Here is a 144,179-nt window from a genome sequence, read left to right as displayed (position 1 = left end):
CAACAACATTTGCAGCGATCATCAGTATTCTAGCTACAATCCACATGAAAAGTGTAAGTATTTTAACATCAATATTTTATTAATTTAATTTGTCTATTTCTTATGAAGCTTATAGCTAGTAGGTTATTTTTTATGAGCTTACTGCATGATCAACTCAGTCGGTGTCGATAAATAAAACAAAACATATGCTGAGTTCTTAATCATTATATTATCCATAACCCAGAAATAAAAATAACAACAATAATGTGTATTCAATTGAAATAAATGATATTTGCCAGGAAAGATGAATAAATTAAATGCCAGTAGGTCATTGTTGATTAGCTTATGAAAATTAATTACAGGAGTAACAGGATATGTATTAACATGCATTTTTCCTGACATTACAGTTATTACAATTATATCTACAAAGTATTTGAGTAATAAAACATTAAATTGCTGCAGAAATAATACATTAAATCATTTACATATCAATTGTTTATGCATGATACAAGTGATAATTAACTTTCTCTCTCTCTCTCATCAATAAAATACATGTATATTAATGCTCGCTCTCTCTCTCTCATCAATAAGATACATGCTCATTCTCTCTTTCTGTTTTTCTCTCTCGCTCTCTACACACTCTCACATCAATAAAATATATATGCTCTCTCTCTCTCTCTCTCTCTCTCTCTCTCTCATCAGTACAGATAAAAAAATAAAACAAAACATTAGTTTCTCAAAGTCAACATACAATGAAAAAACAGAACTGTACAGGTAAATGTACAACTTAAACTGGACATACTTGTCACACATCTACTCCTCTGGTCCACTTTCATCACTTTCACTGGAACTGTCAGAGTCATCCACCACTGTGGCATCATCAATAAACTCCCCCCAGTCTCGCACTCCCAGTTTCTCATCTCTTTGATGGCGAGCATATCCCAGATACCAAAGGATGGCAGCAACATGGGAACACATACCCACAACACGAGCACCAGCCCTGCACTTGCAGTACCAAGCCTTGACTTCACCCTCACCATACTGTATCCACAATAGGTAGGATCTTGATGACACATGACGACTCTGCAGTTTTACACGAAGAAGGCCTGGAACCTCTCTGTGAACTTGGATGCTGCATTCTCCCTCTACATGTTCTTGGGCATAGGATAGTGATAGACGCAGTTGGTATACACCGCATGTGATGGCTCTAAGTTGTTCCTTATCCATGTTTGGAAAGTCCATTAAGTCATCAGCCTCCTTCCAGCATACTGATCGTCTGTCTAGATGGTTTTCTTCTATATGGTGCTGAAGGGTATTTACTTGCTTGGAGAGAAAAATCATTTTTGCACCAAGGGCCTGGTTTTCTTCAGTGTCTCCACTAGCAAGGGGTTTAAGGTATCTGAATTAAAGTAAAATGGAAGTGAGTAATGAGTATATCATGTGTGTATTTTTTAACTAAACTGTATTTAAAAAAATACAAGGCTTAAAAGTTATAAGAAGAAAAATCCCTTATCTATTTGATATAACTGTATTACATATTCATAGCATTGAAAATAATAGAAATACATGTACAATTGATACTCAATTTTTAAAAATAATTATTGAAAATTTAAAATCTAGCAAGCTTGAGTTTTGATTTCATAAATAAAAGACCCTGTAGATTTTTAAATATTTATCTTTATATATTTATATTTTTTGGTAATAACTTGCCTATTGCAAATGGCACATACAATCCTGACAAAGTCACCAATGTAGGGAATTTGACTGGATGGTAGGATGTGTCTTAGGTAAAGCCATTGCTTTATCCTAGCGTTAGCAGACTCAACAACCCAACGTATCAGTGAAACATAATATGGAACATATAGTCATAATTATTAATAGGTTTTTTTTTAATTACTTAAACATAAATGGTACTATTTAGATTAGTAGGTTATTTACATGCATTAATTTATTTTACAAATATATCTTATATTGAAAGATATATTGATACTAATTATATTCCATACCTTTGTCACTAATCGACTGGTGTTTGCATTTTCTGTCGACATCTGCTTATCTCCTTTGTTTAGGAATGAAGGCATTTTGGCATTAATCCCCATCTGCTCCAGACAGTCCAAGGAATCCCTAAATCCACGATCAACCACAAATATGTCCTCCTCCTGTACCCAGCTCCGAATGTCCTCAAGGTTGCTGTGCATTATGTGGTTCAGGATTGTAGCATCATTGTTTCTAGCAATATAAGGACCCAGTACTGACACAAAGTAACCTGTTGTGGATACAATAATCATTGGCTTCACCAATGGCCGTCCTTTGTGAAGACTGAATGACTGTCGTTGAAACTTGAAATTGCCACTTTTGTGTATGTATATATAAGTACCATCAAGGACAAGTATTGCTGGCTGGGAAACTGTATCACCAAGAATCATCTGGGCCAGAGGTCTTGTGTGCTCCTGAATTATCTGTTCCCTGGTAACGTGTCCAAATCCCAGATTTTCGGCTACAAATCCACCATTCATCAGTGCTGTCCGTATTGATTTCACACCTCTATGTACACTGGATTTGGATATGTTGAATAGAGTGGACAGAATTCGATTTGACTCCCCTCCTCTTAATTTCATTAGAAATATGGCTAAGGTTGTCCGCACTGTTCTTACTGGAGTGACCTAGCTTCAATTTCCCCTCAACATACTTCAGTAAGTCCTCAAAGGCTGTTTTTGGAATTCCAAGCAGACTTTGGTAATCTGTTGAAGCAAGATTCCCGCGGCTATCAAAGTCTAATCTCGTCCTCTCCTTCTTTAAAACCTCATTCCGCAAAAACTTAACTAGTTCTGTGATTCCTGTCTTATTAAACAAAGTAGAATCAGATAAAGGATTGAGATCTTCTATGTTCTGTTGTAAGTGGTTTGGACAGCAGCGAGCTCCAGCAGGGATGATGACCTCTTTAGTAATGAAGATATGTGATGTCTTACACCTACTGGGACGACAACCAGCTTTGGACCTTGGCGCCTGCACATGCAGCATGAAGCGTGTCCTCTAGATGTGCTGGGAAATGGGAGAGGAATGGATGGAGGACTGAATGGAGGAGCTTCAGTGGATTGCGCTGGAACCTGCTGTACCCTGCTGGGCATACTGGTTTTCTTTTTGATGTGATGCTGGCATATACATCTGCATTTGTTACAGAGAAAGTCACTGTGTGATGGAGTCCTTCCTGTTAATTTGGCAATAAAAGCTCTATTTCTAGACGATATTATGTGCCTATCCTTCTGTCTTACTCTTTTAGGACAGTTGAAACAGCCATAGTGTTTTTGACCAGAACCTGGCATTTCTGAAATATTTATTTTAATAAAATACAATGTTAAGGGAAAATATAAAAACACACAGTTATGTATTATACCCTTTCTAAAGTCTCTGCTTCTACCATTTTTTTTCTTAATATTTTGATTATCAATCAATCATAATACTTTTTTTTTACCAAATTACCAATCCGTCCATTTACTGAAATGAAAAAGTCCAGGCCAGATTTTCTGTTCTTAAACACCCTTCTTCTGTTTAGAGTTTTAATAATCATGCAAAATAAGAAAGTCTGCGGGGATTTTGTATTGCAAACAAAATGAAGAGTACCCAGATGAGTAAGTTGAAAAAGTGTGCAAGGTGTCCCAAATACTTCAGAATGGAGAAAGATTTAAACATTTTCCATTATTAATTTGTTTTCTTTCATGTTAATTTTTCCAGGTAAAAATAGTGAAGAATCAAATTGTAAATGACAAAATTATAATTTTCCCCTTGTTTTAAATTTGTCAGGTATTTGTACCGGTATTATCTTTAAAATTCATAAAAAATGGCTGGAAACTGTAACATGAGACAGACTATAAAATGTATGCAAGAATATGCTGCAAATCATTTATTTGCAAATTTTATGTAGCTTAACAATAACACACAAAAATAATTTGGGGGGGGGGGGTCACAATATGCTGATGTTTTGATATGCTGTTCATTTTCTTTTTTTAATTGATAAACATTTCCTGTTGTCAAGTTCATTTCCACAATATTGAATAAAGGTAATTGTACAGTGTAGTATAAAGTAATTCATTTTCATTGGTTTTTTTAATATAGTTAAAATGTTGGATCCGCACCTGTAACGTTAGGCCAATTCGAGTTAATTGCCCTTTATTGAAAAAAATAAACAACAAACGTATATCACATAGAAAACAATGTATGATTAAAATTAATAAACAAAATTTATCTCTATGTGTTCTTTATCTGAAGTAGTCATTTGAAATTTTTCTCTCGTCTTTTTGTATGAGTTTTATTGTCATATATTTACATTTTCAACTGTCTTTGTCTGTGATAACATTACAAATCAATTTTGAACCCTAAAACCGAAAAACATCAAAAAATATGAGTGACACAAAATGGGCGTGTCTCATAGCAAAACCGAAAAACGGTATTGGCTGCACGGCGCGCGTAGTAATACATTGCATGTGCTAAATAAAAAAAGTAGTGGTTTTGAAATGTTTTCTTTTCGCACACAAAATGAATGAAAATTAGAATGAGCATGTAAAGGTTACCATTTAAAATAAAATTTATAGAAAAATATCTTAATATGCAATTTAAATATTTTATATAAACGGCTCGTCTGCTGATGAATAGATTTCTTATAATGATCGTCTGCTGATCACTTCATTTTTTATTTCGATCGAATGCAGCCACCATGAACGACGATATATCAGATGCGGTAAAATATGGCGATTTTGAAGTATTTAGTGGGGATAATTATGAAGCCCTCCTGCCAGAATTAAAATTAGAAGGTTTTGATTCTGATTTTGACAATTTTCTATCCGAAATGGTCGTTTCGGACTTCGATATAACATTAACCCAACAGGCATTTGCCGATTTGGGTTGCCAGCCCCAGAAACGCCAACAAGTACTCGTTTTGCCAAGCTTTCCGACGACGAAATTAAAGGATTTCAGGAACTCACACAATCAAAGGCTACAAAACAAAGCACCAAATGGGGTTTAAAGATTCTTACAGGTACACTTCTTTTTTCGGACTTCGATATAACATTAACCCAACAGGCATTTGCCGATTTGGGTTGCCAGCCCCAGAAACGCCAACAAGTACTCGTTTTGCCAAGCTTTCCGACGACGAAATTAAAGGATTTCAGGAACTCACACAATCAAAGGCTACAAAACAAAGCACCAAATGGGGTTTAAAGATTCTTACAGGTACACTTCTTTTTTTTTTTTAAAAAAGTGAATATTAGTAAGCAGCAATTAAACGCAAACAAAAACAGCCCATATTATGCAGTTACAGTTTTTTCTCAAATAACTGTCAAAACATGGATATCATTGTGCGTTTTCTATTACAGATCGGCATATTGAAACGTTTGGAGTCCCTCTAGATCTGGCTGAGATTTGCGAGGAGGATCTGGCGAAAAAACTCAGTCGCTTTTACTGTGAAGCAAAACCCCAAAACCCGAAAAAGGAGCATACCTCCGAATATCATAGAAATACCATGAAAGCAATCAGAGCCGCCATAAACAGGCATTTATCCGACATCGGTCGAAATATAGACATTGTAAACGATAAAGCATTCAAAACTGCAAATAAAAGTTTGACCGGTCTCATGAAGCATAGAATGGTCACTGGAACTTCTCGCCCTACAACTCATAAGGAGATCATTCACAAATCAGATTTACAGAAAATTTCTGCTTACCTGGAGAGTGCATATTCTTCTCCAGTCAATCTGCGACTTGCAATGTGGTACATCATCGCGATACATTTTGTGTCTCGTGGTCTTGAATTCCATCATCAGCTTCGGGTAGATTCCTTCGATTTCAAAGTTGACGAAGAAGGCTCCATATATGCTTGTTTGAAGCATGAAACAAAACAAAAAAACTATCAAGGTGGCATTCACAAACTTGAAGCACTGAACGACAAAAGAATGTATGAAACTGGAAACGAAACTTGTCCTGTGAAGATGTTGAAGTTCTTCTTGTCTAAAACGGACCCAAATGCGTCTCATCTTTTCAATAAATGCGTTAAAGATGCCATTTCTTACTCGAAAGATTGCAACATATGGTACACAGCCGATCCCATGAAAAAGCGATCATATGTTAATTTCCTTCCGGATATTTGCAAGGCCGCCGGATGCAAACGTTACGCAGCTCACTGTCTAAGAGCGACAGCAATTCAGGCCATGAACGACGCTGGATTTGAAGCAAGACACATCATGTACTTCTCTGGGGCATCGCAACGAAGCTTCCATACGTAGCTATAATCGTGAACTGTCTTCTACCCCCAAAAAAAAGTGCGAGTGCAACTTTATCTACAATAACCACCGCAAGTGTCAAAATAAATGATCCATCTGAAGATTCATGTGTAATTTCCGGCCAACAATCACAGAATCTTCAAATCGTTCCCTATAATTCTGAAAATTCCAACTTACCTGTCAAAAATGAACTTAATTGTTCCACCATGTCCGACTCGAGCATTAAATCTGGAGTTTTGAATAACTCCCGCTTTGAGAACTGTTCCATTACCATCAAGTACAATCTCGACTGAGGTGTAGATCGACCGCCTTACCGCGCAGGAGGAAAGTACCTTCCGCTATCACGAAATAAACACTCTAGTTATTTACTATTTTGCAACTACACACATTTTTTTTAAAAATCAAATGATATTTGATTTGATATTTTGTTGTATCGACTTAATAAATTTGCAAATTTGACTCTTCAATACATGTCTGTGAGTTTTCATTTACAACACACGTGTGATGCAAGTGTCAAATGACGTATTCCTGGGGCGCCAGTGGGGTTTGCATAATTATACGAATTAAAACAACGGTAAAAATGTTATAATTATTAGATCTTTAATCGTGCATATTAGAAATAATATAAATATAAGTAATAAGGAATCATTCTTTGAATATTATGAGGTGATAATTTCGGTCGGAGCGTGGTCAAATCTATCATAAAGCCCTTCGGGCTTTATTTGATTTGACCACGCCCCGACCGAAATTATCACCACATAATACTCAAAGAATGATTCCTTATTCCTTATTTACATGAACAAAAAGTGAAAGAAACTTTTTTTCTTATTTATATGAAAAGTTCATATACTTTTTAGCTCACCTGAGCTGAAAGCTCAAGTGAGCTATTCTGATCACATTTTGTCCGTCGTCCGTCCGTCCGTCCGTCTGTCCGTCTGTAAACTTTTTACATTTTGAACTTCTTCTCTAAAACTGCTTATCCAATTTCAACCAAATTTGGTACAAAGCATCCTTATGGGAGGGCGAATATAAATTGCAAAAATTAAAGTCCGATCTGTATTCAAAGCGGAGAAAACCTTGAAACTGTAGAAAAGGGGGTGCATTTTTAAAAATCTTCTTCTCAAGAACTACCGAGGGAAATTCAACGTAGTTTAGCATAAATTATCCTTATGGGAAGGAAAATATAAATTGCAAAAATTGCAGTTATTAATCTGCCAATCTCATTAAAATTTCAGGATATTTGATGGACTAGTATATTTGTATTCGCTGTAGATATTGCTGCAAAATAATGCGTATTTGGAATTGACGATTGCCGATCTGCCCCGGCATTTATTTTGCCACGGCCAGGGTTTGCATACCCATTTTACCAAGACTCGTATTCTATACTTCTAAAACGAGGTTCTTTGTTTAAAGCAGCCATGACATTAAACGAAAAAGGGTCGATCTGACTATGATGAATTTGCTTGTTGTGCAACAGTTCGCGTATGAAGGGAAGTTTTGAAACATGAAAAATATATTGGTGCCGATTTTGTGAAGTAAATTGAGGCTAAATATTTCAATGCGTTGACAGTTTTCACACATGACGTTGGTGCATGGTGTTAGCTTGTTCTGATTTTCGTTTCGTTTTCATTATTTATGCTTTGTAACCTGGAAACTATCGTCTGTATTTCGTGATTTTTACGTATCAAATCAATCAGAGACTTCGGTAAATCAAACAGTTACGTTAACTGTTTACCTGCGCAAATTAAGCAAAATCTGATGTAGGGGTACTGAAATACAATTCATTCTATCGGTAATTCGGCATTATCTTTTGCGTAATGGTAGATTAATGCAATAGGTTTTGTTGAGATGCTCGACATTTTCTCTAGTTTATTCAGTTTAAATAGAGTTTGATATCGCTTACGGAAATATGTAGGTATATCCATGTATATATATATGATTCATTTCGAAAAAATAAATTGTGTTCTTTATTAATTATACATGTAGTGCATGTTGTTTACAATTTCTATTTACTAACCATATTTGAGTGTTAAGCTTCGAATTATAAGCAAGATACAGAGATTTGCTCACAATTCTATGTTTGTACACAGATCTTAAAAGCTAAAGATTAAAAAAGTATAAAAAATTGTCAATATTTATTACGAAAATTTTCAAAATCTGTTCTTTCAGAAACCCACTTATTGAATTGTAAACTTAACCTTTTTAGCTCACCTGAGGATGGGGCCACAATGGGGGGTCGAAGTTTAACATGAATATATAGAGTAACTTTTTAGAAATCTTCTTCTCAGAAACTAATCGGCCAGGAAAGCTGAAACTTGTGTGGAAGCATCCTCAGGTAGTGTAGATTCAAAGATGTGAAAATCATGACCCCTGGGGGTAGGGTGGGGCCACAATGGAGGGTCTAAGTTTAACATATGAATATAAAAAGTAATTCTTTAAAAATCTTCTTCTCAGAAACTAATCGGCCAGGAAAGCTGACACTTGCATCCTTAGGTAGTGAAGATTCAAATTTGTGAAAATCATGACCCCCGAGGGTAGGGTGGGGCCACAATAGGGGATCGACGTTTTACATAGGAATATATACAGTAAATCTTTAAAAATCTTCTTCTCAGAAACTAATCAGACAGGAAAGCTGACACTTGTGTGGATGCATCCTCAGGTAGTGTAAATTTTAAAGTTGTGAAAATCATGACCCCCGGGGGTAGGGTGGGGCCACAATGGGGGATCGAAGTTTAACATAGGAATATATACAGTAAATCTTTAAAAATCTTCTTCTCAGAAACTAATTCGCCGGCAAAGCTAAAACTTGTGTGGAAGCATCCTCAGGTAGTGTAGATTCAAAGTTGTGAAAATCATGACCCCTGGGGGTAGGTTGGGGCCACAATGGAGGATCGAAGTTTAACATATGATTATATACAGTAAATCTTAAAAAATCTTCTTCTCAGAAACTAATTAGCCAGGAAAGCTAAAACTTGTGTGGAAGCATACTCAGGTAGTGTAGATTCAAATTTGTGAAAATCATGACCCCTGGGGGTAGGTTTGGGCCACAATGGGAGGTCGATGTTTTACATACGAATAAACAGAGTTATTCTTTAAAAATCTTCTTCTCAGAAACTAATCAGCCAGGAAAGCTGAAACTTGTGTGAAAGCATCCCCAGGTAGTGTAGATTCAAAGTTGTGAAAATAATGATCCCCAGGGGTAGGATGGGGCCACAATGGGGGGGGGGTGTCAAAGTTTAACAAAGGAATATATAGGGTAAATCTTTAAAAATCTCAGAAACTAATCAGCCAGATGATTCTTTATAATTGTTAAGACTTTGGCCCCAGGACAATTCTTTGGCATCACGAGAGGGTTCAGAGTTTGATGTACGTTTATATCCCATATATAAACTATTGTTAGGGATCTTTTTTAGATCTGCAATACTCAACATATGATATGACTATAAAATCATCCTGTTAGAAAAGGGACTAATGATTATAAACATAAGAATATCCAGGGGAAAATGGATTTTATTTATACAGGATTTACATGAATTATTGTAAATTGTCCAGATAGTTTGTATTATGACTCCATTGAGCTGATTTTATCATACCGCTTGTTCCTCAGGTGAGCGATGTGGCCCATGGGCCTCTTGTTTTTTGTTTTTGTTTTTATATTGCATGGGTTTTTCAGTGTATAGAGAATGTTTGCTGACGAATTGAAAATGGATAAGGAAATAAATATACATGTATACACTCTAGGATTGATATTAACAAAAATGTAAATAAGCCAGGAAGAAAACCGACATGAATCCTTGAGTGCTCAAATTGTGAACAGGGTACGTGACGTGAATTTTCTCTTCTCAAGTTTGTTTAATTATATTTATTTAAAGGTTACAGAATATATTAAATAAAAATTTCAATTATAGAACAAGTGATCGATAGAATAATTAAAAAACAACATTCAACTATTATGAATCCAGTAAAAAGGTATGCTTTCTTTCGTGTATTCGTTACATAACGCTATTCTTTTGATCTTGACAGCTTCCAGACGACAACTTTGATGTTGCCGCGAATGTTGTATTTATTTTTTCCGATACGAGCGCATTGTTTACGGCTTAATATTTTGAATGTAATTTATTCAACTGATGTTATATCTTTATTTTCTGTAATAAAATTGGGCCGTAATGAATGCGCTCTTGGTGAATTTTACGACTGAATTGAGTGAAACTTCAAGATTTCCCCGGAAAATGGTGAACCGGGTAGGGTTTGGGCAATTAGTGTTCATTTGCAAACATCTGGTGAAAGGAAACTAGTGCATATTTTGATTTGGACTCTGATATAGATGGAAAATATTCCCTTAGAAATGTTCTAAATCTTTGTGTAATTTTTTCAATTTTACTAGGCCAAATGAGGCATATTGTGGACCGAGTTCTTTGCATTTTTGTAGAAATTATGAAGTTGAATTTTTACAAAATTTTATTTACCAAAGAATGTTGAGACAAAATATCAAATACGTACTTTACATATGAATAATATGTACTGAAAGAAGAGAAATCATCAAAAATAATATGACGAAAAAATGTACAACAATAAATCAATAATGAAAATAATAACAAAAATAGTATCAACTAGACACGATCTCGTTGCGAGCAACGAGGAGGTCTTCCGTCTGATTTTAGAAATTGAGATTTATGTTCGATCTTGATTTTGCTATTCAACAGCTATACATGATTTAAAACTGGAAAAGAGAATCTTCATTTTAAGTGCCTGATACTATTTTGTTTCAGGTGTAAGAGTTTTGTTCAACAAGTGTTTAGAAATTCGTCACCGTTCTTGAGATATCTCAGAAAGAATATTTTAGGGGCCGGACCTTATCTCCTTATTGGGGCCGTTGAACAAAAATTGTAAGGTTGCATGTTATTAGGTACATTATTTTGAGCATCTTTTCTTTTATACTGCATTTCAAAATATTTTTCCTTTTTGAGATATAGGTTATCACATTTTTGGACTTTTGACCCCTAAAAATCCTTAATTACGTAACACATGAGAAAAATCATTATAATGTTAGGCTACACGACTGTTAGATAAACATATTTGCTTCTATAATCTATTACGAAATACCCCTCGGTAAAGAACTATAGGAAAAAGACTTTAGAGCCCTCTAGGTCCCTAATATTAGGGGCTAGCCCCTTTTTCATGGTATCAAATGAAAGGTCATTTGATTATAAAGACATTTTGTTCAACAAGTGTTCAGAAATCCGTTACCATTCTTGAGATATCTCAGAAAGAATATTTTAGGGGCCGGTCCCTTATCTCCTTATTGGGGCCGCTGAACCAAACTTTTTAGGTTGCATGTTGTTAAGGACATCATTTTGAGCATCTTTTCTTTTATACTGCATTTCAAAATATTTTTCCGTATTGAGATATAGGTGGTCAAAGTTTTGGACTTCTGACCCCTAAAAATCCCTAATTACGTAACATATGAGAAAATCGTTATACTGCTTGGCTTCATATCTGTAAGATAAACATATTTGCTTCTATAATTTATTACAAAATATCCCTCAGTAAAGAACTATAGTAAAAAGACTTTAGAGCCCTCTAGGTCCCTAATATTAGGGGCCAGCCCCTTTTTCTTGGTATCAAATGAAATGCCATTTATTTATAAAGACATTTTGTTCAACAAGTGTTCAGAAATTCGTTACCATTCTTGAGATATCTCAGAAAGAATGTTTTAGGGGCCGGTCCCTTATCTCCTTATTGGGGCCGCTGAACCAAACTTTTTAGGCTGCATGGTGTTAAGTTCATCATTTTGAGCATCTTTTCTTCTATACTGCATTTCAAAATATTTTTCCGTTTTGAGATATAGGTGGTCAAAGTTTTGGACTTCTGACCCCTAAAAATCCCTAATTACGTAACATATGAGAAAATCGTTATACTGCTTGGCTTCATATCTGTAAGATAAACATATTTGCTTCTATAATTTATTACAAAATATCCCTCGGTAAAGAGTTATGGGTAAAAGACTTTAGAGCCCTCTAGGTCCCTTATTTGAGGGGCTAGCCCCTTTTTCCTGATATCAGCAGAAAGGTCTTGTAAATATAAACTTTTTTTACATTACATGTTTTAACAAAATATTTTCCAGAAAAGAGATAGAAAGAAAAGCACAAAAATTCACGACGCTTTTTTAATATCAATTTTCGAGCCATAGCGAGCTTTGGCGCAAGTAGTGCTAAACATACAAAACAACAATCATGCAAAACTTCAATCTTTCGTTTACCAACTATAGAAATTTGAGCTTAATATCTCTTATAGTTTAGGAGAACAACAGAAGACAAAATACCCATATAAAAATTAGAAAAATCTCAATATCTCAAAAACGGATGTGACGTCACCAATGCAAAAAATTTCCAATCAAGTTCAGACCACTATCTATCACATCCTAAAATTTGATTAAGATCGGCCCCGAGCCGTTTCTGAGAAATCGCGTGCACAAAAAAAGGAAGAAAAAAAATAATAATAACTAGACACGATCTCGTTGCGAACAACGAGGAGGTCTTCCGTGCGATTTTTTGAAGGTTATATGACCTTGACTTTGATATTTGACCCTTTATCTCCTTATCGGGGCAACAATAAAAAAAAATTGATGGTTGAATTTTGTTAGGAACATCATTCTCAGCATTTTATTCTATATTGATTTTCAAAATGATGCTTTTTAAAATATTTGTTCTGTTTGAGGTATGTTATCAACGTTTTGTACTTCTGGCCCCTTAAAACCCATTAAAAACCCCTTAATACGGAGCACATGATAAAATAATTATAATATATTGTTAAATAAATGTGAGATGAATATATTGCTTCCTAAACATATAACAAAATATTTTTCAGTAAAGTGCTATGGAAGAAAGACTTTAGAGCCCTTTTGGTCCCTAAATTAAAAGGCCAGCCCCTTTTTCTAGGCATCATACGAAAGTTCTTTTGATATTAAACATATTTTGTTCAACAAGTGTTTAGAAATTCTTTGCCGTTTTTGAGCTATCTGGGATAGGACGTTTTAGGGGCCGACCCTAATCTCCTTATTGGGGCCAGATAACGAAACATTTTATGATTGAATATTGTTTAAAACATCATTCTAAGCATCTTTTATTCTATATTGCTTTTCAAAATATTTGTCCTTTTTGAGATATATTCGATCGAAGTTTTGGACTTCTGGCCCCTTAAAACCTCTAATTACGTAACGCATGATACAAATTTTATAATGTATAGTTTTATTAGTGAAAGATGAACATTTTTGCTTCTTAAACATATTACAAAACATTTCTCAGTAAAGTGCTATGGAAGAAAGACTTTAGAGCCCTTTTGGCCCCTAAATTGAAGGGCTAGCCCCATTTTCTTGGTAACATACGAAAGTTCTTCTGATATTAAACATATTTTGTTCAACAAGTGTTTAGAAATTCTTTGCCGTTTTTGAGCTATCTGGGATAGGACGTTTTAGGGGCCGACCCCTAATCTCCTTAATGGGGCCAGATAGCGAAAACATTTTATGATTGAATATTGTTTAAAACATCATTCTAAGCATCTTTTATTCTATATTGCTTTTCAAAATATTTGTCCTTTTTGAGATATATTCGATCGAAGTTTTGGACTTCTGGCCCCTTGAAACCCCTAATTACGTGACGCATAATAAAAAATTTATAATGTATAGTTTTATTTGTGAAAGATAAACATTTTTGCTTCTTAAACATATTACAAAATATTTCTCAGTAAAGGGCTATGAAAAAAAGACTTTAGAGCCCTTTTGGTCCCTAAATTGAAGTGCTAGCCCCTTTTTCTTGGCATCATACGAAAGTTCTTTTGATATTAAACATATTTTGTTCAACAAGTGTTTAGAAATTCTCTGCCGTTTTAGAGCTATCTGGGATAGGACATTTTAGGGGCCGACCCCTAATCTCCTTATTGGGGCCAGATAACGAAACTGTTATGATTGAATATTGTTTAAAACATCATTCTAAGCATCTTTTATTCTATATTGCTTTTCAAAATATTTGTCCTTTTTGAGATATATTCGATCGAAATTTTAGACTTCTGGCCCCTTAAAACCCCTAATTACGTAACGCATGATACAAATTTTATAATGTATAGTTTTTTTAGTGAAAGATAAACATTTTTGCTTCTTTAACATATTACAAAATATTTCTCAGTAAAGAGCTATGGAAGAAAGAAGAAAGCCCTTTTGGCCCCTAAATTGAGGGACCAGCCCCTTTTTTCTTGTTATCAAACGAAAGCTCTTGTAAATATAAATTTTATTTGCTCTATATGTTATAGTAAAATATTTTCAGGAAAGGAGATGAAGAACGAAAACCATTAAAAATTACGTCGTTTTTTCAAACTCGATTTTCGGGTCCAGGCGAGCTTCGACGCCTTTGAAGCCAGACAACCATAAATGCCTTTAAACACATCTACAATCTTTTGTCTAAAATCCCTGAAAATTTAAATTCAATATCTTTTTTCGTTTAGGAGGAGATAGCAGGACAAAATGACCCTCTAAAAATCACTAAAACGTCAATATCTCCCGAACGGAAATGACGTCATTAAAATAAAAAATTACATATAAGGTTTTTATCAATATCTACAAGATCTGAAATTTTCACGAAAATCGGTCAAGCCGTTTTCAAGAAATCGCTTGTACAAAAAAGCGTAAGAAAAAAAAATAATAAAAGGGAAAAAGAAACAAAGCAATAACAAAAAGGTCTTCCGTTGGAAACGGAAGACCTTAATAATAGGGAAAAAGAAACCGAAGAATAACAAGAAGGTCTTCCGTTGGAAACGGAAGACCTTAATAATACCAATGACAACTTTAAGCAGACTAATATGCATTCTGAATAGGCCCATGACTACAAGTCATTTAAACATTTAAATATTATTCAAAAGTCTTTTATTTCCATTGCTTTTTGAAATCTTAAAAAAAAAACCAAACAAACAAATAGACAAAATTAAAAAAAAATAATAAGCAAACAAAGTCAAGATAAATGTTACAAGTGAATATAACTTAAAATAAAATTATCAAGGGTGGATATTACTGTAAACGTATTATATTTAGCGTGAACGATATTTGGCGGAATATGATTTTTCAACAAGTTGGCGTGGATTTGATTTAGCCAATTCCTGATTGTACCTATTCATCTCCTTATGTATATTACATCTGGCGATGTACTTGATTTAGCGGACACCCTTTACCGCCAAACACGCTAGATAGAATACACAATCAAATGTAATATGTTTACAGTAAAAATAATAATAAATATTATGCAGGTATTGTTTTTTTTTAAATACAAATTCTCTGATGTTTCAATAGTTATAATAATTTCATTGTATTTAGATGACTCAAAATATTTTGGATAGAAGCTCTCGTTTTTATTTTGAAATTTCGACCTCGTTTACAGAAGTAACTTGGTTGAAAATCATATAAACTGAAAAATTAAAATACAAACAAACGAAAGTTAATCTACTAACCCATCGATTTAGAAGCTTTGCAACATCTTTCCCAGTAATGTTGTGTTCTTTTTCATTACCATTTTTTTCCTTTGTTTTTTCGATATATTCTTTGATAAATCTGGGTATTCTTTCGGGATTTTTTTTATGATAAAAGAAGCTTATTACTACTACAAATAACACTATAAAGATACTTGTCAGGAAATCAGCTAACAGTTTAAAAGTAAGAGGTGATAAACTTGGTTTAGAAAACTCGGGCAATTTGCTTTGAATGATGGTGAAAAACATTACTACGGATAAAAGAACAGTCATGGAAAAACCAACTCTCTCGCCTGATTTCAAGGGCAAAAAGAAAACAAACAACTGAATGAGATTTAGAAAAAAGATTGGCAGCAAAATGTTATATACGCAATAGCTGTTTCGCCTTTTCATTTTAAGTTCAAGTTGCAAAACTTCACAACTCATCCCACGAATCCGATACGTTTGAACATAATTACGCGTGCCGGTTAGATACCACAGTCCATGGATTTCATATAAGTCCAAGCGAATGGTTGATGATGCATTTTGGAGAAGTGTGTTTGAAGCAAAAGATCCTTGAACATAAAATTTCAATGTACAGATCTGAGTATCAAAGGGGTAATTCGAAATATTGGCACTGCACGTTGTTTCAAAATTTTCAGCCAGCAGGCAAGTTACGTATCCATTGGCCTTTATGGTACAGGCTATGCCATCTGAAAGAATTGGCGTTTGTTTTTCATACGGATTTAGCAAAAACAAATTCGGTGCCCATATATCGGAAACAAAAAGAGATGTTTGATTCAGATCGCCATCATAGTCTGTTGGATCCCAAGTGAGACGAAAATCTTTCCATTCTATAGAGAGCGATCCCACGACGCTTATCTTATTTTCCTTTTCCGAGAACTCTTTGAGTTTCTCCATGTAAAAGTCCATGCTGATTTGTATGGGTTCTGTTTGGTTTTTATAAGGTCTAATCTTCCGATCATATTTGGTGGTAAGATTTGCATGGAGCTGTGTCTCCTGATCTAAGGAGTACCCCTCAACGCCTTGCAGCAGACAGAAAGTCAGAACCAGATAAATCGCCCTCATTGTTCTCCCAAAAGGCGTAATGTATTCACTGTAGACGAGCTCATCGTTTTATATACAGTTGATATTACCATATAAGGAAACAAATGAAAACTAATTAATGCAGCTATCGCATTTGTTTCCTGTTTACGTGACTTTTTTCTCCGATCGCTAAAGAAAAAACGTACTTTTTGCTCCCATAATTTGACATGTATGCCCTATTTTTCACCATATAAACTTAAATACTAAAATCAGTACATACTTTAATGCAGAAAGACATGACAAAATTTGTTGATACGGGTTTACAATCAAAAATGCAAATCTATCATACAAATTTTCTAAATGATAAATGTAATCATTACGAGCTCATTTTTATAATATGAATTGTTGGACTTTTTCGACAAGAATGTCGAGAAACCCCCATATGATTCATGTTAAATAATATTTAAAGATAAAATTAATTCAATCAAACTATGTATCAGTAATAAAGATATTTCTCGTATGGATCCAAGCAATATTGAACTCTGGTTTCGTTCAACCAAACGCTCAGCTGACACTGTAAATCTCCGACAAGGATTTACGGAGACAGCCGAGCGCCGAGTTGAACGAGACTATATTGAAATCTGGCTAGGAATACGTACGACTACAAAAAATATTTAAATTGTTCGTACCATTTAAAATCCGACTATTTTCAAGGTATTTATAAATAAGTTTTCCTTGAAAAACAATGCTTTCGCAAACATTACACCGAATTTATCTATTATTTTCAAGAAGTAAGTCTTGTCAGCAGCAATGATTTGTGCTGAGGTCCAAACACTGTTTCACTTTCGATTTGTGTGAGTAACTGCATAGGAGAGTTGATTAAAATCAACTCCCAAAAATAATAATAAGCGAACAAAGTCAAGATAAATGATACGAGTGAATATAACTTAAAATAAAATTATAAGGGGTGGAAATTACTTAGTAAAAATGATAATAAATATTATGGAGGTATTGGGTTTTTTAAAATACAAATTCTCTGATGTTCAAATAATTATAATAATCTCATCGTATATAGATGACTCAAAATATTTTGGATGGACGCTAACGTTTTTATTTTGAAATTTCGACCTCGTTTACAGAAGTAACTTGGTTGAAAATCATATAAAATTAAAAGTTAAAATACAAACAAACGAAAATTAATCTACTAACCCATCGATTTAGAAGCTTTGCAACATCTTTCCCAGTAATGTTGAGTTCTTTTTCATTACCATTTTTTTCCTTTGTTTTTTCGATATATTCTCTGATAAAACTGGGTATTCTTTCGTGATTATTGTTATGATAAAAGAAGCTTATTACTACTACAAATAACACAATAAAGATACTAGTCAGGAAATCAGCTAACAGTTTAAAAGTAAGGGGTGATAAACTTGGTTTAGAAAACTCGGGCAATTTGCTTTGAATGATGGTGAAAAACATTACTACGGATAAAAGAACAGTCATGAAAAAACCAACTCTCTCGCCTGATTTCAAGGGCAAAAAGAAAACAAACAACTGAATGAGATTTAGAAAAAAGATTGGCAGCAAAATGTTATATACGCAATAGCTGTTTCGCCTTTTCATTTTAAGTTCAAGTTGCAAAACTTCACAACTCATCCCACGAATCCGATACGTTTGAACATAATTACGCGTGCCGGTTAGATACCACAGTCCATGGATTTCATATAAGTCCAAGCGAATGGTTGATGATGCATTTTGGAGAAGTGTGTTTGAAGCAAAAGATCCTTGAACATAAAATTTCAATGTACAGATCTGAGTATCAAAGGGGTAATTCGAAATATTGGCACTGCACGTTGTTTCAAAATTTTCAGCCAGCAGGCAAGTTACGTATCCATTGGCCTTTATGGTACAGGCTATGCCATCTGAAAGAATTGGCGTTTGTTTTTCATACGGATTTAGCAAAAACAAATTCGGTGTCCATATATCGGAAACAAAAAGAGATGTTTGATTCAGATCGCCATCATAGTCTGTTGGATCCCAAGTGAGACGAAAATCTTTCCATTCTATAGAGAGCGATCCCACGACGCTTATCTTATTTTCCTTTTCCGAGAACTCTTTGAGTTTCTCCATGTAAAAGTCCATGCTGATTTGTATGGGTTCTGTTTGGTTTTTATAAGGTCTAATCTTCCGATCATATTTGGTGGTAAGATTTGCATGGAGCTGTGTCTCCTGATCTAAGGAGTACCCCTCAACGCCTTGCAGCAGACAGAAAGTCAGAACCAGATAAATCGCCCTCATTGTTCTCCCAAAAGGCGTAATGTATTCACTGTAGACGAGCTCATCGTTTTATATACAGTTGATATTACCATATAAGGAAACAAATGAAAACTAATTAATGCAGCTATCGCATTTGTTTCCTGTTTACGTGACTTTTTTCTCCGATCGCTAAAGAAAAAACGTACTTTTTGCTCCCATAATTTGACATGTATGCCCTATTTTTCACCATATAAACTTAAATACTAAAATCAGTACATACTTTAATGCAGAAAGACATGACAAAATTTGTTGATACGGGTTTACAATCAAAAATGCAAATCTATCATACAAATTTTCTAAATGATAAATGTAATCATTAGAAACTTTAATTTAATTTCATAAAATTCAAATATTTAAAAATTATTTGCTAATTTGATCATCAATAGTTGCATGGCAAATATCAGGACTAAAAAAAACCCTTTTACGAGTCAAGCTAAATGTATTACTTTTTTCTGATCAAATTGCACATTTGTATAAAATAAACTCCATAGCAAAAATATTCAGCATAAACCACGATTAGATTCTATGACATAAGTGTGCTTGAAAATTACTTTATTAATTGGTTATTTAATGCCTACATTGTAGGTATTCTCACTCCAAACATATATTGAAAATTTATATTTTAGCTAAGATTTCTATAATACAGCTGTATTTATTAAACTATTGTTATTTTTTTTCCAATTTGTGTCTCCGAACGGGGCATGCGTCAACGACTTTGTGTCTGAAACTTCCAATATTCCAAATTTCCTAAATTGCTACAACTTCCTCATATTTTTTTCTTCTCTGTAAAATTACTGAGTTTTAACTTTTTGAATGAGCGCTAATTATCCTGACAGCATTAATGCGGCGATTTTCTGCTCTATATTATGTTTCCTTTACCTTAGCTGTGTTCTTTAAAGCGCAGTCTGCTTCATAGGTACAAATGTAACCTGCAGGGCCTTGACACTAGTTTTGTTTTATTCTATCTCGAGCTTCCTGACTTAGTCTAGTCCAATTAAGTCGAAAAAAAAATTTAACGGCAAATTATTATTATTTGGTCCAGCATAGTTTTTTTTCATGAAAATGGCGTTAAATATTTCAAAATGACGGACAACCAAACATATTTTCCCTTAAAGTCTCTTCATTATTAATAACAAACAATTAATAAAATTGGTCCAGCATTATATGTTTTCATACCTTAAATGTAATGAGTCTGTAAAAATACGCTTGCCTTTCCTTAAAGGCGTTAATGAGGTCAAAATAACGATTAAAAATGGCGGACAGCTAAATATCATAATTTTTTTCTAAAGTTTCTCAAATGGGAAAACGCATGAGAGAAACAATAATAATTCAGTGCAGCAAAGTTTTTTGCATTATTTAAGTGTGCTTAGTCTGAAAAAAAAAATATGCTGGCTATGAGAAAATATGGTGTTATTAAGGTCAATAAGGTGGTGAAAATGGCCAAGGGTCATTTTTAAATATAATTCTCTTTTGAAGTCTTATAGATTAAAGAAACAAACTATCACAAATTGGTCAAGCATGGTATTTTATCATATCTAAGGTGTGTTAAGTACAACAAAATATATGCTGATCTTAAAATAAAAATGGCGGTAAATAGGGAAAAATGGAGGACAGTCATTTCATTATTAATAATCTCTCTTAAGGGCTCTTAAAAGAATAAAATGTGTGAGAATTTTACTTTATAGTTTTCTCAAAATGGCAATTTAAATTAGCAGATAGCCAAATTCAATTAATCTGTCTTAAGGAATCTCTCTAAAGGGCTCTTAAAAGGAAAAAATGTGCGAGTATTATACTTTATAATTTTGTCAAAATGGCATTTCAAATTAGTGGATAGTTTAATTTTAATTATTCTATCTTTAGGGCTCTTTAAAAAAATAACGATACAATATCATTAATTGGTCCAGCAAACACTTTTGTTGTAATTAAGTTGGGCCAAGTCTGAAGAAATGTTTTTGTCTTTACGGAAATGGCGTTAATTTTGTCTTATTGACAATTCAATTTGGCGGATAGCCAAATTTCATTTAACTCTCTTTATGGCTCTTAAAAGAGTATTATACCTAATAATTGTGTCCAAATGGCAATTCCAATTGGCTGAGTGCAAAACTTAATAAATCTATCTTAAGGGCTCTTCAAAGGAAAAAAAATGTGTGAGTACATGTATTATTATAGTATTGATAGCAAATTGTATATTAATGAAACAATTAGATTTGAAGACTTTTACAAGTAGTAAAAAAATTCACCCAGCTTTCTATTTGCAGCAAGAGAAATTATACATGTATCAATATTGTTCTACTTAGATAACTAGACTTGTGCTCCTGAACGATTGGCGTAGGTTCATGTGAGTTATAAGCGACTTTATGTTAATAAATATGCATTGTTTAAAAAATAGTATATATGCTAGATTGAAATAGCATTACTGTGTGTTGTAAATTTCATTTTTTTATTTGAGGAGCTGTTACAGTATCTTTTCCGTAGAGCTACAGACCTCATGCTCGAATCTAGGGAGGAAGAAGGGGTCGATCCGGCCCCCACCTGGATAACTCAGAATTATTAAATTCACTCAGTAAAATTTTAGAAAATAGGCCTATATCAACCTCCCTAACCCTGGGCAAAACAATAATTATAATTATCCCTCGGACCCTCTTGGCAAAAAATTCTGGATCCTCGCATGGTCTCGGAGCTTTCTTGCATGAAGAGACTTAAAGTTGTAGCTAGTTTTCATATTGAACATTTAGCATATTGTTTTTGTTAGTTCATGGGCAACTGACTCTTGTGAAAAGGTATAGGGCACTTGTGATCCTCAATAAGGCGCCATTATGTTAACCTAATAAAGTTTTCAATGTATATAACAGTTGTTAAATTACTTTTAAAGGGTACGCTTTTAAAGCGTATCTAAGGGGAGCGATTTTACAAGCCAAATTTTTTTTACAGTTTCAAATATCTTTTCAATCTTTGATTGAAACTGTACAAACACAAAAACATGAATGGCTTCAAGAGGCTGACAGGGTGGTTAATATTACTTCATTGTTTATGTGTGGCTGAGTACAGAAAATTGACGAGTATGTTTTAGAAATTAAAAATACCGTTGAAGCTGTTTGATTTAAGTTAGTCTTTACAATAAAAATTAACAGAATACTAAAACACAAATTAACTTTTCAAAAATTTATTTGAAATTCCTGTACAATGTCCTGAGAATGTGTAATAGAAATCACATATACGGTTTGTCAGGATTAAGAATAGAGTATGTTGATAAAGATTTATTATTATATACATGTTCATATATGATTGTATATTATAACTCTAGCACCGCTATTAAAAAATAATAATAGGAATGTGGGTATGCAATGCACGCGTTTATATTTAATTACCAATATTGAGTAGACCGGGTATATCATGGACAATGCTTTATATAGGCATTAAAACGATCATATACATATACATATACATGTATGCTTAGAATTGTGTAAATTTGAGTGAGTTTTGAAAACAATTCACAAAATGTATAAGTTTATTCTTGCAAACTTCATTCCCAACACTTGATGTGTGCAGATGATTTCACGTGACGCTTATAATACTTCTTGCATTGAAATGGATCCGTTTTTGGTTCTATCCATACATGGCACACTTCACTTCCGCATTCATGGCCGTCTTTGCTGGACAGTTAAATGCTGTTGAGAATTCTTTAATCTGTGCCAAGGCACTGTTTGTTCTGCAAAATAAACGTAAATTTCGTTGTTTTTTTCACAACCATTTAACTTTTTTCAAAGATAGCGTATTTTGATTTTTTCCAAAATGAACAGATGCAGATGAACAAAGTAATAAAATCGCCGATTGTTCTGTTCTATTTTACCTAATATCTTCTGACACTGTTCCTCGGACGGCGTTGTAGTAGGCGACATTGTCATTTCTATTGTAGCAGCTAGCCTGAGGGTAAAACAATCAAAATGTTTAACGGTAGAATAGCTCAATGGACCTAAAATATCAAATTCTTAAAAAGAGGTATTTTCAAAATAAACATTGTTTATTATATATCAAGATAATTCAAAAGAACTCTATTTGAACATACCTGGACAATATACATGTACATGTACTTATTTTTTATATGTTCACGTATATATACAGTATACGATAATTGTTAGCTTTGTTTGATACATGCATTTACATTGTGTACCTGTGCATATGAGACAAAGAACATCTGGTCGTTGGTCAGACCTAATCCAGGAGCCAGTTTCTCTCCACCGTTCTTTTGGACCCATTTCTTGTAAGCCTTCAAACGAAAAACTTGTTACAGTAATAATTTTCAACCAGTTCAAGGAATATTAAATCCCTAGCATCATTTGATTAATAATAAGTAAACCTTACTGTACCTTAGAAATCATGATATAAATTAGTTGGTTTGTAGATAAAGATGTCTACCTTATAAGCTATCTGGACTCCACTAGTTTCAGCCATTGCTTCTGCCGACCATCTCAATCCATTCACTGGCACCTGAACATAGGAACATGATATAAAGGAAAAAATAGGCTCTGAGGTGACTCAAACAGGATGTTGTTAAATCTTCACAACCTATCGTCGGAGAGCGATTAACAAGTCCTATTTTAATAAGATTAAAAAATTGGTGTATTTGTTTAATAAAAAAAATTTCTGTTCTATAAGGTCATAAATAAAACGGGAAACCATGTACATGTATGTATACAACAATATGAAAAATAGTTTCGGGACATGGAAGAGAGCAATTTTGTTCTAATTGTCCAGGACAATGCTACAGACCTTGATAGGAATGGTCTGTCCTGGGATGGTGAATGGACCCATACTCTGGTTGTTGTAGTAGTTCTCCACACACTTCTTGGCGTCTATCCACTTGTTGGTCGTCTGGTTGCTCCACCAATCCTCAAAGACGCCTTCCACATTGTAGTACCCCCCTGAAGGTGAAAGAAACACAATGTGTTCTATGGATAATTATGTAAAATTTGCATTGGAATGCAATATTCATATGAATTGTAAAACACCCTATTCGAACAAAGTAAATTATAATTTCTGATGCATGTTGTTCTGAGCATGTGATTGAACAAAGCTGGTCATAAAAGGTCATTATGTATAATATTAATTCAAAATAAATAAAAGAATTCTAACATACGATTGATAGATCAAATGACGATCATTCATACAATCATTCATGAAACCTTAATATGAGAACAAAATACCTGAGTGATCGATACCATGGACAAGATGGTGAGCTATAACGCTTCCCATAGAGCCAAAGTTCATGAAGTGAGGGAGCGTGTAGTCGTAGAACGGGAACTGAAGGAGTCCGGCAGGCACCAGCAGCTCGTTCCAGGGGTTGTAGTAGGACATGAAGGTGTCGTACGTCCGGTACACCCACTCCTCTTCTTTGTTCACGTGGTTCTTCAGTTTCTTGTTCCACGACTTCTGGATGTAGTTGTTCACGCTCAGGAGGTTTCCGAAATAGTCATACTGGTCAACGTTGAGCTGAAGTTTTAATGAGAGGTTTGGTTGTTTGGTTAGAATTTGAAGCAGGAAACTCGATGTAACACGATTACAGCAAAATACGATTACAATGAATTCACACATGGATAACACGGATGTCGTTTTATCACTCTCTTCGTATATATGTTGCGAATTGTGTGTATAGTGTATGTTAACTAATCAAAATCACTCAGGTATCATGGCACTCGCTATAACCGTGTTTAAATGTAGATTTAACTTCAATTTCGTGACACAAAATGCTTTTATTGTGAAAACTAATTGTAAGTAGGAAGTGTTGTTTATTCGAATAATGTGCAAAAGGGATAGCATTGTAAGTCTATGCAAAAATATTTTTGTTAAAACTAGCTTACATGAAGACTTTGACACTTACACTACTGTACAGGTTGTCCATTGCCGCGTCGTTCATCATAAAATCTGGATAGCCAAGTTTGTCCAAGCTTCCTTGCATCTGTTAAACAGAGAATTTGATAAAACAGATTACTGAATAATGTTAAAGTAGTATGGGACACTTATACATCGTATATTAATGAAGATGATACTACATTATGGTTAAAATATAACCACCGTTTTATAAATTTCAAATCGTAAAATTTTAATAATAGCACTTAATAATTTCTAAAACGAAACCGTTGTGAAATCCTCATTCGGAGTTTAACTAAACAGTTACAGATTTAAGACTGGTTAACTGTAAACTGTTAACAAAGTGTGAAATGCATTAGAACCTCGTAAATCTGACCCCTTTACTTCCAATAAAATCGTCCGGGTAAAAAATGAATACGGATAAATGAATCACATATAAGTAAAAATATTAAACATCATATAAAAACCCAGTTCCTTCATAATTTGTCCTGGAGGTGAATCGTCCGCAAAGTCAAATGCAAGACGATAAACAGCATAGCCATACATTATCTTACCTTAGCCTTCGCTCTGGCTTTTGTAGCATCATCCATGAACGTGTTTTGCATGGTGCTGTCAATCAGAGCCTCCTTAACATAGTCCAGAATCTCATGAGCCTGCGCAAAAAAAAGATAAAGATGAAAAGGAGGTCACAATTATACAGGAAAGACAAAGAGGGAGTTAAAAATGTCAACTCACCTTTTCCTTATTTCTATCAGCGAAATGGTCCCTGACATACATTGAACTAAGCGCGTCTCCAAGGTACCGATCCATGTTTTGGAAACAGTAAAGCCAGGTTCCCAGGAACTGCGGGATACCGTACCTATCTACGTAGAACTCGCGGCTGGCGTGGACGTACTCCCAGGAAAGTTCTACGTCATAGCGATCCATCACCTTCCAGACCAGGTAGTTGTTCAACATTCTGTCGCATGGTATTCATTTTTTTACTTTACAAGTTTACATGTAAAAGGTTATGTTATATGGTATTGTCCTATCTTTCGGCAACTTACAGGTAATTATTATATATAATCATATTTCGCACACTCAGTTACATTGCTATATGATATCGCCGATTACAAATTTGATGAATATATTATACATCACTTTCTTACATTATTCAACACCAACTTTAAAATTATTTTGTCATTCATTTACAAGATACTTTATCAGTGAGATGGCATGTAAGTGTTTAAACTAAAATTATTAACACGAAAGATGCATTGGTTGGATATTGTGTAACTATATCATTATAAAAAAAAACACTACGAAATACCTTGTCTTATTGGCCCCCAATGACCCTATCATGTCATTCATCTTTTTCAACCAATCAGCTTCTCGTAAAACAATTTTTGTGGACGGACCAACATTGGCGTCGTTAAACATGTATTGGATATGGGTGGCGAAGTCAATCTAAAAAAGAAATGATGCTAAATACATTAACAGATTGCGTTCTCTTAAGTGGGTGTCTTCCATATCACAATGGACTCACATACTGATAGGACACCCACCTCTGTACCAAGCATGGTATTGAGGTCAGAAATAGACACCCTCTTCTCGTATGCGTGGGGATCCGACGTTGGCATTGTGTTCTTTGTGATCTGAAATTTTGTAATGAGTACCGTAGATATTTAAACCATTAAAACATTGTTCTTAATAACATAAAAAATTAATACATGTTTATAAAAAATAATCCTGTAAAATCTATTTCAAATTTCAAATTAGGATTATACATGTACTTACATTGGCTAGATTCATCTCTATGGTGAAGGCGTCATTGATAAAGGTCTCTATACGTGCGTTTTTCGTATTGTTGTCCAAAGTTATATTCGAATCTCTGACGAGGAAATTCGCCAGACGCCTCATGAATGTCTTCATATCATTTCTATACTAAAGAAACAATCTTACAAATTTAGTTTATAAGTTCACATCTTTGGTGTTAGTATTATTTCGTAGCCAGTTGTACATCGGAATAAGTATCATCAGTAATGCGTTAACAATTAATGGCTCACTCATGTTGCAAAATGTAGTTTCTAAATTGAGGATTCTACATATATGTTAGAAAAAGAGTTTTGTTTGAAAAATAACTTTCGTTTGAAAAAATATAGATAGTTTATTGTTAAAGCTAGAAAGCGATCATGGCAAATTTTACTCCGCAAAAATGAAGGAAAACCAATAACTACATGTAATACCAACCTTTTCAGTTGAAGGTTCCGTATAATAATACCAAAACATTGACATACCAGCGTAGTCCAACTGTCATACAAAACATAGTATTTTTATTCATAAGCAATGCGCAAAAAATAAAACAATGGAATATTTTTGTAATGAAAATCTGAAAATTACCTCGATGACTCTCTTATGCCAGTCATACCAGTCAGTTGCCACCCGGAACGTGTAGAAAGCTGCCGTCCAGTAATCGACAGAGACCTTCCGAAAGGCATTGTGGAAATCAAAGGAGTTGTTGTTGAAGGTTCCGAGTACATACCAGCCTCCGATGTTGTTAATTACCTTAGTGATCAAAGGTGATCCCTTAGCACGCTCTTTCCGGTAAGTATCAGTGCACGACGAAAAATAGTGCTTCAACTTCCGCTCCGTGGAATAGTCCTGGCTACGGACGATGGGGGATTCAAGAAGTTTCTTGAGTTTCTCTTCATTATGGTAATACATATTACTGTATACGGTTCTCGAAGAAGTTTCGGGATCCAAAGGATTTTCAATCTTGAAACGCCCACAAGCGTATTTATAGAAATTATCACAGGGCTTGACAGAAGTATTGAGATTGGAAACTACATAGGACGCGCTTTTAAGACATGGAGGGGATACACATAATTGGTTTTGACCAACTTGAGCGCTTGTGGACGGTGAATCTGAGCCATTGCTTACACCAGAGCTGACCATTGATCCTAATATTATGCACACAACAACAGCCAAAAACGCAACCAGTCCTAAAGCGATTTCAGTTACACGAAAAGTAAAGCTTCGAATAGAGATTTCGGGCACGATGGGAGACCGGTCCGTCGATTTGCCGAACTCTGCGTAGTTTTCTGTCATGATGTCCACTTGAATGTTTTCGTCTGTGGAATTGGCGGCAGCGCTGGAAACCCCTGATGCGATCACAACCGAAGAAGCCACTTTGCTGGAGATCAGTATAAAAGACCCTTCTCCCCCAAGACAACTGTATTGCAGTTAGAGAGAACCGCCCCCAATTCGTCTTACACCTTGCAGTTTGCGAGTCTGACTGATAAATTGGAGAAGCTGTGTTCTAGTGTTGACCTTACTTGTTATTATAAAATTCAAATGAATATTGGGTATAGATATGAGCAAAATTATTCAAGTAGCTGACGACCTCAAGATAGAACACGGTTTATGAGTTTTCCGACTGGTAGAAGTTGGAACAGAATGGTAGAGTATGAAGTCTAATTATGTATATACATACCCTAAAACAATAAAACCCACATCGTACAATACACGGTCCATAGATGGCGCGCTCTGTTTGCACAACATTATCATATTGCAGTATACTCGGCGATTGATCTCCCATAGATGTAATTAAATATTCAAAATAGGTTGGTTAGTTGTATAATTCACATTTATTAGTACATGTACATCAACCAAATACTTGTCATAAGAATACTTTTATAGTTTTAAGAACGTTAATTAACTGATTAAATAAATTGTCAGATCTGTCAAATATATATTTTTCTTTGATGTGATATGATACACCTGTGAAGAAATTGGTTTATATGTTTTAAAGTCACCCAAGATAAATGACTTCCTAAGTTCACTCACCGTAGGTCAAAGGTGTGGACAATATGGGAAAACGGTTGTAATGGTCGATCGCGCATGTATCTTCAGTTCAAAATCAAAGACTTTAAAACTTAATTGTTTATATATAATTATTATATAGCTTTCGATTTCAAACTTTTAATGTATCTTATCTTGTGTTACAAATTTTACAATACAGTGCAGGATATACTTTCCAAGAAAAAAAGAAAGGACATTTGGAACAAATATAATTCTTGATTTTTAATAGATATTTTGAACAATCATATAGTTTACATGAATTGATTGTATTTCATCCTTTAGATTGAACATACAGGTAAACTTAATTATACAAAACAAATGTACAAAATTAACAAGTATACTAGAAATAGTAAAACATGAAGAATAAAAGAAAACAAAATAATTAATAAAAAAAAGGTTGAATTGCCAATATTTTGTCATAGTAAAAGTAAATTAAATACATGTATATATACATTTTATGTTACAGATATAACACAGATATATTATATGTTGATGTGTTGATATATTATATATGCCAAGTGTAAGGTCACTTCTATGCATGTAGTGCTGAAATTATCGTAATTAAAACATAAGACTTGATTATTTATCAAATAAAACAATTCTACTGAATTTAAAATCAATGAATTTTTTTGCCACTTTGTGTAAAATAAACATTGGTATCAAACAGAGCTCAGAGAACATAGATGATTAAATATGGTGCCATCTGTACTATCTGGAAATCATAATTATATAAAGCAAACTTAAAATCTTGTCTTTGTGTATGAAGTAGGTAATATAATATATGATATGTACGATTAAAATGCACTTAAATTATGGTTTAAATATACTGATTATAAAAACCAAGTTGGTTTAAAATTCTTCTAATTTCAATAGATTTATTAAAATCAATACTCTTTGGCTTTTTTGTTTATCTTTTACATCGGGTTGGTTCATCAGGAATTGGTCGTTGAAGGATGTTTTTTAAACTTCCATTCAAGTGACGTCACACTTTAGGTCCTACATGCGCTTGTATCGCCCCAACTCTTTCTTGCAGTTCGGACAACTATGGATGACGTCTTTCAGAGAATCAATACACAAGGCAATAAAGCAAAAGGGCCATAACCTGAAAAGAGAGAAAGGTATTTTTTATAATGACAAAGGCATTGTTCGATAAATCATACCTCTATTTGCTTGAAGTAGTAACAATTTCTTAGAAGCCTGAACATGCAAACTTTAGGTCACTTGAGATAAAAACAATCAACCCCTTTAAAAATGAATCTGACAGAGCAGTATTTTAAAAGCTAAAACAGTCAATAATCTAATTATTTTTCTGAATGAGTCATGCTCCTCCTCATACTCTTCTTATTTCGTGCAAACTGACTAATGGTCCTCGGATCAGAACGGAGTCAAAAACGCATAGTTATACACAACCCTAACGTTCTTCATGTCAATTTCTTATAGATATCGGTAAATCATAAGCATTATTTTCAAAATTATCCACATTTTGACTTACTTAATCTTAACACTTTTTAATCCAACTATATTTAGACTTGTAATATCGCTCCTAAACGATGTATATAGAGCTTGAGACTATCGTTTAGGCACAACACCTGACAATATTGTTCTCATAATAAAAAATATCACCCTCTATCTAGGTAGAGAGTAATAATTATATTTTTATTTTGAGAAAAAATATATAAATTCAGGTGCCTGTGCATTGAGGAACAATTTTTATTATCTAGTTTTACATGTAGTTAGATCAAGAACTTGAGATGATGTTTGGCACTACATGTAATTAAACTGACCACTGGCTATAGGACATACTACAAGATAGTTTTAAAGTTTCATAAAATATTGCATATTTCATTACATTTGAAACAAAGTTAAACGTTTATAATTACCAGAAGCAGGCGATGAGGACGCACATGCACCACGCGAAGGTCCCCAGCTCCAGGTCAGTGCTGGTCAATATGTCTGCCTGACACTGAGGGCACCTCATTTGGAGGGGGTAGCGTCCGAACCTCAGGACCCCCACGGGGTAGGCTGATGGCTGCTGTACAACGACCACACCTGTACGTAAAACGTATACGTAAAAACAAAATTTAGCTGTACGTAGAAAGAAACATTCAGATAGACATACATTTTGCTTTGACTGTCAGATGTCAGAAATTTAATTTTTTTTCCTTACATACAGTATTTATAGTTATTATATTTGGTTATTGTGTATATATAACACGGATATACTGATCCTATTGATTTTTTTTTGAAGGGGGGGGGTGTTACTTACTTTGCTGGACCTGTGGCTGGTAGGTCTGGGGATACCCCGGCTGGCTGGGGAAACTCTGGGGGTTGACGTTAGGATAGCCTGGATCTGTGGATAGAAACACTCATTTAATTATATAAATATGCTATGATTTAATTGTCACAAACACGAGTTATGGTAATATTGGCAAAAGGCCATTATTAAACATTATAGAGTCTACAAATATACTCAAATGTTAAAATATCAGCATGCAATGATAAAGTATCATATAATGAAGTACCTGCATGTAATGTTGAAGTATCAGCATATATTTAAATCTACCGAGTATGATTCCTTCTATTTCTTAAGGAAACTTAAGTTATTCATAGCTCTATAGAAACTACAGAAATGAAATCTACACGCCCCGTTTATCGACTTGAGAAATATAATCATGATGATGTCAGACTCAAATTCCAATAGGAGACGATTTGGCTGTTTATTTTAGCGGTAGCCAATGTACTGATGTACATTAACAGTAATTTAGTTACTTTAACTTACTTATTACAATCAATTGATAAATTTATTTAAAAAATGTAAAATTAATATAAACAGTTACATGCTTTCTTCGGTGATTCATGCGCGTTATGAAGGTAACGATCACTGCAGTAAAAGTTTACATAACCCGCACTACAAGCGGGTTATGTATTTTTTATGCAATGTCCCCACCTTCATATCCCGAATGAATCTGACCAAAGTTGTATTTTTTATTGTTTTAAAAAATAATGTCGAAGCATAATCATATAATGTTAAAGTAACAGCATATAAAGACAAAGTATCAGCATGTAATGATGAATTATCGGCATGCGATTTTGACGCCTATAGCATGTACTCGTAATGTACGTTGAAGTATCATCATATAACGAAGATACAGTTGAGGCGTTTCATAAAATAAACTGATATAATGATAGACGCAGGGAAGAGTGCAGTTGGAATCCTTATTAATCACACCCGATGGTTTCACGCTTTCTGCAGAAATCACGCAATGGACGCTTGCGAAATAACTACGCCTTTGTCACAAAATGGTTCTTTAGATATCGCATTCCATTATAGCCGTGTACCTTTATTCTGTTTACACTGCTATATTGTATGCGTTGGTCCGCCATAATTTACGACACTGCGTATCACATGAAAATATGTACCACATATTAACCTTTCAAGAAAAAATGAAATCAAACTTGATATTCGACTAATCGTGATAAATCTTTGTTTACTGTCCTAAAATATCAACCAAAAATTAATGAAGCTTACATTTATCTGTTTATGCGGTTAGATAACCAATTTATATGTTGAGAAACAGGAACTGAGGAAGTTCTTTTTAAAAAGGCTGAAATAAAACCATTGACTTACCCTGTCCTTTCTCGGAGTACGCTGGTGGTGGATCTTGTGACATTGTCAAACCCTGTTGTATTTTGTTTTCTCTCAGAAAAACCACTATCACCTTTAGTTTCTTATTTACGTTCGATCGATCTTGTATGGCGAACTACTTGGGACATAACAATTCTATACTGTATTGTATCTGATATTTCGCAATTTCACTAAAAAAAAATTTAAAGAGAAAAAAATAAAAGTAAAAATCATATTGAATACCCAAATACCTTATTCATATTAGTTTCTTTTTTATAAGAACATAATAAAACATTTACGTACATGTATACGAACCGATATGTACATATTTATGATATACTGAGAGAGTTGTCTTTCTTTGCGAATCTACAGTACATGTAAAGCGCATGTCCGGAATCCTCTTGATTCGCGCAAGACTAGTAACATTTCATATGTGCACGTCCTTGCTTGATAACAACGACAACTTATAATTTCAACACTTTATAAAGGAAGCTTTTTAATGCGTTTGTCTTTGTTCACATCCTGTGAATATTATTTACTCGTGTACGTATGTTTTATTTATCATGTCTGTGACACCAGAAGTATATCTATCTGATTTTAAAAATCATAATCTGAAGAAAAGTTAACACTACATAATTATACAAACATACATGAAAATTAGTTTTTTTTTAAATTATTTTAACGAGATTTAAACTCATCTTTGTTTTCAAATTCTTTATTGTGATAAATCACTGTACACCTTACAACGAAATTAAAAGCACTATGCCATGTGATAAAATGAGTTATAAAAGACAACCAAAAGAAAACCGAAACATTTGTTACTGAATATAAGTAAGCCCGTAAATAACCAAATAGTTGAGTCTTGAAAAATAAAAATATCAAGACAGATACTGGTTTAACCAATATAAGTATATCATCAACATGTTTTATCTACAACAAAATAAAACTACATCAAACGCTTTCTAGATTGATAAAGGACTCATAGATATACAACATATAATTTAATGATAAGCGATGTATGCATAAATGTACATCAGCGTGTATATCAAAACATCTCTTAATTAGTTTCAAATATATTCACTAATTAATCAACATTAAAGTCATATCAAAACATCTCTTAATTTGTTTAAAAAATATTCTCTAATTAACAAACATTAAAGGTATATGTAGAGTTTTTGGAGTAAAATTTTTGTCATGAGCTTAAGAAAAAAAAATATCATGCTTCTTATAATTAGACGTTTCACAAACTCTAGGCCCACAAAACATGTTCTGTCTTTATTTACTTGTCTCTAAACTTTTCTACATGTCTAATGAATATTAATGTAATCCGCCATTTGTAACGCCTCTGCGCATGAAATTAAATGCGGGAAAACCTAGCATTGAAAACACAATGGAAGAACAGTTTGTTTACAAATTAGAATCAAGTTTTTCATGTCTTAAATTAGATAATTCTTACATCAGATGATACTCAACGCATTATTATTCCAATGTATATATTTTTTTCCATAAATGTAGAACGATATATAAATTGTTCTTTATGTTTAATAAAGGGGAAACACGATTTTAGCATCATCACACGGTAAACTGAGTAAATACCCCCCCCCCCCCTCCCCGTGGGATGCATGTACTGAGAGTGTTTATTTATTCTTTATTCAAAATTTCCCGTAAACAAAAATCCACTTGTGATTTATAACTTATAAAGTAAAAGACACGGAACACATGGAGCACGAACCTGACTAGCAAAACCCCTACAATTTCATGATGAAAACTGAAGTTTAATTCGGCTTTAAATCCTATTCCACCAACCAATGAAGCAAATAATCAGATCAGATTATTGTTATTCATTAAAAATACACCACATATACGTTTAAAGTCAAAGTTCAAAATAATGCATACAAACACATAATTCTCGCTAAAATTTTTACACTTATTGTATATATCCCCTAACGTTGGAAAGCGACGTTCAATTTTCTATGAAAACACTTGTGCGTAAGAGCACAGATATAAACGTTTTGAATAATTTTACTAGTACTATTGTAAGATTAAATGAAAAGCTCAAATTTACAAAACCAATTGATCTGTACTTATGAAAAATAATCGCAAATTATATTTATTCGATATTAATAAAGATTTTTGTTTTGGATGCCGTCGGTCCTATAACACAAAAAGGCTGTGCAGAACAAATTATCATACCTGGCTAACGTGTAGTATTCAATTTGTCTGCACAGCCTTGGTGTGTTATAGGACCGACGACATCCAAAAAATAAGTATTCAATGCTTAATTTTTAAAGTTCATATGTATTCAAAAGACCATTGACTCTTTACATTGCTTTTTTAAGAGGGCTAGATAATTGTGGCCACTTTTAGACTATATTGATCTCCTTTGGAAGAAGAACACTCTGTATAACTTATATGTAAGGAAACTTCAATTTTTAATCTAAAATATTTGGATTTCTCCTACAAAATAATACAGTTGTTTGTTTCTGAACTTTCCACGAAGACATCATGACTAATTTAGCCATCTTACAACACATTATTGATTCCACTAAATAGATCACATTTGAGAATATTCTCCAGTGTGGACCAACTGAGCAGAATTAGATAGATTTCTTCACTGTATAAATTTGAAGATGGGCGGATAAGATAGCGCAAATGCCCATTTGGTTTAGTCGTAAAATTTCAAGTTCATTTTTTTCCAATTAAATCTATTTGATAATGTTAAAATACAAGCTTGCAAATGCACAAATTCCCACTATAATCAGTTAATTTTGAATATGTAACAAACAATAAGAAAAAAATATTGCAGTAAGTTATGGTTGTATCGAACCCACAACCTCAAAACCCTTGATCTATTAGTTTACCTATTTCTGGTGCTCTAGCCACTGAGCCATATCAGTTACAAAAAAGTGTGTTTTTTAAATGCTATATGGGACGTTGATAACGAATTTACGGACTTGTATTGTTTTTCTAACACGTTCAATTGTTGGGATACAAAATGATATTTATAAAATGGTATGTACAGTGTGTCATCTCTTCACGTTTTTGTTGATCCAAATCGGCTGGTTTTCCATTAGCCCTTATTTAGGCAATCAAGCCCCAAATATGAATTCTAAATTTTGAATTGCGAACTGCGTTCTAGATAGAAGGCAGTTCACTATTCAACAATTTGAATTGCGAACTGCGTTCTATCTAGAACGCAGTTCACTATTCAATTGCATATAAGGCAATCGGGCCTCAAATATGAATTCTAAATTTTGAATTGCGAACTGCGTTCTAGATAGAACGCAGTTCAATATTCAACAATTTGAATTGCGAACTGCGTTCTAGATAGAACGCAGTTCACTATTCAATTGTATATAAGGCAAGCAGGCCCCAAATATGAATTCTAAATTTTGAATTGCGAACTGCGTTCTAGATAGAACGCAGTTCACTATTCAGTTGCATATAAGGCAATCGGGCCTCAAATATGAATTCTAAATTTTGAATTGCGAACTGCGTTCTAGATAGAACGCAGTTCACTATTCAACAATTTGAATTGCGAACTGCGTTCTAGATAGAACGCAGTTCACTATTCAATTGTATATAAGGCAAGCGGGCCCCAAATATGAATTCTAAATTTTGAATTGCGAACTGCGTTCTAGATAGAACGCAGTTCACTATTCAATTGCATATAAGGCAATCGGGCCTCAAATATGAATTCTAAATTTTGAATTGCGAACTGCGTTCTAGATAGAACGCAGTTCACTATTCAACAATTTGAATTGCGAACTGCGTTCTAGATAGAACGCAGTTCACTATTCAATTGCATATAAGGCAATCAGGCCGCAAATATGAATTCTAAATTTTGAATTGCGAACTGCGTTCTAGATAGAACGCAGTTCACTATTCAATTGCATATAAGGCAATCGGGCCTCAAATATGAATTCTAAATTTTGAATTGCGAACTGCGTTCTAGATAGAACGCAGTTCACTATTCAATCGCACTAAATTTTGAATTGCGAACTGCGTTCTAGATAGAACGCAGTTCACTATTCAATTGCGAACTGCGAACTGCGTTCCAAAAACCGATTGCCCCTTATTTAGACCAAGACAAAAATATGGAGCACAGACCCACTCTATGGAAGAAATGCATTAAAGATATAAAAATGACACTATTTGAGGGTTTTGATACGCAAACGCCAGTTTAAATCAACATATTTTAAGTATCAAACATATTTTTGGGTTACAAATCGATGTTTTAAGTACATGTATCTTATCTTTACTTATAAAGAATTTTACACGCCTTATCCACCTATGTTCTTACTTTGGTTTTTTTAAAGTCAAGTGAATGCTTGCATACAGTCTCAGAAATATATCACATAAATACTCGAACTATGTAGAAGCTTTTAATCTTTTAATAGGCGTTAACTCCGCTGTAGATCGCTTAAAAATAGAATGTTTGCCATCATCCGCTCATACAACTTTTGCAGGGACTTCACAACTTTTAGCGCATTTTGGGCATTACAATGTATATTTTATGTCCAGAGAAGATTTGACAATTGTTTCCCATTTCCTGTTTCCTGCTTCCAATTCTTGTTTCAGGACTGTTCTTTTTGCAACGTTCATTGCATCAATAAACAGTGCAGGTTTCTCACAACTTCTTGCATGCAAGTTACGTGTACCGCGTAGCAGTTTAATGGTTAATTAAGATTAGCAGATAAGATTTCTGAATTTAACGCACCACAAGAATTGGTTTTAATTAGAAAACTTCTGGATGACACTGAGGAAGAAACTGTGTATTGATCCAACTTACAGCCTGGCCTCTGTGATTTAGGGAGCCTCAAATATGTTACCTTTAGAAATTAATATCCCGTATGAAAATAATAATAATTCCCATAGGAGAAATCATCTTTCTACTGGAAATATTGAAACTCCTGTAAGATTTTCTAAAACTCCTGTAGGAAAATTTCCTGAAGAAGAAAAGTATTTTCTGTAGGAATTTGATTCGAACAGGTATTTTTCATATAGGAAATTAAGTTTTCTTAATTGATTTTTAAAATCACATGGGAGTTTTGTTTAAATTCCATCGAAATTCAAAATCTTATAGGTAATTCTTTATTCCGGTTGGAAATTCCAAATATCCTATAGGAAAATGGTTTTTCCTAATGGATTTTTTTTCTGTTGGAATTTTTTTCAAGGTAAATATCTCACCTGGCAGGTGAGATACATTAATAACAAAGGGGTTATATACTCTTTAGGCAATGATGCATGCTAAATTATATCGCAAATTTCAATTTTTCGATAGATGCCACTTAGACGGGTGCAAAAACGTCACCTTGACACTGGCATGATTATCCGGCACATTGTTGTATATTTAATTTGTCGTCTTGTTTGAAATTTCAAACTATAATGCTTAAACATGAAAATTTAATTTTATAATCGTGAAAGAGAGTATGAGATGCAACACATTCCATATTTTTTCAAAGTGTTCTTTCTAGCAAAACCGAAAGAACGTAGAGTTAGAAATCACAATGTTAATTAAAATACCTTTTAAGAAATAAATATCGTCTAGTAGATTCGTTGTACTCTAATGTTACCTTATTCATATATCACAAGCTATTTCGTTTAAACATTTATAAAAATTACGTAAAGTAAAATCAAATGCTTTATAAAATTTCTTTAAATAAATAGGTTTTGATGTTTAAAAAATAGCATCAATATCAGATGATACTTTAGAACAAACATGTATTAACACCGTTTTGTTGCTAAATTCATCAATAAGGTTTTTTTATGAAGTGTGGTTTTAAGATAAATCAAATGTATGATGTGCGTTAAAGGTAATCTTTGCAATCTGAATGCCTCGATCGGAAACCAACCTACCGTGATTTCAATGGATGAATTATTGAAAATAACTTGGCGACGGAATACTTTTATAGCAGTTTTTTTTTTTTTTTTTTTTGCGTATTTGTGGGTACAAAGTATGCTATATTATTATCATTGGTAGTGATCGGGAATTTAAAAATGTTTCGAAGCTGTTTAATGCAAATTATGTGCATCATTTATCAAAATTCAAGCACAATAGTAATACTTCAATAAATTTCTTTCGTTTAAGAAGTCGAAACATCATTATGCTGGTTCAAAATATTTTGACTGTTCCTATAGCGATCAAAATACATGTACTATAAACGTTGTTCGTCTGCGTGGAAAAAAATCTTGCTTTAGAGTGGAAACAGGCACGCCAAAAGGTAAATCCAAAATGTTTATATGTTTTATTGTATATACATGACTGTATTTTGGTGTAAATTGATATAGTCTACATCCTACCTTGTTCAGTTATCATAAATTTTAATTTTATTCGACAAATTATAATTAATAATTAAAACTTTGATTTACAAATTGACCATATCCCTGTCTATGAAATACAGTCTTACATAAAATGTTTTTGATCAATTTTATTTCAACTCAGAAGTTTATAGCTTTTAGCTAAAACGAATATTGTTAGAAGGATATAGTTTCTTTTTGGATAAATAAGGGAAAATGGAATACGTAGAAAAGGCACAGTCATGTAGCTAGCTGCAGCTTGCATCGACCGATAAAGCAGAGTCAGAGGACAGCTTACAACTAATGTTTACCAGTTTTAACCTGAAATCTAGCACTTTCTTAATTTTTTAAAAACTTTGTTATTATACAAACGTTATTTAACTGTGAAAAAATTGGATCGGGTCAAAATTTAATATCTTTAAAAAATTGATATGTTTACATGCCTTGCATTGGTACACTCTCCACGTAATAATTCAATCTGCATATTGATTATTTAGATTATTACATAATTTCTCTTTTGATTATTGATTATCGTATAACTTTTAGACAATTTAAAAAATTCTGTATGTCCAAGTTGCATCAGCCAGATTAACCAAAAACGTATTTCATATTGACCACCAGGTTAAGCCATGGACGCCCCTATGATGTTGATAGTGGCACTCGTGCTGACTATATGTGCATTGGTTTTCCAAATCATCGGTCTGGCAAGCCCATATTGGGTCTACTTGGAAAGTGGACCTGCCAAGGTGTACTCCGGTTTATGGAAGACTTGTACAGAATTACAAGAGACGACAGATTGTAGAGATTTTGACGAGGTGAAAGGTATAAACTTTAATAATATGACAAAATAGCAGAGATAAAGTTGTAGTTGTTTATTTCAGGTCATAGAGCCTTGCCGTTTGTACACATTTTGAAGATACCCAATTCTGACATACAAACAGAGCACTGCTCTAAAATAAGCCCCTATACCTAGTTTAAACCTTCTAGTAAAAAAGCATGAACACACATTGTCGTCTTGACAATTGATAATTGACACTTTTTACGAGTCAATAATAATCGAGCATCGTTCTTTTCTAGAGAAATTCAAATGCAATGCTTCAAAAAGAATTACTGCCATAATTCAGATCATATCGTTTTAAGTTCACCAAGGCAAAATGAAACTGTCGGAGACGGTTCAAAATAAAAGACATCAATATATAAATTATAAATGGCTTTTACTTAACCATATCCCAATGGAAAACACTTCCAATATATGAATTACAAAATTAATGGCCTTTACTTAACCATACCCCCCCCCCTACCGTTTAGTCAAGCACGCTGACATTTTACTATGAAATATGTCATAACAAACACGTCTTATGTAATTCTTATGGTTTATATAAATTAAGTTTCTGTTTTAGATGCCTTGTAAGTCTAGGTAAGAAAACCATGAACTTTTATATGTACAGAAAATTTTGAATTTGAATCACTATTCTTTTCAAATTCAGTACTTACTGATGGAAAATAAAATTGTACACTTATTAAGTACCGAGGATCTCTGACTAAAGTGTTCTGCAAAATAAATGTATTATAACTGAGATATTTCCAATAGGATAGACATCACAAAGAGAAAGGATCTTTCAAGAAGGATGAACTTTTATAAATAAAAAAAAAAGATGTGTAGGTACATGTTTGATGTAGACTAACTTGTTTGGTATTTATACTTTATAAAATATTCATTCGTGACTGATATTCAATCGATATTCAATATAATGTTCCTTCAAAAATTCAAACTATAAAGGTTTTAAAACAACATAAGAGTATTGCTTTTAACATTCTATTTTTTATCTTGTTTATGGATCAATTCAAATACAGCAAGTAAAATAGGTCACATATGACGAAAATTTACATTTTGCTAAAGTGCGAATCAGCTAAATGCAAATGTTTTCTTAATAACACCCAAAAACACAGGACAAATTAATGTTTCGTTATATTGATAGGATGTTTTTTTTGAAAGATAAAAAACCGATTATATGATTCAATTTTTTTTACATTATTGTAGACTGGTTAGAGGCTGTACAAGCTATGAGCATTCTGGGGTTTCTTGTGTTGCTTGTCGCTGTTGTCATGACAATTCTGAAACTATTCGTCATGAAAGACAATAAGCCTGTCCTGTTCGCCGGTATAGGAACATCATTTGCTGGAGGTAAAAAAAAAACAGGATTTGAAATTTTAAAAACGAATAAAACTCGAGAAATATGTAGTGTGATCTAAAATCACTGCATTGAAACCTTTTTCTATCTACATTGCAGGGATCTTCATTTTGATAACAGTTGCAGTCTACGCAGCGAAAACGAATGATCTTTACGATAATTTTGATTTCGACTATCATTTTGCATTTGCCTTCAGTATCATTGCAATGATAACGGCCTTTGCAGCAGGGGGCGTGATGATATTCGGAATGATGAAAGAATGAATTTCAAAAACCTTCAAGGAAGTGTATTTAAGATTAGAAATAACTAAAATATCCAGTGTTTAGAAAGCCTTTGTTAATTTCTTCCGAGAAAATGTTAGTAAACTTGAAAACTTTTATTAATATTCACAAAAATTTTAACAATAAATAGAAAAACCAATTCTGTTTTTTGCAGCTGTTTTTTGCTAAACTAACGTATAGAATAATGATACTAATAATCAGTGTGTGTAACGGTCATTTGTAAACATATATTGATTTACATCTACCGAGTATGATTACCTTTCTCTCTTACGGAATCTTTAGTTAATTCATACCTCTATAGAATCTAACAGGGCTGATATCGACACGCCCAATTTATCGATTGGTCAAAACCTACAGCAACCATTGAAAAATCACTGACTGCACGAAATGATGATATCAGAATCAAATTCCCAAAAGAGACGATTTGGCTGTTTCTTTTGGATAACGTACTGATGTTCATTAACAGTAATTTAGTTAATTTAACTTACTTTTTACAATCCATTTATTAATTTGTTAAAAGAAAGATAAGAAAGATGTAAATTAACATATAAAAAATGAAATGCTTTCTTTGATGATTCATGTGGGTTGTAAAGATAGCGATCATTGCAGAAAAAAATTAGATAAATCACTGCAATGTCGCCACCTTCATATCCCGCATGGATCACCAAAGAGAGCATTTACTGCTTAAATGACTAGAAACATCAACAAATATACATGACATAATGATTCATCGAAATGAATTGGCTGGGCTGAATAATATTAAACCAATGAAATTCTTCTAACCAACCAAAATAAACAAACCTTAAGATACAATACAAATGAAAATTATACAATACAAATGAATTAGTTAACATAAAAATGAAATATTTAACAACACAAATAGAAATTTTACAATACAAAAAGAGTTTGTACAATACAAAAAGAGTTTGTACAATACACATGAAAAAATATAAAACACAAATAAAATTCATATAATGCAAATGGAAAATTAAACAATGCAAATGGAAAAAATATAAAATGAAAATGAAAAATTTACAATGGAAATGGAAAAAAACCCCAGAAAACAAAGGCCACGTTTATGTGTAGATATTAATTTGATGCAATTTATGTTGTAATACAATGTATGCAAATGCTGTATTGCAAAGCTTTACCGATGAAAGATTTAAATGTGTGTCAAAAATACTTCGGACAGACTTAAGTCAGTTCTGCCGGGCACATAAATTTTGGGTAAATTGTCTTAGCTAAGCGATCATCTAGTTACGGATTTAAGTCTAAGAAGTCATACAAAGGGACTGTCTTAGACTTGAAAGTACCATTTATTTTACGATCTCCAGGGGCTCGTAACATAAAGCATGCTAAACATGCTTATGTGTTAAGTAGGACTTAGGCAATCTTAAGACCTACATAAGTCAAACTTAAGTATGTCTTATATCGTAACAGAAAGCAAACTTGGCAATGTTTTAGATAAGTCATGCTTATGTTAAAAAGTAAGAACGAGTTGTTTATTTCTTATTATAGTATCAAATTTGAATGTGTTGGTAATTAATCAAAATAATTATCTTGGGTTTACTTAATATTTTGCGCTTGATATCTTTTACATTAGATGGGGATAGAAGTTTATGTACAGACACAAAATTCAAGGTGGCATTAGTGTGTAATATATATATATATATATATATATATATATATATATATATATATATATATATATATATATATATATATATATATATATATATATACACACACACACACACACACTAATGCCACATTGAAATTTTTACATTTTTAAAAAGCTCAAAACGATATATCTCAGTCTGGATGTTAAGTCTATTGATGGTACTTCTTTGTTTTGAGGAATATTCCCTAGTTTAGTCGTTCTGGAAGACTGCCAATATCGCGATGCCGTTAGAACTTGATTATAGTAATGAATCTTTGGTTCTACATCTGACATCACCAATACACTCATATTGTGAGTATAATTTCTTCATTAAGTCGATATCTTGAAACAACGCAATTGCCGTCTTTAAAATCACTGAGGGGCTTTTTTGTCTTTAAACGTCTTCTTTTTAATTTCTCATGTTTCGCGAGCTTACATACAAAGAAACTTCTTTGAAACTGACCATTATGTGTTTTCAATCTATTTATGCTCCATTGAAAATGTTACAGCATATTATGACTATTGTTTATACACCAATTAAATTACACTTTTGACATTGGTGAATATAAAGATAGTAATTTTGTAAAAATTATGTGATTAATATCCTGTATTCAAGTGTTGAATAGCATTAATTAACATTAATACTTCTAAAGGTTTGTAAACAGAACTTAAAATAAACTAGAGTCACCTCTACCGGTCGCCTAAGGTTTGGGTAAATTGTTCTAGCTAAGCACCCTTCTAGTTACGGATTTAAGTCTGTAATGTACCTAGGTCCTATTCAAGTACTTTGTAACGCTTAAGAAGTATCCTTTATGTTACATGGCCCAGGTGATATAGAGGAGAATTTTGTCATAATGGAGATGTGTGGCCATCTTGTAGAACATTCTTGAACTGGTTACTTTCTGCCCAAAACGGACAAAAAAACCGTTGTCAAACAGATTTTAAAGCAATGAATATGAGGTTCTGCATGTAGCTTTGTTTGCAAATAAATAATGCTTTCAAGAACAGAACAATGCATTTTGAATAACTAAGAACTGCGCAGCTACAGACTTAAATTCAAAGTTTAAAAAATACAAATAAAAATGAAAAGTCATTGGTATCCACTCTACAACTACCTGTCTTTGTTGAAAAAATGCCCAAGCTTGCCAATATAAGTTGTAACTTTGTTTCAAAACAGGGTACCCTATTCTAAAAATTGGTCTAATTGGTCTACAAAACAATCAATTTTTCAGGAGATATATTTCTCTGTGTCTCTTGAGGTACAATGAAGTTAAATTTTCATTCAAAAATATATGTATACTTTTTGGATACCTATCAACTTTAATGTGCAAGATTCAACCTTTTCTCAATAAATGGTTGTAGAGAGGACACCTTTGTATACCTTTGTATAATTTAAGATTTTTAAATCCTCAAATAAGTCTACAACTGTGAAGTTCTATAACTGCTCTTTTTTCCAAAAAGGCAGTGTTCTGTTTTTGTATGCATGATTTGCATTCAGAACAACATGTAAATTATCATATATGTGTATTTATTGCTAGCTCATTATGTTTTTGCAACAAGTTTTGGTCAGTTTCGGGTGGAAACAAGCAAGTTATAGAAATGTTTTGTTTATGTCTTCAAATGTACCAGATTGTCGCACATTCCCCTTAATGGACAATACAAACGTTAAAAAATAAAAGAATTTTGAGTGCCTAGATTTCAGCCCTTGTTTAGTCTTTCATTGAATATTCTTTACCAGTTACCACCCTCTGTCTGTCTGCCTGTCTGTCTGTCTCTCTCCCTCTCTCTTTCTGTGTCTCTCTCTGTCTCTCTGTCTCTCTCTCTCTGTCTCTCTCTCTGTCTCTCTCTCTGTCTCTCTCTCTCTCTCTGAAAACGAAAATACACGATCAAATTAGAAAGTAACAAATACACTATGTAATGTATTTTAAGGAAGGAAAATAGATTAATTGTCACTGATTACTGTTAAGGTATTCCAATTTTTAATAACAATTTATATTGAAATCACATGGCTGCCAGTGACTCATTGGGCAAAGGGAGGTAAAGCGCAATAGTCGATGAAATAATTTTGATCGACTGTGTTGCCAGTTGGTAATTCTAGCTGGTATCCTTAAAACGTATAGTGGAGTTATAGTATCATAAACAATTTGATTTTAGTGTACAACTCTACCTTACGGCTAATCTGTTCTTTTTCTGGAAGATATAATATTAAGTAATATTTTTCACCCGGTCGTAGAAATTTATATGGTCAAAATTTAAAATAATTAAAGGGTCAAAGATCAATAAATGAAAAAATTGGCCAAAATTCGCAATTTATTTATCAATTTCAAAAAATATATATGTTTTATGAGTTTTGTAAGTTAATTGATATGAAACAAAACAATTACCTATAATGTCTGTCTGCACGTTTGTAGGATTAAGCGTTTTTCTTCAGAAATTTATACTCCAGAAGGTTGAAACGTAATTTTATATGTAGATTCCAAAACAATCACATAAAAAATAGAAATATATTAATATATCCAATATAAATCAAAATTAACAAAAAGAACAATTATGTTGAATAATTTTAAACATAAATATAGTCAGATTAGTATTAATAGTCAATCGAGATTTTTTAAAAAGTGATCCAGGTACATAAGAATAGTTTATATCTAGTAGAAGAGGGGACTTGAGGAATACATATTTATATATATGCCGCAAGTTTTGCGTTTTACTTGTGATTCTAACGTACTTAACATTGGTGGCCTATATATTGCATACCAATTTCAACAAGAGACATCGATATCCCTCTATTGAATGATAATCATTAAAAATCATTTTATGAATTTTAGCAACGCTCATATAACACTTCAACTACAGCAACTCTCAACTTTACAAAAATATTGATGGATACTTTTATCCGAACTGCCCCTTGCTACCTTAACCGACTAAACACCCAACCACGCTTTGTAGGGACAGGATATTTCACGCAATAATTATTTTTATATGTCAAGAAAGTATAAATTTTTAATATATATGCATTATTTAGAGCCTGCAGTCAATGATTTTGGAAAGTGCTTGAAAAATTGCGCAAGATTGAAATGTAAAAGCTACAGTTTACTCGTTTTTTCCTACATAATTTTTTTCATCATTTTCAAATTTTAAACACGAAAGACAAGCACGTGGAAATCTGTACCAAATAAACATTTGTAAGTATAATTCAAATTTTCAATTAAGTATATCTTATCGTCATATAATCCTTTGTAATGGGTCTCAAACTGTTATTTAATCGCATGTCAGTTACCTACACAGTTCAATTGTAACAAAAACTTATTTTTCTCCACTTTAAAAAAGCAAGATCTATTATTTTTTTTTTAAAATTTGTGCAACTCAGACTTCCTACCTATTATCGGTTAATCATTTTAAAGTTTAAAACAGTTAGCTTAGTGCAATACCCATAGCAACAGATCAGTACTAACTGAGATTCAAATACTCTGAATGTTTAAGAATAACTCTTTCACAATTTAACATATCAGAATCAATATATCAAACTGATTATAGTTTTATTATCATTCATTAATAAAAATGTAGTCAGCAAACCAAGAGTACAGTATTGTTCGTTTTTCTTCTTCGATTAATGTGGTACGAAATATCAGATTCGCCGATTTTAGGACTTATATATTTATTAGGCTGTAATCTTAGAAATCTTCAACTATGGCTTGAAAGGATAATAAATAGAAGTTTTATAAAAGTATAATATATATTTTTTTTAAATTTGGACGGCCGAACAATCTTATATCCGATGAGATAATTTTTTTTCTACTTTGATTTTCCTATAAACCTGACTTGATGAGAAATCTCTAAAATGAACAGAACTGTTCGAAGAAGGTACATGTAGTACAATTAAGGAAAACTACGTCGCAACGTCAAAATATGTCGATTTACGATAAAGATATATTTTATTGATTGGTCATCTCTTCATTATGTATACTCACATTGTCTAAACATACAAGAATCTTTCGTGCAGTTGCCTTAGTGTTTGTGGATGCGATCATCTATAATTAAACATTGTTTTAGCTTACAAGGCATGTAACACTTTCGCATTCAAAATCTTTATTGTGATTTTGAATAACTGACTTTGAGTTGATCGATGTTTGTTTTATTTACAAGACACACATTAAAATATATATTTGCATCGGACTTTTAGACAACAAATATTGTTATATCAAGAAAATATCTTAATTGAAAATTTTAACAATGAAGAAAAGGAACGGTTGACAACAAAGAAAAAAAAAAAAGAATTGAAAAACGCTAAAATCTCCAATCTCCAATTTCCCCTATTTAGAAAATATCTGACTTGGGAAAACTCTACGACCGGAGGAAGATATCTTCATTTCAAAAAAAACTTTCAGCCAAAAGGTATGGCGGTCAATTAAAATCGAAAATAAGCGACTTTTTCTATCTTTTTCATTCAACTAAAACATGTTATATCCGCTTACCCTAATAGGATATCACCCATCAACGTACATTACTGAACATGCTTAGAATATCCACTGACTTGTCTTTTTCTGTGGTAAATTGAAAATTCATAAATTATTCTTAACGAGTTGCTTTTACATGTATGTTTTATACACTCCTTCCTCTCCTGGGGGGGGGGGGGGGGGCATTAATTGTAAAAAATTAAAAAAAAAAGACCTAAAATATCATATTATTCACTTACAGCAATTAAGAACAAAAAGATATGTTTTCAAACATCATTTTTATTATTTGACATTCAACAAATTTGAGATTTTACATTCATGACTTTTAAATTGTTCTCAATAAAAAAAAGATATGCCATGAGACAAGAAAAATAACGTGTCATCTACCCATGTGCATAACCACAAAAGATTGGTCGCCCCGGTGGCTAATAATGACATACATGGTTTTTTTTTTTTGGAGGGGGGGGGGATTAGTTTTATAGTCCACCGGTCTTTCTATATAACTGGTATTGAACTATTTTTATTTTTAACACACATCAAGAGTGTAATTTTGAAAATACACGAAGTCGTAAAACAATTATTTGTTGTGCTATTATAAAATGATGACCTCGACAGGGATCAAATAAATACAATAATGTGTATATCAGATCAGCGTGATATTCCTTTATTGCGGAACAAAAGGGCAAAACAAAATGATAATATTAGGGAGATTAGGGCGTTTTTGCTTGTCTCTTAATATTCGCAAAAGCCCTCAACAATCACCCTGACATATGTCTAATTCTGTAGATAACGTAGCCGAGTTATCTGATCATACCAGTTGGTAATTAAGCACTTTGTTTTAGAATTTTAAAATTCTTTAAAATACCCGCCCGACCCAACCCTTGTTTATATGTACTTTAGTATGTTTTTACAAATATAAAGTGCATACCGGTATAACATGTACCTGAGGTTTATTTAGTATTGAAGGTTATTTAACTTGTTTGGTGCCTTGATGATTTTGCCTGTCTATTTAATAGTTAGATGCATATTCTATTTTCATACTCATTTTAAAAATTTTACAGAGTTGATGAATTGCTGTTTTATCGAATATTATCCCCAACCAAAGTGATGTAATTTATTTTTGACATACCTCCCCATGTTGTGGTAGAAGTTGATAAATTTTCTGCCTTACTTCATTGGTATTCATACAAAGATTATAAAGGCCATTAGTTTTCATTGCGCATATTTTTTGCGCAATCTAGTGAAATACAGTGCATTCATACACTTGTATCTTTCAAAAGAAATTGCGCGATACCATTCATGAAATCGAACAAAACAAACAAAACACAGGAAAAAATATTCGAATACTTTTAAAGAAAATAATATTTTTTAACGATCTTTCCGTTGTTTGGTACAAGCAGGTGAGCGTTACCATTATGACGCTATGATATTGTACCACTCCACATTTGTAACACTCCAAATATATTATAATAGCGATATTTGAAGTACTTTGATTTTGAGATGACCTCTGTTAAAAATCAAATGGAAAAAGTAAATATTTTTCTTACATATCAGGTAGAAAAATTTTAATTTATGACACGTTATAGACTCTTTTGAGGAAGATCCCTATCTTGGTATTTTTATAATCTGCTTCGAAGTGCGAAAATCAAAATTACTTTTTATTCCTATCGTAAACGACCACTATTTTAGGATGGTCCCTTTAAAGAACTAGACGGTCTATTTTCTTGAAACTTCGCATAATACTTGTGTTGGTGTATATCATATATTGTTAAAGATAAAGAGTGTTGCTTTTGTAGTTTATACGCTTCCTTGGATTCACTTTTCGGTATTAACACCAGTATTTCATTTTTTTAATTTTATTATATAAAATAATAGAACATTGACCCAATTCTCCGTTATTTTTAAATAAGCATACATTTTATCTGATCCCAAAAACATTACAGAAAGATTTGATGTAATGGTTCAATTTCAAGTGATTTGTAAATTAAACTCAAGACATCGCTTTCATATGAGACACATGTAAAACTTCCAACATGATGCAGTAAATATCAGAGAGTCAATAACAAACTAGCTCTTGCACAGTTCCACTTTTGATACGTATCTCATAAGTTTTCTTTCTTTCAACTAAATCCATATTTCGCCTAACTGGGCAGACTAAATATATAATTCAAAAAGCTGTTTGGTTCGATTTGTTTGCTGCTTTAAAGTATCAAATAACTTTCTTTACACAAGTTATAGACTTTAAACTATTTACACCTACAGAATTGGTCTCTTTGATCTTTGTGTATAAAAAGTAAATAAACGATAACATAGAAAATAAGATAAAATAATGTCTTTATGGGAACACAAAATAAAAATCCAAAAGAAAAAAACCCAAACCAACTGCATCATGGACATGCTTGGAAGAGGAACCCGTTTTGTTTCAACCCCTGAGTAACTGGGTTTATTAATATTCAAACCACATATCACGCCACGATTGTAAACAAAACAAACTTCAGAAATATTTGTGAACAAAATATACACAGGTTTATTTTTATTTGCCAAAACATTATGACTTTCATTCATAGCGATGTCAAAGTCGTCATATAGTCATACCCACCTCGACGTCGGGGGGGGGGGGGGGGGGCAATTGCGAAAAACGCTGTTCCCTAGATTTTATGTCAAGTTTGTTTTGTAACCAAATGTTGTACGCCATTTTTTTTTTATTGAAGTATGGTTCAATTGACCGGGAAAACCACTGCAATGTCTTTTATTAAACACATTTGTAGCTTAACAATCGTTTAAAAGCGTACACAAAATTTGATATAAAATCGGACCAAGCAGCTTTAATGCATCACGACAGACAGATAAAAAACATTATAAAATGCATACTCGTAAAAGCAATTACGGAAGATCTACTTGCCATGACTTTCGAACACGTATCTGTGATCGTGTGTTGGCGATAATATGATCGTCAAAAAAAAATAGTGTTTTGACGTATATATATTTCAGTATATATCACCGTATCATACTTTACGAAACAATCCTTTGTCAGATATATATCTATATATTCGTACATTGTCGAAAATCTCAAAGAACTAAATTCTAAAACATTATCCAGAACTTAAATGCAGTTGAATAAAGAAATAGTTCTAAATTTTCATACTTGATTCTTTCATTATCTCTATCCGATCCAATTGAACCATAAAATACGCAGTGATTCACTCTTCTCACATACATACATGTATAAATTATGTAAAATACTAGTAAATTATAGGCGAGTTCGTTAGAATACCACAAATCCATGCCTTTACAATTACCGGATATAACCATGCACTTTATTCACTATGCATCGTCCGATTGTCTTGTTAGTTGTACAGCAGCCAATAGGATTTTTTTATTGCGGTTAATGAGTATATACGTGGAAGACATAATGGAAATCACATCTCTGACAAATTCTAACATACTTCGACAACTGATTTATCATAAAAGTTACATAATTGAAATTAAGTGGGTGTTCCATTCTTTTTCTGTATTCTAGATTTAAATGAGTTATGGTAGGAACGAAAACACTAGGTTTTGATTTTCAATTATTTGTGATGTATTAATACACATTTTTAATAAACAAGATCTATTTCGGCCACGTATACATTGAATTGAGATTGTCACGAGCGCCTTTGGAAAGATTCTTTACAGCTCTAATTAACTCGGGAAAGATGTCTTGCCATATGGCTTTCGTATATTAGCTTGTGATACTGTATTATTTCCTTTCTTTAGAAATAAACTAGGTCCCAGATCGGTGATAAATATTGATAATTATGAAAGGGTTTGGTCGTCCGCAATGATTTAGTCTCCTGAGATTTGAACTTTAATTGAGATCATAGAAAGTGTTGAAATTCGATTTTTCCAATATAGACTGACACATAAATAGTGCCAAAATAAGACCTTCTTCTGTATTTCAACACCCACGATCTCTCGACATGCAAATTTTCTCAAAACTTTTTATAACCAATCTTTCTTTCTTTTCCTATCTTTAATTGTGTAAAATATCACATGATAATTAATAAATCTGCGATATATTCTTATGCGTTTTATTACAGTTTTTACCATCGTTTTATTAGACTTGTTAATCGAGTACAAATGGGTATTTGTACACTTTGGTGTTTCAGTGAGTACATTATTATGCATATCTCAAGAATACTTTTAGTTTTCTTTCCTATGATTAATTCAAAATGGCATGAATGCCATTTCCACCAAACAGACTATAGTTTAGCTTTGGCTTATACATGGGTAAATCACATAACATGAAACGTTTGTCCAAAAGTACAGTTACACAGTTTTTTTATTCCCCTTTTGCATTATGGATTAATGTTCTTAAACGATATTGCAATTTCTATCCAGTACATGTGCATGCTCATAAAAAGCACATTAACTTCAATCAAATTATTTGCATAATAACTATAAAAAAAAAAATCATTCACGCTTTATTTATTGCCCACCTTAACATATGAAAAACTTAGAGTTTGTATTACGTACGTGGAGGAAACCTAATATTATAAATCGATGATACTGGTGATCAACGCTGTATAGAGTATTTGTCCATACTTGTTATTTTATCAACAGATGTTGTACCGTTGCACGGTTCTCTGTCATCCAATGCAATACACATAATAGGACCTTGAAATCCTCAACGACCTCTTGTAAAATTAATTCCAGCTTATATATTGATCTGAACATGTCACGTGATATGAAAATGAACATTTTGTCTCCAAGTCACATTATTTGTCAATCAGAGATCCCGCGCGCGCCGAGGCTTATCGTCGAATGCCGCTCTGTCCAATGGATGAACACCATACTGATATTGGAACAGAAGCGTTGATAAGCCAAAGAGACCAGCAGCCGATCGGAGTAAATGAATTGGTTCATGGATCAATTCAACAGGTGAAGACAGCGCGTAAGGACTAATTTCCACAGCACTGTTTGTCATTGTAAATTTCGGGATGTTTATTGACGATTAACATTGTTGACATAACGAGAAGTGATCATAGTTTATAACTTATAGTGTGTAAATGCGACACAAATTTGTATAATCCATCATTGTGCCCAATTCTTCAACATTTGTTATTTTCTACGGACCTTGGCAAATATCTAAGCTGTTGCTGTTTTGAATGAAAGTTTTGTTCTGCACAAATTTGATTTCACAGAAAGGAATATCATAAATGTAACAATGAGCATGACACAATTATCACAACCCGTTGTTGAAGATTGGTTCGAATCAAACAAAGACGTATTTATTGATATTTTTCTCAAGAAAGCGGACTTATCTATAGTGAACAAATGGCTGTTAATTCATGGGTACTCTCCGGTTTCAGAACAAACACCGTACCAAACAAAGAGGGGATCCCTATCGACGGACAATAGTACCCCATCCTCTCCAAACGACAAGAACGATGTCTTCTTTGATTCTAGGCATCATCGGACAAATTCAAAGAAGTACTTGCGACAAGACTTTGCAAAGTCCAAAAGGAAAAATATTTTCCGGACTTGTGAGCCGACCATGTGTTCTGCTGAAGCAACCACCGAATCTCGAAGGAACAGCCTGAAGGAGATGAGAATGTTCAGATCCTTGCCGCCTAATTCTGTGAACATGCTGAGCATTTTGATCCAGTCCCGTGTCCGCTTACCGCGGTATCCCAGCAAAGACATTGACATTAAAAAGGACCTGCGCATGAACAATGAAAGAGAGTTTTTCCAAGAAATTGTTAAAGATATATCAAATGATTTGGATCTGAGATCGCTGAGCCAGAAGATTGTGGCCAATATCAGTGTACTGGTGGACGGTGATGCAGGGTCGGTTTTTGTTGTGGAGGGCCGCGGGACAGCAAAGCCGTCCCTCGTGTCTAAACTGTTTGATGTTCATTCGGGAACTCATATCCTCCCTACCTCGGTGGGGGATGGAAGTATAACGGTACCATGGGGAAAAGGAATAATTGGACACGTAGCAGAAACAGGAGATACAGTGTCTCTAACGGATGCCAGTCTGGTAAGTTCATAACCAGCTTTGCTCAAAAGAGAGAGAGAGAGAGAGAGAGAGAGAGAGAGAGAGAGAGAGAGAGAGAGAGAGAATTGGTGTCATCGATCCCAATCACGTTGTTTCTTACAGTCATTTGCCAGGGGACATAAAATGAATGATATATCAGAGGCATTACGCAAATGTTTATTATTTTCAACGGAAAGCCTTGTTTGACAAATGTCAGGTTCTCGGACAAAGCTGAGTGTGGGTTTAAAAAAAAGTGGTCATCAATCCTAAAAATACAGGACAGACATTCTAGATGCTCCAGTGCTGTCCTGTGGGCGATGTTCAATAACATCTTCCATAAATGTACAAAATCGGAAGATATCAAAAATCCGTGATGACCTATGATTACATAGGTTTGCTGAAGTGAAAATGGTTCTAAGCAGGGAAAATGTCAGTTCTAGTTGATACTATCGTCTCTAAAGAGGTTGTCCCCAGCAACAAATCTCATTTTCCGTACATTTAAAAAAATCTGCTGCAATCATGGTGATTTGAATTGATATTATCCCGTGGCAGTTGTGAGAACTTAATAACATACTGTGCAGCATAGCATGCGTTGAAACGATGTTTCTTCTAAATGTCAGTATAGTTATGTGTGCAAGGATTGGAGGACAAATAATCTGCAGTTGACATATATCACAATGTCGTTTATGACTTAGATTTGTTAAAAATTGTTGAAAAATGTGTAATTTCCGGCGAGGGTTTGGGTGACTGCTGTTGACAGCATGAGTCGTAGAATTATATTTTAACTGAAATGCATTTCAAATATCCCATCTCCACATATAAATAAAGTTTATATTCAATACTTTCCCGACTAATGGTATAGAATAATTGATGAAGTGAAGAGCATTTTCTTGATATGGTTTCATTACACAACAGATAAACCTCTTGCTTAGGGAATACGGCTTATTTTGACGCTTGGCGTTTTAAGCATTTTTGAGTTTGGCTCATAAAATTTTCATTAGTATCATGGGAGTAGTCTGCTATGAATACGACTTCGAAATGAAAGTGCAAATATGGTAGATTAGGCTGCAACTGTATGTATACAACACGCGTCAGGCACACCGTAATGAGGAAAACTATCGGGCATTACACATTGTAGAGGATTGATGAATGCACTGATACATGTTCTCTGCAAATGTTGCAAGCGATATATTTTATTCAATGTTTAAATTTTGTTTTGTTTGATGTTTAGATAAATCGGTATTGCATGGCACATTTGAATTACACTTATACATTGACTACTGATGGTATCTTGAACAAAAGTGGTATCGCAAGGTTTAAGTTTCTTTCACTCTCATTTGTATTAAAATTCTGCTAAAAACCAATATTCTTATCGGTTGACTTTATACATACATGTATATTTGGAGGGTTTCAATATTTTCTTGTCCTAAATATCGCCTAACGTTTAAGTAGTTTTTAATAAATTTGGAAATAAAGATATCGGTATCATGAAATGTGACATAGAATGTTCAAAGAGAGAATTTACCCAAAATATTTGTCTTTATTGATACTGTCGTCAATACAAATTTTGTTAAATATGTGTGGATTTCAGAGAAACCTAATCAAGCTTAAAATGTCTCCAAACTCTCGAAGAGTTACATTAATGACAATATATATTTTTTTCGTAGTACGTTAAAGAGACAGAAATTTCCATTTTTTCCCTTTAATCTTGTACGTAACTGCAAATTCAGTCTGTATAATTAGCTAAAGATAGGTCACTGTTTTCTATAAATATCTTTAAAGTCCAAAGAGCAGTTACGATAATCTAAGACATTGGATGGATCACACATCACCAAGATGTTAAAAAATGTTCAATGGGGGAAAATGACGTATTCACCATAATGCAAGAAAGAATCCAGGTGGTTTGTGAAAAGCGTATCTTAATTTATCTGAGAGAGAGAGAGAGAGAGAGAGAGAGAGAGAGAGAGATCCTATTGATTTCGATAGAGAAAGAAAGATGAGCTTATTGCCACGAGTTTGGAGAAATTACACAAATATACTAGACATCGCTAATCAATGTTCTTCTTATTAGATTCCCCTTTCAAGCAAACACTGTTTATATTCGATGAAAACAATACACGTGAAATCAATATAGTATTTATTTTCTTACAATGTACTTACCCTTTGAAATGCAAACAATAAAGAACGTTAATTAAGATATACATTATATGATACTTGTAAATACAATAAAAAAAAAATAGAATTACAAAAGTCAACATTAAAAACTGTATGCATTTATTTAGTATACATCAATAAAAGACAAAATAATATGCTACACGCATAATGTGTTAAAATAGACAAGTTGGGAACTTCCTTAGATGTCTCGAAAAATATTGAATCTTTAATATCTGTTTTTACTATATTTACATTCATTCTCAAATTACTTGAAATCAACTCCACAGGAAAAAAAACAACTTATCATCCGACCAAACATTGACACATGCAAAGTAAAAAAAAAAGTCTAGTAAATTGCACAATAAACGGTAGCATTTTTGTGTTCATAAATAGTTTCAATAAATTGGATGGATAATTTGCTCACTGAGTATTCAATTATGAAAACCTAAAAACTAATCACAGAGTACATGTTGGCTAAAAAGCATTCCGTGATTTACTACTAGTTCATGCATTCAGAAGACAAAGTCGAGGGGAAATTCAAACGATTTCCCCATTTATTGGTCATTTATTTATTTCACTATAGTATGCCTTATTCCGACTACATGCTCATGAGGGCGGTTTTATTGCCTGATCAACTTTATTGCGTGATTTATAAAATGAAACACTTTTCTAAGATCGGCCTTTCTCTCTGTGTGTTTGCCGCTGATACAGACTATATTAATCTTATTTAGACCAAGAGCTTCTGTTGAAATATGAAGGAAAATGAATTTTAAATCTAAATGAAAATATTGCTTTTCTTTTTATCTATGGCCAAAAATATCAAGTATAAAAATCTAAGGCATATATTTGATGGGTAATTTGTTGACTCAGCCTCCTGTATAAAAAATTTTTTCAAAAGCGTACATTATGCATGTACGGTTTGAAAAAAACCCATAAACGGTAGCTTTTGTTTTCTTTGATGTCCTAGTGATGTAAAAAAAATAAAAATTTAAAAGTATGTAAATGTATCAGAGTAAAAACGTGGCAATTCTTGACATACGTGTAAGTAAATCTCTATCTTGTCCTCCAAAAAAGAGCTGGATGGTCGGCAGAAGGATAAAACGTACGCTCAACTAGGACCCCAGGTCACCTGCTTATTCACAACTACCAAATCTGTGCACTCCGCTACAAAATGTAGTGCATTGCAACAGCAAAGTGAAAGTAGAATAACTAGTAACACTACTTAGCATTTAGAAATGATATACAACAGGCAGAAATGTATTTTTATTAAAGAATACCCCTCTAAGTATTGGAAGTATACTATAGAGGATAAAAAATTCAACATTGAGTGTTATTTGAAAGATATTTGATATACGTTATATAGACATAAGGTGACCTGTGGTCCCCCTAAGGATATATAAGTTAAATGTAACACAAAATCCTCCTCATTAAAATATCAAAGTACTTCACCTTCTTACTCTGTATACGTAGGTGTAGCCTGTAGAAAGAAGTAGTTTTGCCCCCCCCCCCCCCCTAGACTTTTTACTGATACTTTAATATAATGGTAAAATGATTTGATAATAAATTACATTAGATGACATCTGGTTTCCTAAATGGATGCATGCCAAAACAGTTTTGTATAAAAAAAAAAATATCTGACATTTTCGAGCCCGTTAGTCCATACAGAGCTGTTTTCGGCATACATCGTACTAAAAACACTGCTATTGAATTTCATTGTTGAATTACCTGAGACAGTCTGATTTTGAAGGATATCAGTACTGTAACCACGAGTAACGGTCTTATTTTAAGAAGCTCACTAATATCGGACTGTACATGTAAAATTTTAGACTGCTGGAACAAAGGAATGACATCAAATTACAACAAAGGCAACCTTATAAACTTAATGCTCTAGCTAACATCTGGTTTCTTTATTGTCATTACGGAGTAGGTGTTCCCCTGTCTACAGGTGTTGCATGAGTGTTCACCACTCCCCCTCCCCCCTACCACTTCCCTGGACTGGATTTTCACTCATCAAATTAAAAAAAAATATTTCAATTGCTAAAATAAACATAGTAAATACGGACCTTTTGTGAATTGCATCTAAGAAATAAATGAAGACGAGCAAATCTTCACCCCTTCCCCCCCCCCCCCCCAACTTCCTTTGACGACAAAAAATAAGGAATAAATGTGATCGAAATGTGTACCGTTTTTGCTTGTTTATAAAATCAAATCTGAACTTTTGTGTTCAGTAGATTAGAGTATAATTTTTCACACACCACATTTTTAACCTGTTGTCTCCTTATAAGTTATGCAATCTCTGGTCTCCCCAATGATGTACAATATATGGCGAACTCTGGTTTACGTATTTATTATCATCTTTATGTGACACATGTTCCCTCTAACAATTATGTTCTTCCTAATAAATAATATAAATATAGTGCATGATTTTAGTCTTGTAAAAAGACATAAGATAACCTCTGGTATCCGTATTGATTTTCAAAATATAACATTGATTAAGAAGCTAAGGTGACCTCTGGTCTCCTAATAGACATTGGTTTCTTTACAGTGGATGAATTCTGCATGGTAATTCTCCATCTTGTAAAAGAAGGTGGCATCTGGTCTTTGTATTAATGAACAAATTGCTACAATAATTTAGGTCTAAAGGTGACCTCTCATCTCCTTATTGATAATTCATAAAATTTTATCCCTAGTCTCTCTACCGTGGATTACTTTGGTCTCTCTACAGTGGATTACTTTGTTATATCCACCTTATAAAATGAAATAAGATGACCTCTGATCTCCTTCTTAATTAACAAAATTATTACGACACATATCCAAGACCTAAGACGAACTCTGGTTTACCTACAATAGATGATATTTTATGATTCTTCATCTTGTAAAATAACATTAACGGATCTCTTATCACCGTATTGATTTACAGAATTAATAATTATACTACATCAATTTCGATCATAAGGGGACCTGTGGTCTCCTTTTGGATATTCCACTTAAGGTGACCCTTGGGTCCCCTACAGTAGATGACTTTTTTGAATCTCCATCTTGCATTGTAAAATGACATTAAGTGACCTCTGGTCTTCGTTATTAGTTAACAAAAATATAACGACATAGATCGATTACCAAAGGTGACCTTTGGTTTTCCTACAGTGGAAGGCTTGTTGGGAATCTCCATCTTTTAAAATGACATTATCTGATCTCTGGTTAACGTATTGATCTTTGAATTAAATCTAAACCTTTTTGAAACTAAGGTGACCTCTAAATTCCTTTTAGATATTCCTCTTATAATGACCACTTGGTTTCTCTTCAGTAAATGCTTTCAGGTAAATGTCTATCTTGGAAATGAAGGTGACATCTGGTGTTCGTATTTATCAACAAACTATTACATTGATTTAGGACATATCGAGACCTATCATCTTGAAATTCCATTCAAGCTGACCCATGATCTAACAAATGGATGACATCTAGTGAGTATACATCTTGTTTAATGATATTTGGGGACCTCTGGTATCCTATTGATAAACAAAATTATTGCTACATTAATGTAGGACAAAAGGGGACCTCAGGGCTCCTCATGGATATTTTACTAAATGTGACCTCTGCTCTCCCTACAGTAAATGACTTATTTGAATCTACATCTTGTAAAATGACATTAGGTGACCCCTGATTTCCGTTATTAATGGACAAAATTATAACGACAGACATCGATTTCCAAAGGTGACCTTTAGTGGATGGCTTCTAGGGATATCCATCTTGTCATTAGCTGACCGTTTCTATATTAAAATTATTTTATTGATGAAGGACCTGAGGTGACCTCTGGTCTCCTTGTGCATATTTTTTACTTCAGGTGACCCCTGATCTCCCTACCATGGCTGAATACCTATCATGTAAATGACATAAGGTGACCTCTGGTCTCCCTATAGATAAGGAAAATAATCATTTAATTGATAGGGGACATGAACTGACCTCTGGTCTGCTTATAGGTGTTTTTGTTAATGACATACGTTGACATCTGGACTTCGTCATTTTAAGAAAATTAAAACTACATTGTCTTTAGACCCAGGTTGACGTCTGGTAGCCTTTTAGATATTCACTTAGGATAATCCCTGGTCTTCCCACTGTGGATGGTTTTGGTAAATCTTTACCTTGTATATTGATATTTTGTTAAAACTCAGGTCTCCATATTGAATCAAAGAATTGCAACGTCAATCTAAAACTATTGGTGACCTCTGGTCCCCTTATTGATTTTTTACTTAAGGTGACCCCTGGTCACCCTACCGTGAATAACCTTAGCGAATCTCCATCTTGTAAAATCATCTGAGGTAACACCAGGTAGTCAAAGAATGGATGAAGACTGATCAATCTCCATCTGCAAAATGCATCTGCCGACCTCCAGTTTCCGTATTGATATACAAAATCACTACGACATTTGTGTAGGAAATACATGTAAATAGGTCACTTCTCTTTCTCTCATGATATTTCAATTACTACAGTCGATGACCGGTCGCTCTCAATCCTGTAAAATGACATAAGGGGACCCCTGGTCACCCTACAATGGATGACCAATGACTCTCCATAGTGTAAAATGACATAAGGTCATGACTGGTGACTCTCTGTCCTGTAAAATGACATAAGGGGACCCCTGGTCACCCTACAGTAAATGACCGGTGACTTTCTGTATTGTAAAATGACATAAGGGGACCCCTAGTCACCCTACAGTGGATGACCGGTCACTCGCCATAGTGTAAAATGACATGAGGTGACCCTTGGGCACCCTTCAGTGGATGACTGGTGACTCTCTATCCTGTAAAATGACATAAGGTGATCCATGGTCTCCGTATTGATATAAAGAATTAATACAACAGTGATAAAAAAACTTAGGTTACCTCTGGTCCCCTTAGGAATAATTCAAATAAGGTGACCCCTGGTCTCCCTACGTTGGATGGCTTTGGTAAATCTTCACCTTGTATATTGAAATATTTGTTAAATTACAGAATTACAACATCAATCTAAAAACATTGATGACGCCACTTATTCATTTTTCACTTAAAGTGACCCTTGGTTATCCTACAGTGAATAACCTTAGTGAATCTTTATCTTGTAAAATGATCTGAGGTAACACCAGGTAGTCAAAGAATGGATGAAAACTGATTAATCTCCATCTGCAAAAAGCATCAGCCGACTTCCAGTTTCCGTATATATTGATTTACAAAATCATCACTACATTTGCGTAGGAAATACATGTAAAGAGGTGACTTCTCTTTCTCTCATGATATTTCACTTGAGGTGACCCCTGGGCACCCTACAGTGGATGACCGGTCCCTCTCCATCGGGTAAAATGACATAAGGTTCACATAATCATAACGACATTTATGTGGGAAATACATTAAGGAGGTGACTTCTCTTTCTCTCATGATATTTCTGTTAGGGGTCACCCTACTGTGGAAGACCGGTAACTCCCCATAGTGTAAAATGACATAAGGTGACCTCTGGTCACCCTACTGTGGAAGACCGGCAACTCTCCATGGTGCAAAATGACATGAGGTGACCCGTGGACATCCGTCAGTGGATGACTAATGTACTCACCATCCTGTAAAGTGACACAAGGTGACCTCTGGTCACCCTAGAGTAGTTGACCGGTAACTCTCACCTTCTGTCTTATAACATGATGGAAAGTCACCAGTAATCCACAGTAGGGTGCTCACAGGTCACCTTATATCATTTTGGAGAGTCACCGACCATCCTCTGTAGGGTGACCAGGGGTCCCCATATGTCATTTTACACGATGGAGAGTCACCGGTAATCCACTGTAGGGTGACCAGGGTTTCCCGTATATCATTTTACACAATGGAGGGTCACTGGTCATCTGTAGGATGACCAGGGGTCACCCTATGTCATTTTACACTATGGAGAATCATCGGTCATCCACTGTAGGATGACCAGGGCATCCACTGTAGGATGACCAGGGCATCCACTGTAGGATGACCAGGGGTCACCTTATGTCATTTTACACTTTGGAGAGTGATCGATCATCCTCTTTAGGGTGACCAGGGGTCCACTTATGTCATTTTTAACTATGGAGAGTCACCGGTCATCCTCTGTAGGGTGACCAGGGGTAACCTTATATCATTTTACACGATGGAGAGTCACCGTTCATCCTTTGTAAGGTGACTAAGGGTCCCCGAATGTCATTTTACATGATGGAGAGTCACCGGTCATTCACTGTAGGATGACCAGGGATGACCTTATATTATTTTACACAATGGACAGTCATCGGTTATCCTCTGCACGGTGTCCAGGAGTCACTTTATGTCATTTTACACTTTGGAGAGTCACCGGCCGTCCACTGCAGGGTGACCAGGGGTCTCCGAATGTCATTTAACACGATGAATAGTCACTGGTCATCCATTGTAAGTTGAACAGGGGTCACCTTATGTCATTTTACACGATGGAGAGTCACCGGTTATCCTCTGTAGGGTGATTAGTTGTCACCTTATGTCATTTTACGCCATGGAGAGTCATCGGTTATCCTCTGGAGGATGATCGGTGACTCTCCATTGCGTAAAATGACATACGGGGACCCCTGGTCACCCTACAGTGGTTGACCGGTGACTCTCCATTATGTAAAATGATATAAGGTGACCTGTGGGCACCACGCAGTGGATTACTGGTGATCTCCATCCTGTTATATGACATAAGATGACCCGAGATCTCCGTACTGATATAACGAATTAATACAACAGTGATAAAAAAAACTTTTGTTACCTTTGGTCCCCCTAGGCATATTTCATTTATTCATTGTGTAAAATGACATACGGGAACCCCAGGTGACCCTACAGTGGTTGACCGGTGACTCTCCATTGTGTAAAATGATATAAGGTGACATGTGGGCACCCTGCAGTGGATTACTGGTGACTCTCCATCCTGTTATATGACATAAGGTGACCCAAGATCTCCGTATTGATATAACGAATTAATACAACAGTAATAAAAAAAAACTTAGGTTACCTCTGGTCCCCCTAGGCATATTTCATTTATTCAGTGTGTAAAATGACATACGGGGACCCCAGGTAACCCTACAGTGGTTGACCAGTGAGTGACTCTGCATTGTGTAATTGATATGAGGTGACCTGTGGGCACCCTGCAGTGGATAACTGGTGACTCTCCATCCTGTAATATGATATAAGGTGACCCAAGATCTCCGTATTGATATAAAGAATTAATACAACAGTGATAAAAAAAAATTAGATTACCTCTGGTCCCCCCAGGCATATTTCATTTATTCATCGTGTAAAATGACATACGGGGACCCCAGGTCACCCTACAGTGGTTGACCGGTGACTCTCCATTGTGTAAAATGATATAAGGTGACCTGTGGGCACTCGCAGAGGAATACTGGTGACTCTCCATCCTGTTATATGACATAAGGTGACCCGAGATCTCCGTATTGATATAACGAATTAATACAACAATGATAAAAAAAACTTAGGTTACCTCTGGTCCCCCTAGGCATATTTCATTTATTCATTGCGTAAAATGAAATACGGGGACCCCAGGTCACCCTACAGTGGTTGACCGGTGACTCTCCATTGTGTAAAATGATATAAGGTGACCTGTGGGCACTCGCAGAGGATTACTGGTGACTCTCCATCCTGTTATATGACATAAGATGACCCGAGATCTCCGTATTGATATAAAGAATTAATACAACAATGATAAAAAAAACTTAGGTTACCTCTGGTCCCCCCAGGCGTATTTCATTTATTCCTTGTGTAAAATGACATACAGGGACCCCAAGTCACCCTACAGTGGTTGACCAATGACTCTGCATTGTGTAAAATGATATAAGGTGACCTATGGGCACCCTGCAGTGGATTACTGGTGAATCTCCATCCTGTTTTATGACATAAGGTGACCCGAGATCTCCGTATTGATATAACGAATATTGTACAACAGTGATAAAAAAACCCTTAGGTTACCTTTGGTCCCCTTAGGCATATTTCATTTATTCATTGCGTAAAATGACATACGGGGACCCCAGGTCACCCTACAGTGGTTGACCGGTGACTCTCCATTGTGTAAAATGATATAAGGTGACCTGTGGGCACCCTGCAGAGGATTACTGGTGACTCTCCATCTTGTTATATGACATAAGATGACCCGAGATCTCCGTATTGATATAAAGAATTAATACAACAATGATAAAAAAACTTAGGTTACCTCTGGTCCCCTTAGGCATATTTCATTTATTCATTGTGTAAAATGACATACAGGGACCCCAGGTCACCCTACAGTGGTTGACCAATGACTCTGCATTGTGTAAAATGATATAAGGTGACCTATGGGCACCCTGTAGTGGATTACTGGTGACTCTCCATCCTGTTATATGACATAAGGTGACCCGAGATCTCCGTATCGATATAACAAATATTGTACAACAATGATAAAAAAAACTAAGTTACCTCTGGTCCCCCTAGGCATATTTCATTTATTCATTGTGTAAAATGACATACGGGGACCCTGGTCACCCTACAGTGGTTGACCGGTGAGTGACTCTGCATTGTGTAAAATGATATAAGGTGACCTATGGGCACCCTGCAGTGGATTTCTGGTGACTCTCCATCCTGTTATATGACATAAGGTGACCCGAGATCTCCGTATTGATATAACGAATATTGTACAACAATGATAAAAAAAAAACTAAGGTACCTCTGGTCTCCCTAGGCATATTTCATTTATTAATTGTGTAAAATGACATACGGGGACCCAAGTCACCCTACAGTGGTTGACCGGTGAGTGACTCTGCATTGTGTAAAATGATATAAGGTGACCTGTGGGCACCCTGCAGTGGATAACTGGTGACTCTCCATCCTGTAATATGACATAAGATGACCCAAGATCTCCGTATTGATATAAAGAATTAATACAACAGTGATTAAAAAAAAAATTAGGTTACCTCTGGTCCCCCCAGGCATATCTCATTTATTCATTGTGTAAAATGACATACGGGGACCCCAGGTCACCCTACAGTGGTTGACCGGTGACTCTGCATTGTGTAAAATGATATAAGGTGACCTGTGGGCACCCTGCAGAGGATTACTGGTGACTCTCCATCCTGTTATATGACATAAGGTGACCCAAGATCTCCGTATTGATATAACGAATATTGTACAACAATGATAAAAAAAAACTAAGGTACCTTTGGTCCCCTTGGGCATATTTCATTTATTCATTGCGTAAAATGACATACGGGGACCCCAGGTCACCCTACAGTGGTTGACCGGTGACTCTCCATTGTGTAAAATGATATAAGGTGACCTGTGGGCACCCTGCAGAGGATTACTGGTGACTCTCCATCCTGTTATATGACATAAGGTGACCCGAGATCTCCGTATTGATATAACGAATTAATACAACAATGATAAAAAAAACTTAGGTTACCTCTGGTCCCCCTAGGCATATTTCATTTATTCATTGCGTAAAATGAAATACGGGGACCCCAGGTCACCCTACAGTGGTTGACCGGTGACTCTCTATTGTGTAAAATGATATAAGGTGACCTGTGGGCACTCGCAGAGGATTACTGGTGACTCTCCATCCTGTTATATGACATAAGATGACCCGAGATCTCCGTATTGATATAAAGAATTAATACAACAATGATAAAAAAAACTTAGGTTACCTCTGGTCCCCCCAGGCGTATTTCATTTATTCCTTGTGTAAAATGACATACAGGGACCCCAAGTCACCCTACAGTGGTTGACCAATGACTCTGCATTGTGTAAAATGATATAAGGTGACCTATGGGCACCCTGCAGTGGATTACTGGTGAATCTCCATCCTGTTATATGACATAAGGTGACCCGAGATCTCCGTATTGATATAACAAATATTGTACAACAGTGATAAAAAAACCCTTAGGTTACCTTTGGTCCCCTTAGGCATATTTCATTTATTCATTGCGTAAAATGACATACGGGGACCCCAGGTCACCCTACAGTGGTTGACCGGTGACTCTCCATTGTGTAAAATGATATAAGGTGACCTGTGGGCACCCTGCAGAGGATTACTGGTGACTCTCCATCCTGTTATATGACATAAGATGACCCGAGATCTCCGTATTGATATAAAGAATTAATACAACAATGATAAAAAAAACTTAGGTTATCTCTGGTCCCCTTAGGCATATTTCATTTATTCATTGTGTAAAATGACATACAGGGACCCCAGGTCACCCTACAGTGGTTGACCAATGACTCTGCATTGTGTAAAATGATATAAGGTGACCTATTGGCACCCTGCAGTGGATTACTGGTGACTCTCCATCCTGTTATATGACATAAGGTGACCCGAGATCTCCGTATCGATATAACCAATATTTTACAACAATGAAAAAAAAACTAAGGTACCTCTGGTCCCCCTAGGCATATTTCATTTATTCATTGTGTAAAATGACATACGGGGACCCTGGTCACCCTACAGTGGTTGACGGTGAGTGACTCTGCATTGTGTAAAATGATATAAGGTGACCTGTGGGCACCATGCAGAGGATAACTGGTTACTCTCCATCCTGTAATATGACATAAGATAACCCAAGATCTCCGTATTGATATAAAGAATTGATAGAACAGTGATAAAAAAAACTTAGGTTACCTTTGGTCCCCTTAGGCATATTTCATTTATTCATTGTGTAAAATGACATACGGGGACCCCAGGTCACCCTACAGTGGTTGACCGGTGACTCTCCATTGTGTAAAATGATATAAGGTGACCTGTGGGCACCCTGCAGAGGATTACTGGTGACTCTCCATCCTGTTATATGACATAAGATGACCCAAGATCTCCGTATTGATATAAAGAATTAATCAACAATGATAAAAAAACCTGAGGTTACCTCTGGTCCCCCTAGCCATACTTCATTTATTCATTGTGTAAAATGACATACGGGGACCCCAGGTCACCCTACAGTGGTTGACCAATGACTCTGCATTGTGTAAAATGATATAAGGTGACCTATGGGCACCCTGCAGTGGATTACTGGTGACTCTCCATCCTGTTATATGACATAAGGTGACCCGAGATCTCCGTATTGATATAACAAATATTGTACAACAATGATAAAAAAAACTAAGGTACCTCTGGTCCCCCTAGGCATATTTCATTTATTCATTGTGTAAAATGACATACGGGGACCCAGGTCACCCTACAGTGGTTGACCGGTGAGTGACTCTGCATTGTGTAAAATGATATAAGGTGACCTGTGGGCACCCTGCAGTGGATAACTGGTGACGCTCCATCCTGTAATATGACATAAGATGACCCAAGATCTCCGTATTGATATAAAGAATTAATACAACAGTGATAAAAAAAATTAGGTTACCTCTGGTCCCCCCAGGCATATCTCATTTATTCATTGTGTAAAATGACATACGGGGACCCCAGGTCACCCTACAGTGGTTGACCGGTGACTCTGCATTGTGTAAAATGATATAAGGTGACCTGTGGGCACCCTGCAGAGGATTACTGGTGACTCTCCATCCTGTTATATGACATAAGGTGACCCGAGATCTCCGTATTGATATAACGAATATTGTACAACAATGATAAAAAAAACTTAGGTTACCTCAGGTCCCCCTAGGCATATTTCATTTATTCATTGCGTAAAATGAAATACGGGGACCCCAGGTCACCCTACAGTGGTTGACCGGTGACTCTCCATTGTGTAAAATGATATAAGGTGACCTGTGGGCACTCGCAGAGGATTACTGGTGACTCTCCATCCTGTTATATGACATGAGATGACCCGAGATCTCCGTATTGATATAAAGAATTAATACAACAATGATAAAAAAAACTTAGGTTACCTCTGGTCCCCTTAGGCATATTTCATTTATTCATTGTGTAAAATGACATACGGGGACCCGGGGCACCCTACAGTGGTTGACCGGTGACTACATGTATGCATTGTGTTAAATGATATAAGGTGACCTGTGGGCACCCTGCAGTGGATAACTGGTGACTCTCCATCCTGTTATATGACATAAGGTGACCCGAGATCTCCGTATTGATATAAAGAATTAATACAACGGTGATAAAAAAAAAAGTTAGGTTTCCTCTCCCCCCCAGGCATATTTCAATTAAACGGGGCATGGTCACGAATTTGGTCAAATTCTATTTTTCTATTTTTTCTATTTTTCTTTTTAGAAATGCTTTAGACATGCATTTCCAATGATCAAATGAAATTTGAGAGTCATTCGTGGAGTTGAAAGCAATATACAGAGCTGAGAATTCTTTGTAATGTACACAACGCTCGTGCCCTGTTTTTGTTTACATAGGTTCAATATACGAGTAAAAAAATTGTAAACCTGATTTGTCTATCTTTTAATTTATTTTAAGCATAAACAGTTTCTAACGTTTAACACATTCATTTGAGGTCTAAAATTGGAATTTTCACTTTAACATTTAAAATATAAACAAACGCTTTGTTTACTTTGCAAAGAAGTTCAATTTCTGTAACTTGTTCACAATTCAACAAATTACACTCAAATTTCGGTGGCTTATTAAGAATGCCTTACTGAAGCATTGTAAATATTAAAATAGGAAAGGTGATTTTTGACCAAAATCGTGACCATGCCAATATAATGTAACCTCTGGCTTTAGTAAATCTTCACCTTGTATATTAAAATATTTATTAAATCTGGTCTCAATATTGACTCAAAGAATTACAACATCAATCTAAAACCATTGGTGGAGTCACTTATTCTTTTTTTTTTTACCTAAGGTGATCTATGGTTATCCTACAGTGAATAACCTTGGTGAATCTCCATCTTGTAAAATAATCTGAGGTAACACCAGGTAGTCAATGAATGGATGAAGACTGATTAATCTCCAATTTGCAAAATGCATCAAATGACCGGTGACTCTCCATAGTATAAAATGACATAGGGTGACCTCTGGTCTCCCTAAAGATAAAAATTATTACTCCATTGATTTCAGACCCACGTTGGCCTCTAGTCTCCTTGTGAATGTAATTTGATATTTAGCCTTCTTACAGTGATTGACTTTTGGTGAATATCCATCTTCAAAACTACATTAAGGTGACCTTTGGTCTCTCTATAGATTCACAATTTATTATTTAATTGATCTAGGACCTAAGATGGCCTCTGGTGTAATTTTGAATAGTTTACTTAAAGTGACCCATACTCTTTAGACTAACAAAATTATTTTATTGGTTAAAGACCTAAGGTTACCTCTGGATATTCCACTTAAGAGGACCCCTTGTCTTCCTACAGTGGCTGAATCATGTTGAAGCTCTCCACCTTGTAAAATCTTGTAAAATGACATAAGATAAACTCTGATCTCCCTATAGGTGAACAACATTTTTATTTGATTGATTTAATACCAAAGGTGACCTCTAGGCTCCTTACAGTGGCTGACTTCTGGTGAACCTCCATCTTCAAAAATGACAAAATGTGATCCCTGGTCTTCTTATAAATTATTAAAATTATAACAACATTGTTAACGGCCTATATTGACCTCTGGTCTTCCTTTGGATAATCTATTTAAAGTGACCCCTGGATTCTCTACAGTGGATGCCTTCTGGTTCAGCATCCTTTACACATTTTTTTAAAGACAGAGTTTGGTGGTGAACGTTAAAGCATCAGGTCTACCTTAAATTTTAGAAATTATGTTTTAAGCTATAAACTATATCTTTTTGTAGAATTTTATTATAAAGGAGATCAATATAATATTAAAATGGTCACGATCATCTCCTTACTATGTGACCTCCGGTCTCCCTTAAGATTAACAAAAAAATATTACTTCAGTGATCTAGGACCAAAGATGAACTCAGGTGTCATTATAAATGGTTCATTTTAGATTAACAAAATTATTTAATTGGTTACCTAAGGTAACCTCTGTTCTACTTATTGATGTTCAAAGTAAGGTGACCACTAGTCTCCCTACAGTTGCTTCTGGTGAATTAATCTCTATCTTCAAAAATGCATAAAGGTCAGACCTCTGGCCTTTTTTTGGATATTTCACTTAATGTGATCAATGGTCTCCCTATATAGATTAATAAGGTTATCATTTCATCGATTTAGGACCTTGGGTGACGTTGGGTTTCCTTATTGAAGTTCCACTTAAGGTTAAGGTTGTCTCGTACAGTGGCAAACTTTTATTGATTATCCATCTTCAAATATGGCATTAGGTGAACTTGGTCTTTCAATATATTACCAAAATTATAACAACACTTGATTCAGGACCTAAGGTGATCTCTATTGATATCGTTTTTATAATGATCCCTTGTTTCTCTACAGTGAATGGCTTCTGGTGAATATGTATCCTTAAAAATCTATAAATCTCTAGGCACGTAGCATCGTTTTTGAAAGGGGGGGGGGGGGCAGAGTCATCCAAAAAATCTTAAAACTCTTGACAAGCAAAAAAAAAGTTCCCCAAAGTCTTCAAAATCCTAATCCGTGGGGCAGCCCCCCCCCCCCCCCGATGCTACGTGCCTGCATGGACCTCTAATTTCCCTATAGATTAATAGAATTCATAGGTCCTAATATAATATGACCTCTAGGCATATTATGAATATTTCACTTAAAGTGACACCTGCTCTATTAATTACCGAATTATTTTTTCTCTCTTCATATTAAGGACCAAAGGTAACCTCTGGTCTCAAACGAACATTCCACTTAATTTAACCCCCGGTCTCTCTAAAATGACTGACTTCCAGTAAATATTAATCTTGTAAATTGTCATAAGATGACCGGATGACATCTCCCCATTGATATTACACATTAGGTGACCCCTAGTCCCTACAGTGGATCACTTCTGACGAATCTCAATATTGTAACTTTTGTTACCGTATTGATTAACATAATGATTACGACATTGTTTTAGGACGTAAGGTGACCTGTGGTCTCCCTATGGATATAGAAAAAAAGAAAGTAGATTTACATTCTTATCTTAACTTGTAAAAGAGTTCCATAAGTGCTCATTAATACACTCATTTTGGAGAACTATTTTCGGGTGACCCAAGGTCCTAGTTGAGCGTACATTTTATCCTTCTGCGGATGGTCGTGGCCGATATTAGACTATACTTATCTCCTTAAAAAGAAGAGCATTTAGGAAAATACTTTCTTAAGATAAAAAACATGGACATATTTTTTTTCACTAAAAATTATAGTTTTTGACAAAATTATAACTCTAGTTTCTAAAAATTAAGATAGATCTGCTGTGTATTTTGTTCACCACCCAGTCTCCTCAGAGATTTTAAATATTGATTTAAAGATTAAAATATTCGATTTAAAGATTTGAATATTCGATTTAAAGATTTAAATATTCGATTTAAAGATTAAGATATTCGGTTTAAAGATTTAAGTTCTCAATTTAAAGATTTAAGTACTCGATTTAAAGATTTCTAAAAATATTCGATTTAAAGATTTGAATACTAGTATTCGATTAAGAAGCTCAGAAATGTTATTGCTAGTACAGAGGTAATCTTAAATTGCAAACGTTTAGAAATTTGTGTGTGTTTGTGTGAATATGTGTGTTATTGACTATGATGAATGCCATCGATGTTTCACATTTAAAAAAAAGTCCACTGAGTATAACAGTAGCGTTGTTCACACAATACCTTCTGCATCAAGTGAACAATCTATCTATACAGTAGACATACAGTGTTATCCCAGAGTGTTCATATATATAAATGACCATCATTCCGTCGTATTTTGAACATTGTAAACGATTATGCCAGAGTAAATTCTGAGAGAAACCATCATCTACTGTAACTGACATGTCTAAATTACATGTTTTCAAAGAGAAAAATTCATGCTTATCACCGTAATATATTTCTAAAAATCGAAACTTCTTGAAAAATTAATGAGGCTTTTTCATCGTATTGCAAACCAGATAAACTCGCACTAAGGAACACTTGTTAAAAAATCCCAATTTTTTTTTAACTGTTGAATGAGATTGAACCTGGTTGATAAATTTGATGAATAGATGATTATTAACGGTAAAACCTTTCTGTCTAACATTTTCGTTTAATATTTCTACCTAAGTTTATGAGTGAAAATTGATTTCTGTTGTACACAGTTTTAGAAACATTTTAAAGTATATTTCTCTCCAAAAGGCCATCTTTGTCATCTTTCTATAGTATCTGTTTGTAATTCATTTTGAATAATCCTTTACCCTTTTTTTAATTAAAAAAATGGAGTTAAAATTGTGCTACACTAACAAGAAATTATTTGTATATTGCACTAAAAGGAAACCAACGCGAACCTATCTTTAAAAAAAACTGTTGTTGTTGACAAAACAATGCGTAACCTAAATTTATGAAATCACATAGATTGTTTTTAGAAAGTTTTAAACAAAGATGTTATTCAAAACTATTTTTACCGAATTATTCACTGAAATAGATGTTTACCTCGAAATTTATTCCTGGTGATATTGCTGGGATGTCATCTCTCTGAACACGTCACGCTTATGACGCAAGTATGTTCAGAACGGTTCTCTTTTGAACTGATGTAATAAAAAAAAAAACATGAATGGTATGTGTAATTAAAAACTTGTGAACTAATGTTCTGACAAAGTAATGATTAATGTGTTTCATGACTTTAATGAAACAGTATCATAAAAGAAAAAAGGGGTTCTGTTTAAAGTAATTGGGACAGTTTTTATTAAATTTATCACGTGATTTAAAGTACATTTCACTCAACACTTCTTGGGTTTTATTTCGTTCGGTTTTTTTTTGTGGTTTTTTTATTAAAATGTTTCAAATTGTGTTGAGCATAAGACATGGCACAGCCCAAGTAAAATGAATGGTTTGCTGACTGCTGTTTCACGTCGTATTCAAGATTATTTCAATCTTTTAAGAACACGAAATTTTTTCTTTTAGCTTTTTATAAAACGTGGAATCTGATTGATCAAATTATCAGATAGTTTCTGGATGTCATGCACGTTTAATTTCTAATGCTTTATTCTTGATATTGTGACATTCGGGGGCGTAGCTTGGACCTTTTGATGTGTAGCCAAAAAAGGCAAGGGGTCTGGGGCCGCCTTTATTAGGCCCTAAGTAGGTCCAGGGTGGGGCTCAGGGGGCGAAGCCCCCGAAAGCTTATGGATTTTAACGGTCTCTACGCTCTGCTTATATGCAATATGTATAATATCCAGCTGAATATAACTAATTATATAAAAGAAGATGAGCGAGTATTGCGGGTTTAATGCCTTTATTAGCACGGATAAGATAAGGTTTTTTTTTCAAAATTTGTTTCAAATGATGTATAATTGAAACAACATTTATCTGTAACTTTTAAAGGATTCTGAATGGTTGTGGTCATTTTAGTCTGTATCAATCTCTGTATAAAGATATAAAAGAAAATGTTTAATTCTTGATATAAAAAAATTTGGATTTTTCTTTACCATAATAGTTTAGAGCTAAATATTGAAACTGAAATTTTAAGGCATTGTGTAAATTGTTGACTACCCAGCCTCTTTAAATAACTTAAATACTTAGAATATTCAAACAATAAAATGCTTTCTTCAATGATGCATGCGTGAATTGAAGGTACGACATTGCAGAAAAAAACACATAACCTGCGTTATGGGTCACATAACGTTAGCGGGTTTTGTAATTTTTTTCTGCAATGATCGCTTCCTTCATAACCCGCATGAATCATCAAAGAAAGCATTTAACAGTGCGACATTGAAGTCCGGACATGACACAGTCCGGGCTTTTAGCTACCCTTTCCGTTGGACATAACTTACTTTTGTTTATATATCTTGGTGGGACATTTTACTTTGATCCTATCCTGTCAGCATGAATGTACACATTGCTCTAGTTTTCTTATAATTGTCTCTCAAATATCAAAATCCCATGGGAGATTGGTGGGATTTTTCATCCCATCTCAAACCCCACCAAAATCCCATGGGAGAAAAAAATCTTTGTGGGATATCAACTCCCGTGGGATTTTTTCTCCCATCATTGGTGTTGATAGGATAAATAATCCTCTAAAAGGCATGTTGGAATATTTTATACCAGAGTATAAAAAGTCCTCTAAATACAGGTATATCATCTTAAGTGATTGTATGTTGGGATTGACTAAACACTTATGATTCAATTGTTTGATCATATAGTCTAGTAAAAGCAATATTGTTTGTGTTAACAGCTTTTTGTTAACAAATTAATGAATTGATCGAAAAGATTAGTACAATTAACTAATTGATTGTTAGTGTACATCGGTACGTATATATTAATACTTTATAGGGTTGGTCTGTGCTCTGTTTTGTATGAAAAGAAATCCATTTGTATTAGAAAATTTGGAGTGAGAACCCACCCCACTATGCAATAAAAATACTATTTTATATACCCAACACTATAGAAGTCCATTAACTAAAGGCAAAGTTTGTTGTCGTAGATCATGTTCAGGCCCCGGGGCCATAAAACTTAGACGAGCTCACTTTTGATCTCAGTCCCACTTTTCCACCATATGTTCCTTTTGTAAAAGTGAGACTTAGATCAAAAGTAAGCTCATTTAAGTTTTATGGCCCCGGGGCCTGGTATAAGTTAAGGACAAATTCTTAAATATCAAAAGTTATTGAGGAATGTACCTAATCGCTAAGTAAGTGAAGTAGAAAATCGTATAAATGTTTTCTTTTGCCATATCAAGACTCTTAATATGATTAGTGTTCTCTTGTAATAAGCTAGTAATTTGTGTTCTCTTGAAGAAAGCTGTAGTTCTTTCTAATCAAAATATCAGAGGGGGGGGGGGGGGGTCAATCATGGATAAATGGTGAAAAGGTTCGCAGTATGGTGTATGACATTGTCCACTAATCCAGGAACAATTCTTAATGTGAATTAATCGACAACACATTTTTTAAATGAAAGTGAACAATAATGTATCAAAACATCAGTAGCATAGAAAACCATTAATCAGGACTATATTCATGTGCAAAAAAAAGAAGAATTGGTTTTATTAAATAAAAATAAAATATGATTTCATTCTAACATAAAGCCAAAAAATTTACATTAGAATTAAACCAAGCTGATGGTTGGTTTTGATTAATTATGATAAATCACTTGTCAAATATTGTTGGCGTGCTTTAAATTTTAGCCTTCGTGACCGTTAGTTACCTGTGCTGACCTTCAATAACACAATAATGTCAAGGTGGTGGACTTCTTTAAAGTCTGTTCATTATATTGGAAAGGTAATGAACAACCTTTCAATTAAAAAAGTTCCAAAGGCCAAGACAAACGATTTTTAAGGTCCTACTCTACCACTAATTAAAGTTGGTGCTTTTGATAACAGAGATGTTTATGTTTTTCTTGAAGTCTGACATTGAACTTGATTTCAAAAAAATACCCTTAAAGCATTATAAGCTGTCGTTTAGCAACAGAGAGAGAGAGAGAGAGAGAGAGAGAGAGAGAGAGAGAGAGAGAGAGAGAGAGAGAGAGAGAGAGAAAGAAAATAATGATTTGTAGAACGTGATAACCTTGATATAATAAAGATGTCAGCGACATATTGCGGCGTTGATCTTTCCTTTTTTTAAAACCGTTTCTCCATTGGAGCATCTCTGAGGGGCTTTTTCGGAATTAGTGGCATTAAGGGGCATTACGGAGACCATGTATAAACGAACATACTGAATGTTATTACCAAATAACTTATTTACACAATATAAGTGAGTATGTTACCGAAAAAACGTAGCATTGAAAATTGTTTATTAACAGGGCGATGACAAGACATCGCACCATTTGTGCTTACGCCATTTTTATCCCTCAGTAATTGTCAATGCCCCCCAAAGACGGGTGTTTTAGTACATGTATCGTCTTTCCGCTAATGATTTTAATTTCCCCACCGACTTAGGTACGTCCTTGAGCTTGTAGGTACAATAATTTATCGTTGTCTGCACACTCTCGTCTTTAATCTGTTTTTTTTTTTTCATTAGAAGGAAAACCTAGAACTTCTGTCTTCTAAAAGAACAGAAGAATATTATCACACAAATGTCTTTGTCGAGCTTACAGTCATGTGTAACGGCGCACAAAGAAAAAGTACCTTTCTTATCCTTAAAGACGCCATTCTTCCGGCTGTTTACTTAACCGAGAAATATTCCTCCGCAAAGGAAAAAGAGACAAAGAATGATGTCTTTTACGTTATAAGCTAAATAAAAAAACCCATTGCTTTTGATCGATGGTAATCTTGATTTTAAGTTGTCTTTGATTTTATTATCAACGATGATTCCGTTAAAAGACGCTTAAACCGCCGTGATCCTTATCATTAGAACCAGTCGATATTGCTTAACATCATTATCCTACTAAGTACCTGTACTCACTGTTGATTCCTTCAAAAAAAAACTTTAATCCATGGTCTTCGGCACATTTAAAATTTTTAGAAATTTCAGAAATAGTACAGCAATAAATTTTACTTGACAAATGGTTTAAAGAGATCTTAATAGTTTTCATGGGCAAAACTACGACCTTCAAACTTCAAACGCAAGAAATGGGTTCTAAATTCAAGATAGTATTTTTTCATCAAATTTAGAATTTGAATCCTGCCAAGAATACATCTCCTAAGTCACCCTTTTGCTGGATTATTGTGATAAATAGGTTTTATTGTGACCAAGGAACACGTGGCCTTTCGCTCTAATTGTCGTTTGTCGCAGATGGTAAAAAAAGGCCCAGACTGTTGTTCAGCCGAGTTATTAACAGTATTGATCGGCCACTGTAAAATTGTAACATTCCTACAGCAATGTTAAGAACAAACCGACCACCATAGGACATAAAAAAAACGACAATATGGAATAAAGAGGGATTAAGCCACAGTCTCACAACGAAATGGCTTAAGGAGAGGAAAATGAAAAAAAAACTATATATCGTTATATTTACGTCATGGCATATATAAATGGTATGTTTGTGACAGAATGGGAGTATATTAATATATTTACATGAAAAATCTAAGAAAGCGTCATGATCATCAAGGTTATTTTAATTACCAATAGCACAAAAACACAAATTATTAGGATTTAAAAGGTGATAAATTTTGTATAACTATTTAATAAATATCGAATCAGCGGTATCAGTTGTGAAACTGTGAGCATTGGTGCTCGCCGTGTACATGTGCTAAATGTTGGAAAACCATTATGTGATTGGCAAAAGTCGTTTTGATTCAATGATATTGTAATTTTGTTTAATATTTTAGATGATAGAATTGGTAATAGTGACTGTTTAAAGCTTATTGTTTATGGTATATTTCGCCATTTTGTAGATTCAACATGGGTGATATGTGAACAATAATCTGTTTTCTTATAGGAATTTTGCAGGTGTTATATTGTATAGTGTGAATTTATTTGGTGGTTGTGAGTACAAATTTCACAATGTGTTAACACTTGTCATATTGTTTACACCAACCCAGTCAGTTCAAAACTTAAGATATGATACGGGTACAAAGTAAGCGAACACTGCAGAAAAAATATGATTGTTTGTGCAAATAGCGTGTTTAAAAACATTTTACTCTTCTCTCTCTCTCTCTCTCTCTCTCTCTCTCTCTCTCTCTCTCCGCACCTGTCTTCGGTGATGTATATATTAAATGAAAAGGTACGTAAATATAATTGCTATGTCTGCCAAAACGTTCAATACAAGGACAAGCCAATCTTTCCATATACATGTAAAGAGGGTTTTGGAATTTTCAGAAGATATCAAAATATAAAAAAATATTGAAAAATGCTGAGCATGCAATACTTCATTTCATTTTGCAAAATCCATAAGTCGTATATTTTAGGAAGTGTTAAAGAAGAAAACGGGCGATGCTGTATTTTATGTATTTTTTTCCTCTGCTATTTAACCGTACTCAAGAGAGAAAAAATGTTTTGAAAGAATGACAAAACAAGATAAAACGTTTGCAGTGCTGGTGACTTGGGGTTTTAGCCGATGAGTGTCATTGATGGAGTTGCTGTCGCAGGCGATAACTTCTCTAGGACGAACAACCCAATGAAATTAATGGGCTTAGAGAGGCTACGGATCCCAGTGTAACCGCATTAGCAAGCCTCTAAAGCCGCCCCGAAGCACTAAGAGACACTATGTCAAAAAGTTCTATGAATTTTTCATGAAAGCAGAGATCTAGATCTTTCTAGTTTGTTTTGAAATAAAATATATAGACGTTTTAAAAGATGAGTAAATCAATATGTTTCCCTAAGTTTACAGAAATGATTAATCATTTTGACTGAACGCTGGATCATAAAAATTACATATACAAACGACAAACGAGATATTTAGGTATAATGAATTCTTAATTTCTGTATAAAATTCAATTATTTATATATGTGGATATCAACCCAAGGGACAAATATTGATAAAGTTTTATGTCGTGAATAGTCTCTGTAAACGATTATCAAATACCTGTTTGTGGCTCCAAATTTTTAAATAATGTATCTATTGATCTGTCTTCAATTCTAAAACGTTTTTCACCATTAAATGCAATTGATGCGTATGAAATGTTCAGTCTTTCTGTCATCATATAATTGAAAGAAACCATCTTTTAATACCGTAGCCATAACCTATCTAGATTTCCCCGTTTTGATTGCTTGGTAAATAACACTATTATTATTTTCAAAATGATAACATAAACTTGTATTACAAATGGTCGTAATATTGAATCAAAACTGATTGTGACATTAATATAGAAAGGTATTAGACTGGAGAAACGAAGCAGCATAAAGTTTGACTTAGCTTGACTTGGAGATTCTAATTTATTTATCTGGTGTCAGCTGAGAGTCGTAGTTCACGGTCTATCGCCTCAGCTGCTGGGCTCTTCTCATCGATAATACCACTGAAACCACTGAAATATAAAAAAAAAAAAAAAACATGAATCATATGGGCGCTTTCTTGCTTTCATAAACTTACTCTTATAATGATTATTTTGCTTCTAAACATTTTTTTGTATTAAGCATCCGTCTTTCTACAACGACTCCAGGAATTGTAAGTTCATCGGCATTCTTCAAGTATCAGATGTACTTATTAAATGTAATTGGCAGTGTACATATATTTCTGGTCCCTAATAATATGGATTTCATTTCCTTATATTATCTACGAGACATTTGCTTCAGGCCCTGCGGCCAAGCAAACCGTTCGTTTCCCCTGTCTTGATACATCAGGAAGCGATGTAATTGAATGAGAAATCCTAGAAACGTGTAGAGAAAATTAATGGACAAAAAATACTAGGTGGATTAATAGATATTAAACAAATCGATATATCAGTTATTTCTAATTAATTGGATATTTTGCTACATACAGCAATCTTGGGAATATGTCATGACTTTTTTGGTGGGAGGATTTACTAATGAACTGACTGGAATATACTAATACTTAAATTGTAATCCATTATAGATATAAAACTGGACGCATTAATGACATATCTAATGTTAAAGAAATAAAAATGGCTTTCTCTTCCGGAATTAGTCATCGGTTATTGATTGTGTGTTTGGTCCCGTTACAGTTTACTATATTAACGACTTAATCTTTTTTGCAATGAAAGATATATGCTTTTTTCTAATATCCTTAAAATAATTATTAACACTTCCAAATTGTCGTAACATACTTCTTTTCTATATTGTCATACTCAGTATTTAAAAAAAAAACCATTACATATTATGTCATCGTATTTATCATTGTACCATGTTTTTCTATTTTAAATATCTGCATACTCTGAAACCCCTTCCGTTGGCTTCTAATTACCATCAGACATAAAGCATGAACTAATATATCTGCGATCAGTCTTAGCTAAATCCCCATGCATCAGCTGGTAATAAATATGCGTTGATTCTATAGTGTATCGGTTTTTTATTTAATTTTGGACAGTCAATAATGAGTAGCATGTTACTCTACTCTCTTATGTTTAATTTGTTGACAAATTGAAAAAAAAACCAGTTGCCAACCTACGTTATAGTACAATGTATATTGACATAACTATAAGACAGGAGTGAGATTGAGGTCAATTTGAGTTAAAGATATCTAAATTAAATGTTTTTATTTCTGCAGGGTAGTTTTTAAGGTCATTTTATTCTGTTAACTTGAGACTTTTTCTAAAATTCGTATATCAAGTCACAACTAGCAAAGAAACGTGATTCTCTTGTATCTTTTGTCAAATATCATGGGATCTTATTTTGTTGTAAAACGAATTTTAGAAAAACACATTGAAAACACATGAATGGTACATTTTGTCTAAAATATGAAAGCAGAAACATAAATTGAAAAAAGAATAGAAGTTGTAAAGCCTCAGTCACAACTGACCGTAAGTGTTCGGTGATCGTGCTTGTGCTACGGGTTTTGCCAATCGTGGCTTCGTGGGTGATCGAAGAGTTATGGGGGATTTGGGGCCATCCTGTACATTTGAGGTTAAGAATGTAAACATTTCTTGAACTGACTTGTTTCTGCCCGAATCTGACCAAAAGTGTTGCTAAACGATAAAAAAAACCCAATAAATATGAGGTTCTACATGTTGTTTTTTTGCAGATTAAGCATACAACAATCGGACAATGTTTTTTAATCACATAGAACAGCTGTCGAACTGCGAAGCTGCAAACTTATTTTGAAGATTTAAAAATTTGAAAAAAGATATAAAGGGGATTCATTAGTATTCCCTCTACAACCATTTGTTGAGAAAAAGTTTGAATCTAGCACATTATTGTTGTAACCTGCCTCAAAATAGGGACCCTATTTTAATCAGTCGGTATCTATTTTCAGACAAGAAAAACCAGTGTACCCTAAACTCCGTTGTCTATAGAAACACGGTGACGTTATAATTTCATAGAAAAAAATATATATAAATTCAAAACAATTTGTGTTGAATGTGACTTACATCTCTATACCAGTCCCAAGTTTGAATTTTTTTTTTTTAGTTCTATATTAAGTATAAATTAAAGTCAATTCTTTTTACAAGTGGGGTAGTGGTAAAAAGTAAAAAGTAAAAGTAAAAAGTGATTGTCCTAAATACAAAGTTACAACTTAAATAAGCAAGCTTAGACGATTTTCTTAACAAATGGTTGTAGAGTGGACACTAATGTCCTTTCAGATTTTTTCATATTTTTCAATATTGGATTTAAGTCTGTAGCTGCGCATTTCTAAATAAGTGATTAAAAATGCATTGTTCTGTTCTTGTTTGCATAGTTTGCATACAAAACAACATATATATCCTCATATTTATTGCTTTTGTATCTGCTGGTAACAGTTTTGGTCTGTTTTGAATATAAACAAGCCAGTTCAAGAACTGTATACATTCTTACTTCAAATGTTCAATTTTCAAGATGGCTGCACCCTCATTTACAAACCGTGCTAAGGTAATTGAAAATGCATCGTAAAACAAACGAACATATATGTATGACCAGCCAATCGTAGATGTCACGTACAATGTCACGTACAAATTTGAATGGAGACAGGTTTTAACTCGCGACATGCGATGCCTTCACCTTACGATTACCGTGCAACAGACGTATGTTTGCCTTTCGAACGCCAGCAATATTATTTATGTTAAAACCCCTTCTTTACTTTTCAAGACAACATTGACGCTTGTTTGTTTCCATTTGAATAAAGACAGTAACACCTCTTGATTGTTAAAATATTGTCATTTATTTAAAAATGACGCAAATATTATAGAACATATAAACATAAACAAAAGTGGCTGGAAGATCCACAAACATTTGACTAGAAAACAAATTGGAGAGTATAGAACAATAGGGGTCTCCCAGCCGCAAAATTGCTAAAACTACCATTAATGAAATACAATGAAAACAAACGTGGTGCATAGGTCACTTGCAAGTCAGTTATACCGACGTCTTTCTTGGCCTCCCGACAGCTGAACGGACAATTATTAGTTTTCGCATTAGAAAACTTTTTTTTTTCTTTCGACATTCACTAAAATGAATCTGCCGTTTATTTTTACAAGCAAGTGAATAGAACTCAAAGAAAAAGAAGACTGTTATTCTGTAATTGCTGTTTTGGTGAATATATACTAGCTAAAGTGGACGAATCAAATTAAGAGTGTTTTAAAAACAATATTCATCTTACGATTCTGATATCATGAAAGATTAAAAGATGGAAAATTTCACTGAAATCTAGAAAAAAATCTGCGCTAAAATCTCATTTCAGCGATATAATTGTAAATGATAATTTTTCCTAACCTATATAATATCTTTGAATACTGTTACAATTTTGTTTACTATTTGTTGAACTTTACAAAAACCTTTGAAAATGGTTTAAGGAAACTTTCAATTGAAAGTGGAAATCTACATTGGTTTCATTTGCTTTCACAAAAGGCACAAGAGTGACACCATTTTTTAAAAATCAGTATTTGCAACTTTTTTGTATTCTGAGTTCGTTATCATAATAAACACAATTTCAAGAGGTTTTAATAGTTCTTGACTATAATTCAATGAAACATTATGTAAATTTTAAAAAAGAAAAGTTTCAGTAAGAAATAAAATGTATATATATATGTTCCATCTAAAAGTCATTCAATCATTGTTTACACTGACTGAACTTGGGTTTGGCTTTGCTTTGCTTCAGTATCAATGAACCATTTGCTTAGAGATGCAGAGTCGGGATTGAACAAATCTTGTAATAAACTGGGATCGCTGGTTTCATATGTCTTGTGATAAATGGAAAAGCAATTAAATCAAATAGAGAGTACAAATATCATGAAGGGTAATGGAGAGAAATATCGGATTAATGGTAAGTAATTGTCTCAGTAGATCACAGATACCAAGAAAAGGGTTAATTCTGATCTCTGAGCAGGATGAATCTGCCAGTGCTAAGGTTGTATGTTGCATTTTGCACCAAGGTTAGGTGCATTTCCTGTTAAAATATCTTATACACCACTTAGTAGACCAGTGACTAAAGAAGTTATAACCTCTTTTGTGAAAAGTGTGTCTCGTCTGATATATGAGATCTTTACCTTTGAAGTTAAATGCTATAGTATCACATAGAAAAAATAATTCTTATGGGAGAAATAATGATACAGAGAAAATCTTGTAGATTTCTCTTGGAATCCTATGAGAATTTATTATGTAGGGTAATGAAGTCTTACATTTTACATAGATTCATTAAATGTAGGTAGGTATTTTATTCATAGAAAAAATGATTTTCCTACTGTATTTAAAAATCTAATAGGAGTAGTACATGGGATCGTAATCAATTTTTCGCGTGTTTACTTGCTCTTGGGATACATCTCATGACGTTACCGATATGGACAGTTAAGATAGATTCTTCATCTCAATAAGATTATCATTTTTATTAATTATACAGGATCCTCGGTACAATGATGACGTGGACAAAATCACCGGATACCGGACCGATACCCTGCTCTGTATGCCAATACATAATGCTGATGACGAGGTGGTGGCTGTAGCACAGGTCATTAACAAAGCAGGGGCCCAGGAGGGGTTCAGCAAAGAGGACGAAAAGGTTGTACATATACCATACATACGCGCGCACACTTACACGTATTTGCTTAGGGTTTTGAGTTATGAAGATTATTTCTTGTAAAGTTCAATCCCTTGAAACGGAAATTCCTCTGAAATAAAAATAAAATACAAAACATTTTCTTTTTTAAAATAAAATTCGATTTTCGTATTTTTAATTGAGGAATTTATGAAATGAGAAAGACGTCTTTTAAGCAAAAAAATTCATAAACGGAATTTTCCCACGTGTTCGCTTAAAAGTTTCAGGAGAAATTCACTGATCTACGGTGGCTGCCACAGGACATATGCTTGAGATTTTTTTTTTTAATTCGTGGCCACGAAATAAAAGTCGTCCCATGGCAGCCATCGTACGGATCATATCATGCAAGTTCAATGTGGGTTTTTTTTTATCACTTTGTAAATATTGTTTTATTACTTTGTTCAATAAATAAACAAATGCCAGTATCATGAAAAGATGCCACTAACATCGGTATTTTGATGTACATAGTATCGCCCATCTTCGTACAAACTTCTACAATATTTAGATGACATGATTTCTCACATTTTTATGTGATATTTTGCTTTTATCCTTAAACAACTAAGCTTCTATTCCATAGCACAATCTTTTAAAATTGTGTTGAATATACTGTTGTTCGTTAAAAGACTTGAACAAAGGTAGCATTATTTGTAGATACATTTTGTATAAACATTCAAATGAAATACAACATAGCAACTAAGAATCAATCCCTGGCGAATCCTTACCAGATACAATAAATAGAATCAATTTTGAATCATTGTGTCCCTTCCGATATATTTCATTTTATCATGTTGTATATTTTATTTGATAAAATGAAATATATCGGAAAGGACAATTGTTTTTGACGACCCTTAAAACAGACTTTTCCAAGTAATTGAAAAATTATCCCATTGATTTACAGAAGTCATGATATTAAGAAACACGACTCGCTTGCTGATAAAAGGGCTACTAAACATAAGAAAATAATAGAAGAAACACTAACTTGTGTCAATCCGACTGATAAAATTATCTTCCTTGTGCTAAGGACATTTTTGTGTCGCAGTAAACAATTTAAAAAATCCAAATAGCATTTATTATCCAGAAAATAGAACAGAAGAGAATAGAATGAGGATGTAACTTTCATTATTTGCTTATGTCTAGAAAAATGTATATCATTCGAAATTTACAATATTCTATCCATTTCATCTACTATTAACATTAAGAAGAAACGTTTCAAAACCATACATATATAAAAGATTGAGTGCATGTTATTTTTTCTAAGTTCATAAAAATTACTTATTAATTAGTGCTTAAGATTCAATGTGTCGATTCAAGTTTAGAAAAAGTCAAAGTCGATTCGGAATATATATAAAAACTTATCTTATTAACAACAGTTACATGTTAGATGTTGTATAATGTTATATATTCCTTTTATTTTAGCTGTTAGGGACCTATCTGACATTCTGTGGAATTGCCATTCACAATGCTCAGATTTTCGAGGCATACAGTAAAGAGTATGAACGAAATAAGGTAAGACTTTCTAGACTTCAATAAGTGCACAACTATAGAGTGCTTTTCATTATTATGAGAAAGTATTTTTTGCTTTTTGTTTTAGGCATTGCTAGAAGTTGTTCACGATCTGTTTGAAGAACAAACTTCAGTGGAAAATGTAATACTCAAAATTATGCAGAGAGCCCAAAGTTTGCTGAAATGTGAGCGCTGTTCGGTTCTATTGCGTGATGGGTCTTCTGAGGTAAATTCTTCTATCTTTTTTTTTATCTTACTTTGGAATTAATTAAATTCTCTCGAAATATTATTAACTCTATATAATTCATGTACGTTGTATTTTGTGTAATATTAAAACTTCATAACTGTGAAAAGACCTTACATAATTCTCACTTATCACGTCGTATGCTGTGTTTGACAATCTTTTGGTTGCGTAAATACAGAAATCTTTAATTCTTTCTGTTGTGTGCTATTTATATGCCAACACTGAAGGATTATTTATATCAGACCTGTATATAGTCCGGTTTCTCATAATACAAAGTTTAACAATAGACTACTTTGGCACATATGATTTTTTGTACGTCAATTCATTTATATCTGCTTCGATTAAAACAGTCTTATTTATTCTTACATATATATTGTTGTGATGTTATTACATATATCAAAAAACTTTATGCATCGATCAAACAGGGTGATAAAATAACGTCATCCCTTCCGTCCTGCGGGGCCATCTTTCATATTTAGTTCTATGCCTGCTACTAGGAGAAATAACATAGGTCCATTCGAAGCACAAAATCTTCGGTCATTTATTACTTAATGAGGCGTTATGACATTGATCTTAGGTCACTGACTAAAGACAAGGTTACAACATTATTAACACGGTAACTCCAAAACGCGGGGAGCAGTTGTTTTATTTTTTAATCGACAATGCTAATCCTTATTGATTTCACTATAAGTAATCATAAATGTGTCGGCTTTCTTTTAACCACGTACAGGATGACGTGTTATGACAGTTCAATTGCCTTATTTGAACAGTAAAATGCATTTATTGGGTGATTTATGCGGGATATGAATATACATGAAGTGAAATTGCAGAAAAATACATAACCCGCGTTAGCAGCTTGTCGTAACTATGTAATTGAGTTGTTTTCGCAATGATCGTTTTCTTATAGTTTATATTTACTTTTGTCTTTTAACAAATTTAAAAAAAGGTCATTCATTATTATGATTAAAAGAAGAAGCCAACCAGGTCAACAGCCACTACATGTATTTTGTTTCAGTTTATTTTAATTCACTTTTTACATTCATATTTACTGGTACTGTACACGCAGTTGATTTTCAATATAAAACCCATGTCTTATTTGTTCTTATTGTAAGGCATGTTTATATATTTTCAACACTGTAAATCACATTTAAAGGAATAAAAGAATTTGACATAACCCACGTTTTAAAAATTGTTATTTGTAACAAAGTTTGCATTATATTTCAGACTTCTTTTAAAAAGGTCTTCGATTTAGCTTATCCTTTGAGGAATGGACAGAACTGTCAAAGGTAAGATACCGACCGCTTTCACTTGAACCTTTTTTAATGAAAAATTTATTAACCTCTACCTAATTTTAATTTTATGCTTGTTTTACCATCTAAATATATCATTTTTATGATAGGAAAAAAAGAATAAAATATATTTAACTATTGTATTTGTGCTTTTTTTACTGTTGGTGTGCGTTTTTAATTTCATGCTGTTTTCATAGAATACGAGACACAATACAACGAAACATAATAAATTTGCCTAATTAATACGTGTGTTTTTTAAAAAATATATTTGTGTGTAAATGAAACCATTAATTACTAAGACGTATTTCTATGATACTTTTAAAAAAAACCATTTAAGCACCTATAATCATCTAAATTGTATATATGCTTGGTTCGGCTTTTTAATCAATGCACTGTTTTACTGCCTTAAAATTATATATATTTTCTTACTTTACTGTTTATTCCCTATAGAATTGGTTGGAGTTACTTTTGTGAGAACCCTTCCTTATATATAACTACATGTCTGTTTATAATGGAAAACATCTAGTGTGCATCTACCGTTGAAGCGAAAATATCGTTTTTCAGTGAACTTAGTTTTAAAAATACCATTTATAATGCTTTTTGGCAAATTCCAATGCGAACCATTTCGGTACAGTGTATATGAATTTCAATCAATTTATTGCTAGTTCCACAGGAAGGTAACATACACTGTAAATTCTTTACATACATATATTTTTTTAAAACGCATGCTCTTGTGCACTCGGGACCTTTATAAGAAATTAGTATGTTTGTAATCTTGCATCTCTATTTCAACTTGTATCACCCTTCCGGCGCAAAGTGAAAAAACGTTGATTGAAATTTTGCCCTGTCCATGCATTAAACTTATCACGTGATTGTTGCAATCCCAAAGGCAGAGCTCGGAAAAACGTTACTTTTTGCGTTAATTTTAAAGGACCAAAGATTTACAATACATTGATTACCGTCTAACCTGATGATCAAAAGGAGTCGGCAGTTTTATCATGGTCTTTAAAATCATATTTATAAACTATTGTGTAAAAATAATCAAAGTTTTTAATAAGTTTCGCGAATGGAATAGTTAAGAAAAAATATGTACATGTACTAGTCTGTGCTGTCCGTTGTTTCCAATGTTGCTAAAATTGTTTCGATAAATCTTGATTTAAGTAACAGAAAATTAACAAAAAAGACAAAATCCAACAATATCAACATTATTTAGTTTATTTGTATCTAGCATCTGAATAAACATAATAAGAAAACTTTTAAAAAGAGTTTTCCCACAGTTTCCTTTTTATGAAGATTTGTTTTTGGGTCGTAATTGATTCAATCTATAATTGTTTTCATATGGGCAAGTGTAATAGATCAAACTAGTTTGATTCGTTTTTGCCATTTGTTTGTTCCTAACTATGAACTATTTATCAATCATTCAGAAAAAATATTTAATTAATATAAAATTTTCATGTTCACTGTAAAACATTGTTCACTACCTATTTTAAGCAAATATGATTTTTTGACCCTTAAATGTTTGCATTAATTAACGCAGATGGTGATTGTAAGATACCGGTATAATTACTTTATATAGAACCCTGGTGCAATTGGTAGGCAGACATAAGAAAAATGTAAATTGTTTATTTAAATTCTTTTAAATACCAGCGGGACATAATGATCAGATGCACACTAAATGTAGTACAATATTTCTTGATGCTCTTTCTTTCTCTTTGCTTCCGGTCACGCAGGCGCCGTCTTCTCACACCAACGTCTCCTGACCTTCGCAACTCTTCCTTTTTTAGAAGTAATCCTGCTTTCGTATTTACCAGGTAATAATGCGATAATGCAATGCAATGAAAGATAAATTATGCATTGAAATTGATGTAGTAACTGTTGTCAAAAGGTTCATTGACTTGGATTTTTTCTTTTGGATTTGTTTTACGATAGTTGTACACATTCACACAATTTTATAGTTTTTAGACATTGAACATACAGGAAAACTGAACAAGTAATGATTATGAACAAATATTCAGTTGTACTTTAAGCATGGAACAATTGACGTAATGTACTTTTCACACAGTGGACACGTCGAACGGTTTCTTTTCATAAACAGCAATCTTTAAACTCCCAGTTTCATAGGTGCTAATGTCTGGAAGAGAAAAAAAACGTTAAAAAAAAAATGAAAATGTCATATTTGCAGACTTGCTGTGCGATTCAGCATAATCTTTTGAAATGCCAAAGTCATAAAGCTGGACCAGCGTTTATTCTATGCGGGATTTGCAATGACGTTATCGGCTGGTATAAAACAGTTTCTGTGAGATTACAATTGACAACTTTCAGATAAACAATCCCAGAGGACAGATAGAAGTGGCTGCATGATAACCCAAACAAAATGACGAGACTGCTAAACACACACAATGACCTGTCTACTTGTTAATGCTCACATTCATCTTAAGGCAATACTGCAGTTGTTTGTTCCCTTTAAGGCCATTTAATCATTGCGTTAACAATTGTTAAAAATGCAATTAACGACCGATCTTGCCCTTTGAAATTTGGTCTAGTTAGTACTGTATACAGGGAAATATTCGCCCATGTTTTATCGCCCATATCACCACTGTTGTCAACGGGCGAATCGAAGACTGGGCGAATTCAATTTCTTAACCTATTTCTCTTCAAACAGAACTTTGTCTTGGCGTGTTCAAGACGAGGGGGGGGGGGGGGCGTTTGCAAGTCAAGAAGGGCGAAAATAGCACGGGCGAAAATTACCCTGTACATGTACGATATAGCATTACATGTACGTATATTAGTGTTACTTAGTTGCGATTTTCATCAATCAAGGGTTAGGCTGAATGGACGTACACATAATGATACAGTTAGAATTATTTAAAATAAATTTGATACAAATCAACAGATTAAATATATTAAAATTGACTTGTTAAAAACCTGATCTCATAATTGAACTAACGATATAAATGATAAATTTCATTGTGCTTCAAATAAAACGTCCTCTCTCTCTCTCTCTCTCTCTCTCTCTCTCTCTCTCTCTCTCTCTCTCTTCAATTTCCCAGCTGCCACTGATATATTTCAATCGATTTTGGATGACATAATTGAACAATGTACATGTACTGTAAAAGTAGTTATTAACGCGTGAGGGAAATATACACACGTTTCGCGGTAAGCTTAAAACCGCAAAAAATACCCCCGCGCGTATGGGAAAAAACATCCAAGTATTTTGATAATACCCACGCGTATTGTTTGACCATAGAAAACGCGTACTTAACCACCAGCGTACTTTTACAGTATGCGTCTCTTATGCTTGAAATGTTTCATTTTTTTGTTCTTTCCTTTTTAGCTCTGATAATATGTCCAACTACCAGCTAGGGAATAAGATAGCCGAGTTGGTTCTGGTGACAGGGGAGACCATCAACATCGCTGACGCTCACCAGGATTCTAGATTTGATCCCAATGTATGTGTGAACCTCTAGGATCAAAACCAAATCATCGCCACAACATAATCAGTTCATAATCAGTAATCAGTAACGATGCTAAATAAGTAATCGGCCTTGTCAATATTTTTCAAAGATGATGGATTACATTTAGAGGTTGTCAAACGTCACAGTATTATTGAGTGAATATTAGTTTTTAAGCCAAACCAAAAAAGTTTACGTTTTGAAAAATATATTTTTTAGTTCGAGAGCTTGAAATTGGCTTTGGTTGCTCTAGTATATAATGAATCATGAAACAGGAGTAACATTTTTTTTGGTTGAAAGTGATAATTTAAAAAAAAACAAACCACAATATTTAGTATAAGAACAAAAACTATTATTCTTTAGAAGCTTTTGAATGAATCATTATATGTTTTGACGACAAAAATCAAATCTAGATTGCATCAATTAAATTGAAAACAGTTTTTGTTTATCACGATAACATATATTGAAGAGATAATTATCGCAGATTAGAAAGAAATCTAGATCAGATTATGTTGCATTTTGAGTATTGGATTGCATTTTTGAGTATTGGATTGCATTTTGAGAATTGGATTGCATTTTGAGAATTGGATTACCTCGTGGCATACAATGCTGTTTCTTTTTTTTTCAGAGCGATGGGGAGTCTGGATTCCACACACGTTCCATTTTGTGTAAACCAATCCGGAACCGAGATAATCAGACAATAGGTGTGTAGCAGCACGTAACGCCGTAGGCTCAGGAGACTGCACCGATAATTTTGTCATTTTCTGTCGTATTGAGACGTGCATGCGGTATGTCATTGATCTGAATATGAAGTACTTGACTAGTCTTTTTTACTTTAGGGTGAGTTGGAAAAAGCCATACAAATAAGGACTTTCATTTTTACAACAGCGACCTTTCATCTTTTTGATTTAGCCCTGAATATACTTAATTTATAAGAACTGAATGAAACGCTATAGATTTGTGTGAATGTCGGTATCACACGGCTACAAAGAATATCTTTAATAATCGATTTTTGTGTTTAATACTAGTATCCTCATTCACTTCTTTCTATTGATTTCTTACCAGTAGATTCATAAAAATAATCAAAGGGCAAAAATCTTTCAAGTTCATCAAGAATGTACCTCAAAACCTTTCATTACTCTGTGACTGTTGACGTCACTGATGACCGTTCATTATCCCCATGGGTTTTTAAGTCATCCATCACTGTATACAAATAATTAGTGCATATTGTCAAATTTCATATTTTGCAAAAAATAAGCTAATAATATACTAGCAATAAAATACATAGAAGTGTCAATTTTTCAAGCATTGATGATCATAGGGTTTTGTTTTATACTGTTGTTGTAAGGATATGTAATTTTCCCCCTGAAAGTGGTCGGCAAGAGATTATGAGCTGTCGACATGCAATTGATGAAAATAAAATCATAATTTTGTTGGCGTAACCTAACGTTTCCTACCTATGTGAGCAAGTTCAAAATGTATATTAAGTAGAGAGTCCAATCTAGTTTGCAATAAAAATAGTCTTTGTTGTTCTTTCTGACATTAACTAGGCATTGGAAACTTTGTATTTTCAACACCTTATGAATCAGTTTTATTTTGTCAGTTCTCAAAAAATGGCCTCTCACCGCTCCTTAATATTGGTGCCAATTAAAGAGTGAAATAAGAAGCCCTTATTTGCGTTAGATTTGAATTGTAACAAGAAAAAGGTGAGAAAAGAAACAGAACAACCAATGCATTAATTACAAATTAATTTAAATTTTCACAGACCAAACAATCAGTAAGTTCCAAAACATTTTCGTTCATGAAAATATCAAATAAGCATGCTTTCATTCATAATGTTTTCTTTGTTGAGTAATTTTGTTCTTCCCAAAATTAAAATATACTACATGTATCTTAGAGTCGATGTTTACGTTGCATCCAAGCAACTGTTTGTTTCATTCAAAAAGGTCTAGTAGATTTATCAAGTTTTGTCAGATACCGTATATTGCAATGCTGTAACTATTGTTCTCCAATTGCCTGTTCTAGTGAATTGTTATTATTCAGAAGTAAATTGGGTTGACAGATATGAATTCAAGCAATTTTGGAGAGAATATTGATTATTTACGACCTGTATAGGAATTGGAAGGCTTAATTAGCAAAAAAAATAGAACTCATCGGATAAGCCTTGATAAAGAAGAATAGAACTTAGCTGTTGCGAAGATGCGTACATTCTGGGCATTGAAATGATTTCTTCTGATGTAATTTAAGCAAAAAACATCCCCATCAAGGTCCGGAGAAAGTCATCGAATATCTGGCATATCTTGTGTATGGACACAATTGTACGTTTGGGATGAAAATATTTAAAAGAACGCATGAACGAAAGAAAAGATAATACATATGTATATAAGAAGAAGATGGTTTCGTGTCGTTTTTGTGTCATTATAAACGGTATACTTCACCATCAGAGTTTTCGTGTACATATATGTTGTGACATTGTCCAGAATTAGATTCATTGAGTCGTTCATCACTTTTTATCTCCATTTGAAGGTGTTGCCCAGGTAATGAACCGGATAGACGGCCACTCTTTTGACGACCATGATGACCAATTGTTCGAGGTAGGAAGCTACAAGTCGGTGAAAAATTCCCATTATGTAGAGGCACAACGATGTTCGTTAGTTAGTGAAAGATCGAATGATTGTTGCTACAAAGAATGTAGTCCTACCTAATTAAGCCATATTCAGTATTCATGCACTCTAAGATAGAAAGTATAAACTTTATTTATACTGCATATCTGAAGTTCTTCTACGGTCTTTTAACTATTCTTTATTAAAGATTTACAATAGTCGAATCTTTATTTTCAAAAATCTTAAGTTTAAAAAAAATTGTAGAGTAAAACTAAAGAAAAACTCTTAATGTTGTAGGCTTTTACCATTTTCTGTGGACTAGGAATCAATAACTGTCTTCTTTACGAGGAAATCGCAGTGGCCTCCGCCAAGCAAATGGTAGCTCTAGAGGTAATCCGATTCATCAAAGTCGACTTATACCTCGCGCTCCGTCAGGGCTTATTGTCATAAGTACAAGCATAAATCCTTTCCTTATCATTTTACGTACTGATAGCGAATGTTGAATGGCTTTGCCGTCGGATATTTTTGGAAGCATACAGACATTTCTGATTGTTTTCATTTATTTAACTTAATGTCCGTACAGGTACTTTCATACCATGGAACAGTTACTGCAGAGGATGTCGTCAAGTTAAAGGTACATACACCGTTAAGTACTGAAGTCCACTTACAGACAGAAGTATATCAGGCGGTTTCCCCTTGTATCTGCTTGCAATGCCCGTAAATACTATTGATCAAAACGATCTAAAACATGAGGGAATGAAAACGTGTTTTGACAAAACACTTACAGATATTTCAATATAACACTTTCCCTCCTGAACGGGATCCAATCAGCGATTACTGAAACCACAAAAAAACTACATTTTACTTAAATATGATGTTTGTCATATAAAGTCAATAAAATAAAAAACGGGATATAAATGCAGGCTGATAAAAGGGATATTTTTGTGGTTAGTATACCCTCTATAGGTGAAATAGATGTAGAAGTTTTTCTATTTCTAAACATTAAATTTTCATCATACATTCTACAAATTGAGTTACAGTAAAAAAAATTTTCTAGGGACTACTATTAATTTAATGAGAGATACTAAACGATATCAATTGCACTTTTACGTTCATTTAGAGCAAGCATACAACGCAGATAATACATTAAAAACATTGCGAGCTTTTATTAACAGCAATATTCTGGTTTTGTGTGACGCCCTCGTTTTTACTTAGGGTACATTGAGGGAATCGCTACTTTTACTGAAATTGTTTACCTTTTTACACTTCATACTGTCTTATCACGCAAGACTTCATACTTCTTCAAAGATAAATTATACATGTATACAGGGAGTTGTTTCCCTTTTTTGAAACAAACTCAGAAAACATTTCTACTTCAAAAGTTTATGTACATGTATGTATATAGGCATTATTTGAAAAGATTTAAGGTTGAACGGTATGACTAATAGATTTAAGGTTTTGATATTTTTCTTTTCAAATATTATCTCGTGATTCCGTGTAATCATTAAATAAAAAACGAAGAAAAAAGAACAATATAGCGTAACATTGTCAATTGCATGCTGCTCTGTGTTGAAATATTCCTTTTTATGTTCAAATTAATATCCGTTGTAGTCTAGGAAAGTTGCGGATGCTGATGATTGGAAATTAGACTCATTCAACTTCAACGATTTCTCTCTCACAAGCGACGACATGCTGTTGGCTGCAGTCAGAATCTTCAAAGACCTCGGGTTTAAAAGAACATTCAGAATCGATACCGAGGTAGGTGTGTCGACGTTTTACATGCTTAAGAAAAAGTGCACATATCTCGTGCAAGATAATTGGAAAATGGTGGGAAATCATTATGTATTACTCCAAATATCAACTGACATTTCAGAGTCAGAAATGAAATTAATTTTTTTGGTAGATTGATAGTTTTGGTGTCGTAAAGAAAATTTAAATGTACATACCTTTTTTTGTAATTTTTTTGTATTTTTTTTTTTTTGTAATTTTTTACCTTCAACTTTGCATGTCTATAATCATGTCACTATCCATTATAATGAGAGAAAGTCATAAGCATAAACAATAAAAAAGGTTATCTTAATTAAAAAGCTTTGCAAAGGATTATATTTGTCAATGCTTCTTATTACATATTTGCCAAAGCAATTAAAGTTTTAGTTGAAAGCTGGTCTTTTAATTACATTCAAAACAACAACAATAATACACTATTCCGAAAACACTTAGTTTCTAGTCGGAGAAAATGATACAATGAGATATAATTAAAAATGATAAATGGTTAAGTTGCTTCTGATAATCAATGATGTCATGTGATTCACATTACTAGTAAATTAATATATTATTATAATTAATTAAATTAGTAATTATGCGAATATAAATTCCTTGCAAAATGATAAAGAGACAACTGAGGACTTTTAGGATTGCATTTTTGTTGGGAATTATTGTATATCGTGTTTTTGAATATGAATAGGATATAACAATGCAGAAAACGTTTATGGGCTGTTAGGGAGGATGTTTTTATTATCATTTATGGGTTTATTTTTGCGATTTGCGAATTACATCATAAAGCTGGAAAACACATTATATGATAAGGCAATTGACATTTCCGTTGCTAGCCCTGTTCCGTTTCTTCAATAACAGTGGGTAATTGTGAAATGATGTTATTGGCCACACCAACATGTTTCATATAAATCTATTAATCACTATATGATGTAAGACCTTTAGCAAAAAGTGTCATCACATTTAATGACTGTCTATTTTGCAAAATGGAATAGAGAGAAATATCATTTTGCTACCCCCCCCCCCCCCGCCTCTCGTAATATGTCCAAATGACCTATTTTTCAGATGTTATGCCGGTGGATTCTGACAGTGAGAAAAAATTACAGAAATGTCGCCTACCACAACTGGCGCCATGCCTTTAATGTCTGCCAGTTTATGTTCGCCACCCTCAAGGTTTGTCCGCGTTCAGAAGCACTTCTCTATCACTTTGACCGCAAACCAGGTACCTGGCTTCAAAGTACCGTCTTTAATGGTGCACTCTTCGAATAATCTTTTGTAATAAAAGCCAGTAAAAGCGTCTATGATACCCAAGGTGTATGTCTTAATGATTGCACAATACCCGATATTTTCCGCGGCTATAGCTTGAATGAAAGGTTAGGTTTCACAATATAAAGGGGAATGATGAAACAATCCTTTTTTTTTCAAAGAGTTAACCTTTACATAGCCTTGTAGCTCCTAATCAAGGAAACAATTCACCTTTAACATAGAAAATTAAAACCAATGTCGATTTATTAAAAATGATTCTACGTCGAGTTAAGATAATATTTGAAAGTGTGTTTGCTTCATTTTGATTCCAGATGTCAGGAGTGAGACGACATATTTCGGATAAAGAAAGCCTCGCTTTGGTAGTTGCTTGCCTTTGCCATGATCTTGATCATCGAGGAACAAATAACGCATTCCAGCAAAAGTAATTAAATCTTTTACAGTTTCTTCTAGAATCGTATTACTTCTTCCCCTTTTGCAGACATGCCATTCCTTCCATGTCAGTGAGGCAAGAAGCCAATCGTTTCTGACTGGAAAATGTCAGAATTGCCTTCTTGGAATCATAAACACCTATTAAAGTATACTTTTATTATTATATGTTTTTGAATGTTTAAAAACGGAAATTTTACATGTAAGTGAAGTTCCCATTCACTTATAGCTGTCACACAATAAATTTAGTCAAGATTAGCCAAGTAATTTAAGAGAAGATGTTGGACATGGATACTAGATGTTGACACAGTTAATATACCTTTATTCAGTTATCATCTGTGATTGTTATCATGGTAGATATTTGATGATTTCAAAAGACTATCTGTATAAAGCAGATTCGTCTGTTCGATTTCTGTGGATAGTGTAATGTGTATTGTAATGTTTATTGTATTCCAAATTGCCTGTGTTGATTCTTTTATAAAGTAATGTGTATTGTATTTCGATTTGCAATTACCCGTGTTGTTTTCTAAGGTGCTCAATTTTACAAGCACATCTTATATTAATACTGTATGTGCTATATTTGCTCTCAGAACAAGTTCGGCGTTGGCCCAGCTTTATGGGACGAAGGCTACCTTGGAACATCACCATTTCAACCACGCCGTAATGATACTCAACAGCGAGGTACAGACAGAATTAAGATAGAACCATTTTAACAAGGCCTTGGACTTTCAGTAGGATATAAATATTTATTTCTTGTGTTAAAACAAGTTAAAATGACGCTGGTTTCAAGCGAAATATACGCCGATTGCGTAGTCTTAACTCAAAAGCCAGACAAATCTTGTTGATTTCAAAGAGCCATTACTGAGTGGCCAGCAATGAAATAGAGAGGCCTACGTCACATTGCCGATTGACACAACTACCCAAAGTCCAAGCTCTTGTTAAAATGGTTCTATTTTACAAAAGAGTCCTAATAAATGTTACTAGATACGTGTACACATCTCATTGATAACTGAAGTAAGATTGTACATCCGACTTTATTGTAAGCATAATAGAATATTATTACAAAGAGGTTTTATTTTCATCGTTTTAGAGCCATAACATATTTGGAAACTTTAACTCTGAGGAGTACAGCGAAGTGATCAACTTATTGAAGGACGCCATCTTGGCTACGGATTTATCTCGTCATATTCAGTATGTCTACTTATTTTTTTCTGTATGTGTATTTAAAAATTGCTAAATTGGCAGTTATGTATTTTCCTATGAAAATTTAGGGGAAATCCGAAAAGAACGAGAACAATGCTAAATTTTCAATATGGGGGGAAATAGTAGCAGTGGCCCGTAGGTTGAATTTATCTCTATGTATTTCCTTTTGACGATGACCTTGAGTGCATGTACATGTATAATAAGATAAACTTTTAATCAAGCGTATATATGTGATCATCGAAATGTCTTAATATTATATGCATAATCTTATAAACAGGGTTAGGGACAAATTTTTCGCAATGGTTGACTCAGGAATGAAGAATTGGGACGACAGAGAGTCTAGAGACATATTGCGCAGTATTTTGATGACGACTTGTGACGTAGCAGCGATAACGAAACCGTGGGAGATCCAAAGAAAAGTAAGACATGTGGCTCGTACAAGAAGGGAACGTTACCATATTGCTTCATGCTTTTGTGCGAAATGTTAAAGCTATATTTATATACCATAATGAAAAGGGCTGTTTTTGCAATGATGCAGTGATGGATACCAGACCCAAATTTCGATAGTATGATAACCATGACTTATACATGTAAATCATTGCATTGTTTAGTACTTTTAAGAATGAAAACTAGAGAAACCACTTGACGATGGGAATTGTCATCATCCGACTCGGAGATTAAGTAAATCGTTATAATTGTTATTATTTGCAAAAAGTCCATAGCTTTGTTAGCTTGATGAAAAAAATCACACACATTTTCCCTCTCAGATAATTATGTCCAATTGGTATGGCGCATATTTACATTTATGTACAGCTTCATAAATATGGTTTGGTACGTAAAATATGATTGGCTTCAGGTGACGCGTCTCTTGAAATATATGATGAAAGAAAACTTTTATATAACAATATCCTGTTTTGTACTGTGCTCAGGTGGCAGATCTCGTGATGACCGAGTTTTTTGATCAAGGCGATAAAGAACGAAACGAACTGAAGATACAACCACAGGTAACCTTGTCTTTTTTACTGCAACAAACCCTGCTTCGTCAACGATAAAATTGACACCCTGATAAGGGAACTAAATGCAAACTTCAAGTGCAATATCACAAGTACATGTACATGTAAATGCATTGATATATAGAAATTTTTATTCACAGAAAATTTAATGTTAATTGAAATCGCTCCTTTGGTCGACAGCTTGGTAAAGATAGAATAGTAGTTTATCTAGTATATGTACATGTATCTCTGTGAGAATTATCTCTCTTATTGTGCCTTTGTTGTGAACTTTGAACAACAAAAATTGAAAAAGGACAATATAATTATTTTGCAACAGTATCTTAGAAAAGCCGTTAATTAAAACGTTTCTTTTATTAGCAGACGCTTTTCACAATATTTTACGAGACATTTAAACTGTCTTAGTAATTTGCCAACTATACATATGTACAAGTATTTCGAGGCAATTCCCTAATTACAGTTTTCGTGAAATTTTATAATTTAACGCGATAAGCGCATGCGATACTGGAGAACAGTGAAATCGCTATGCCATTCCATTCCACCGTTCTTGAAAATTCTCATAAATTGCTCGAATTCAATTAAATACTAGAAACGATGTCGTCTTCATTTTGTCACTGGCGAAAAATGATTGTTGACAGCTGATAATTTGTATGAAGAGTTTTCATTGTCAGCAAAATAAAAAAAATTCCTTTTCCTTAAATTCATCGTAACAAATGGCCCTTTGAGCAGTATAAAACACGTTAATATCAGCAACATTCAAGATCGCCAAATCACACGCTTTCGTCAACGAAGGTCTGACTGTGACAAAGAAAAATGATAATCCAATTTTCCACCAAATTTTATCAGTAACTTCTGAGGTTTTTAGCCACTGAATAAGAGCGCTATATTTTATCCTATCGGCAATCCTAGGTATATAGAGCAGTGATTCATTGTACGAACATTGTCTTTTACTAGTTACGGATATTTTTCTTTTGAAAAATGGATTAACCGAATCTTTAGTAATGCTAGTATTCTTTTTAAATTGAGGTCAGAAAAACAGCTTAATCACTATATAGCAATGTTCTGTTGGGTCAGAAATTACCTTCTGACATCATAATTCAATATAACTAAAAGTATTAAAAATTGAGGCACTATAAAATAAAACTTGCATAGTTTTCTAGTAATGTACATGTAATATGTATGCGTTGGCAATTTTCAAACAGGCACATACTGTATAAATAATGTCTTTGTCAAAAAAAAAAGAACTTGCAATCAGATAGACTGTAAAGTGTTTTTAGCTTACTTCAATTTTATATATAAATGCTAGCTTTAATTAAAAAGTTTCTCACCATCGTCTTTAATAATTTTTGTTTATAATATATATAATAAAAATTAAATTGAAGAATATTTCATTCAATTTAAATATTCCTAAACGGAATAATCAGTGAGTGTTTATAGTTTTGAATAAAAGATGATATGAATAAATTTATCTTTTATATAATATGAAAAATCGGATCAATCGGCAAAACAGAAAGTGAACTACAAAAATGTACTTCCATATTTTGACTTTAAATTAAAGATAATTTTCCTATTCATCCGTTTTGATCAGTCGGTGAATATTTAAGCTATTTGATCACTGTTTAGTGCACAAATTCTATGGCTTTGTGATCACTGTCCCGTGCATATGGATTCGAGTGCCAACAGTTTGTCCTTTGTTTTTTGTTCATTTCTAAAAAGTGTTCAATATGCATGTTTTGCGAGCTTATGCAAATTACTAACTGAGCTGTAAAAGAGTCAACCTTGGTTCTGTGGTTTACATGTATTGATTCAACTCTAGCATCGACTCCATTTTTTTTTTTTAGAAAATAGAAATGACATTGCATTGTAATTTTTTTTTACTTTTAAAACAAAGTCTATGATTTGATGAAGAACATTATCATTTGGCCACTTGTCAGTGATTTTTAAAGAAGAAAATCGTTATTGTAATATTATCTGAAAATGAATATTGATTGCATTTATTTAAAACTGTAGGCTAAGAGTCATTGGTAAAGAAAGAAATATCTTAAAGTTAATTCAAACGACATCTCTCATCGTACATCAACTGTATTACAAGCTATTTATAAATGATTTTATTGGTTGATAACGGGTCAATTCTTTTTGGAATAACTTCTGTCAGACAAAAATCGAATGCTTTAGTATATGTTTTAACGTGTTATATTGGTTGTAATTTAAATTATACTGTAAATTTTTACTAAAGCAACATTTCTTTGATTTTGCCATATGATATCAATTTCTTGAAATACTTCACGTAAGCTTGCCAGTTAACATTGTAAACCAAGTGTCTTTTTCAGTATTACCGCTTTGAACCAATGTGCATGTACATGTTCATGTACTTTCACTCACTAATGTGTAACTTTGGATATGGTACAACCATTTATTGAACGCTAAATCGTACTTTTCAGGCATGCATGGACAGAGAAAAGCAAGATGAACTACCCAAGCTACAGTTGGGCTGGATCGATGGAATATGTCTTCCTTTATATAAAGTAAGATATTAATACGTTGCTATGTGGCAACGCACTTAGAAAAAATTACGCACTTTGAAAAAAAATTTCAAAGTGCGTTAAAGATTTGGGACTAAACCAATACACTTTGAAAAAAAAAATTCAAATTGCATTAAATTTTGGACAAAGTTAACCCACTTTAAAAATGTTTTTCAAAGTGCGTTAAGAAGGTACATTAACATTTTTTAGTATCGAGACACTTAACGCACTTCGAAAAAATATGTATAAATTCCAAATTCTCGGAATCAAATTTCTAATTTACTGATAGTATGAAGATAAGTTAACACTAGTGAATCTAGTTTACCGTATTTGAGAACGGGGATGGGGGTGGGGGTAACCAAAGATACAGGCCAATTACTTGTACATCATTTAATTGATAAGAGGAAGAAGGTCCCCATTCCCTCAATTCCCTTCCAAAACATATGGTTTTCAGCAAAATTTAAAATTGGAAAAAAGAAATATGCTCTGTTGTAAATTAAGTATATGCAGCTATATTGAAAAAAAAACGAGCTGGCAAAGCAATAATTTCTCCATTGGTATGTTAAAGAATCTATAAGTGTTTCAACATAAACCCTCTTTTCATATTCTAATCAAATCAATCACTTCAATATAAAAAAAATTAACTAACATTAGATTATTATAAACATTAAAATAAGCATTAGGACGCGTTTTTTTCTCGCACTGATCTTCTAAAATATATTGTTTGTGATAAACATAACTAACGTATCCTTTTTCACATCATGTTTGTTTACAAACACATGCAATTAGCCAGGTGAAATACATTAAACATTGATCTCCATTTTTATATAAAATTTTACATCAATTTACATAAATCATATTCGTTCTGGCATAGCCCAATATACCGGATAAGAAGTAGATTTACTGCATACTCAAAAATGGAAAATGAAGTTACTTAGCGGTGAAGTTTATTTCATAATTGGATAATTCAAATCTCCAAAAGAAAGAAAAGGGAAAAATTCTCATCTAGAAACTGTTTATCAAGTTAGCTGAGAATGAAATATGTTCTTTTTTAAATAAATCACATTAAGCTAAGCAAGGTTAAAACAATCGTTTATTGTCTATAAAAATCTCAATTATTTTGACTTAATCCTGAAGATTTTTTTTTCAAAGTGCGTTAATATCGACGATATCAACGCACTTTGAAAAAAAAATATTTATTTTTCAAAGTGCGTTGACTTGGTCCCAAAATGAACGCACTATGAAAAAAATTTCAAAGTGCGTAATTTTTCAATGTGCGTTGTAACAATGCTATAAGGAATACAAAAAAATAATTCTGTTTTGTGCTTTCTGCATTCTGCTTATTATGCGTAGTTGAGGGTGAAAACACGTACTTTTTATTTCGTAAGCCTGATTATATGAATAAATAACCTATGAATGGAATTAAAAAAATAAATGAAGATATTCATTTAATATTGCCCTAATAACAGAAATTTAAACTTTGTATTGTTCTTAAATTAACAGGCTTTGTCAAATCTCGACGCCTCATTCAAACCGCTCTTTGATGGGGTCCTGAAAAACCGATCTTGCTGGGAGGTTTTAGATGCCGAAAGACTAGCAAAGGATGCCGCCATGCATACAGAGGTTTGAGACAAAAGACTCAGAGGTGCTCCGAACTATTTTAAATCATTGCAACTGCATATTCGCTAAAGTCTACCAGTAACGCACAATTCATACGCAAGTGCGAATTTTTATGATAATTTGTGCAATAAACTTCCCGAGGTTGAAAAAACAAGTGTAAGAAAAATATACAAGCTGTTTACTTTTATTTTCATATTCAATAAAAATTCCACCTTTATGTATTTGCTTTTAAATTAGTCTGTACTCTTGGTTGTCAGTATTGAAAAATTTATTATCTGCGCTAGGTCCCAAAGGATTAGTTGTTTACGTAACTCATCGGCGGATTATAGACCCATTTATTACCATACATGTAACATGCAGAAACCAAAAGTACATCTCTGCCAATTTTTATCATCTATTATTTAATGCTTGATTGGAAAGTGACGATAAGTATGTATTACCATTAAAAACAATTGGTAAACATATTTTTGCATACGTATGAAAAATGGATAAGTCTGTGTGCAATTTGTGCATCATTTGGCTCGTAACCTCTCATTTTCTGCCATGTGTTTGCATGCCCCCCTTACCATGCACGGTTCTAGAAAGGGGGTCGGAGGGGTCCAGACCCCCCCCCCCCCCCCCCCATCTGCAAAATTCAAATTTCTTTAAATTAGATGATTGTACCAAAAATATGCCTCGGACGCCACCACCCCCCAAAAAAAACACCTCAATTGACCGTTAACAACCCCCCCCCCCGGAAAAACTTTCTAGAGTACATGCTCCCTGCATATAAAGAAACGGGAACTAACATTACTTCAACTACAGCTGTACATAAAGATCTAACTTATTTTTTACATTGTGAGTTTTCCGCAGTTTTGGATTAGCTTTCAGCCATATCACGGCATAAACTGTGTACAATCAATGTAATTACATCGTTCAAAAGAAAAAACGAGGCGCAAATTGTTTGATTTTTTTAATCAAGATATATATATTGTTTTTACCTTTATGCAACTAAGATATCAATACTGCATTGAAACTAGAATGTACCGCATTACAGGTAGGTACACCTATAGTAAAGACGTCAGGGGTGGTCTCGATTGATAGAAGAGACCATAAATTGTTCAGAGATTTTAAAAATATGATTCATCTAAGTGTGTCTTTTGCAAAAATTGTTGACTTTAAGCTTAAGATAACCTGAGGTTAAAAAAAAATAAAATGTTAATGGCAAGCTCTTGGCCTGACACGGCACTACCCATTAAAATGTCAGAAGCAATTTATAAACCGATTACAGATAATTATTTCATAAAGTATCATCCGTGAAATAATTCATGGGAACAGGCCCATGTTTATTGGGTTTTGAGACGGTAAACTTTTGATAGATATCGTGTCCGGTGGCTCTTGAGCTAATAGAAAAGTTCTATTAATATATTGTCCTTTGGTTGGAATTGCAGCTTAGTTAAACATTAAATGGTCTTTTCCCTTACAACCTCTTTCTGGACACGATAGCCTCATGTACGACAGTCACGTACTTCCGGTGGACGACGATCTTGGCCGACCGGACATGGCGGTTTTCCTCTCCCTGAGTGACCGAGTCCTTTGGGGGATCGAGTCGTCTAAATCGGCAAAAGAAATTTTCTTTGGTTTTTCTGCTACGGTTCCCGAGTCGTCTTTCTTCTTTTTCAAAGACGATTTCCGTTTATGGGGTTTTTCTACAATGTCTTCTTTTGTAGATTTTGGGCTGTCGACTGAATCGGGTTTTGTTGTATTTATGTTTCCCGGTTTTGTCACTTCTTGGCGACATTTTGGTGCATGATGGAAAGAATGACTCCGCTCAACACCAGATTTGACCTTTGTTTTGTTTTCTAAAGAACCTTTCCTCAAAAGTCTAGGAGATTTTTTTATTTCGGTTTCTACAGTCAAAGGTTTTCTCAAATCCACGGTAGAACTGCTTACTTTGCGCTGTTTTTCACAACCCTTTTTGTCCCTAGAAGTCTTACGAATGAGTTTCGGCGATACCTCTGTCTCCTGAGTAGAAACCGACTCACCATTGTGTTCATGGGCTACAATTGGCAAGCCGTGCAATTCTTCGAAATTGTCTCTGTGTCTAAATCTTGGACTTTCTCCGCGCAGACTGACCATTGAACCAAAGTTGGATGACGGCGTACTTGCATCGATTCTATGAACGTCTGACTTTGCTCGGAATATCGTTCTCTGGTGGTTCATGTCGGCTACCGACTTCCGAGGTCTACGGATGGAGTGGATGTACTCGAGGTCGCCTACCCATAATGCATCATCTCCTTCCAAAAACGGACTCTTCCCGCCCTTTCTTGCAGCAATGGGGGCGTGCAGTTTATTGATGAACGAAGCAGCAATGACGGTCGCGCGAAACGAAGACGATTTGTTCGGGGAATCATTACGATCACATCTCCTAAGCGACCTTGTGGGGCTATCCGTCTCGACTGAAAACAAAATTATAGATATTATCGTCTTTAAATGAGATGAAAAAAAAATAACCAAATTTCTCTAATCCTTTCCGGCCGGTATACCGTAATTAATAAATCTCATAATTTTATCAAATATTGATTAATTTTGAGACAGTATTTATCATTTTTCTGAAGTTTATAAAACAATTTATTTAATAAATGTTACATTCAGTTATTTCCATCAAATGACATATTTTAGGAAGATAAGATTTTCTGACCTCTATTTTTGAGGGGAGTGGGAGATCCGTATTTGGGTACAATGACGAGGGGGTAGGGATTGACTACTTCCTCCCCCTCTACCCCCGGATCTGTGGCGCTTCTGTCCCGTTCACACGATGAACCCTCTCTTGTTTCGTTCCCAGCTATAAAAGACAAAAATAAGAAATACCAATCCATATTCTGTAACATTTTCATTGAGTTTCTCTAACAGACCCCACTAAATGAAAATGGTTTGCAGCAAAACTCACGTAAAACTCGGTTGGAAAGTTTTGCACAAATTGGGATTTTCTTGACAAACATTTCTGTTAACTCCGCCAGGCACCAGTCTTTGTAACTGCACTAACTACACCCTGTCTGCTTTTTATAGTACGATGGGTGGTTAGATACTTTGACAAATTCTCCCATATACATTTTTAATGTATATACAGTCCGGGGCACACGGTGCAATCGCATAGAAATATATCTGCGTCAGTATTGCATTTGCTAACGTTTGTGTCATATAAGGGTGGGGGTGCAAATTTAATCTTAGCAAATTTGTCGATCTTAGAATGCCCCCAAAACATAGTCCATAGAGCATTTTGGGAGACATCTGTTAGTTTTAGAATAAACGATCCAGAGTATTTTAAGATATTTTGATGTAATAAAGCAATTTCCAATACTGTCATAACATCGATTTGTTCATATGCAAAACAAAAATTATTAGTGATACATGTACCTGCTTGCATGTCGATCTATTCTCAAAGATAGACATCTTGTCACCACCAACATGATAACTTCATATAAACAACCCTCTTAATTCTCTGTTCTCTTAATTCTCTTAATAATAAATAACTGTCTTTATTCAGGAATACAGTTTCCTCTTTATAGTACATACCAGTAAAAGAACATAGAAAAGTACACTTACTGCTAAGTGGAGACCCTTCCGCATCGTCGTGAATAGTTTCTTGTTCCTGCTGCAGGCGTAGTAATATCTGCTTGATTTCGTTTTCATCCCTCGAGTGCTGGCGAACAAAATAGCTCCTCTGTTTCTCGATAATCTTTTGTCTCTTTTCGCATTCCAGCTTTTCCACACTATTTCTGATTGTCATCTCTTTCATATTATGCGCCTCCAATGGGGCATTTGGCTTCGGATGTTCCGTATGTTTCATCGCTATGGCCACCTAGCTCCCTTACAATTCTTTTTATGCAGCATGCACGCACATTTTTTTTACGTTAGCTTTAAATGTCAAGTTTTTAATTTCATGCCCATTAAAAAACATTGATAAAATATCTCGAGATTGATACCCTGAGCGTTACATATTTTTGAATATTTTTTTCCTCTCTAATGAGGCAGTTTCACGTATCGAGATTGGTTCTCTATATGTTCATTTATGTATAATTTTTGTCAATGTTGGTTTTAAAAACAACATGCAAACTTAAACAAAGGCTCATTTTACAGTGAAAATGGGCCATAAGTTAGGTATGGCTCCATTTAAAGTATCAATGACCTCACAACAATTAAAGGCGTTTGTGTAGTCAAATTTCAATTTCGGCGTTATATATTGAAATTTCTCTCCGATCAGATGCCGATAGTCCACAATAACACAGTATTAGTTCACAATAACAAAGAGCTAAAATGCAATGTCATGATTGGAAACAAAAAATAAATCCAAGTAGATTTCTTGCTCAATTTTTCAAAATGACCAATCAATCACTGTTTAGTAAATCGATTGCTAATCCATTTCACTGCGAAAACTGACGCTCCAAAAAAAAAAAAATACAAAAAAATATACCCCAGAACAAAGATCGGAAATAAGAAATAGGATGACCTTTCTGAATCTAAAATCTGCCCAAGAAAGTCTTGATTATATCCTTCATTTCCTTTAGATTCCCATTGGATTTTATGCCAGACAATGCCTCCAAAGTCACGTAGTAGTCTTTGCCCACTGAAATTGACCAGCGCTGCTTTGGAACTGGGTCCGGCTATTTTACATGGTTAATTTCCTGTTTTCCCCCTTGATCGACTCGTTCAGCTAGCTGTCCCCAGAATAAAGACGTGTTTGTCGGTTGTGAAATATATTTATTGCGTTCTGAATGATGAGGTAATTTCAAGCTCCCGTGACACGGTGTATACATATATACCTAGTGCTCGAATTAATGACAATCATTGAACGACCTTTTATACCCAAACACATCCACTGCACTTCAAAATCGGTCAATACACAAATGCCATCGTAAAACCATTCTAATTTCATGATTCATTTTTTGGGAGGAAGGTTTGGGAATAGAATATTGGGGCCTTAGTTTAAGTCAACATATTTAATATGTATCAGTAAATAGAGGCATATCTTGGGATGTTGATACAGAGAAATATATGAATGCAATGAATATGCATAAGAGCATTAAACCCCTATTAATAAAACCTGGAGAGTGAGAAGCCATTGATAAAGCGGTATTTAAATACCGCAATATTAAAATTGAAAAGCAACAAACATTTTTCAAGCACAAAGAAAAGAGTCGCAATTGTTTCCGCTAAACAACTTCACTGGACCCTTGAATGATCGCTTCCATTCAATAAGAGGCCCGTACTAAAGTTGACCCTGCCAAGGGCATCCTGGTTCCATCATTATGAAATTTGTATATACTGGTAAGTAATATAAACGGGAAAAAGGTTCAAGTTAATCATGTATCTGCAGCATACCTTAATCCACCGAATTATTTGTAGTGTTTCAACTATTAACTGCTTATGTTGTTAAAGAAGATGTCATACAACATTTTGTAAAAGAAAGAACAAAAATTTCACAATCGTTACAAAGTTTTGAAAAATTACATATTTTGCGTATTTTATTGTTGTGTAAAGATCGATGAAAGTACTTAAGATGTGTTTCTAAAAAAATTGCAAAAGTAATTGGCTATGAGTATAGTTTGAGCTGTAAATCTCAATTAATTAATCAAATCGCTAGAATATACGCTACATAAAATTGTGTTTTCTAAAAGAGGTATATATGAATCCACAAGACAACATAATTTATTTAGTGTATGCTGTTAAAAAGTACATGTATACAGGGGTTTCAAAGATAAGGACCATGCAAATGCTGCATTTTGGAGGCTAAAAACCCTTGACGTTCATCTCATAAAAATTGCTCAACGACCTGTCACATCTAGACGCGCACACTGAATTACAACATTCATAAATTGATATCTCAGAGGGTGACGGAGGTTTCATCTGGCAAAATAACCTTGAGTTGATATTCAAACCATAACTTAGGTCATTGTAAGTTACCTGCGGTATATGATATACACATGATCTATACACGTCCTATCAATTATATCTACGGATTTGATTTGATTTTCTTTCAAAATTGATAAAGTTAACACGCGGATGTTTTCTCTAAATGAAATTGATTGAAATAATGTTGGAAGATCTGCATTTGGTCTAGTAAGTAAAGGATGACTATCAGTAAAAGTCATTAAAATTAAGTACTTTTTATCGCGCTGTCCAATTTAAAATTGGTAAGATATGCTCAGAATGAAATTGCTTCTTAACTTTAAGGATGTCACATATATTGTGACATTTTAGCTTTAAAGAATACTTGACACATGTTCTAATATTCAAAAAGCAATTGTCAAATTTCAATTAGCATTTGAAGAAATGATTAACACCCTTTTAAAAATGTTCAGATTTTTTTCTGATCAGACGCTTTAAATGGAATTTTATATGGTAAGAATAATTTTAATGAACTTTACTTTAGTGTCCTGAATGGGTCTTATGTCGCTGAACGAAGATAAGGAGAAGGTCTACTGCAGTAGAGTGTTTCACCTTAAAATTAGCGCCTATAGAAAAAAGTACTTATGGACTTTACCTATGTAAGATTATTTCGAGGAACGAAATAAATGGACCAGATTGTAGCAGCATTAATTTTTATTTAATGAAAAGTTTGAAAGGCTTGGGACAACTTATTGTTGAAAGTGAATAGGAGACCATCATTGGCGCTATTTTGTCAAACGTTGCATTAATTTCGCATTCCTAAAATACTAGGTTAGTTGGTCAAACTGAATGTAGCGACGACAAATGCTCTGTACAAGTTGTACAGCCTCCATAGAATCAGTGAGGATGTTAAATGCCACCAACATGTTTATTAAAATAACCATTTAGAGCTGGTTTTCGACATTATAATAATCATTATCATCATTGAATATGCCAGTCGTATGTCCTATACGCTTTTTTTTCTTTCGGGGAGTTGAGAGTTGGTTACCTACAATTCAAATAAATCGGTAGAACACAGTGAGATAACGTTTTTGCTTTAAGTACCTGTTACAAGATACCCTATTTAAAAAAAAAACATTTAGAAAAGTTTAAAAAAAAAAAAAAAAAAAGTTCGTTCCAGATTACAAAACATGCTTTATGGATTAATTTTGAATTAACGCAATATTAATTTTCTGAGTTCAAATTGTATCAAGAAATATACAAAACATAGACTGCTATACGAACGACAACTCTCATCAAATGGCTCGTATTGAGTTTTTCTTTTGTGAGTGTTGTGTGTTGTATTATTCAAATTGTACCAGAAGAAAACCGGAACACAGACACTGCCCCCCCCCCCAAGAAACAATCCAAAAGTCAAAATAACAAATCCAAAAAAGGGGGTTTTGGGTTGTTGTTTTTTTTATGTACGAGACTAAAATTCATAATTTTTCCCTAACACAGTTTGTTGTGCTCGTATTTATCATTAGTCCGAAATATCTGAAGATTTCCTACCCTTTTTAACGATTTTGATATTTTACTTGTAAAATATCAAGAAGCCAGGAAAATATGAAAAGGGGAAAATGATAAATAACCCATGTAAGAATAAACAAATTAATGATAAGAAAGGTTTGGGCTAGTTATTACTCTTTTAGTTTAATACATTGCAATTTAATTTACACAATATTTTAAAATCAAATTTCTGTTTATCATTACTTTCTAAATGAAAGTTGAAACTTGAAAACAACAAAGGGAACACATGAAATTTGCAAGGACACACTGCAGCTATTTAATATTGGACACATGGTATCAAAAAGGATGATTTTACATTTACAAAACATTTCCTTAAATCAAATTAATTTGTTGTTTGTGTCTTAAACTGGTATCTAACAAGTATGCATTTCCTTACATATACCTGCTATGATACGGAACTTATTTCGTGGGAACGACTTTCATTTCGTGGGAGCGACTTTTATTTTGTGGGAACGACTTTTATTTCGTGGGAACGACTTTCATTTCGTGGGAACGACTTTTATTTCATGGCCACGACTTTTATTTCGTGGAAACGACTTTCATTTCGTGGGAACGACTTTTATTTCGTGGCCACGAATTTAAAAAAAATATCTTCAGCATATGTCCTATGGCAGCCACCGTAGTACTTCGAAAGAACAACATGACAAAAACAAATGTACATTATATTTCCAAACAAGTAATCATTATTACATCAAGTATATAAATATTGATTTCCATCTAATTTGTACATCAAACGAAGATATATCTATAATTGTTCATGTTAAATAGGGTGGACTAACTTGTTGGGACTTTGCAATGAAAATAAGGTGGTCAAATTTTCATGTCATTCCACCAACCGTTGTTCAATACATCTGATGTTTTCCTGGCAAGTAAAATATTCCTGGCTTTTTAACAATTTTTATCGTTTACATGCCAGGCAAGTAAAATATCAAAATCGTGAAAAGGCAAGGAAAACGTCGGATATTGCGGACTACATCATCTGGTTTTTTTTAGTACGTCAAACATTTCAGTATTTTTTAACGAAAAAAAGTGTGCGAAGACTCCGTCCACTTCCTATATGGCTATAATTATACATGCACATGTAGCTTTAAACAAATATTTTTACAAAGCATTATCTGATTGCAACATCATAATGGAGTTCAGTTTTATATTTGTATTAAATTTTACCACGAACACATCCACATACTTCTAATGGTCTGTGTTAGCACATATGTTATAAAATACCACTTTTAACTCTTAATAAAAGTACCTCTTTAAATACTTACTCGCAAATCGTGATCTGAAAATTGAATGCATTGCATTTGGGGAAAACTTTTTTTTTTCATTTCTATTGTTTCCGCGTGACTTTTAAAAAAAATATCAGTCTGGTATATACAATTGAAAGGCATGTCACAAATGAAAACCCGATGGCTAAGGTTTTATAAAAATTAACATAATATATATATGAACAATTAAAGTTTATAATAAATACATTTTTTAAAAATATGTCCAGTTTTAAAACAAAAAGCGGAGTTAGATAACTAGTGTGTTATAATGATACGCATACCATCTATGTATCGTACAAAATTTATCGTGTAAATGTTTTGTCACTTTTCGCGCATTTGTTGTAACAAAGACCATGCCCAAAATGCGTTGTAAAACTACAAGTACATTTGTAACAACGTTAACACTATAGGAATTGATAAGACTGTTCAAAGTACAAGTATTAGTACTTGAACAGGAATGTAAGGGAGACGTGTTATCATTTCATGTTTAACCTGTCAAGATAACGCATATTTAAAAAAAAATAAAAGGACGTACAACAGTTATTGTTATGATCAGAATTTGTGCACGGAAACAGTAGTTTGGAAGTGGCAGCTATCGTCCATTTAAATGTTTCACGCCTGGTGATTCTTACATGAACGTATATGTGCCTATTCTGTCGCCATGTTGCATCTTTTAAATTAAGCAGTCCGCATTAAGATTAACTTTTGAGTGGAAGTCCAGCTCGTTTCTGCTTTGTGTTGGACATACTGTAAAATGATACGAGAGGCTGATGAGGAGGACTTAGAGCGAGGCTCTGACGATTTGGACAGTTCTGTACCGGACGATGGCGGCGAGACATGGACGCCAAAGGTCTCCCAAACTCTCACCGACTCGACATCCGGTTTGTATAGGAAGCCTATCATATGGTAGTTCATACATCAAATCTTGTAAATCGTAGGTATGATGATAAAGCTGCTTATCGATTTTATCTACCTTTATAATTGAACAATCGATCTAGACGGCTTATGCAATGTTTGTGTGTGCACCGAATCGAAAGTATAATACACAATTGTGCACATTCAACCAGAATTGAACTAATTGATAGCTCCAAAAGTCGTGGGTCATTGCAGACTACTGTCTAGGACAAACTTCAAAATATGCGTCTAATACCATCTCAATTGAAATCGATTTAATTGAAATACTTTGTCATTTTGCATTACGTAGTTAGATTACAATTAGTATTTGATTACGAATGGTCATTTCATACAACAGGCACCTAATGTTTCGTGAATATATTTTCTTATAAAATAATACAAATCCTTCCTAATATTAATTCAATTGTTAAGCATTGCCGCTACCTTCTCGCATTGTATTTAGTAGAAATAATACCCCGGTAAAAGCGGTTTAGTAATGCTCATTAACATACCAGATTAAAAAAAATACAAGATGAAGTTACTTTAAATCTAAACATATATTTTAATCCATAAGCACAAACTTTAAAACAAAAAAGAATGCTGAGTTACATTTCACCTAAAGGTACATATACATGCATATGCTTCTGAGTATAAATTTGATTGACAAATATATAATCCATGCCTAGTTTCTGATGATTTAGGATTATGAACACATTTAGGTTAATCTCCAAGAAAAAACTCAAAATCCTAATAAAGTATTACTATATTTTATTCTGTAGATTTGGAATCATCTTCAGAGTTTAATGAGGCCCAGTTTGCCCTGACTTGCGCAGTATGTGGCCAATCGTGTAGCACGGCTCGGTTCTGTAACCAGTGTTCTCTCTATATTTGCGAACAATGTGTTGCACAGCATCTTAAAACTCCTGGGAAGCACTACGTCGTCGATTTTCGGGAACGAACTGTCGGCGTACCTCGCTGTATCCAACATCAGAGCACAGAGAGCACGTACCAATGTACCACGTGCAACGTGTGCATCTGTAACGATTGTATGATGACCATGCATCGGCTGCACAGAAATGTTCATATAAAAGAAGTAATGGATCGACAAAGCAATACTCTGATGAAAAATATGGCTGAACTCCAATCGGTAATAAAACCAGTGTTCCAGCAAAAAATTGACTTCATGAAATTAAAGTTAGCCAATGCAAAAAGGGCTTATGATGTTATGGACAGTGATATTTCAATGTGCGCTGAGAAATTGCGCCGAGATGTAGATTTAGCCATCGAGGCATTAAAGTTAGAGGCGGAAAAGTACAGAAAAGAACATACAAGAGAACTAGAGCATGATATCTCTGTTTTAGAGACGAAACTAATAGAAGTGCAAGAAGCCTCGAAAAAGGGTGAAAATGCCTTGTCAAACTCATTAGAACTTCTGAAATATGAATCAAATATTGAATCACTGAAAACGATTCCAGATATGACAGACTTCGAATTGCCAGTATTTTCTCCTGGCCGGGTAGACGTTAAGGCCGGCGTTGGACAGTTGTCTCGTTTGGTCAAATCGGTCATTCCTTCATCTGCCATCAAAAAGAGAAGTGCAAAGAAATCCAAGAAGATAAAGTCAGAGCCAACGATTGAAACGTCCATTACTGTTGGAGAAAGATATGTTTATGACGTAGCATGTGCATCAAAATCGTCTGCTTGGATGTGTGGAGCTGGCCTCTTTTACTACGACAACAATGTGCGATTGATTGAAAAAGATGGAAATAACAAAGAAACATTAGAGTGTCCAATAAATCCTAAATACATAGCTTTGAAGTCTCCTGGACGTGTTCTTTTCAGCGACGACTCTGACAAAACAGTCAAACTATGGTCACGTGATGACCAGGGAGTTTTCATCAAAACCGACAGTTGGACCCCAGAGGGACTGGCCGTTACATTGTCTGGTGACGTCATTGTTTGTCAATACAAGAAAACAGAGGTAGCAGCTGAGCATAATTCGTTGTCAAGGGTTGTACGATATAACGGCGAAGGCTCCGAGATCAGAAAAATGGAGTACAGAAAAGAAAAAAGATTGTTCTGGCATGCTCTCTTTGTCGCCGAAAACAGAAATTTCGACGTTTGTGTGTCTGATTCAGCTAAACATGCAGTTGTCGTGCTGGACAAGATGGGAGAATTTCAATTCATCTACAAGGGAAACATCAAGACTGGAAAATATCAGAGCTTCAACCCGAGGGGCCTCGATACAGACAGTCAGGGGAATATTCTGATCTCGGACTACATGAACTACACTGTCCATATCATCGACCAATACGGCAATTTTCTCCACTACTTGATGCGAAAACATCTGAAGTTCCCGCTGGGTATCTCCGTGGATGCTGACGACAAGGTGTGGGTCGGGGAGTATAACAATGGCACGATTGCCGTCATAGAATACCTGTCTTAGATTTTATACAGTCGTGTTTATCTCTCAACGAGGTTTGGAGGCGTAGCTATTGTGTTTTGCTCAGGTTCTTCTTTTGTCAGATGAACTTGCCAGTCGTGCTATAAAGGAACCACCCATCGAATGAATATCGGAAGTTTGCTGGAGATTTCTAAGACATGGCCATATTTTCTAGTTGTGAACTCACTATTTTGATTTTTTTTCGTTTAAGATTTGAGTATCAAAAGATTTCTTTCCTTATTAAAAGGGGAAACTACGGTTGATATCTACATGTATGGAGAAAATTATTGTCTTAATTTTGAATGTCTATAGCCTTGACAGCAAAATTGAAATAAAGATTTCATGCTTTTTGAAGTTATACACAACATTGAAAATGGTTCCATGGAGGTAATCCCCAAACCTAACCCCCTGAAAACGAAAAGTTCAAATATCCGGATCTTGAAGACAAATCAAACGCTAACCTCTTTATCATATCTTTACCATTTCCTTCCTTGACATCAGATGTCAGTCATTATACTCAACTTAAGCAATCATTCTATCAACTTACGAACTTGGCTACAGTTCGAAGTAACCAACTCAAAAAAACATACTTAGCCATTTACGATAGAGGCAAGATAAACAATTACCATCAATTAATAGGAATTAGGCAACAAGTCAACAATATCACCAATAAATTACACAGAAAATATATAATTTCAAAGGTTTGAAAATTCAAGTAATCACAGATTATTAGCGTATCATACACGATACCATAATATCACCTGGTATTCGATGAAAATTTTCAATAGATTATATTTTGATTGTTAATCTGGATGCAAACTATTTTTTTTTATTGTTACTTAAATTAATAAAAGACAGAACATAATTATTATTCATACTTGTGGTAAAGGATGCTATTTGAGTTCTGTTTCAAGAAACAGCTTACATCAAAACTATGTATGAAGTTTGGTTTTAATTGTACGTCAAACAATTGGAATCCCAGATGAGAATTTTTTGAAACTGCAAAATTTTAAACATACTGTATACACCATCGACAAAGGGTTTATTTACTGACATACATGTGCGTCATACGCTGCAAATAGGACTATGAAACCAAGGCCCAAGGTCATCATAATGGAACGGTCTAAAATTTATATAGAACTTTTCCCTCTGCGCTGACAACTTCCCAAAATAAATCAGATATTGACACGTACAGATTCAGCATATAACGTTTTGGGGCAAAATAAGATTCTGGTTATTCTAAATAAGAAATGTCCTTCCCAGTCGCAATGTAAACCTACACGTAAGTGCTTGAACCAGTCATTTCTAGGTTAAAAGCAAAATGAGTAATACCTCTTTAAATAAATGTATTTCATTAGAGATCTTTTAACGGAAATATAAAATAAGACATAATGATAGGATTGTTATTTGTTATGCACTTGTAAAGAGTCGTTGCTATTTGTTTTCGGAAAACCTAGTATGACAATATTTTTAAAAATTGTAAATGACTGAAGAAATCCTATATAAAAGTTAAGAGTATGTTTCAAACAATAATTTTTTTAATTTTTGATTCAAATATAGAGGTGACATGCATACATGTATGTTCAATGTATAAATTATGCTGAAAATTCTTATATCAAACTATATAATTATATTACATCTATATACTTAGATCTAGATACCATTACTTTTGATTTTCGCAATTAAAATCCAATGTATCAAACTAACTGCAAGCCTTTATAAAATTAAGTACAAGTACGTCGACAGTTTAGACACAGTTGGTAAGTATGATGTTATCTAATCATTTTAAAAAGATCAAGTATAAAAGCTCAAAGGTAAAATCCAATGTATCAAACTAACTGCAAGCCTTTATAAAATTAAGTACAAGTACGTCGACAGTTTAGATACAGTTAGTAAGAATGATGTTATCTAATCATTTTAAAAAGATCCAGTATAAAAGCTCAAAGTGTACAATCTTTAAATGCAATTATAGCACGTACCACACATTCAGAAGTGCAAACTCGTTATACTGACAATTAATAAATACAAGTTCATCTATATACACAGAGTGACCAAACGTTAAGCGAATCTGCAGTTTTAAGAAGTCAAAAAATGAAAAAATAGTTACGAAAAAAAAATCGAAAATGCCTTGTCACTCTTTGAAATTCTGCATTATGAATATAATATTGGTTTGCAATAATTTTCCAGGAATGACAAATTTTGACTTCATTTTCTTTCTCCTGGCACCGTCGACCATTGTTACGACAAACATGGGATATTGTTCTGTCTGCTTCATCATTCATTTTTCTGTCATTCAATGCGAAACCTACGTTTGAGACATCCATTACCGTTGGGGAAATATGTATATGGCGTTGCATGCACATCAAAATCATGTACACTATAATGAATGCCTGCTAAAGGTTCTATTTTTTATTACACCAATGGTAAACGATTCATGTCAATTTGAAGCTTAAACGAAAGCAGCTATACCAGTGAAAAACCAACGCAGCCATACTAATAACAAGCCAATGCAGCCATACCAGAAACAAACCAACGCAGCCACACCAGTAACAAACCAACACAACAAAACCAGTAACAAACCAACGCAACAAAACCAGTAACAAACCAACGCAACAAAACCAGTAACAAACCAACGCAACCATACCAGTAACAAACCAACGCAACAAAACCAGTAACAAACCAACGCAACCATACCAGTAACAAACCAACGCAACAAAACCAGTAATAAACCAACGCAACAAAACCAGTAACAAACCAACGCAACAAAACCAGTAACAAACCAACGCAGCCACACCAGTAACAAACCAACGCAGCCACACCAGTAACAAACCAACGCAACAAAATCAGTAACAAACCAACGCAGCCACACCAGTAACAAACCAACGCAACAAAATCAGTAACAAACCAATGCAACCATACCAGTAACAAACCAACGCAACAAAACCAGTAACAAACCAACGCAGCCACATCAGTAACAAACCAACGCAACAAAACAAGTAACAAACCAACGCAACCATACCAGTAACAAACCAACGCAACAAAACCAGTAATAAACCAACGCAACAAAACCAATAACAAACCAACGCAACAAAACCAATAACAAACCAACGCAATAAAACCAGTAACAAACCAACGCACCAAAACCAGTAACAAACCAACGCAACTATACCAATAACAATCAACGCAACAAAACCAGTAACGAACCAACGCAACAAAGCAATAACAAACCAACGCAACAAAACCAGTAACAAACCAACGCAACAAAACCAGTAACAAACCAACGCAGCCACACCAGTAACAAACCAACGCAACAAAACCAGTAACAAACCAACACAGCCACACCAGTAACAAACCAACGCAACAAAATCAGTAACAAACCAACGCAACAAAACAAGTAACAAACCAACGCAACAAAACCAGTAACAAACCAACGCAGCCACATCAGTAACAAACCAACGCAACAAAACAAGTAACAAACCAACGCACCAAAACCAGTAACAAATCAACGCAACTATACCAATAACAAACAAACGCAACAAAACCAGTAACAAACCAACGCAACAAAGCAATAACAAACCAACGCAACAAAACCAGTAACAAACCAACGCAACAAAACCAGTAACAAACCAACGCAACTATACCAATAACAAACCAACGCAACAAAACCAGTAACAAACCAACGCAACAAAACCAGTAACAAACCAACGCAACAAAACCAGTAACAAACCAACGTAACTATACCAGTAACAAACCAACGTAGCCATGTCCAAAAACCGAATACAAACCATTTTAACAAGAGCTTGGACTTTGGGTAGTTTTGTCAAACAGCACTGTGACGTAGGCTTGTCTATTTCATTGCTGGCCACTCAGCCATGGCTCTTTGAAATCAACAAGATTTGTCTTGCTTTTGAGCTAAGAATACACAATCGGAGTATATTTTGCTTGAAACCAGCGTCATTTTTAATTTGTTTTGACAATTACATACTACTGAAAGTCCAAGCTCTTGTTAAAATGGTTCTAATCAATTAACCACCTGACCACAAGACCAAGCGACTATCCTGGCAACGAACCATCTTTACCACAGGACCAAGAAACCAACTGAACAACTGATCTCTGAACAAAAACCAAGCATCCATCCAAAAATATGTGGTTTTTTGAATCATGAGAAAAAATACAGAATTTAGACAGTTTCTCTTAGTGAAAAAGGCGACTTAAACACAGGACCAAGCAAACATTAACTCACTAACCAGAGATCGGTTACCTTTAATTGAAACAATTAGTAGAATAAGGTAAAATGTGCCAATAATATCTGTCTTATTTTACTTAGACATGCATTTTTTTTTATTCAAAGGTCTGCAAATACTGGAAAAGATTAATGATAAAAATTAGGAATTTGTTTTACAAAATGCCAGTATAATTGAATTCTGGACGATGGTTTAATAAATTACATGTAGTTATATCATAATACTATTAATGGTATGTTTATCATTGTAAGCGGATAATTTTATCCCCGTCTAATTAAAGTGGCTATTCTCATTATTGCGTTGAACAATGAAGAGACGATATACATGTACATCTAAATAATTATCAAACAGGATAGAGAAAGGAAAAGTGTACATGCAGTACATGTATATAAATAAAATTTTATTACCAACCTGCTTGAGGGTTGTCTCTCTTATTGATTATATAAAAAAGTTACTAAGAGGATTTATAACAGCTTCATTCCTACATGAAAGCAATTCAGAATAATTAGCCGGCACTTTCCAGTGTCCTATAATACTACTATGAAGTGGGTTTTTTTCAAATTTATAGTAAAGCTGGACATAACACTATAAAATTGCATTCATCTCCAATACCATTTTCACCTAAATTACAAAGTCTTTGATTTCCAGATACATGTATATTGTTCCATCTACCTGTCCTCATTGGTAGTTTATGATAGTTTTACATTACTTGTTCTACATCTAGTCTGTATAAAAATATTATTTATCGGTACATTGGTGTCAAAATGATTTTAAAAAAGAAATATACACTGGTAAATAAATTGTAAGTTATGCCTTTACTAGATATGTTACAATCTGATATCCAGTTCTGTTAAGATTGAAAATTTGCTGAGCAACATTCAACAATCAGTTTTCAGTTTTTGCATTTTGCACAAATACAAAATACAAAATTACTTATTTTTTATTGGGATCATTTTCTATGATAACCAACTGTAAGTTGTATTTGAAATGTACAATTTTTGCATATCAATGGACAAAGCTTTACATTTAGCAATAACAGTAATTTATGCGGCAGTTAAAAACATATCCACCAGAAGAATTCGAAGTGTATAACTTTGACTTCACTGTTTTACTGTGTGACCCAAGTAACTATGGTGAATGGAACCTTATTAGGGCAATCACAGTACATGGCACAATTGTTTGATCAACAAACCATCTAACAAATATCACGAGTCAATGTGCTTTAGGCTCTTATATCGGATAATATTGTGTTCAGAAGTCTCCAATAACTGCAGAATTTGGTGGTAGGACACATAATTAATCACCAGTTAACATTGCCCTTCTCATTTGTCTGTTGTTTCTAGAGCATTGTTCAGAGTTCATGTTTAATAAACAGTATGGTTGAAGGACAAATACGTTTTCAAACAATGTAAGCATATAAGTATTGATCTTAACCTCAGTCTTCAGGCAAGTACTTTCATATTAAAGTAATTGGTAAGTTTATCAAAGAATTGCGATCATGGGGATGTTTGGGTGATGGTTAAATTTTACAATTAAAGGGGCAATTAAATTAACGCCAAGAACTATAAGATTCCTATCCCTTGTCGGCAATTTAAACAAGCAGTTAAATAAAAAAAATATACTATAGAACGGGAAAAAAACACAGAAAATTACATGTACGTGTAATGTGTTTCAAACGTTCCAACCCTCAACAATGACCTTGACTCCAGTATCTGCGTGCCGTATGATCCGGGGTCATACGATGCCCATATCTAAATAGATGCAAGACCTTTACCGCCTCCGTATTAATACAATTGTCCCAAAGAGACAAAACCCATTAAAATAATCATTTCTGATGGATCTGAATCAATACCACAAAAACCAAAGATCATCATTCAATTTATAGAAATACAACTTCCTTTGATCGTAGAGATATCTAGATATATACCAAATAGGGATATTCATTACATGATTTTATTGATTTTAAAATCAGTTAATACATATATGTAGGCTTTATGGGCCTTTTTCGTCAGTAGTTTTTTTTTTTGTTACTAGATACATGTACGTTAGCATTTTTCTGATAACTAAATATCAATCACATTAAGGTGGATTTTGCGCTGCACTCTTAGCGACTGATTGGACAGAGGGCGCTGCTGATTGGTTACAAGGTTGACAACGATTGATGAACTGTCAATGTCGGCTAAGAAAGAAGGCCCCAAAGTCAGGCAAAAATAGACACTAAATTGCCGCAATTGCTTGCCTGGCACTAAAAAGCAGCATCAACGACAGACAATACATCTGCTCATTTTGTCGGCAGGAAAGATCATCAATATTCACCCTTGTTCCTGTGTTCAATCATTCTATCGCTGTTTAAATTTAATCAAAGTTCACGTGAAGAATTTTTTTTCTCACAATTTTAATTTGTAAAAAGGGCATATTTCAACAAATCAAAGTACATGTAAATGTAGTTTAAATTCACTACAATATTGACAAAAAAAGACAAAAGAAAAGATTATCAAACCTGCAGGAAGCCATGCCATAATGTATCTTTAAATTCGAAATGTATATACATTGGAGGAATATGAAATCATGAACATGGAAAAAAACAAAAACATGGCTTCCTGTGAGAGAAATATCCTCTGCTGATAGAAATGTATGTACACAATAACATTTAAACTCAAATTCTTTTCCCTTTCAAACTATCATTTCCAGAGTGCAATTATTTCATTATGAACATAAACGTCTTTTAACTCTTTCAGAGACATTTTTTTCTTTTTTCTTTCCTTCCATGACACAAGATGGATTGAGATTCTTGTCAAAGTTCAAAAAATGGATTTCTTCAAAAATGGTTAGGTATCTTAAACAAATATATCTTGAATTCAAGTAAGTTTGAAAAAAATGGCACATTTATCTTATCTCATTTGGCATACATGTACTTGTAATTTGAGTTTGATTGAAGGACTTAGGTTAGGAGCTACTTCAACAAATGTGTTTTTGCCTTTATCAATGACTCTAAAGTCATCAACATAAATTACATTTATGCAAGGTTAAACTAGAAACAGTATACATGTGTAATTATGTAAGTTTAACGTTAAGTTAATTCATACCAAAAAAAAAAATATCTAAAAAAAAACATAAAATTGGTATGACAGAGACAATGGTTAAAAAGGACAATATTGACTCACATTTCTCACAACAGAAAATAACATGTTGTTAATTAATAAATAAACAAAAAAAAACTTTTAATATTGAGAATAATAAAACAGAATTGAACAAGATAATCATTTACAAAAGCAGCATATGGGATAAATCTAAATTCAAACCGTATGAAAAAAAAATGCAGCCATTGATACAATTCTCTTTCCTGGCAAGCCGATGGGCAAATACTTAACATTGACTGACATTGTTTGGTATTAGATAGTGCATATCAAAAAATCAATGCTAAAATTTCAGTGACAATATTTATATCACTGTTCCAAAATAACACATACCGAAATATTCAAATCATAGCAAAACCGATGAAATTCAATGCTACATTCTAATAGAAAACAACTTCTATGTCACTGTAGTGAAAATATAATTTATGAAGTGAATTGACTTGATTCACTTTGAAAGACACTGGGTTTCTCAGGGTAGTGAGATGTACGTTTTACTTTGCAGTCTGTTCTAGGGCTAAGATCCATTGCCATCACTGGAGCCAGAGGAATCGGACTTCTCTGTCTGTGATTTGTTTTCATCTACAAAAGTTGAAAAAAAAACAAATAAAGATGTCCAGAATCCAGAATCCAGAAATACCTGCATAATTAAATACTGTAAATTTTTAATTAAATGTGAGGAATTAATATCCGTGTAAAATTGCAAGAAGCAACCCTTGACGATTTTAAAATCTCGCTTTTATTTTTCAGTTTTGAACTAAAGGAAATTATATAAAATAAATTGGTTTTACATTCTCGTGATTTGACACAAAACAGTGGAATGGCGGAATAAAGTACTTGCGTAAAATAAGGAATTTACAAAGGAATTTACAGTACATGTAACTTCAAGTCTGAGATGTCCTGCAATGTACAGTTTACAGGCAATAATTACATGTATCATATGATTGTGAAACATTAGTATTGCATGTAGTCATAACTGACTAAAATAGTATTCATTTCTTAAAGTAGATATCACAATGAATTCCTTGAACAGTTGAAAAATTTTATATATATTTTTTACAATAGCAATTATATTGATTTCCCTGTTCCGAACAAAAATATTCTTATATCGATAATTATCAAAGTTTGAACACTGAGCAATTACAAGACAAAACCATACAGGGATTAACTGTTAACAAATATCAATACATACAAACCATTATACCTAAGAAAACTACTAAAACTTCCAACATTAATAATTAATAAAAAATTGTTCAAATAAATGTCAAATCGAAACATTTTTTTTAAAGGATGCATGCTACACAACTATTTAAAATCTATTACAATCACTCAGTATCAATGCTGCAATTATCTCCGACATAACATAGCACTTAAATGGTTTTGTTTAAGAAATAATATGTAATTTCTGCAGAAGCAGGGGGCCTTTTCACCAAGCTTAATATAAATCACACTCGACATCAGGCATATTAATGACAGTGAATGACAATGAATTTGCCTCCCTGAACCAATTCATCGTGCAATTTCTAATAAGTACAACGAAACAAATCCAAAGAAGACCCACACCAAGACATTAAAGATTGGCTTCCCTAGTCAGCACTGGAGAATTACAATGTATTTTAGACCGGATGTCGCCAAAATAGAAAAAATATGCCACTTCACCTAAATGATTTTCGCACCGTTCATAGTTGAAGGGGAAAAATACGATTGATTATGCATTCAAGACAATCAATATGTAGTCCTAAATTGCAAGGCAATTGTTAACATTCTTAGCACAGACTTATTATCCTCACAGTTTGAACTTGGCTCAGTGTCATTTTGTGACAACTGAGATGAAACTTTGTTTGGCGCGGCAGCCATGATTACAGAAATTTGACAGGGACATTTACAGTTTCAAGACTTAAAAAAATGGCTTAAACTGATGAAATACATTTCTTTTAACCATCTTTTAACCTAAAAAAAATTGTTGTCGTTACTGAAACATTTTTTTTTACTGTGTGCATGTTATAAAGTCATGTTTACATTGCAGGGCAGGATGGAGAATGTGATTGATTCTAGTGCAACAATACAATGAAAGAGAAACTTAATAATTCAGCAGTATGAAGTTAGAGCCCATGGTTCTAATGAAATGGGATTCTGAAAGTCTTCGTGTACCTTAATTACTCTGCAAATTTGCTCTTTAACAACATTTTGAACAGAAAATATCATGCTTTATTCATGCTTCAAGACTCAACTCGCCTCCGTCATCACAATATCTACATGTATTATAAAACAGCACAGTCTATAAATGTAGATGGTTTTCTGCAACATTTCAAGAATTATAATGGTCTAGATATTTCTTTATTCATTACCTGAGCATTTGAGTGATGACATGTCCAGGTCTAGACCCGCTGTACTCGTGGATGCATGCTTGGAATCCAAGATGTCTGCCATTGCATTCCGTCGCCCCGTCCTTCCTGAGGTAATAAATTCCTCCAAGCTATTCGGAACCTCAACCTCAGCCATTGTATCTGTAAAAGTTGTGTTCTTTATTGAGAATGCCACAAATTTTGCAGTTTCAAAAATTTGCAAAAATTATTAAGAAACATGTTTCCCTAACTTGGGTCTGTTTCATGCATGTCAATTAGAAAACAAATATCAAAAGGACACTTATTCTATAAAAGGATTGTTTGCCTTTAATAAATAGAGGAAAAACTCATTATGCCTCTATATATATGGTTTGAAACCACTGAAACTCTCAAACAAGATGTTTTGGGTTTTTGTTGGAAATAAGAAAGATTTGATGGATTTGAAAATGCCCATTGTAAATCATTTGGGTTTTTCTTCATTTGATAAATTTTCCCTCTATACTGTACCAAGATGCAGATGGTCAATCTACTCCTAAGTGATGAAACATGGTTCAATAAATGAAATATATAATTAAATACCTCCAGTTATTTATATAATAGCAGGGACCCCCCCTCCTCTCTCTCTCTCTCTCTCTCTCTCTCTCTCTCTCTCTCTCTCTCTCCAACAACTTGGATATGAAAAATGTTTTAAGAAACTATCGATTTCATAAACTTTATAGCTTTTTTTCAAAACTTACAATATCAATACCATATGTTACAACTTACAAATGGAAATTAAACATGAAATACCTTTAAAGCCCTATTAAACAATTCTTACAAGATATCAATAAAAGTATCAATAAATTGCTTGTTTCAAAAGTATGAAATCAATGTACTAGTGCAATCAGGTGCAATAGTGCAAGTTTTAATATCGTTTATGACAATTTGTCAACATGAAAGTGATAAAATATATTGTATGACAATGTAGTACACATAGTAAAGTTTTATTAAATGTATGGTGTAGACATGAATTTATTATAGATGAAAAAAAAAATCATACACAGAGTAATTAAAAGGGAAGAAAAGATTAGGGGTGGGGGTACTGATTTCAATGATCTTATTCAAGGGAAAAAAAGAGGAGAATGTACTGAAAGTAATTTGTGATGTGATCTTCAATCAATCAATATATCAAATCAAATCAATCAATATATCAAATCAATCATTCAATCAATCAATGTGTTGGAAACATAGTAAAAATTATTCCTTAGTGTTGTCAATATTTGATGTTACTAATAACAAACACTTTTTTGTGTTTAAAAAATAAATTCTTTAAAAAATATGCAATATATATTTTGCATTGTAAACTACATTATTTAATATTTGATTACCCGGTATAATATTTTAACTATCAACCCACTGGCAGTGGGATTTTCAATCACCAAACCGATAATGGTTTAATACTATTAATAAAATATCTACATTGTAACTGTGGTTGAATTTCATTATTATAGTCAAACTTAACATCAACAGACTACAATTATCAGTGATGTCTTTAGAGTTTTTAAAGGCATCTATTGTACAGTAAGCATAATCATAATTTTATCTCAAGTCAAATTAAATTTCCTATTAAGCATGCTTTGATCCGAGTGGCATTAATCATGATACATACTGCTTTAATATACCAGTGTAATATGTACCATGCACTACATTTTGAGTGAAATGCTTTTAAAATTAACAAGATAATAAAGGAATCTTTGATTTTATTTTCAAATGTGAGATTAGTTTTTAAAAATCAAAAGTTAATTGCTTTCCAAAAAATTGTTAAAGTTAAAAAACGTGACCATAATTAATTTACAGGATATTAGGATAAGCGATTCCAATCACTTTGAATTGCTATCAAAATTTAGTTTTTGGTTTTTTTATATTTCATCCTGGATAGAATTGAGACAGCTGACTCCAGCCAATAACTTCAATTTCACTAACTAATTTAATCATCTCTCTTCTAATTTCATTTAGCTTTGTTTATTCATGGAAATTACTGGTAATAAAGTGTCATGAAATAGAGTAAATATTTGTAAATTTAAAAGAAAAATGTTAATTTAAATATGTTAAAGATATCTAACAGTTACCGTTAGTACTTTAAGCCAATACAATTTCAAATATACACTGTACTGATATATCCGTGTATTATCATTTGATTTCAGATTAATATTCATAATTTTTTTCTATATTCAAAATTTAAGAAGGCAGTTAGTGAAAAAGAATTAAATGTAAACCCACCTTTGCTTCCGATTATATAATGGCTCCAGCTGATGCCAGATTACAGATCGTATCCTGGTATATGTTGAATTTGTGTATACAAACTTTAACAAGGCCACTGATGTACGGCTTCAAATCTGTAACAACAGTAGAAAAAACACTCACAGGCTTGATAAAACACAGCACCCACAAAAAAGTCCCAGTTTATACAAAATTATCCTCAATCAATAACAACGGCCGCTAAAAATAAACAGTACTGGAGGAGGAATCAAACAGTGTCAAGGTGAATCATTATTGGGTGACGGTGATTTTAAACTAGATTCCAAGATATAACATCCGCAGTATCTCTTGTATATACATGTCACTGATTTCAAAGCCGATTACCTGATATAAAAAACTTGGCCACATAAAAAGTGGTCGTAATTAACAGCATATATCTTTATCAATTTCTTGTGTTAAAACTTTGTCAGTACTTGTACTTGAGATTCCCAAATTAGCTGAACCAATTTCCATCCAGATTCCCAAATGAAAGACAATATAGCATGTCTACATGCAACATGTCAATATATATACATTTACCATGGTTGTAAATTTGTCATTAGGGAACAGTAAATGTTAATGCATTAGGTACTTATCTCTCAGAGAGAGAGAGAGAGAGAGAGAGAGAGAGAGAGAGAGAGAGAGAGAGAGAGAGAGGAACAGAGGGAGGAGGGAGCCAGAGAGAGAAAGGAGAGAGAGAGAGAGTGCAAATCATATGCATACTAGTAATCATTTATACATGTCTTGTTATAACAGAGCTGCCACATACTGTAATAGAAAAATCTTCTTTCATCTGAATAATCTTCTATTTTACAAAATATGTAGGAAACATATAAATATCGTGAATTAATTCTTACATACACAAAATATTAATGTACCTGTCAAATAGCATTCAGAACAGTTCCAAACAAACCACCGGTAACACACACTGCATGTACAAATATTTCACCAAGTGAATTAAAACACGACTTCATCTACTGTGAAAGCTCAGGTTTTCTATAAGGAGGTGAAGGAGTTGGATACATATATGTACCAGGTACTAGGAATCTTAGGAAATAGGTCATTACTTGGTTTTTCCAAATATAACAAACAATTACAAGTAATCTATTTCATCTGTGATCCCCTTAGGTCCTGTATAGTACCACAAGTAGGTGCATAAGTACAAATTATTTCCCTGTTTGTTTTACTGGAAGTTTTTATGAAAAAATTCTATTCCTGTTAAGTACTATTTCCAGGACTCTTGGTGAATTTTTTGGGATTTGAATTCAATTCGTTAAAAAAGAGCCAGTTGTAGTTGTATACTTACAGTTATAGAAATAATTATCCGGATGTGTTCAGATTTCAACACTACCATGTATCTAAAATGGAAAGAAAAATAACATGATATATTATGTAAATATATATTCAATCAAATATTCTTTACACAACAGAGTCCATACATGTATAAGTCGCCCTACTATAAGCTTGATAATGCACACAATATGAAGAAATTCGGTACTGAAATTTCAGTAATGCCTAAAAATACGTCTTTTCATTACTTTACATGATTGCTCTTTGGTTCATCCTGCAGCAAGCGCGACTAAATCCTTTATCCAGTGTGAACGATCCATAATTATATTGTATCATAAAACTCCTCTCCACTGCTAAAATGTGCCATCAACCAGTAAGGAGGAGGCGAGGTAATCTCCTAACAGTCACTCTCAATGCTTCAGAGCCTGTCAACCCCCAACAAAACCCTAATTCTTCTGAAGAGGCACTGACACGCACTGATCATCATACAGCTAGTCATTGCTTTGTTTAATTTAGAATGTTCAAGAATTAATCAGGTGTCTGCATGACTACAGTTTTCATTATTGACCACAATTTAGCTTAAAAAAAGGTATTTAAGCTGGTATAAAGAATTTCACCTTTTAGTAGAATTAATGTGAAATTCTTTAAAACTGAACTACATATTACTTCATCTCAAGTTATTTGACCAGCCACTTACGATCATGCATGCAATCAAAAACAAAAGGGAAACTACAATATTAAGGTTTCTAAATACACTGCAATTGACCTTATACAATTAAATCATGTAAGTCACTTTGCACTAACAAATTTTTAAGCCACTCAGTGCAGTAAAACAATAACAACATTTCTTTGACAGGAAATAGAAGCATGCAGTCAATTCTATGACCACCTACTTGACAGCCTAAACTAACTCCCTACATTGTTTCTAGGAAATCAATGCACTTTGGAAAAATGTATTGTGCACTTCATTTAAACAATGAAGATTCACATACTCCATTGATTTTAGGATTCAGCATTTTGGTATTGACATTGTTGTGTCAGTAACAAAGAAACAATCTATGCTCACAAATCTGTTAATCAAAGTACAATGTAGTAAGGCTTGTTGTTATCTCAAATTAAAGGCACATTTAATTAATTATTTCCTACAAGAGCAGTACTAGTGGTCCTCCAGGTATATCTGAATCCAGACAACAATTCAATAATTTCAAAGCTAAATTAACAACAACAAAAAACATGGAAAAAACCCCAATTTTACAGTCTCTGCCAGTTGATATTAGGGTTTGTTCCCGTTTTGCACACATTTGAAAATTAGGTATCGAAAAAATGTGCGAAACGGGAATTTGACCAGGTGAGATAATTGCTTAATTGCTATAGTCTGTATCACAATTCCTGCGAGGGTAATTGAAAATAAGATAAGTAAAACATATCTACTCGCAATTTATATTTACATTTATTTTATCTTACAATATAACTTGCACTTTTACATAATAATCACCATCCATATTCATAAATTAAGAGGTCAAGATCCGACTGTTCAATACCACAAGTTACTTGATACCATACTCGACCAAACTTGATTTCAAACATCAATTTGGTCGTGAACATTTTCATTATTTTTTTTAAATAAGAAAGATTATTGCAAAAATGTTGAATATGTAGCGCCTTTGCTGCCTATAAAAAGAACATGTACACGCTAAAAGTTTGAAGAAAAGATATCATATGTTAATACATGTATTTAATTATTGCTTTTGCTGACATAAATGGAGGAAATGTGTCAAGTGCAAACGCTGCTTATTATTTTTCATTTATGTTGTGGCTTGAATAATCGAAGAAATAGACAAACTGTATGATGATAAATCGGCACTTTTATATGCTTCAAAAACTGTAAAGATTTTTTCACAAAACCTATCAAACGTAGACCTAATTCATGCATTTTCAACCTTTTTCAGTTTGAGTCGCATCAATATTAAATTAAATATATTTGTCAGATTTTTTTTATGTATTTAACCTCTGATTTGAAAAACTAGAAAGTGACCCGCCATATACTAAAGCGTTGATGTCATAAGAACTAACGTCAAGGTCGCTACTTCAAAGATTGAAATATTTTGTGATAAAGATCTGTTTTCTTTCATAATATTCTTTCTGTTGATACCAAACAATTAATTATAAACATGCGTTTTACATAATTTGCAACTCGATTGTAAAAAGAGACACGGAGTACCCCATATAATTGTCCATATAGTTTTCCCCTTCATCATATAACTATCCATTGAATCAAAAATTTGAAAGTCAAATCATTATTTTTTTTAATCAGTGTGCGGAAATTGAAGACTTTTTTAAATATATCATTATTTTTATTTATTCAAACGAAAAAAATGGTGATAGTTATTAGACCTTAAACACAACAAAATGTCTATATTCTTCTTGTTTTATCGTTAAGGCGCTAATAAAACACAGGTAAAATCTTTGACCGAAAGCAGACTATAATTGCTATCACAACACAATTCACACCTATTGTTCTATACCCAATTATCAAATGTGTGCAAAACGGGAACACACCGATATTAGTTATATAGAAACATGCAGCTAGCATTTATATTCTCTCTGTGATCCACAGCTGGTTTTTCATTTAGAACCATTGATTTTGCTCCAACCTTTTTTTCCCCATTTAATTGTCTCTTATCAAGACTCTATTGTCAAAATGATTTAACAAGTTCATTTTTTGTGTGGAATTTCATCCATTTCTTTGAAGTTCTCTTATGAACCCGACTCAGTTGTAATTGATATTTGTTGCAAAGCGAGGGTATATATATTACATATCTGAATGAAAGGAATTTAAAAATTGTTTCATATTGCGTAATAAAACTATTTATCATTTATGTATTTCGACATTAAACTGTTCAAGGGATAAAATCTGCTTCCGACATAACATGACACCATTTTCCTATAGTGAAAAAATTGCCTAAATACCTTCGAACAACCAATTTATAGTCTTTATCTCTGCTGCTGGGATCTGAACTCCTTCAAATACTCACTTTTATGAATTTTGAGTATTTTAAGTGCCTCAGAAAAGAAGTGAATGCTCGATCTGTTGTTGAATTTTCTAGAGATAAACCCAGTTGTATATCTAACAAATGCCCCCTTATCAAAGCTACCCCTTCACCAAGGAATGCTGCAAGAGACTACTGAATGCAGTGATGCTGTATTAATTGTTCATTGATCCTTCTTTATAGTTCAGGCTCTAGCCAAAAGATTAAACTAAACATACTTAGTAGTTAAAGGAGAGATGGGGGGGGGGGGGGGGTAAGGAGAGGGAGACACAATGGAGCATCTTAGAGGTGGCATCTTAGGAACTTGTAACGCACTTAACAGTTTTTAAACTGCCACAGACAAATTCAAGTGCACAATCTTTACATACGTAAATTTAATACGCAATTTTGCTTTGCAACATGCAGTAGCTAATTATGGCAACCAACTCAAATACCAACAATATAAATTTAAAGTTTTGAAATTATCCAATGACATAAAGTTGATACATTGAGTACATACACATATAGGCCGGACACATTTTAACTATTTTGAATTTAATTCAATTCACCTGTTTGTCATTAGATTTTTTTAATAGTATTACGTACTTTATCAGAAAGATAACAAAACAAAATAAATGAATGTCGTCGTTGCAATAAATTTCAATCATTCTTTACAGTATGTGTCATCACAGGGTCGCTGCAAAAATTAATGATAGAGTCACAGATCGATTCGTAATACTCCTGTACATAAATGCCCAGCAGCCATGCATGCTTGCATAGATAGGCCCACAGGGGGAACAAGGATGATTATAATCAAGCAATGAGAGATGTATCAATGTACACAACTAATATTGCAATCCTAATAAACTGGTGTCAGTGCCCTAAGCCGGGTTAAATATCTACCATAAAAACCTTTAGAGATTATAGTCAGCAATTGTAAAATCATATTCCAAGTGCGCAGGCACTGGTTTATTGGGTATATATTATATATGTCCCACCTTTAATGTTCAAATTATTCAAACTTAGATACTGTACGCAATAAATAAAGGTACTTCTACATATTTATCACTCTTTGTATTTGATGAACACATTATCAATACATCTTCTCATTTCTCAGGAATAAGATTTTTTTCCATCTGATTTGATCCCCATCTTAATTTCCCAATAACTCTATTATAGCAAGGCTTTAATTATACAGGAATCCTACCTGATATCTTTTGACAAGTCCAGCTGCCGACTGCTGTCTTTCATACACATACACAGCTTTAAGCACAGTATATCGCTAGCTAGCTTTTCCTAGATCCCTTTTTGTAAACAATTATAGATTTGGATAGGGCTATATAGCCAATACAGAAGAAGGATGTCTTCTCATGACATTACACTGTTCACTCGAGTTCAGACATCCTGTACGTAAATTCAACACTACGTAATAAGTCTGTGTATCAAGAAAAGATTCATGACTTCACGTGGTGTATTCAGTACAACTTTATATCAAGAATGCTTACGACTTATAATGTCATCCACTCATCTTGTCATGTTTTTTGGATGTCCTGAGGAAATTATGATGCAATGGGTATTTTTTGAGTTTTCAATAACATATATGACGTACACCAGTTTTATTTTGAGTTTGAGGCATGAAAAATGTCAAACGCGTCGACATTTATTGAATCTCCTTAAAAGGCATTTTTCTAATGATTTAATATAAGTATTTTTAAACATTTTGAAATAACCTAAAACCAAGTAAACCCAACTCCAAAGGACATTATCAAGGAAAACGTAATGTGAATCAATTTACACTTAGTACATCTAAGTTAGGAAAGTCCTGAGTGTCATTTCAAATACATGACCACAATGCTTATGTTAAAGTACATTTTACATTAACTCCTTACTTTATCTAAGTACATTTCATATTTTCTGTCATTTGGTCAGCAGAAAAAACCCCCACATTTTAATTAATACAATGCTCATTTAATATTGAATTGCTTTAATATTTGTTTATTTTAACAAGAGCCCATGGGTTACCATGGGTTACTGCACTATTCAACTGGCAACTAAGTAATGCAATCTACTCTATTAATTGTTTACATTTATATTTTCAACTGTCTCTGTCTGTGATAACATTACGAATCAATTTTGAACTCTAAAACCCAATAACTTCATAAAACATGAGTGACACAAATTGGGTGTGTCTTATAGCATAACAGAGAAACGGTACTGGCTGCGCTGTGTAGTAAAACATAGCATGTGCTACATAAAAAAAAATAGTGGTTTTAAATTAATGTTGTTTAAAAGTGTAAAAATTGGAAATAATATAAGTAATAAGGAGTCATTCTTTGAATATTATGAGGTGTTAATTTTGGTCAGAGTGTGGTTTTCGGGCTTTATTGGATTTGACCACACCCCGACCAAAATTGTCACCTCATAATACCGGTACTCAAAAGTATGATTCCTTATTCCTTTAATAATTCCTGACACCTTTTTTTAAAGTAGTACTGCATACAATACAACCAGTGAGTGTCACACAATAATAATCCTTTCAGTTTGTAATCAATTGACATGCAGTTATATGTGATTCAAACTTATCCCATTTCTTATTCAATATTACCTTTTACTGAAATTTCAGAATTTAAAATTGTTATATTCATGTATATAATATCTATATAAATTTAATATCTGGGGTCTCCTTGTGAATTATGAATTGATAATGTTGTTAACATTATAGACAGAAAAACATAATCAAAGGATATACAGTAGATACATGTATAGAAGAATATTATCATATACTCAAGAGAATTATCAATTAGAAGAGCAGTACCAAATAATTTATCAGTTTTACATGAAATGTGAAGCAAAAGTCACCACAATGAGCTCATCAAATCAAATGGTTTCAAGGTACAGCTAACTAGACTCAGCTTGTATATGGTTAATTTCATAAGACCATCTGACTGGTCTGCAGAGAAAAAGAAATTTACAGCTGTTCTTGTGTTTTCCACATTTGTCAGGAACTATTATTATAGAACCTGACAATGTGTTTTCTGCACTTTTAGTCAATGTGTGAACACAATCAATTGTCCTCTTCATACTGTACATATCAATAGGATGTGAATACTTTTGGTGAGAGGATCCGAAACAGTGTCCTATAAAAATTGCACTAACACTGATTGGGGTTAAAGTGACAGAATCAAAGACAGTACAAATGACAATAAGACAAATCCAGATATGACAAACACTTTACACACTTATATACATGTCTGTGTATGTGTATAAAGCACTAAAAAAATCAAAAACACTAGGCATTTTTTAAAATGTCAGATCTTATGTATAGATACTCAGCCATTAAATTGAATATTTATATAAAGCACTGAAAATGGTTAATGACACGAACAATTTTTGGGACAACCAGTCCTCTGGGTATGTATATATATTGCCAATATTTGACCAATGCATATTTATACCTGTATTAAATCTATTTTTCTATAACTTCAGAGATTAAAATTACTTTTAAAAACACAATGACCTATGGAGGTCAATCAAAATATTTCAAAATACTTCTCATTACTGTAGCTCATTACCTTATTTCACGCGAGTACTTAATTCTGCGATTCAGTCGTTTGAGATCAAATCGCAAGAACATACAATATTGCAAATGCCAAATTTTTCTAATATGTTCATATAGTTTACATCTATTTGAAAACTAAAAGTGAGATTGAAAAATTTGCATGATTAACTTCTCGCGATTTTATGCGGATATTAATTACTTGCGTTTAATAAGGAATCTACAATATGTATTTTTTTTATTTGCAAGCTGATCTACTCATATCCTAACTAATCAAAAGTGACCATCAATTTACCAAATTTTTTCTTTGCCAACTCAATCTGCCAAAAGTGTATGAGATACTGATATATCCCTTTCTTTAAGTGGGTATATATAATCTAAATGTGGGATGGCTGCATGAAAGTCAGAACAGTTACGTCAAAACACTCACAACACACAATTCATATTTTCAGTCTTATATGACAACTTTTTAAAGAGAACTTAGGATGCATAGAAAATATAAAAACTTAATTCAAGTGCCCTACTACTTTTAGACTAAACAGTTTATGAGTTAGTGTCTAACTTTCACTCAATCAAGCATACTACATTTCAAAAAAATAGATTGTGTCAGTAAGAGCAAGAACACTTGTGTGACACGTCTTTAAATGAACATTAAGAAGAACTGTATGTGACCAAAACAAACACCTATTTTTGTTAAAACAAAATTGATTAAAATGCTAATTTACACGTCAACCCCCATAAAAAGTTAAATCATATTGCTCTGAATCACAGCTCTGATTTCTGTAAAGTACTTTGTACTCATCTAAAGCTGCTTGATAAACACAAGTATTAATGTCTTTTTGAGATGTAAAACAAAATTAAAGAAACTTTAACGAGAAAAATCCTTATTCCCTACATAAAGTCAATCATCAAAAGAAAACAGGCCCTATCGCTACAAAAATGATTCAATCCTCAAAAAAACTTTACCTGAAATCCTGTGGCCAACAGATCTTTCCCCATGCAACTATGTCGTTCTTTCCACTGTAACAAAATAAGCACTTGTAACAAAAAGGTGCACAATTTGAAAGTTTAGAAAAATCAATGTTTTCACGACCAGTAAATCCACTGTGCGTTAAACACGTTCCTGTCACAATGATTCACTTTTTAAGCCAAAATACAAATTCCGTCCACTTAATCTGTGGATTATAGAACTGCATTCAATTTTCAGCAATGCCAACCCACTAAACAGCCAGATTATATTGCTAGGTGTATTAATATATGACCTAGCTACAACTGGGGCTTTGTTTAAACCGCAGTTATTCGAGAGTCAGTTTCAGGATAGGACAGAAAGTGATGGTCAAATATACGGCAGCTAGGCTCGATATAAATAGATTCTCAATATTTCTGCTGAGTTAGGAATGCAAATAAAACTGGCATCAAGTATTGATTAATACTCTGATTCAGTTAATTCCACAATAAAGGCTCAATTCCAGACAGTTCTGATAGACTTTACATTCACAGCTGGAAAGCTCGAAGATTGACAACTCATTTAATGAAGGTGTAAAGCAATAAAATAATAACAAATATATGCTTAGTTACCGTCATTGAAATTGTAAATGTATTTTGATATCATCCATCTTCACTAAGGTTTAGGCGGGTTTTAAAATAAAATAAATTTCATTTCAAGAAATAGTTTTGTATGAAAATAAACTAGCTTACTGTATATTTTATAAACTGAGAAAAAAAAATCAATATGTCAGAAAACGATTCAATCATTATTTAAATTCTTTTCAAATAATTTCACATTAAACCAATTGCAACTATTGAAATTATTTAATTTATTAGGAAGACTTTAATTAACTTCTGCAGTTACGGCAATTAAATTTTCAGACTGTATGAAGTTGATTTTTTACGTACATGATGCTTGATGAGAAACGCCAATAGAAATGCCAAGTAATGAAGATAAACAATCTTTCTCTAAACTTCCTGCACATAATTACAACACGAGTATAATCAATCATTGTGGAATACTTAAGATAAATCGCTGTTGCTCCACAATGCAGTGCACAATGCACGTACCCCACTGCCGTGTCTTTTCAATTATTTATATCTCTACCAAGCTTTATTAACTTGGATTATACCTTACAGCTCATTCTTACCAAAACTACATTTTATTATGTCCAATTAATTTACTGTATCACTATCAGCTTTAAATTGAAAATATTTTACTGATATATACTAGGGAATTACAAAGGGAATTACAAATTTCCTGTCACATACCAAAGTATACCAACAATTGAACACTATGAAAAAATAAAACTGATGTTGAACATGCATGCATGTGCTCAGCCCACTAAATATGAAAGTGCTGTTTATATTGATCTTCCTACATGTTTTGACTGCTTTATGCCTGAAGTTTCGTTATTATAAAATAAGTCTTCAAACAATCATACAGGTATAAATGATCTTTTACAATTTAAGGACAATATTATATATATGATACTGCAATTATAAAGAACTAAGAAAAATAAATGGTCTTTTACAATTTAAAGACAATATTATAGATATGATACTGCAATTATAAAGAACTAAGAAAGATAACTTTTATAAAATCACATCCTAATATTACTGAGTAAGAATGTTTCAAATAAAAATAGTAAGAATCAATTTTCGATATTTATTTTTTTTTAATGTGTCAATGCATATACCTATGTACAAATCTCAGTGCAAATTAATTACCGCGTACTTCAAAATTATTTCATGTGTAACCATCAGAACAAGTCCCCTTATTTGAGCTGTATATCATTTGGTGAAAGTTCCATAGAGATTTGAAGAGGCACTACCCAGAGTGATTGTAATAAGGACTGTAATCTTGATATATTTTATGTCACTTTCATATAAAATATATAAAGCTGAAAGGCTAAACAACGGTTCCAAAATTTACGTTTAACTGCATGAGAACAGAGACCATGCCCTTATTGGTATCTATAACGATACATTGTGTAGTACATGTATTTAAAAGCATCTGTAATGTCAATAGATAATATTAACTGACAATTAACAGGTCATGAGGTGATATGTACATTTATAGATCAAATGTAGCAAATAATTGTGCCAATTCTATTTACCTTCAGTTTTCTTCAGATTGCAATAATCATTTAGGCATCATGATGAAATAAAGTTTGTGTGCAGTTCAGACCAAATTTAAAAGAAAAATGTTAACTACCATAATATGAGCTAAACTTGAAAATTACACAGTAATGTACTTATGTTCCATTTAGCTTGTGTGCATGTGTTTGAAATAACATGTAATAACTGTATCGGGCACTCTCAATTTATTTTTTACAATTTAATGCTGGATTAAACTATAAAATATTAAGCAAAATTTGGCAAAAATTTAGGGCAAGTTTACAATAAGATGAACTAACTGCCTGCATAATTCTTAATAATGCTAGTTCATAGGGGGCCACAACAACTACATGTATTAAAGGCTCTTTCTTACAACCCTTTAAAGGTAAATTAAAACAAACCCTCCACCAACTGAGCTAAATGAAGGGTTATTCCACTCTCTAAAAACAACAAGGGAAAAATAAATCTTTAAAAATTCAAATGCTAGCACAAAAGTTCAGCATATTCAGGATAAGAAAAAATTAGAAAACAACCAGACTTTAGAAGTAGAAATATTAGTTGAGGGTTTAATTTTATTGTTTGCGTTGGCAGTATAAATCAACAAAATTCAATTTTTAACCCAAGTATTAATAAATACAACACATTTTAGGGATTACGATATGACAAAAATTAAATGCCAACGAAAATATTTTGGTTTAAAAACTACAAAATTTTAACCCAACAAAAATATCTCCTTCTACAGTACTGGTCCGGTACATGTAAAATTTTGATGTAAGGAGAAGAAATTCAAAATGTTTGCAGTAATTAGTATCAGCTAGTATTTAAGCTGATGTTCTTAATGTATGGCATATTAGGATGTTTTCAAGGTTTGCACCATTGCCAGCTGAGAGCGTGATCGCCTTGTCAACAATAAAAAGAAGTATTGACTTCAGATGTGATACACAACCAAGTTACAATTCATTCCAATTTCCATGTCCTAGCACAAAAATAAATTGATGTGTAATCATGGTTAATCATTGCTGAATCATTAAAAAAACATTAAATTATTTAAATTCATCGACATCATCATTGGAAAGAAACAAAATTGACCAACTTTGACAGCAAATAAAAAAAAATACCCAAAGAAGGTATATTTTTCCAAAACACATTACGTTGAAACACGTCTTATAAATCATTTAAAAGTATTTTCCGACCCACACATAATCCAAATTGCATGTTGCATAACCTTAAGAGCCCTGGTTTATGGATGCAGTTTCAAAGCTATGTTGAAGAACATTTTACACTAAATTGTTTCTATAGACAGCTCTAAAATGAAATAAATCTCATATTGGACAATCTATTTTGGGTTTTTGATCTTTTTTTAATGTAATTGAGAGGTTGAGATTTAAAACGTCTAGGATACCCGTAAGTGTATTAAAACTACACCTACACGTTTTTGAAATTTATCAGTTGAGATTTCTTAACTTAATTGTAGGATATAAACGTGTACGTAAATCGACGCAGTTTTGTGACATGAATTTATTTAGTTAATTCCAAATAAATGGTAAATTTCTTATCAATTTCCATGCAAATGAAAAATCTATATAATATGTATCACAAGAATACATTCACTCATCAATAAGGTTTTATTTGTTGTAAAAAGCTACACGTTTGTACTTATACTTGTAGACGACACTCTACAAGTTTAGAGAACGTGTAGAAACCATGTCGTCACAATAACTGATGACATAATACGCGAAGAATTTAGTTGTTTTCCCCTTTTTCATGTACACGTCGTTTGAAATCTCAATCTCTCTAATAGAGCATAAATTCAAATGTTTTATGTAATAGCATCCAAATGGAACACTTCGCACCAACTTCCCGACTTGTTTAAATGATACATAAGTAAGTGTACAGATTATACAATGCTTGAGTTCAATCAATGGTGGTTGGTTTTCAACTGTTGAACTTTAAAAATTATAGTAAATCAACACTGTCTCAGTTTTGTCATCTCTCTTTAAAATATTACATCCTCTTATGTGGTTTATTCTCTTGTGTTCAGATTCGAGACAAAAACTAAATCAGTTGTAAACCATCTTACTATACAAAAAGCCGTTTTAACAATACTTACATTTGTGTTTACCTTTACAACTTACACTCAGTTACAGGACTGGACAGACACGGAATATTTCGAAGGAAAAGCAAACGTTACAACTAATTTTAAAATTATATGTGTAATATGTTTTTCTCCGGATTAATAAAATTGCGTAAAAAATCGCCAATAATCACTCTTAGTTTTAATTAAAGACTTAAGGTTTAAAATGTTAAATTAAAAAAAAACTGATGGAATGCAAGATGAATATTCTTTTTATAATTTTTTTTTTATTATTCGATCGGGTTAGAAATTCTTTTCATGCATCATGCTCGAATGAACATACTCTCTGTTTTGATATTGATTTTATAATACAAAGAGATCTGCAGACGCTCTTCATTGTCACAGAGTTGCATTGACACAAGGGGTTTGTTCCTTAAGCGCAGTGTAATCTTTCCTTTGTTTAAGGAAGTTTGTAAATTCAGAAAACGCATTTACCTGAGATACATAGGCCTACCTGCTATGATTATGTAATGATGTTGTTCAGCCGAGCCGTGCAAATGTACCTATGAAATTGACATGGATCCTCAGCGCAAAAGCCCTGAGGTAAGACAAAAGAAAGAAACTTTTAAAGAAAGAATTTATGATGAATTTATTTTGAAAGGTATAACGTTATCACGTTTATGCAAGTTAAAATTAATATAGAACACCTGTGTTTTTCAGTTTGAAAAATAAACAATATATGTAAAAATGACTTTAAAATGATAGAATTTCTTTTTAGTTTGAACAAATTCATGATTTTAAGATAGTAAGAATATTTACAGTGATTCGGAATAATGGTTATATATGCAACCACTATGGTACGTTATACCTTGCAGATATTTATTCATGCATGGTTTTGCAGCAATATAAGAAATTCATAACTTTTTTTCTAAAAAAATCAAATTGAAACAAATGATATTTAAATACTTCACAAATGTTTTCATAAGTTTATATCATGAAATACATGTAACCAATCGGTTAAAGACAGTTTATTAATGAATGTGAATAACAGTTACTACGATACAAAAAATATATTACATTTAATTTATCGTACATTTGAAGCATATTCTTTATTGATATTATATGTATAAATGCTAATGATAATAAGTGATTTATTAAACCAGCTTGGTTGACGCCATGGTGTGATAGTTTCAACTGCAGATATTCAGCGAATATTGTTGAAAATAGCTCGTTTGATGCGTAAAATTAATGTTATATTGTGGAATAAACATAAATGTCTCGAATTATAAGCTATATTTGGGCTCGGGTCGAAAACGTGAAGATCGAGGGTTCAGCAAGCCTAGCCCTCTGTCACGTTTTCTTAACCCGCCTAAATAAAGCTTAATTCATATATTTCAAGACAGTAACCATGTATTTTATATTAATGACCCTTATTATGTGATGTTATATATTTTTTATTACTTAAATATGTCTGAATGTTTTAATAATACTATATAGATCACCTTTTCCGCCTACGTCAAATAAAAAATTGCGATTATCTGACAAATCTGGGAAATTTGGCCTATAAAAATCAACTTTGATTTTAAAGACCCCTGGAACAAACCAGGAGGTAAAAGGTTTTTTTTATTTGACCATTTGTTGCCTTTTAGCAATCACTTTAATATGTAGAACAGAAAAAGAAATCCCTAGGGCAGAAGTTTTGAAAAAATGTAAAAAAAATGTGCAAAATTGACATTTTAGGCAAAATCCCATAGGGTCCTATGTTAAAGATTAACAAACTTTGAGATGACCCCCTAAAGAAACGGTGTGATAAATGTCTTCTTTTTTAATCTTAAAATAATAATTATATCAGTAGAAATTCATGTAAAAAGTTTCATCCAAAAATCTAGGGCAGAACATATTAGACCCGGCCTCGTTAAAACAATTTTTGAATCACTGTGTTAACAATAAAGAGTATATTTATCACACAACTGTGTTTGACCAAAATCAAGATGGGACAAATACAAAAATAAAAATATTGGCTGAAAATTAAACCTGCATGAATACATGTAGTGTTTTGTATTGCATTCATCAGAAGATATGTGATAATTTTGAAGTGTTGATAAAATCAGCCTAGAATTTTTCCTGAATTGTAGCTGCAACTTAATTTCTGTATAATTAGACTAGTATAGTAACTAGTACCAGTATAATTTGGTCAATTTTTGTCAACATTGGAAATTAAACCATTCTGACACTGAATGAATGTTCTTATTTTGAATGAGGAATTAATTTAAGGGTCAATTCAACTGATTGAGAGATTGGCTTTCTGTAATACATTTTAAGTATATTATACATGTATCCTTATACCCCATATAATCTAACCCTCTGTACCCTCTGCCCCAAAAGGTTCCATATATAGGCCTTAAATGTCACTGACTTATGGTGATTTACATGAATTACCAGAAAAAATGAGGTTTGATTTGTATCTCTGACTTCTTTTATCAGAATAATTATCCAGGATGTTGCTGTCAGCAATACACTTTAGATAAACTGCCATTACCACCCAATGGCCTCCCTAACTTACAGCTCTTTAGGTGTATATACCTGTTAGTTCATTTGGTCAATTGGATCAGAATGCTTTTATTGTCATTCACATAATGACCTAGTTTTAAAGCGTTTGATCTCAGTTAACTGACTTTTGGGTATTTAAAGATAGGGATGTGTTTGTGGTTAATCCAAACAAGGAATTGCCATTATAGAGTACATGTACTTAAGCTTTATCAGTTTGCAGTAGTTGGTAAATGAGTGAATAACAGAGGTGTAAATTGCCAGAATTGCTATATTATGTGGACACGCAAGAAGGTTAAATGTCTAAAAATGATTGCTGAGGATTGCATATCTTGTGAAAATTGTTGATAGAAAATAATATTTGTTGTTGGAATTAATCAATTTAGATGTTTCTATGTTAATTTTCCCTGTATGGATCATCAAATATTATCATTTATGGCTTCAGTTTGCTCTTTGAGTTTGGGTTCTTCTAACTTAATGGTGTGTTCAGTCATATTTAGTAGAATGTTTATTTCTCTGTTGCAGCATACTGGAACAGAGCACAAATTTGACATTAAGATTGAACGTCCCCCCTCAAAGCCTGATGTCTGGGAGGAGCTGCTGTCCATTTTAGAGAAGATTTTGGACTTTTGCGTCTGTTGCATCACCTGTGGCTGCTACAAGAGAGAAAGAAATGGCATCGTTACGGATGAATATGGAATGATTCTTCTAGATAATGAGAAACAGGCAGTCCAGAATCTACTGCAGTATTTGGAAAAAGGTACTGGTAATTAATAATTTTACATGTACGTAACAAAAGGTTACAAATATGTGTAGCAGCCTCCCAGTAATTGTATCAAAGTATTTTATATGTATTTCTTTATCAAATGTTAATGCCAATTCTAGGGTGTTTACTTTAAAAAATCCTAGTGTATCTGAGTAAAAAAATTTAACAGTATAATCATGGTAATGCTCTGATGGATGTCATTTGAACTTTACAATGTACAATTATTTACTGAGTTATTACCGGGAATTGTATGAATGGCTGATCTTATTGATTTTTGAAGTTCGATCCCTATTAAGATAAGTGATTTGAAGATGGAAACAGTAAATTTTTGATATGCAGAAGCAGTACATATATGCACTAGATAGTACTTATAATCATAAATAAAGGTTACCTAAATTTATTAAACTTTTATCAATTTTTCTTACTAGCTGCTTATAGCTATATATATATTTCTTTAATCTAAACTAAAGATTTGTACCCCAATTTAGTACTGCATACTCATCAAACAATATCTATAGCAGCATTTGATATGATAAAAAAAAACCCAGAAAACTGTGGTGTACATAATTCAGGGGGTGGTGGGGTTTGGGGAAGGGTGTCGCGTAGTACCTTATTACATGTAGCAATAACAAAGAACTGCACTGTTTTCATACGATTTACAAAATGCTTTTAAAAATATTTTTGCAATGCATGAGTACAAATCTGACTTTTTTAATTCCTCAGATGAGAAGGCAGAGCCGGTGTTGTCAAGTGAGCACATTCGCGCCCTTAGCATCCTGACTTACTCGGACAATGCTGAGCTTCAGAGATCCGCTGCACTATGCATGCTGGAGATTAGTGAACGATGTAAGTCTGTCTTATCTTATGTTTATTACTTTGGAAAAAACTTTGTTTCAAGTATGAAAAATATTCTTGTTTCCTGGAAGCAGAAAAGTGTCCCTGGTACTAGTTGCATTTGGCTATTCATGTTATGTATTTACACCAAGATATGCATGTCTCTTTTGAATTCTAGTTGTAATAACAAATTCACTTGATAAAAAAACTGTATGTGTACAAGGATATGCAAATGCATATCTTTTAATTTTTTGAGGCAGTCATTTCCTTGAAGGGGTTTTCTTGATTTATATATAATTATCATTTAAGTGTATGCATTCAAGTACATGTACATGTACATATAATTTTCAAGTAAAGGTCAGGGTATCCACAATATCCCAAAATTCAGATATTCCCTCTGAACTAAGAGGATTACAAGTCTGATATATTCATTATTATGCAATCCCCTCTTCCTTCAGGGAGGACAGACCTGACAGTGGCATTAGGGAGACCCCTGGTGGAGCTGCTCCGATCCGACGACACACAGGTCCAGAAAGCCGCCACACTGGCCACCAGTAACTTCTGTCTATCAGGGGGAGGTAAGCACCCATCAATTCTCTGATAGGTAAATACATGAAATACCGGTACTCTGATAGTCAAATACATGGATAATTATATGGAAATACTCTGATATAGTCAAATACATGGATAATATGTAAATACATGGATAGAGTGATAGTTGAATACATGGATAGTATTAAGTAAACACTCTAAATACCGGTAGTTGAATTCATGCATTGGATTATATGTAAATACATGTACATGTACTTCAATAGTTGAATATGTGGATAATACTTAAATTTGATTGCAACCTGAGTAATGCAGTGAATATACAACAATCCTTGTCAATTAAAATCTCCAGAGATGAAAGAATGTGACTGCATGCTGCAAGATTTTAAAAGCTCTCCTTTTTATACACAATATTACACTTATAGCTACAATGTTTATAATGATAGGATAAAATGTTAGGTAAAATAATTTGGCTGGAAGTGACAAAGGGGAAAGTA

General features: G+C 33.6%; 7 protein-coding genes, 1 long non-coding RNA gene and 1 pseudogene across 9 annotated transcripts in view; 4 read left to right on the top strand and 5 right to left on the bottom strand.

Annotated features, from left to right (window-relative positions):
- Window positions 1-669: 669 nt before the first annotated feature.
- LOC128171839 (uncharacterized) lies at window positions 670-4,154 on the bottom strand (annotated as a pseudogene).
- An 18,439-nt stretch (window positions 4,155-22,593) lies between these two features.
- LOC128171806 (endothelin-converting enzyme 1-like) lies at window positions 22,594-28,268 on the bottom strand. Its single transcript, XM_052837597.1, has 14 exons — window positions 27,347-28,268; window positions 27,197-27,256; window positions 26,744-26,890; window positions 26,512-26,601; window positions 26,277-26,413; window positions 25,703-25,925; window positions 25,522-25,620; window positions 24,978-25,055; window positions 24,304-24,589; window positions 23,870-24,021; window positions 23,516-23,587; window positions 23,271-23,366; window positions 22,950-23,023; window positions 22,594-22,808 (listed from the first exon to the last, which is right to left on the bottom strand). Exons 1-14 carry the CDS (start codon window positions 28,052-28,054, stop codon window positions 22,706-22,708), a joined length of 2,325 nt encoding a protein of 774 aa, XP_052693557.1. The 5' UTR covers window positions 28,055-28,268; the 3' UTR covers window positions 22,594-22,705.
- Window positions 28,269-29,009: 741 nt separating this feature from the next.
- On the bottom strand, window positions 29,010-32,595 carry LOC128185108 (LITAF domain-containing protein-like). The gene is made up of 4 exons (XM_052854789.1): window positions 32,436-32,595; window positions 31,074-31,157; window positions 30,688-30,856; window positions 29,010-29,909 (listed from the first exon to the last, which is right to left on the bottom strand). The coding sequence occupies exons 1-4, from the start codon at window positions 32,476-32,478 to the stop codon at window positions 29,804-29,806; spliced, it is 402 nt and encodes a 133-aa protein (XP_052710749.1). The 5' UTR covers window positions 32,479-32,595; the 3' UTR covers window positions 29,010-29,803.
- A 5,906-nt stretch (window positions 32,596-38,501) lies between these two features.
- LOC128158804 (epithelial membrane protein 2-like) lies at window positions 38,502-41,338 on the top strand. Its single transcript, XM_052821766.1, has 4 exons — window positions 38,502-38,656; window positions 39,354-39,554; window positions 40,774-40,917; window positions 41,024-41,338. Exons 2-4 carry the CDS (start codon window positions 39,362-39,364, stop codon window positions 41,185-41,187), a joined length of 501 nt encoding a protein of 166 aa, XP_052677726.1. The 5' UTR covers window positions 38,502-38,656; window positions 39,354-39,361; the 3' UTR covers window positions 41,188-41,338.
- Window positions 41,339-51,833: 10,495 nt separating this feature from the next.
- LOC128190062 (dual 3',5'-cyclic-AMP and -GMP phosphodiesterase 11A-like) lies at window positions 51,834-102,063 on the top strand. Of its 2 annotated transcripts, XM_052861966.1 has the most exons (20): window positions 51,834-53,344; window positions 82,785-82,943; window positions 84,396-84,485; window positions 84,571-84,708; window positions 85,951-86,012; window positions 87,746-87,826; window positions 89,350-89,464; window positions 90,096-90,171; window positions 91,994-92,061; window positions 92,368-92,460; window positions 92,654-92,704; window positions 93,682-93,828; window positions 94,909-95,016; window positions 95,421-95,530; window positions 96,126-96,216; window positions 96,626-96,726; window positions 97,016-97,157; window positions 97,668-97,742; window positions 100,190-100,273; window positions 101,774-102,063. In XM_052861966.1, the coding sequence occupies exons 1-20, from the start codon at window positions 52,529-52,531 to the stop codon at window positions 101,897-101,899; spliced, it is 2,733 nt and encodes a 910-aa protein (XP_052717926.1). In that variant the 5' UTR covers window positions 51,834-52,528; the 3' UTR covers window positions 101,900-102,063. The 2 variants fall into 2 exon arrangements, with proteins under 2 accessions (XP_052717926.1, XP_052717934.1); XM_052861974.1 differs by lacking the exon at window positions 87,746-87,826.
- Window positions 102,064-102,827: 764 nt separating this feature from the next.
- On the bottom strand, window positions 102,828-106,682 carry LOC128190074 (uncharacterized). Its single transcript, XM_052861983.1, has 3 exons — window positions 105,476-106,682; window positions 104,571-104,714; window positions 102,828-104,328 (listed from the first exon to the last, which is right to left on the bottom strand). Exons 1-3 carry the CDS (start codon window positions 105,717-105,719, stop codon window positions 103,391-103,393), a joined length of 1,326 nt encoding a protein of 441 aa, XP_052717943.1. The 5' UTR covers window positions 105,720-106,682; the 3' UTR covers window positions 102,828-103,390.
- A 4,381-nt stretch (window positions 106,683-111,063) lies between these two features.
- On the top strand, window positions 111,064-114,688 carry LOC128168221 (uncharacterized). Its single transcript, XM_052834408.1, has 2 exons — window positions 111,064-111,473; window positions 112,266-114,688. The coding sequence occupies exons 1-2, from the start codon at window positions 111,347-111,349 to the stop codon at window positions 113,930-113,932; spliced, it is 1,794 nt and encodes a 597-aa protein (XP_052690368.1). The 5' UTR covers window positions 111,064-111,346; the 3' UTR covers window positions 113,933-114,688.
- An 11,223-nt stretch (window positions 114,689-125,911) lies between these two features.
- Window positions 125,912-139,085, bottom strand: LOC128183071 (uncharacterized). Its single transcript, XR_008243529.1, has 4 exons — window positions 139,023-139,085; window positions 134,771-134,824; window positions 127,236-127,287; window positions 125,912-126,027 (listed from the first exon to the last, which is right to left on the bottom strand). It is a non-coding gene; the product is annotated as an uncharacterized LOC128183071 (long non-coding RNA).
- Window positions 139,086-139,319: 234 nt separating this feature from the next.
- LOC128161450 (uncharacterized) overlaps window positions 139,320-144,179 on the top strand; it is a 17,163-nt gene continuing 12,303 nt past the window's right edge. Inside the window, exons 1-4 of the mRNA XM_052824732.1 lie at window positions 139,320-139,589; window positions 142,059-142,293; window positions 143,023-143,145; window positions 143,592-143,711. Of these exons, the coding sequence (XP_052680692.1) occupies window positions 139,563-139,589; window positions 142,059-142,293; window positions 143,023-143,145; window positions 143,592-143,711 (505 nt within the window). The 5' untranslated portion in view covers window positions 139,320-139,562. The remainder of the gene's footprint in view (window positions 139,590-142,058; window positions 142,294-143,022; window positions 143,146-143,591; window positions 143,712-144,179) is intronic.

This window comes from Crassostrea angulata, chromosome 1, assembly GCF_025612915.1.
Source record: "Crassostrea angulata isolate pt1a10 chromosome 1, ASM2561291v2, whole genome shotgun sequence".
Taxonomy (NCBI): domain Eukaryota; kingdom Metazoa; phylum Mollusca; class Bivalvia; order Ostreida; family Ostreidae; genus Magallana; species Magallana angulata.
The sequence above is the reverse complement of the archived record's forward strand: the minus strand, read 5'-3'. Positions and strand labels throughout refer to the sequence as shown.

Coding starts and splice junctions, on each gene's coding strand:
- LOC128171806 (XM_052837597.1), bottom strand. CDS start 28,054: ATGACAGAAAACTACGCAGAGTTCGGCAAATCGACGGACCGGTCTCCC. Junction 26,602..26,743: donor TAGAGATGAATCTAGCCAAT/GTAAGTACATGT, acceptor ACAAAATTTCAG/ATCACAAAGAACACAATGCC. Junction 25,056..25,521: donor AAGCCAGAGCGAAGGCTAAG/GTAAGATAATGT, acceptor TCTGTTTAACAG/ATGCAAGGAAGCTTGGACAA.
- LOC128185108 (XM_052854789.1), bottom strand. CDS start 32,478: ATGTCACAAGATCCACCACCAGCGTACTCCGAGAAAGGACAGG. Junction 31,158..32,435: donor GTACTCCGAGAAAGGACAGG/GTAAGTCAATGG, acceptor TTCTATCCACAG/ATCCAGGCTATCCTAACGTC. Junction 30,857..31,073: donor CCAGCCACAGGTCCAGCAAA/GTAAGTAACACC, acceptor TTTTACGTACAG/GTGTGGTCGTTGTACAGCAG.
- LOC128158804 (XM_052821766.1), top strand. CDS start 39,362: ATGGACGCCCCTATGATGTTGATAGTGGCACTCGTGCTGACTATATGT. Junction 39,555..40,773: donor AGATTTTGACGAGGTGAAAG/GTATAAACTTTA, acceptor ACATTATTGTAG/ACTGGTTAGAGGCTGTACAA. Junction 40,918..41,023: donor AGGAACATCATTTGCTGGAG/GTAAAAAAAAAA, acceptor TCTACATTGCAG/GGATCTTCATTTTGATAACA.
- LOC128190062 (XM_052861966.1), top strand. CDS start 52,529: ATGAGCATGACACAATTATCACAACCCGTTGTTGAAGATTGGTTCGAA. Junction 92,062..92,367: donor ATGATGACCAATTGTTCGAG/GTAGGAAGCTAC, acceptor TTAATGTTGTAG/GCTTTTACCATTTTCTGTGG. Junction 96,217..96,625: donor TAATGATACTCAACAGCGAG/GTACAGACAGAA, acceptor TCATCGTTTTAG/AGCCATAACATATTTGGAAA.
- LOC128190074 (XM_052861983.1), bottom strand. CDS start 105,719: ATGAAACATACGGAACATCCGAAGCCAAATGCCCCATTGGAGGCGCAT. Junction 104,715..105,475: donor GGAAGGGTCTCCACTTAGCA/GTAAGTGTACTT, acceptor TGTCTTTTATAG/CTGGGAACGAAACAAGAGAG. Junction 104,329..104,570: donor CACTCCCCTCAAAAATAGAG/GTCAGAAAATCT, acceptor TTTTGTTTTCAG/TCGAGACGGATAGCCCCACA.
- LOC128168221 (XM_052834408.1), top strand. CDS start 111,347: ATGATACGAGAGGCTGATGAGGAGGACTTAGAGCGAGGCTCTGACGAT. Junction 111,474..112,265: donor TCTCACCGACTCGACATCCG/GTTTGTATAGGA, acceptor TTTATTCTGTAG/ATTTGGAATCATCTTCAGAG.